Here is a 115,814-nt window from a genome sequence, read left to right on the forward strand (position 1 = left end):
TGTTTGTGTGGGTGCTCTGTAATTGCACGTTGTATGGGTGTAGCAGGTACAGGGTCATTCTTGAATGTATGTCTGTTTGTCTGTGAAGTCTCTATGATTTTAACACGGTTACAACACAGTTTAGCACCTGCGATAATTGTTACATATTATCAGCTGTGCTCATCTTTTTTGAGGGAACATAAAACGTAGTATAATACCAAGATCACAGGACCATTTTGCTTCAAATCACTTCTTCTTTTTCACCATTTATTCATGAAATCTCAGAAAACGAGATTTAATAGAGATGCAGCACCAGAAATGGGTCTTTGTCTCACCCTGTCAACTTTTCCCCCAATATGCACGTGTGCAAATTGTCCAAGATCGGATGTACAAATTTTCTAATCTTCTGTTTTTTCAATCTCCACGTTCATTTCTACACAGACACATGTAGACACACAACTTACTATGTACATGTACATGTAGATTTATACATATGTATTCGGAACAACTGTACATAATCACTGTAAAGTGGAAAAGCTGACATTGCAAGGCAGTCCAATGACGTTAATCTTGGTTTTGAATAGTCATATCCAGACACCAAAAACCAACACAGGAATACAAACATACGCACATCCAAAGCTGTTGAAAGTCTGTGGTCGAAACATCGGTCACCGTCTAGATATTAAGAGATGTCACACCAGTTCATATATTCTGGAAGTGAACGGAGATTAATTTACCAAGTTGGTGAACTTGATATAGAAGATTCCGTGCACCGAGTTTGCAACAAACCGAGAAGTTTGTTATAAAAGTAAACACTCTGCAGTTGGTGCTGCTCCATCATTTTGCACGGAATATGGACATCCTGCCTTAACTACATTTTGGATGGGAATGCTTTCTGTTTTCAAATAGAAGTGCCGGTATTCAGTTAGTGTGTGTTTTGGTTTTCATTTTCTTATGGCTAGGCATACTGTTCTGGGACCATTTTTGCTCACTACTTGTCAATATCAATCTTGTCCAGTTTGTCTTCACGTAACAACTCACAAGGTATAGTGATCTCTCAAAAACACAAAAATCATTTAAAGCCATTGTTACATCACTTGGAAGTATTTCCTTTTGTGTTTTTCATGAATTATCATGGGGTATGCATATTGGGGAGGGAAATGTAAGATATTGTACATTTTGAACACAAAGCTATTATGATATGACATGTACAGAACTTTAATAGTGTCAGTGCACGACATGATGGTAGATTTTGATGATATCCAGAACAATATAACATCTTTTTCCTTCATTAGAAGATCTATTTTAATGCAGAAAGTGTGGACAACTAATCCATTTCGTAGCTCTCTCTAGCCCTATCAGAGTTAACTATAACCTAATGTCCAACTTGTGTGTTAAGCAGTATGACACCACTATTAATTTGCCCGTTTCTGTCTTTGTTTTGATATTTTTCGAGTATGGATCAATGTCATTACCTTTCATGGAGTACCTACTTGTAAGGAACTTACATCATATCGTACAACATGCATTTTGCAATCTTGGGTGTGTTAAAAGGGCAGGCATGTATCACATTTTAAATGTATATGGATCAGTGTGATTGGCTTCTCTTTGTTTTGTTAAATCATTTGCTCTTGTTGGTGTTTTTTGTGTGCGTGTGTGTATTTGTGTGTATGTACTGTGCCAATACGCATCCTCATTGCTGTGCGTATACCGACCTGATTGTTTTTGTCTTCAAGCATGCCATGTCATTGCAGTGCACATCATTTATGTGTATTTGAGCCGCGTCTGTATATAGTTTCTATTCACAGGCTCCCTGTATAATTATGTTACAAGTGTCTTTTTTTTTCAGTGTTAGATGTGTTAGTGTGTGCATGTTTGTGTGTATACCTACATTTGTACTATCAGAGGCTCTCTTTGAAACTGTTTAGGGATGCACAGGGGATGGAGGGGTTGCTAGGGTGAATCGATTCATTACCATTGCAACATTACTAGCTACAACTGTATGTGGTAGAATTAGTGCAAGGATTACCTTTCTCAACCTAGCATTTACTGGTAGGTGCAATTGAAGAGGTTCATGAGAATTCTCCCTAGATTTCTATGATAAGCAAGAAAATGGTCAGGAAATTTGATGAACTTCAGCTGAAAGTAGCTCGTCCAACGAGCCCTCATTAGAGGAGAGTATGTACAAAAGTGGTACTTGTTTGTCCATTGGAGCTGAGTCTTTATTCAAGAGTGAAATGCATTAGTTTGACTACTCGCAAGTAAGAATTTCTATTGCACAACATTGATATTTCTTGGCATTTCAAATGCTTGGGTTCAAAACTCAGAAGCATAAATTTCACATTCATGACTGTCCCTACTATTAAGAGAATAATATGCAGAGAAGGGAAGATGATCAATTGTCTTAGTTTTATCTGTGTAGTTGCTTTACAAGCAGTGGCTTTCCACAATTTGATCTCGATGAGAGACAGAAAAAAAAAACCACTGCTTTTTTGCTTTTTTGTTTTTTATTGAGTGGTCAAAAGTTTGCATCATCTAAGTTTTTGTCATGCCACTTTATGGACGTTTCCACTTCTGGGTAATTTCTCTTGTCATCCTTCTTTAAATGCACAGATGCAGGCTTTAATTGAACATTTTTGTTAAAAACCAAAGATTTATACTTAAAATACATGTATGGAGAGTATACAAACTTGTATCGTACAACATTATCCAGTACAACTGCTTTGATTTGACGGTATGATCAGCAATATTCGTCAGAGTTCGTCGTAAGATATTCTTTCTTATACAGGTAATCATCTTAACATTTTGTCACCCCTTCAGTCTAGCTAGATCGGAACTAGCATGATTGGTGGAACAATGGTTTTTAGTGTCCACGAGATCACAGGCAGCCATCTGTGAATAAGTACTGAATGATGAAAGATGACTTTAGAGGTTGATCATAGGCCTCCAAACTGGACTTAATTTTTGTGTTAAAGACCCAATAGTGTGGAGAGATACGAGGCCCCTTATTGGATCGATCTTCACTCGCTGCCCACAAGGGTGTGTTCGAATGGCACAATTGGCGCCCATCAGCGAATTTGTGCATCAAAGCATACGCCTATCGGTGACAGTCGACTCCTGTCAAGATTCTTTGGTTGTGTTTGTGCATTTTCAATACACAGAGATCAGTCATAGATACATGTATGTACACAATTTGTTCCAGGATTCTTAAATATTCAGTGCACTCCTGTTGTAACGAACACGGTTGTAACAAAATTCCGATACGAGTCCCCAAGGTACCAGATCTTTGATACTGAACTTTGATCAATCTGGAAGTGCAATCGTTTGATTCTCAAATCTATGTACTTCTTGAGTTATCACAACAGCGCTTCTTTGATTTGATCCAAGATTGAGATGGTCCCTTCAGTCTGGGCGTCTCATTTTTTGTTTTCATTGTCTAAATACGATACTCTCATAGTCCATTTCATGTGTTCAGCGTTGGTGCATATTCCTCACCGAGCCAGGTTATGATGAAGATGACGAAAATGATGCTAACTTTTGGTACTTAATGATGGAATATGTCATGCTTGTCTTGTATTGTTCATTTATAAGATCAAGTTGGTTATCCCCCATAGTGCAGAATGTTCACCTCAACTCATATCTGAAACCTTTTTTTTTATTGTACATAATATATCTATATATATGTGGTGTTTCCTTTCTATTGCTCATCCTGAGTTTAAGTTATTGTCTATGTGTTACTTAAATGTTGCCAGAATGTTTCAATGTTGCTTTTTTAGGTACCATGTTTTGTTAGCTGTTGATCACTGTAGTATTCCTTTGGCATTGATTTATTTTATTGTAGGCCCTCACATTAGAAGGTGCGTTTGTATGTTATGTGTTTGAGTGATACTAAGCATTCAGCCAAGATTGGCTTACAAGCACCAGTTATTCATACAGTTTGCAATTCTGACTCCAAAGATTGGCAGGAGATACCAAAAAAAAAAAATCAAACTGAGTGTGTGTCTCAATTGTATCACAAATTCATGTGGAAAAGCTTTAATGTGAGGAGCAACTTCAAATTTCATGCCCTTCGCCCCCCCCCCCCAAAAAAAAAAAAAAAAAAAAATGACAACAAACAACCAAGACCATCTCTGTATCATCATGGCGAGTGCTCAAGCATGATTCTAGCTTCATCATTTGACAGGGTTTTTCTTACACGTGCAAGGAAGTTACCATTGTATCTTGTTTGCTAGAAATGTTTGCATGCTTTGATGTCATGTCAGTTGTGTGCATATCCTGTATACTTATCACAATCCCTTGTATAGTAACAGTGTCAAAGTACATGTATGTCAGTTTTCTGTTGTTTGTTTGTTTTTTGGTGTGTGGGTTTTTTTTTTTTTACAATACTGCTACTCAATGATAAATGCAATGTACTTGTCATTTCATCAGAACCCACGCTACAACAATTTTCATTTGTGATGTCTAGTGTATACCAAGAGAAAAAAAAAATGTGCATACTAGAAGCCCATGAGAGGCAGTATTCAACTTAGCTCTCAGCATTGATTACCTGTTGAGTTAACAAGGCACGTCTGTGTTCGTGCAGGTGCACATGAAAATACATAAAGAGGTCAGCCACGTTTCCCAGTTCAGACTTTAAAGTTAGATACATTATACATGGACCCTTTGTAGATCAGACTACATACACACACACACACACACACATACACACACACACACAAAGAATATATTGTTTAATGTGAAAAGCTTTTGTATCTTTTGAAGACAGTGATGTGTTTGATAATGAGAATGGTCTTAAAGACCAGATAATATTAATTTTGTGAAAAATTCACCCATTTTTTTGTTCTACTTTTTTATGAAAGCCTGTATGATATACAATTTCATACAAGCCTGACACCCGCATGGATGAGATAACTATAAAATGTTATGACCGGATGAAGACTATACGTACCAAAACAGATGGAGCTACCATATGTTGGAATGGTGTATCTATTTAACATTTATGTTAAATTGTGGTGATGAGGTGATGTTCATGTGCAAACGTCATTGGTATACTCATTCCTTTCATTTCATTTTATTTTATTTTTGTCACGGTACTGGGCTCAGCCAATGGCTGTTTTTCATCCCGTTGGTGAATACTACAAATGAAGTACCTCCTTAAAGATCTCATAGGGAACAAAGGCTAGGTTTCGTGATTATATCTAAAATGTGAGGGTTTCCTGACTGAATGCGTTGTCACAGTGAATAGACAACAATGTCCTTAAGTGCGTTGACTATTGTATTGTTGAAGGAGTGTATACAACTGTCCCACACCTGTGTTGCCAGAAACAGAAGCCAGATTCAATTCTAAAGAGATGTCTGTTTAATGTTCCATGTTGTATCTGTGCATCCTCTTCTTGTCTCAACCATTTTTTTCAAGGCTCAAATCTCTTTTGAGGCACAAGCTACATTTCCCAAGGTTTAGTGTGATATTTACAGTGTATTATTCCACTGGCCCTTTAGTAATCTTTTTTTCATTTTAAGTGCATTAAGTATGAAACAAAAATATATATATGTGTATATGGTAGGTTTACTATCAACCTAATATGAATGATTGTATCATAGTATAATAGCTATTTATATAGTCCTTCAGTGCAAATATGATTTGTAGTCATACATGCCCCGCAGTGTTGTCGTTAAGTTTGGTAAACATGACAATTAAAAAGTATCAATGCATATTGAATATAGAAAAACATTTGATGGTTGCCTGCTTTTGCTTTCCTTGTGTCTATTTTTTTTTCATTAAAACAGCCTTCAAAGAGTTAGTAGGTAGGAATATATTAATATAGATATGGTATATATGAATATATATGTGAATATATGAAGGGTTTGTTTGCAAAAACCGATAAGTCCATTTTTGAAGATTTTGAAGTACGATCTCTGTCATAAAGTACAAAATAATACCTTTTAAATGATATATTGGGCACGATATATAAAGGTATGCTTTTGAAGTTATGGTCAAAAGAAGCAAAAATTTTCTTTTTATTCTCTTTATTTTTCTTGACCTTTAATCGCAAATATCTCCATTTGGCAAATATGGACTTATCGGTTTTTGCAAACAAACTCTTCATATATATGTATACATATATATATATATATATATACTGTTTATGTATATATTCATATGTTCTATATGAGTTTATATTCCTCTAGATCACGGCTTTCAGGAACACCAAGTTGCTTGCGTATGGTCCAGTGTCTCCTGACTTGGTGGATACCGGTGCTATACAAGACTTCATCATCATCATTATTTATTATAACCATATATGTTCCTTAGGTGTTGTCCAAAGAAATATGTATTTATATATTTCTTAAATCAAGAGATCAGATGGGTTGACATCATTTTGTAATATCTTGGTGTTGAACCAGTGCATTTCTGTTTCGATATGGAAATCAAAGAAACGGTTGAACAATACCACAATCACATTTGGATGATTGAATTGGTGACAGAATTAGTAATAGAGAAGAAAAAAAAAAAGAGGAGGAGAATTTCTAAACAGTCAAAAACATCTGACCATACAGGGCACGTTGGAGAGGCCGAATGGAACCCCTTGGCAGTACCATTTTGTATCATTCACACTTGTGAAAGATGTGTAGTAAACATGGAGTACATTGCAGTTTTCAACAGTATCATTCCCATTAATATGGGTTTTCCCGGCCAATTTCGTAAATGTGTCATCCATTTTCATTTATGTGCATTCAAATTCGTATGTCTAAAGCTGTGGTCTGACTTTGGCCAAACAATTTCATATTTAAAACTTTCAGATTCGTTTTTAGGCAACCAAATCAATGAACACAGCTCAAAGTCAGATGTAAGCATTCGATTTCGTGTTTAGGCATGAATTTCCAAATTTGTGCGTTCCAAATTAGTGCAATGGGCTGGGGAAACACTTCAAAGCATTTTCAATTTCGGTTTGTTTGGTTGTTTGTTTTTTTTTTCTTCAATCGATTTTCCCAACTGAGCATTCAATTTCGTAATACGCATACGTATAAGCAAGAGTGATTTTGTCCATTAAATCATTGAAATGTAAACTTTTACATTTTATGTATAACTTCTTATCTACACAACTTTCTTTTGTCCAACGTTTTCTGTGAACACCGATATGAATCCTTCTTTACTTCATGATTATCAAATTAGTTGGGTTTTTTTGTGTGATCTTTAATTTACATCTTTAGACCCTATCTTAATAATGGGTTCACTATATTGTGTTAATGATTTTCATCATAATATTTCTGATCTTCATTTTACATAATTATTTTCATCATCATGTGTGATCCACAAAGAGATTCAATTCAAAGTATTGTACAAGTATCGAAGTAACCCACGTTTTAATTGGGCACCTTACAGATTTAATTTGAACGCTTTTACACTGTATTGGGAACTTGTTTGCCTACATACCAATTGACTTATTCGGAATTAACTGGCGACAGGTGGAGATGAAGTTGAATAACCATTGCCGAAAATACATGCGCTTTTAATGAAGTAGAATGCGCAAATGTGAAATCGGCTGCCGTGTTAGTTAATTTGAAAGACGAAAAACGACTTGAATGATATTTGGATGCATAAGCGTAACTGGCGAAAATTAATCTTCTAATTTGAAACTAAATGACAAAACAATGAAATTAGCCCGGAAAACGATACAGTTTTACGCATTTATCTTGCCAATTAGACGGTTAGAAGAATCAGCCTGTTTGCGGCAGACGTAGAATTATATATGTTTTATAACAGTAATAATCACTTGCAGAGGAATTCTATATACCAAAATATAATGTGTCAGAAATAAAAGTATCTGCAATATTGCCATCACCAACGCACTTGGCATGACCCGTTGAACCATAAAGAGTAGTTCTGTGGCTTTATTATGACCTCACAAAGTGCGCAGAATAGTACGTACAACAATACAATCACTGTTGATGTGTATTCAATATGTGAAACGTTTAAGTTAAAAAACAGATAAATCTATTTTCATCGATTTGATATACTTGAAATTCACTCTGCTGAAAAACAAAGAAACTTTTATAATTTTGATATCTTCTACAATCTTTCCTGTTACGCAACGAATGAAATATTATTGAAAGGATTTTATTTTTCTATATTTGATGATGGCCTTCAAAAAATGAAAATGGCGTTTATCTCTTTGAATTCAAACTCAATATATGCAACGAATAACATACTGCTAAAACCTTTTCCGAAACAAACAAACAAACACTGTAAATAAGAACTCCTATTTATTTACGCGAGTTTGTCCTTTTCTACATGGTGGTACTTTCCTCTCTTCGGTTCATTATTCTTCTGAATCACATTGTCAACATGCAAACATCCAGGGTTAATATGCTCCCATCCCGTTTTATCTCCCACAGGTGCCCCGTTCGTACTCGGAAGACCGAGTCCCAATCTATTCTGGTTCTTCCGTTCTTGTTGCAGTAGCGGATTCAGAGGGGGCATACCGGGCGCGCGCCCCCTCTTTATTTGTTGTAAAACAAAAGAAAGAAAAAGGGGAAAAAATGAGATGGAACCCTGAAATAGCACCAAAAATATTGTTTGCGTCCCCCCCCCCCCCTCCTTTACGGAACAATCTCGACTCTCGGAGAAAAAGCCTTTCTTTCTGCAGCCCCATCTCTCTGGAATGCTCTTCCACTGAGGATCCGATCAGCAGAAACCATTGAAACATTTGAAAAGCTTCTGAAGTCATATATTATGTTCGTATCTTGTTTTGGTTGAATATTCATTGAATTGCTCATCGGGTATATATTTCTATCTCTTTCTTCTTCTTCAACCTTCTTAAGTACAGCTATATAATGTATGTTATTTTTTTATGTCCCTCTGCGCCTCAGAATAGGCTACTAGATCGATGGCGCATTACAAATGCTGTACTTATTATTAATACGGAATTCCTGGATCCGCCCCTGTTGTTGAATACGGTGTTTACCACTCCAGTTAATATGGGCAAGAAAACGAGTAAGGGCGGAGTGTGTCTGGATGACTCTGCAGTGAGGTGTATTCAAATTTTGACTCACTACCCGCAACACCGCGTTGGTATTCATGTCAAACATGTGCAATGACTTATCTTCATTGTTTAGTGATTATTAGGAACATAAGACAATGAGAAAAAAATGAGAAATTTGAATTCAATAGTACACCCGTCTACTCAATTAACCTCCTTTTTTATGAGACAAACAGAACGGAACCGAGCAGCAAAATATAGTGCCAGCAAAGGACCGGAAAAACGAAATGGTGGTATCGTGAACCTATGGTGACCTTCTTCTTCTTCTTCTTCTTCTTCTTCTTCTTCTTCTTCTTCTTCTTCTTCTTCTTCTCCTCCTCCTCCCCCTCCTCCTCCTCCTCCTCCTCTTCCTCCTCCTCCTCTTCCTCCCCTTCTCCTCCTTCTTCTTCTTTCTCCTCCTGTTTTTCCTTCTTCTTTGGATCGCTTTTCTCTTTTTCAGTGATTCCATTCAGTTGAACAATGATTCTCAACTTTTGCTCTCACTTTTTTTTCTCTCTCTCTCTCAGTGTTGGTGTGAGCGTTTATTGTGAGCGCGTAAGGTCTGCATGTGCAGTTCTGATGTGTGTGATATGATATAATTTTGTGTACCCGGTAGGCCTATTTTGTTTCATAGTTACCTTAGCTTCTGGGCCAGGGCCACTTACGTAAACAACATTTAAGGGTCTTTCTATCGACGACGTTTATGTCATGTTTGATTTTTCCATTGCAACCATCCCAAAATAGAAAACTGTTAGACTTGGTTGAATCAGTCACAGATTTTTCTTTGTTCTTTTTTTTTTTTTAAACATCGATTCCCTGTTTATACGCTGGTAGTCTGAACAGTGTATAGTAGACCTATGTACATACACTAGTCATACATGTCAATAGATTCTTCAAAGAAAAGAAAAAAAACGCACCCGTGCAACACTTGCACACACACAATGTCATAGTCACACTATCGAGGGTCTGTGACGATTTTTTTTTTGGTAAAATAGGGATCATTATTATCATTATTTAAGATTTATGAAAAGCATGTGATGTGACAATACTTCAGAAAGCACGTACGTCAAGTCTTCTTAAATTCACACACCGAATCGGCGAAGACGTGCGCGCACACACACACACACACACGCAAACATACACAGACACACATTGTTTAAAGTGTATCAGTAGTGGCATTTTTTAAAGAATCTAGTGATGATTACTTACAGTATGTCGCGTAGTTAAGTGAGATCTCACACAAGCATCAAGTGCTAATGGCAAGAACGATATGATTTAAGTCATTTTTAACTGCACACAAGGAGACACGTTGAAATATAGACCGTAACTCATATCAAATAATACGTTAAATCTATTGGCGGTTTCCTATACTATAGTCTTTTTTATTTGTTTGTTTGTTTTTACAATTAAAAAAAAAATGTTTATTGAAGCTGTCGTTTAAAGATTGTAGAGAACATACACCTAATGTTACGATAATCAAACAACACACAAGATGAGTGGAGAAATAAACGCTACCTATGTATATACCGCATTATAGTGATCCGCCTTCTAGGACGATGAATTTTCATCTTTCGATGGTGCTGCGTATTACTATACTGTATGTGCTTAAGCCTAATTATCATCTCGAATGTTTTTAATGTGCAAAACAAACAAACAAACGAACGAACAATTTCTCCTCTTCTGTCTCTTCAAACTGGGGGAAAATGAAATAGGAAGATCGATCGTGCACGGCCATGTCCGGAGAGATATGTTGGGGGGGGGGGGGGGAGGAATAAGATTGAATCTGTGCCTAATCATTCTATTTGTGCGTGTATGTGTGCGCGCGTGTGTGTATGTGTGTTTGAGTTCACCTTGAAAACGTTTAAACAATATCAGAGACTGTCGCCAAAGTTAGCTGAAACAGTATTTCTCTGCCAAACAACATAGAGCGGCTTGCATGGTTCCCAACGTACAGCAAACTCTACTCTTAACTCAACCTGCATGAAAAAAAAAAAAGAACAACCACAGCAACTGACGGGTAAACACTTGGAATGCTTCCCAGTTATTTCGAAAGTTCAGAATACAACGCACACTTAAAGCAGAACCCTCTCTACTTCCATTTGCATACACGCAACAGAAAATAAATACTCACAAACGGCTGCTAAAATATATGTTTAAGTATTATACTTCTCCAATACTAGATATTGCTTCATCGTGGAGTATTCATAAAAATCAATCCCCACTGGAAATTTGCAAGATTTTGAGGAAAATAACGATAACAGAAAAAAAAAAGATAATTATCATATCGAATGCATACAGAAACGATTGATTCTATCGGTATATTTATTATGATTGTTAGTCATAAATTCGCTTCTTGACCGAAGAGTTAGGCCTATTATATCTCCTTCCGTGATCTTACATTCAAAGTGTTGCATATGCATCGACCAACATACATACGGCTTGACACTAATCTTTTTTCTCTGATTGCCCGTTCGGGCCACTAAAATCTTTAAAACTAAAAAAAAAAAAAAGATAGATGGCTCAAAAAGGAAATTTATGATAGTGATAAAATAAATAAAAGGAAACATAAAAGTTCATTTTGTATTTTGAGTGCCCGATCGGGCCACTAAAAGATATAGCCATTTTGGAAATCTGGTGGTCCCGCGGGGCCGCGACATCGATGTTTAGTAGCCCCTGGCCACCGGGCCACCGCTACCAGCATGATATGCATACATACAGAAACACATAGGGCCCACATGCATACATACATACATACACGAATTACATATATACATATACATACATTACGTATTAATAATACATGCATAGGAACATATCAATATACAGCACCTAGCATAGTCATATCGTGCACAATCTTTTGTGCGTTTGTGTGTGTGTGTTTGCAATACTAGTATATTGATATTCTTTTAATAATTCATGAGCCCCTTAAACAGTACACCACACAATGCTCCCGCTTTTTCTTTCTTTCTTTCTTTCTTTTTTCTTTCTTTCGATTTAAGTAGGATTAATGAGAAGTCAACGCAAGTGATAGTGACCTATAGCAACGTGTATCTTGTAGTATGTGGCGAGCAAGTAAAAGTCCCGATAGCGCGCTTAAAGTACTTGTAGTGGTAGCATTGTCTTACTTCTGCATTGGCAGTGTATGCGTATTCATTTCGTTAGGACATTGATAAACGGCGATCCGTTGCCAGCGCACAAAAACGCAAATGCTTTGAGAAGAAAAAAAAAGGTTCGAATGGAAAGTGCGGCGAACATAAACAGAAAGTGGGACAGCAGTTGGAGTTAGATCTCTGTCATGTAAAAACAGCAGATCAGAGGTTTACCAGACGTGCATGCTTCTGGCGTCAGCCAATGGTGTAGGGAAATGTTGTGCATTGCGCAGCTCTGTTAACAACGCCCCGGCACTTTAATGGTGAGGATGCGGTCATTACATGTTCGACATCAAATAACAACATAGTGTTGCGGGTAGTGAGTCAAAATTTGAATACTGTTCATTGCCGAGTCAGCTTCTTTCCCATGTACATGTACTAGCTTGTACCCGCTCCACTTTGAAATTGTCTCGCCCAGACCAGCGCACAAGGTGACGGCTATTACAGGTCATCGACGAGATGTAAAGTTGTCCGGGTACTTTTTTTATTTTTTAATTCCACGTCTTGTTGACATCGGTTATCCTGGCTTCCATCGGGTCTCAACTAGGTGGGATCGTTCTTTATTGGACCTCAAGTATGGTGCTTGCTTGTAAACTTCCAGCTGGAATTACAGGAAGTTTGTACACACATCTTCAAAGTTTCGAACTTACACTGTCAGATAGAGTTGGAATAACGTCACCAGGGAAACCGGAAGATCATCTGCCTTGTACTGTCAGATACAAGGGCACACAGTAGCGACAGTTAACACAACTCGGAAAAGCGCGTTCTGTCAATGTGTGATTAGCTGCTTCCCTGCGCGTTTGATGCTCATGTTTACGTACATAATAATACCGTGTACTTGTACCTATTCATCGTAGCAGACGACAGTCTCAAACAGCTGTGCGTTCCCCGCCCGAAATCTGTACTTCTAGAACCGAGAACCGAATAATTCTATCACCTATCCAATACCGTTAACCAGGAGGTATCATTATAACGTCATATTGGAATACTAGAGTAACCGTTGTTCAGTTTGCCTCGCAGCTGTCCCGACACAAACACGAAAGAAGTGAACCCTACACCTTCTGGCAGATTACACGGGACCAACAGGTGTGCAACCCCCGCGTTGATGCTTCTTGCTGTGGTATTTCGTGTACCAGCGGAAAAGCACACCTCGTTGGTCTGTAAACATGCGGAGATCTTGCCACCATCAAAAGTTCAACGTCAACGATGAGACCTTCTGGTGGAGTATAATGTTGTAGATTTTAACATACAACGATTATAGAGTACTGCACTAGCTTAGACAGAAGTTTACTCTCGAAACGGAACGACCGTCAAAACAGACATCAGTCCTCTCTGAACGGGCAGAATAATCGTTTGTGTCGTCGTATTAAAGAGACGTAAATTCCTGAAACGATGTCGACTAAGGGAGCAACAACGGTACAGTTCTCGACGTTGACGAGCCAGCATGACAGCGACGAGACGAACAATGAGAAGCAGTTTGATGAGGATGGTGAGCTCAATAAGTCGTCTGACCTGACCTTCGATCTCGATAACGATGTCGTCGCGGAAACAAAGACGCAAACAGAGAGTAATAATACGGTACGTACGTATGTCGTTGGTATTACCTATGTGCTTTTCCCTTTCAGCAAGATGTTGGAGAAGTGGGAGAGGACAAATAAATGATAAAGCACGAAACCTTTAATTGTGATCTGTAACAGAGCTTGCTGAGCATGACACGCAAATATTAGTATACTAGAAGTAAAAAAAAACAAAAAACAAATAAGATATCAACAAAACTTTACATCAGCACAAAAGAGGAAGACGAGAAGACAATAGTCGACATGTCGTTCATGTCGATTCGCTGAAGATGACTGCGTGAGTGGTGGTGGTAGTTAGGGGCGTGGGGGGGGGGGGGGGGGGTACTCTGCGTCCCGCTCATATTCCACACCAGCATCTTCTGTATACAGCGACAGGACTGTGTACAGTTAATTCCACACCAAAGCCTCACATAATGATAACTTTGACTCTTGTTACTGAACGTCGTCATACAACTTTCATGTTTATACAGCTTTTGATACACGCGCACGCAGGATTATACATAATTTATCATCATCATCTAACTCTGATGGGATGAATACAAATCTATAAAGTATCTTTATGTATTTTTATGTCATTTGGTACGATATTGCTGGTAGGCCCGATTGTATTGTAATATTCATAGTGGGCGATGGTCCTCTCATTTTGTAGTGTCGTTGTTGTTGTTTGTTTTGTTTTGTTTTGTTTTGTTTTGTTTTGTTTTGTTTTGTTGTTCGCTGGTATTATCACTTTGTTTCGGGATGGAATCGGGGAGAGGAGAAAACAGACGTGAAAGGAAGCTTTTCATTTTATAGTCTCTGCATGCATGTTGACCTTCAGAGAACAGCATCACGTATATACAACACCCTTTGAATTTACAGGCGACAAACAACTACGGAGCTCCAAAGCGTATAAAAAGTACTTATTCAAATTGAACACAGTCATGCTATCTCTGGGTGACTTCGATTTAAAAAAGAAAAAAAAAGAGGGCAGGGGCATACTTAAGTACTTTGGTGAATTTGAATCATACACTGAATCACTTGGACAGGTACTGGTACTGTTGCGCGGGCTTTGTTTTTGTTTTGTTTGTTTGTTTGTTCGGGCTTTTTTTTTGGGGGGGGAAGGGGTTTCAGCTGAGTTGTCAGGTCCCTATATTAGAAAGAGAAGCAGCTCTAAAACTCGGTCTTCAAATAAAACCCACGCTCTATCTATATGTGTTTTCTCGGTATAGATAATGTGAAGTTTTAAGCATCATGAATCAAGTCAATTCATTTCTAATATGAATGATAACTGGAGAAGGATCACTCGTAGGAGAGCAAAGGGACACACTGTCTTATGCAATTAAGTCAGTCAGTCAGTCAGTCAGTCATGAATGATAAACGCAATACTCTTAAATCAAGCAAACATTCTGAACATTTTGACGTGCACTGTGAACTGAATATTCTGCCCTGACGTATCGGCATAATATCATGAACCAATAAATTGGTCGTTGTCGTGAACTTTTAACAAGAGAAAAAGTGATATTCCAAATAATGAATTCCGACATAATATACAACGTTTTCGTTGAATCGCTTCTACCTTCTTTTATGGTTTGCTTAAACAAACGTTGTAAATACCCTTTCGTCTCGTATATTTATATGTTCATATATATTTTTGGTGTACCCGTATTACACATCGTTCTTCCTTTGTGTGATTATCAAAACAAAAAAGTTCGATCTGGCAATAAAGTCTATAGTACCCCTTAGATATATTAATAAATGAGTGTTTTTAACGATGGACAACTTGGACAGAGTCCAAAGCTTATGCACTGTCCGTGCATGAATCGTATTTTAGACCATGTTCGTTATTCCTGAGACAAGTAAATTCATCTTTAGTCCCCTATTATTAGAAACGCATTGACCTTATTTTGAAGAAATTAAATGCCCCATAGAGGCAAATCTGTCCCCCCCCCCCTCATATTCAGTTTAAACATCTGCACAGTATGCAGGTCAATAAAGTAATATCCACTTCTATAGCATTTACTATTGACTTCATCAGTTATGGATACCTGTATACAAAATCTTATCGCATCTTTATTTCCACGTACTATGTCTTAATGTTTGTTTGTCTGCTTGTTCGTTTGTTTAGCGCTTATCGGTATCGTTATTCCCCAACAGCTGCCCAATATCCATGACTATTGACGTGACGTGACATTCCCCTGTGAAGTTTCGTGGGAACAGTGATTTGGGAGCACCGACATTAATGATTACTGTAAAACATGATATATTCGCGGCATGAATTTTTCGCGAATTGGAGCTGACGGCCTTTTTTGCGGCATGAAATTTTCGCGAACTGCCACTGGCATTCAGTGCATATAGTGTGGACAAGAACTTTCGCGTGCATTTTAATTTCGAGATTCTTGGCGCTCGCGAAATTCGCGACATTAAAATGCATGCGAACATTCCTCGTTTTACAGTATTCAGCCCGGATATAGCTTTCTGTTAAAACTCTTCTTGGTTTATTGTGAGGGGATATAATGCGTCAATCACAAAAAGAGAGGAGTATAATATACTGTAGTACATTATATACTGTGTTATACTGTATTATATATATTTGGGGGGGGGGGGTGGGAGAGGGGCATATTGTTGTATCATAGAAACGGATCGAATCAGTTCAATGGCAAACTATTGCAACGACCCGTGCTTTACGAGTCTGAATGAGTAATGTTGTGTGTATCATACCGTCCCGTCTAACAGAGGCAAAACACTCTGTCCCTCGGATAGGACATAAAAACGGAGGTCCCATGTGTGAGAGTTAATACCAGAAAAGATTCCGCTGCATTTATTTATCGCAAAACGCAGGGTGCTCAACCCGGTGAGATGGTCCGACCTCACATCCAACTTGATCCTATGGAGTAAGACCAGCTATTAGTGCAGCTGAATCTGGACTTTCCAGCCATCTTGTCAGATGGAAAATAAAACGAGAACAAACAAGCAAGCAAGCAAACAAACAAACAATCGTTATATTGTCGATGATAAAAACACATGATTCTCATCATTCCTTTAACATACAAAATGATTATACAAACTACATTCAAACTGCCTTAGCGGCAACCTGTCTGTAGCGGCCACCTGCCTTATGCGGCCACTAAAAACGATTCTTCCCGAGAGAAAAGCCACATGCGAGAGACCCTGTCTATAGTGGCCATCCGTCTATAACAAGCACTCATTTCGTCTCCCTTGGGTGGCCGCTATAGACAGTTTTGACTGTACAAGGAGAGCTGTAGGACGATGACATCATTACCTCATCCATATACAGTTAGCATTGGAAATAACGTTCGATACTATACTGTTTCATAAATACAGACCATGTGAGACTAAAAAGTTCTTTGGCCTTTGGTACTGAACGTCCGACGCGAATAAAACTTGTATCTTTCTTTGTGATGTTGCTCTATTCATAAAAGTCGACTTGAACGTATTCATTTCATTTATTTCATTGCCAACAACATTTCCATCAAAAATAACACAACATCAATGCAATGTAGTAACAAAGAAAAATACGTGAAGTTGACAATACTACGCATCACAAAAGCAAAGTTAACAATGAAAATTGAATTGAAACTAAAGTTGCAGGAAATGGAGTTGGACTTTTCACTATGTAGTTGGACTTTTCACTATGTAGACCCCTCGTCCACATTATTATTACCAATTAAATAAATGATTACCACCACTATATTGCTAATGAGTCATCGTAGTTGTGATGGTTATATACCTGCATATAATATTGACGGCCAAATGATTTACGGCAGGAACATTATTTTACCCAAGTCATATTCACTTCAGTATAGTACGTGTCGCATCAACCACCATTATTCACAATAATCCCCTTGCTGGTGTACCTCCCATATCATCATTCGCTTATTCTCACGTTTTCCATCTAACCCTCATCTTACCACGCTGTCCTTATTTTTGTTTATTATCATTAGCATTCTGAGACAGTAGTTGATGAGCCTTGTTATGCCTATAATAGCCTTGCCCGTGTTAAGTATACTGGTAACCCACGGGTACTTACTGCGTAGGCACCATAACACTATGGAGTGATTGACATCCCTTTTTTCCTCTTCCGAATTCAATTCAATTCAATTCAATTCAAATCAATTCAATTCAATTCATTTCATTTCAATTCAATTCAATTCATTTCATTTCATTTCATGTCAATTCAATTCAATTCAATTCAATTCAATTCAATTCAATTTGATTCAATTCATTTTGATGCTTTAGAGGCAACATTCACACTTTGTACTGTGTATTTCTGATTATTCCCATCATTTTGCGTTAAAAGGTGTCCAATCGTTTTGCAGATGTTTTTGGGAACACCAACTGCATTTACCCTTTTGACTAAGCATATATTAAGCTGAAATTGTTACATCGGAATATTTTTGCTTTCCTTTTAAAACGTTTTATAAGAACCATTGACATCTAAGTAGGTGGATTATCCTCGTTATCATTATTTGATGACGTTATAAGTTTAATGTGCCCAAACTATAAGGTTATGATAACCCTGAAGGACATACAAAGTCGTGCTGTATATACTAAGGGAAAATGCAGAAATCAAAAGTAAATCTGATTTCTCCATGCTGAACCGTGAGAAATTGTCATATTTTTCTCTTCGTATAAGAGTATGCTTTTATACAGATTCTTCAGCCAGTGGCCAGGTACTATAAAATGCGCTTCTTGCGGAGGAGCGCTTGAAGAATGAGGTCACTACTTTAGTCTTACTCAACTTATTATCGCATTCATCTTTAAGGGGCTCTAACAAGGAAGCAATCGATTATAAACGGGCAATATCTTGAATTAGTGAAAACTCGGTGGACTTACAGATGCTGACTTAGTGTTTATAATTTGCTTTTGTTTGACGCTCCTCGAGGCGCTCAGTACTGGAAAACTAAGTTTGATCAATTTCCTGTTGTTTGAGTTTCCCCGCATAGTTCGGGGAATCCCCTCTTTTGTGTCAAACCACAAACAGCTGACCACTCGAAAGACCTATTTAACGACACGCAGGATTGGGAATAGATGTTTCTATAGACTTTACTTTCAAAAAGTAAGATGATGTCATAGTGATAATGAAATATAGAATACATTTCAATATCGTTACTGGTCACATGCTGCAGTAATTATGACGACATCATCATGAAGGTATTATAATCCCATGCATGTATAACCAAACTTGAAGAGTATATACAATGAGCTATTAGCGCGAAATGATAAAACAAAATTCTTCGTCTTTTTGATTACACAGATTCTAGAGGTCATTGTTTTGTATCGCTGTATGTACGTGAAATTGAACAAGAGAGGAACGTCGGGATGAGAGCGGTAAATTTAAGTTCAAGTGGAGGTTTTTTAGAACTATGTTCAAATTAATGTATTTCAGGTAAAACTGAAGAACACAATAATGATATCCAAGCAGACTGAACGGAATACGTGCACGTCTGTGTTATAATGTAGATAATGTGTGAAAAACAGTAATAGCATAATTAATTCGTGTTTTCTAGTGAATATAATTAAGATAATGAACTGTGAAGATGATGCAATATATCGCCACAATGTTGCCGACGGGTCTTCCATGTAATCTGTTATTAATATGCCTGAGTAGTAAGCAGAAGTAGTAGTAGTAGTAGTAGTAGTAGTAGTAGTAGTAGTAGTAGTAGTAGTAGTAGTAGTAGTAGTAGTGGCAGTGGTATATAGTAGTTGTACAGCAGCAGCAGCAGTAGCAGTGCTCGTAGTGTATTAAGTATCGTAATATAAGCAGCAGCACAAGACTGGTCATATAGAAGTATACATGTATATGCGTATACAATGATGGTTCGACCGTTGCTTATAGTACAATATTTTACTTCTATTACCAGCCGTACATTAAAGTAATGATCTGGATCTGCCCAACATAAAGTAATAATACGGGTATCGCAGTGTTCTAATATAGCGCTAATATGGCTTCAACATTTAGAGTTAATTATGTAATAAAGTGCTCCTAAATAGGATTTATCTGTTATGGTTTTATATTGTGATGGCTGGCAGTAACAAACCGTCAATATTGATTACTCATCATTTGGGTTTATTTATTTATTTATTTATTCATTCATTTATTTATTCAGTTTTCTTTACCCACGGTAGCCCCATCAGTGGTTTACACACTGTTATCCTAGGGGGCCCTGCAACAGAATGACAAAATATAACAGTTCAACAAACACAAAATAACAAATCAAGGACATTCCTTTTTACATCATAAAATCAACACAATATCAATACTCTATATAAATGAAGAAATGAAAAATTAATCTTTGGCGATAATAATACGCAAACTCACATTATTTGAAAAAAAAAGAATAATACCTTAACATTATAAAGGAATATCAAAAATAACCACATTCTACCCCAAGTGAGATATGTATGCTGTTACGAACGCTTGAAGAGAGTTGAGTTTTTTTTTTAACGGTTTATCATACCAAGCAAATACATGGCCGGCATTCAAAACAATGGTGGAATATGGATAATTTATTTCTAACAAAAGAATTGAATTATTTCGCTGATATTTGGCAAAATATGATTCGAATGTTACGTCGGAGTGTTGTGCATGCGTGTATAATGAGAGGTCGTAATTGATCATTCTTTTCATCTGTGCAAGGCAATTAGCTGGCAGGATTTCGATGGGTTCAATTCTGTCGCGGTATGCCGCACATCTATGCCTGTAATCTCCCTGTCGGGTCGTAGACTCTGTATCGATAGAGGCTCCTAAACTCGAACACGATGACTGTGGATTAGCAGGATTGAGGACTAATCCACGAAAAAGGGTTTTTTTTTATCCCCTACCGACGTCGCGCACCCCTCTTAAAGGCCCTGATCTCGATAGTTCTTATTCATTTATTTATTGATTTATTCATTTATTTATATATCTATATCTATCTATCTATCTATCTATCTATATATATATCTATCTAATTGGTTATTCATTCATTCATTTATTTGTTTGTTTATTCATTATGTGTTCTTTCTACAGGTAGTCTCTTGAACATATTATAAAACTGCTTTACAAGAGAGCCCTGTATATTACACTTAATTTAAAAAAAAAATCAAAATACAGTTTACAATTTGAAACAACTTTTGAACATCGCAATGTTACAATCCAACAATACAATACTAGTACAATACAATACAATATACGATTAGGTTAAAACAGTAATCAAAGTATAGAATTGAATATGATATATAACAATGTAAAATTAGATTACATCTTGCATACAAAATCTACGTTTAGCATAACCAGTAAAATATCATAAGTAGTGATTGAAGGATCAATGATTTGTGATCCATCCATTGCCCCTACTTCTTGACCCTGTTTATAAGAAAGATAATGATTATAACATCAAAATAAGCAATTATGATATAATTAATTATATTCTCTGTATGCACGGCATTGCTTTACAATAGAATAACATAAATTTGCAGCAATTTCACATTCAAATTGTACATGCAAATATGGCATAATACAGTATGGCTATTTTGTACAATTCCAACAATTTTCATGACATGATAATAGTTAATAGCAATAATGATGAAATAATATGTAATAACAATAAGATGAAGTATGATATACTAAATAGTATAGTAATTATGCACACAGCAGGACTCAAGCTTGGGACTAAACGTAAACTAAACTAAGAGTCAATGAAGAACCCATTCCATTTTGATATACCACATCACTGCCCCTATATGTTATATGCAATCAAAATTGATTATTGCTAACCGGGAGAACGTAGACACACACACACGTACACACACACACACACATACACAAACATTCACACACCCACACACACACACAAACACAAGTGCACACACACACACACACACACACACACACACACACACAATTTGTCCACAGAACGCACAGGCAGTGTGGTTCTCATCGATTCCACGTAATTTCTTTATACAAACCAACGAAAATTGCGGGGTTCAGACTGAAGTACAAATGTAATTGCTTTGACTGTTTTCCCTTAAATTGAATAATAATGATGTGAGGCTACTCATGAATGATTATGATTATTGTTTCATTCTATTTGTCCGATATTCTCTCTAATGGTATCCATAGATAGCATATCCCCTTCCCCTTCAACGCCTTCCGTGCGTCCAGCCGCATGATCACACTATAATATAAAGTCCTGAACTGCTATATATCATCAATGAAAATTCCCGTCATAAAAAGAGAATTCCATCAACATGATTTTAACACGAGCAAGTTAGTTGAATGCTCCTGTTGGAAGAAAAGACTCTCTTTAAAGGGAACACAAACCCAAAGAGCAATGTGGATTGAGTAAAAGCAGTAACATTAGTAGAACACATCAGTGAAAGTTTGAGGAAAATCGGACAATTGATGCAAAAGTTATGAATTTTTACAGTTTTGGTGTTGGAACCGCTGGATGAGGAGACTACTAGAGGTTATGACGTATGAGAGGACCACAATATAAAGAAAATATAAAAGGAATTCCACAAAAATTCACTTTTCTAGCAAAATGAAAGAATTCTTGACTAACCGCTTTCAGAAAGCAGGGGGAATAAGTGCTACCCCTAACATATGTCAGTATCAAGCTGACGGAATGTGTAATTTTCATGAAAAATGAATTTTTATTGAATTCCCTTTTTATTTTCTTTATATTGTAGTCCACTCATACGTCATAACCTCTAGTAGTCTCCTCATCCAGCGGTTCCAACACCAAAACTGTAAAAATTCATAACTTTTGCATCAATTGTCCGATTTTTCTCAAACTTTCACTGATGTGTTCTACTAATGTTGCTGCTTTCACTCAATCCACATTGTTCTTGGGGTTTACTTTCCCTTTAAGTTCCACTGAAGATAACGATCCAAGGGTATCTATGGGATGACCTCGAGTAAACAGTGGTTTAAAGGAAACCAAAACCCAAAAAGAAATGTGGTTTGAGTGAAAGCAGCAACATTAGCAGAACATATCAATGAAAGTTTGAGGAAAATTGGACAATCGATGCAAAAATTATGAATATTTAAAGTTTTGGTTTGGAACCGCTGGATGAGGAGACTGAGGAGTCCATGACGTCATGAGTGGGCAACAATATAAAGAAAATATAAAGGGAATTTTACAAAAATTCACTTTTCATGAAAATTACACATTCCATCAACTTGATACTGCATGACATATTATATTAAGGGTATAGTAATCATTCCCCCCTGCTTTCTGAAAGCAGTTAGACGGTGCTCTTTCATTATGCTAGAAAAATGAAAACATGTTGAATTTTGTTTATATTTTCTTTATACTGTAATTGTAGTCCACACATGATGTCATAAGTATAGTCTCCTTGTCCAGCGGTTCCAACACCAAAAGTAAAAAAAAAAAAAAAAATGCATAACTTTTGCAACGCTTGTCCGATTTTCCTCAAACTTTCACTGATGTGTTCTACTATAATTTTGCTGCTTTCACTCAATCCACATTTCTCTTTGGGTATGGGTTTCCTTTAACTGTGACAGAATCCACCCTTCCCCTATTATTCATCATCGATTTAGAAATACAGCAGTGATTTCAATAACATCGGAAGAGAAGTGGGAGTGACGTAATGAATTGCAGCTTTGTCAGTTACATCGATCTGCCGAAATCTTCACAGAACACTGAAGAAAGGCCAAAATATGTTTACATAACATTTACTCTCATCTCCAGCGTGTTTTTTTTTTTTTTGAAATAAGGACCCATACATTTTTCCCCAATCTCTATTTTGTGCCAATTAATTCTTCTATTCATTCTGTCGCCATTAATGATGTCATCACCATCCTGTCCCATTGAACCTTTCCCCCCTCAATTCTGGCATCATTATTGAATTATGATAGTCGAGTGTCGTATTGTGTTGATATCCCGCAAGTCAATTAATTTCAGACCGTGTGCCATGACCGTTTAACTATGATTTTGTTTGTGCCAAAATTCCCATATTATCATCATTGTTTTTGTGCGTGTGCGTGGCCCATAAGTTGGCCAAACCGCAGCTAGCTCGCATGTCGGGGGAGGGGGGGGGGGAATGGTAAGTTCTTCGTGCAACAGGCTGTCGGGAATGCTTAAAGGTGTCATCTCTTTGACAAATCGGCTTTCATTCCCCAAAAAGGGGAAAATCCTCCATAAGGTGATATCATTTAGAGCAAGAGCGTTCTTGTTTGTAAGTTTTTCAGCTTTTTCAGGAGCTGTTGGAGCTACATGCTTGCTGCAAAATATTTTGAAACAGGTCACCATTAGTTTTCATTATAAAAAAATATCGGAAATCAAGCCATCCTTGGCTTTCTAACAAACAGATTTAAACACCATCAATGAAAATCAGGTGATGTTCTTTATACCGAAGATTCGTAAGTCCGAAAATGAAATTTAGGTTTGTTATTCCAAACAAACAAAGTCCGTATCACTATAGGCCTAGGTGTTCGTCAATCCAAAAATTGAATAGGGACATAAGGTTCATTATTCGCATCATATTTTGTGACGTTATTCCGCAGATTCGCAGATCCGTAAGTTCGTTGGTTCGAAAATGATATCAGTGGTTCGTTATTCTGAAGGTTTGTTAATCCCCAAATAAAATAAGTTTTGTTAATCCAAAAATGGAAAATAGATGCACACTTTTTGAACCTTCGGGATCAGGAACCTTCGGAATAAGTAACTCTTTCATTTTCGGACCAACGAACTTGCGGAATATGCATTCAATTATTCTTCACTCAATTCACAGTTGATTGTCGTTGATATCATCTCCTCTGGAAGGAGAATGTTTACTTCATGATTTGTTTTGTTTTCCTCAAGAAATATCTCTGACATTTGCCTTCCTGGAATATGTGATATGTTTGCCGAGATGGACCTTTAAACGGAATACTTACAGTGAGTTTGATGGAAGGGGTTGGGTGGATGGAAGTTGATGAGCGTTTTATTTGTCTCATGAATTTGATTACAACGTTTGCGATGAGTTAAATTCAATGAATGATATTATAGAATCTTTATTTGTGGAAATATCTGTTCCACAAAGTAAGAATATTATAATTGGTATTGTTTACAGACCCCCTAGTTCTAATCCTAATGATTTTTTGAATTGTATTACAAATGTGTTAAAGAGTCCCCTTTTTGTTAATAAAAATGTTTTTGTAATGGGTGATTTTAATATTGATTTGATAAAAAATGATATCATGTCACAAGAGTTTCTTGAAATACTTTTATCAGCCTCATTTTTGCCTTTAATCTCGAAACCCACACGTGTTACAAATCATTCCGCCACCCTCCTTGATAATATTTTTGGTAATTTATTACAATTTTTAGATTCTTCTATAATTTTATCCGATATGACTGATCATTTCCCAGTTATGGCTTGGTTTAATCTTAAGCATGCGGTTAATAAGTTTCATGTTCCTCCAACTAGACGAAGAGCCACATCAGAAAATTTAGCTAGCCTTGGTGCTAGCTTAGAAAGAGTTGATTGGTCTGGTGTTTGTGATAATGATGATGTTAATGTATCATGTGATAATTTTTTAGAGATAATTAATAGAAATTTAGATGAATATATACCTAAAATAAAAGATAAGTTAGTTAATTATAAAACATTCCCTAAGCTTCCATGGATTTCTAAATCCCTTTTGCGTTCTGTGAATAGGAAAAATAGGTTATATTATAAATATAAAATGAAAAAAACTGAAGAGTCGAAAAGGAAATATACATCGTATAAAAATATTTTAACTAAAGTTATACGATTTGAAAAGAGGAAATATTATGCGATTCAGTTAGAAAAATATAAACATGATATGAAGAATACATGGAAGGTATTGAAACAGGCCATGAATGTATCAAAAAAGAAATCAAGTATTACGAAAATTCGATTCGATGATAGAATTTTTGAAGATTCTGGTGATATGGCAAATATTTTTAATTCTTATTTTTCAATGATTGGAGAGAATTTGGCGAAAGAAGTACCACCGTCTAATACACATTTTTCACATTTTTTAGGTGAATCTAATTCTAGTTCTATTTTTTTCGTTCCAACTACGAAACATGAAATAATGGATATTGTTACTGGAATGAATAACAAACGCAGTGCGGGTTATGATGACATAAGTAATTTCATTTTAAAGGGTATTATATCTTCATTTGTGGACCCACTTGTACATATTTTCAATAAATCTATGTTATATGGCGTTTTTCCTGATCAAATGAAAATTGCTAAGGTTGTCCCTTTATTTAAAAAAGGAGATGATCTTGATGTCAGCAATTATAGACCCATTTCTTTACTTTCATCCTTATCTAAAATTTTAGAAAAATTAATATTTAAAAGAACAATTAATTTTCTTAACTCTCATAATGTTTTTGTAAACTCTCAATTTGGGTTTCGTCGGAAACACAGCACTATTCACGCTCTATTGAAGTTTATTGATAATGCCGCGCATACAATAGATAATCATTCACATCTTGTTGGTATCTTCCTGGACTTCTCCAAGGCCTTCGATACAATTAATCATGACATTTTATTTCATAAATTGTCACATTATGGCATAAGGGGGAAGGCCTTGGAGTGGTTCAGGAGTTACCTGCAAAACCGAAAACAATATGTATCTCTGAACGAGAATAACTCAAGTTTCAAATTTATTAAATGTGGCGTCCCTCAGGGTAGTATATTAGGTCCTTTACTTTTTATTGTTTACATCAATGATTTTTGCAGGTCATCTGATACACTCTCATTTATACTTTTTGCTGATGACTCAAATGTTTTCTTTTCCCATCAAGACCTAGTTACTTTAATTGACACCGTCAACTCTGAATTGAAAAAAGTGACTCAATGGATAAGAGCTAATAAATTATCACTTAATCTTCAGAAAACTAAGTATATGCTTTTTAGTAAATCCATAGAAACATTAAGCACAGATCTTATTTTTGATGGTACTCAATTAGAATGTGTATCCCACATAAAATTCCTTGGTATTACAGTGGATGATAAACTTTCGTGGAGGCCTCATATTATCAACATAAGTAAAATAATTTCACGAAATATTGGTATTATCAACAGACTTAAGTTTCACATTCCATCGTCGTCTTTGTTAACGTTGTATTTTTCTTTAATATTACCTTATCTTAATTACGGAATTTTAGCATGGGGTAGCGCCCATCAAACTTTATTAGATAAATTATTATTATTACAAAAGAAAGTACTTCGTATTATTTGTGGGGTTTCGCCACGTTCTCATTCAGATTCATTGTTCATTGAATATAAGATTTTAAAAATTAAAGATTTGTTTCTTTTTCAACTGGGCCAGTTCATGTTCAATTATAACACAAATGCTCTTCCCAATATTTTTAATTCAATGTTTCCACGAAATCAATCTTTTCATGATTATCCTACTAGGAGCTCTAATGAGTTTCACTTACCCCTTTTGAGAACCTTATTAGCTCAGAACACATTTATATACATCGGCCCTAAATTTTGGAATTCATTAGGTCCTGAAATAAAAAAATTCTTCATCGTTATATATTTTTAAGCGTAATTTGAAATCTTTTTTGTTAAATTCTAGCTAAGATATTTATTTTCATTACCTATACAGGTTACAGCAAACATGAGGGTCATCATCGGTTATTTAATTCATTATTACGCAGTGAAAAACGGCATTACTAGGCAACGAAATACGGCATGTTATTTGCATAATTTCTACACAGCTGTGTGCAGTCACCAGCTGTTCGAAGCACCTCATCAATTCTCTCTTCCGTTTCTCTTGTTCAGCGTGTAGGCATTCTCTATCTTTCCTCTCCCTCCCTCTCCCCCCCCCCCCTTCTCTCTCATTTCTCTCTCTCTCTCTCTCTCTCTTTCTTCCTTTCCCTTTCTTCCGCTAATTCTGTTTTTGTCCCATTCCGTTCGATTGTATCTCCTTAGTTTAGTTATGCCATGTTGTTGTGCATATGTGTAATGTATTTGTAATTGTATGTGTATTTTTGGAAGAAATTCTTGAGTGGTCCACAACCTACAAGCACTGCTTTTTAGTGGACCTCTCAGTTCTCTTTTTTTTTTCCTCCTCAAAATATAACTTTGTATTTTCCCATATGTATACATGATTCATCTCTATTAGTTTGTTATATATCGTTAATCCTTCGCACTTCGTACTGTATACATGCTTATGATGGATTTTCTGATTTACCTCGTGTTATGTTTTGTTGGAAAGAAAATGAGAATGAAATAAATGAATTGAATTGAATTGAAGTGCGAGAGGTGCAACACGGTTCATTGTCACATGAATTATCATGGTATAACCAATCAAAAAGACTTAGCACGTAATCACGCTTTTCAGCAAGAGATCATGTAATTTGAAAACACAAAAGTTAAAGGGGAATTTTATAGGCAGCAATGTCGGAAAGACAGAGCTAGGCATTATAGCATAATTGCTGTAACACGGTTGTTCTGTCATGCAGCAACAACAACAACAGCAACAAAAAAGAACAACAACAACAAGCAAACAAACAGACGATTGTGACATTTACCCAGAGATTTTCTCGTCGATTTTGTGATCGGTTGATTTTGAGGACACGTGTCATACATGTGTGTTCTCTCGTATGTCAGCGATGCCATGCAAGATAAACCGACAGGATTCTGCAATTTCTGTGACCTATCCGTTACACTGATTAAGCCGAAAGTTCAGGTATTGTAAGCCATGCCAATTGACACAATATTGCTTTGCGGTTTTCAGAAATTCGTATAGCAAAGTATAACATCGAATATTTGGTTTCACTTTACTTGTTAAGGTATTTATTTCGCTTCCAAGTTTCCACTATCTTATCAATGCACTTTCACTTTGAGTACGATAATGCGACAGAAGGCATAATTCATCTGCAATTAATCACAGCGATGGAACGTAATCATCCTGTATGCTATGTAGCTTCTTGTTGGGATGGCACAAACCTGATTCCATGATGATGATTATGTGGGACTATGTAATGATGCGCACTTCGTTATATGCCTCCAATACTGAAACTTTGACGTGCCGACACCACTTAGTTTACAACGAAAGATATGATTGCAGATGATTATATTATTACAGACGTCCACATAGATATGAGGAATACCTTGAGTTTTCATTTTGCTGCATATTTGGAATGGCTATAGATTGCTACCGAACCGAAATCTAACAGGGCTGACATCGCTACTGTGCATTCCCAATTCAATCAATCAATCATCCATCAATCAATCAATCAATCAATCAATATACAAATGAATGGATCGATAAATAGATAAATACATTCATGAAATAAAAATTAAAAAAAGTACAGTGACAATTTAACTTTTGACACTCCAACAAACCAACGGCGGACCTCGTTCAAATTGGTCGTCATCCAAGTGTCGTTTCCTCTATAGTTTAAACAGCCATCAATCACACAATAATTGTCTGCCAAAATTAAATCTGCTGACAGGACAAACTTTTCGAAATCATCGTAATAGGAAGTTACTCTGGTGAGGCTAATTATTTCTAAAGAAAGAAGCAAAGTCAAATCAACCAGTCAGTGAAGGTTTCGAGAGTACAAACAAACAAACAAACATACAATCGAACGAACGGACCTCTCCGTACCTTAAAGATACATTGCATAGTTTGGCTGCTTCTGTACAACACAATTATAGATGTAGAGGCCTGATTATGCAGAGCTATAATTATGACTTGCACTTGACCTTACTCTCATGTGAACACTACTAGATCAAATGTTAAACGTACTGATTTTGTCGAGTTGGTTTTGTCGTTTCGACAATTGGATAATTTTTCACATCATTTTTACATGTAATTCGACAAAAAATTTCACAAAAATGCATCACTAATACGGTAGATGTTCATCATCGTGGTCGTTGTTGACGGAATAAGATTAATTGGTTGTCACACGAAGCGAGTTAGACACGAAATATGTATCTCTGTTTGTCGAGTTTCAAAATAACTCCAAAGAAATTTTAAGGACACGTGTGTGGGGAAAGGCTTATTGCTTAGATATCGACCAAAAGCAATTTTGTGATATTCTGTGCATCTATTACGATGGGAGAAATGTGAGTTAGACAAAATCATCACCGCAGCAGTACTAGTTTGCATGCGTCGCCGATCAATGAAAACATTTGAACATTTTGATTATAAGTCCCAGTTTTGAATTATTATTCGATTGACATTGCGAAGATCTCGATTGCTTGTATGAAAGGGTGAACCTTGAGAAAAAAAAAAGTTATATCATTTCGCATCTTTCATTTAATATTTGTCCGCATTATCTACCGTACAATATAGATATATGGCAAGTGATAAATAACTTCAGTGAGTAAGTGGAGCGCCGGATTTGGATCTTGCGAGATTTCACAGCAGGTCATGCCATTTTTAACAGTACAGTCACCTGCTGTAACTGCATGCACAGTACCACAATGTATACACGTATGAAGGACCCAGCTGGTTCAAAACTTTGTCAGGAAATTGCAAGGCGACTGCCTACTGGTAAAATGTTCAAAATGCGGCATCGAGGGATACGTGCAATGAGCTTTCATTGGAAAGTACAATTGACCAATATCTAAGTTGACTTTATGCTTTTTGTTTTGTCTTGTTTGTTTTTGTCTTCGTTTTATCATGGAGGGAACAAATTGGACCGAGGGAGGTCAAGAGAGACACGTAAATAAATTATTATCATCATGAGTAGATGATGTCCCGATTTAATGTCCAAATGTAACAGCTTCAACTACTTCCTCCTGAAAGTCATTATTGCCATATAACAGGTCATTTCAACACAGCGCCGATTTGGTCCGGAGGACGACTTTTTTCCCCCTGTTTGATTTCAATGAAAACAGGAGATTTAGCGGAGAGATGTTTATGTTGGCGGGTTGTTTTCAACACATTATTTTCATACTAAACTCACACAATAAGTAAACATAGTGCTAATCAACCAGAGCAAAAAAAAAAAAAAAAAATACACTTGTCATTATATCATTGGTATAACATGACGCACAAACACTCACTCTGGCGCCGAATAAAAACAAACAACAAAAGAAAGTCACAAGTGTGCGATCACCCAGTAAAGAACAGTGAAGAATGATTGAAAGGAAACGAATAGAGAGAAAAGGAGGGGGATAGAATGAATGAAGGGCAAGTCAATTATAATCTCGATATAGGGCGAAACAGGAACAATTCCGAGTCAGGTAAAGAAGTCATGGGGTACATAATTTATTAGTTAATAGCAATCAGATTCATTGAGATTTATACGAAATGATTTAAAACTGGGAGAACCCTTAATATTTATCAAGGGAATTCCATAATCTATTTAGCGCAACTATAGATAAACGTTGATTTAGTGAGGACAGTTCGTTCGAGTATATACAGGGGCAAGTGGTATTCATCAATGCTATTTTGGTTTATCACATCATTAAAGGAACGACCCCCGGGTGTAATAAGCTTTTGTTAATGTCATTACCAACCTATGCGGATATCACGATATCATTCACTTCCAGTCTTGGTTGGATGTTCCGCTCTCCATGTGATCCCGGGGGAACGGGTGCCCATGCCTCACCAGCTTGAAGAACTGTTTGAAGAACAAAAACTGTTCACCTTCCTTTCAGGACAACCTACATTTAACTGTGTTGTGCTGAATGATATGTTCGTGTTATTTTTGTTTCTACATTTTTGATTTTGTTATATTTATGTCATGAAGCACACTGAGCATTTCATCAAAAGAGAAAATGGCGTTTATCTATCTTTAGTCGTTGTATTTATTTTTATTATTATTATTATAATCATTATTGTTGTTGTTGTTATCATCATCCCCATCATCATCATCATAAGCAGTTTTGATCAGAATATCTGAATGACTGGTATCATATCTCCCGTTTGAAATAGCTGCCAAGTATCCGCGAAGGACATTGAGGATAGTGGTTGTTTTCTTTTTCGAATCAGAAATATGATACTGAAGCGAAGGCATTGCATTGGAGCACTGAAGTATTGTTGTTATTATCATTATTCATGATAAGTTTGTGCATCTCATTTTTCTTTTCATCCTATTCAACTTTGCGGCGATGTAATAGCATTATTATTATTATTATTATTATTATTATTATTATTATTATTATTACTATTATTATTATTAGTAGTAGTAGTAGTAGTAGTAGTAGTATTATCATCATCATCATTATCATCATTATTATCATTATTATTATTATTGGGTTTTTGTGAATGATATCCTTTCATGATGATGATGGTGTCATGCTTTATCGTGATACCCAAATCGATATAACGGCAATAACCGACAGGTGTTTGGACGACCCTCAGCCAATATCTTTCTTCACTTTTCTTTGTACAGAACGAGAAACACACTTCAACGTCATCCGTAGGGCTGCAAACAAGTGATACGGACGGACAATGCGTACTGGACGCTCCCTTCGAGATACCGCTCGACACGCCATCGGAGCAGGAGTCGTCACCTCGGAAACCTTCGTCCCCTTTCGATGCAGATCGGAAACATTCGCATGATGGCTGCAACATTAACGACTCTTGTGTCAACAAAAATCATTCCACGTCGTCCGCCGACAGCAATCGGAAGTGTTCGTTCGTCGACAGCAGCGTCGGGTCTGTCACTTGCCGGATCTGCCTGGAGGGCGACGCCATCGGTGACCCCCTCATTAACCCGTGCCTGTGCACCGGCAGTGCGAGTCACGTGCACATTACCTGTCTGAAGAAGTGGCTGATGACGTCGGGAAGTACTGTCTGCGAACTCTGTCTCTACGAGCTCGATGTCGGATGGAAGGCGACGTCGCTGTTGAAGGCGCTAAAGGTATACGAGATTTCGATGATCAAACTGTCAAGTCAAGATCTGAGAGATTCTAGACTTGATCACGTGGTCACCTACTTCTGCAGTTTAAAGAAAAGTGCGGACAAGGTTTCTTTTCTTAGTAATTTTTCAACTTGCGTAGCTAATTTAACTGACAAGGAATCATCCATGCACTTCTCATCATCATCATCATCATCTACGTCTCTGTAACAATTAGTCCCATTCGCTTTTGGGCCCCATTTTAGCACCTCTTGTCGTGCTATAGACTGGCAACTTCTCAAAGCAACAGCCAATCAGGAAGCTGGAGTTGCTCTCATATCAACTTCTTATGAAATGGGGCCCTGATGAAGCACATCTTGGGTATATACTTCATCTTTGGAGTTCTCACTTGATATGGCTGATTTCTAGTCTTCTGTTTGTAACTGTGGCAAGCAGGGCAACCGCAATCCAAGAGAATCCAACTTGACAGAATTCTCTAGTAGTACGAAGTACAGATTAACAACATATTAACTACAGATTGAAAGAAATCGCAGTGCGTCTCATCAAGATCATAGCTTTCGGCTGAAGAGAGAAATGGTGTGATAAAAATTTCTCTTTTTAGAATGAATTGCCTTTGGTAAAAAGCTTAATAAAAAAAAATCAGCCAGAATTTTCAAAGCAGGCTTTCATGTCTGTCCATGCAACTCATAACTGTGTTAACAAAAGACACTGGAATGCACCTCCCTCTCGACTCATCATAACTTGCATGTTTCTGTGATATTAATGTGACTAACAAAAGACATGGCGAGGGAACATGCAAGTTATGCTGAGTCGAGGGGAAGGTGCATTCCAATACCTTTTGTGGAACATTTCAGTACTTTAGCAATGATTGACAGATGAGGTCATCTCAAGAATATTGGTTTGGAAGGATTTTTTGTGGGCGTTCCCGAGTAATCTGAAGAAAAATAGAAGAAAAATCGTTAAAAATATATGGAATATTTCGAGATATTCGTTTCACCGCAAGAGTGATGTTGAGGGTATCGTAAATCAACACAAATCAACACAAATCAACATGCATTTGGATTTCAGGGCCCCTTTAAGCTATCACAAAAAGTACGTTCTACGTGTACTGGCATAATGTGATATCAAGGCTAATAATTATCATTCCGCCTGGTTAGGAGGTATAAGTCAAGTGCACTTTCGTCATTGTAGACTAAAAAATTGAATTTTGTAGACTTCTCTTTTTTACTTTTTTTTTACAGCTTTCCATTGCTGCAACAACACGAACTTTTGAACCCTCCTCATCCAGCGATGACGACACATGAATTTCTTAACCAAAACTTGGGAAAAAATGCGAAACTTTTGAACGGATTGCCCAATTTTCCTCAAACCGAACTAATTCATCTTACTAAAATAATCATTATTTTGTTGGCATTCACCTACTCCATATACTTATATGATAATGTGGGGTAAATTCTCCTTTAATATTTTTTTTCTAACTTTGCCCTTTATTTTCCGTCGTCTCGTAGAACATATCCCGGGCGAGGCTGACGAACAGGAAAATTTGCTGGGCCCTCCTAGTCTCCATCGCAGCCCTCACACTACCTCTCTTCTGCATATGCATCTTCGTTCTAGATGATGAGAACCTGAGACTACAGATGAGCCGCCCGGCGAGTATGGCCCTGTCTTACGGTGAGAATTCAACCATATTATCTTTAAAAAGGGCACTATAACCATCATTATCACTTTCACATTATTTTCGGCTCATAACGAATGGCAGTTACAGTAAAAGTTCCAGTTTGACCTGTCATAATAATGATTTTTGTTTTTCTTTGATGTCTGGTTGGGACCTAATAGGGCTCTGCGAAGGCAGAAATCTTTGAGTATATAGGGAATTATAAGCTAAATAGAAATAAATCGATGAATCAAACAAATAAAGAAATATTTAAAGAAAGAAAGAGAGATATGGATAGGTGAATTAACAAATCAATCAATACATGCATACATTTGTATACATACATACGCATATATCCCATATACATTACAATTTATACATTTCGACAATGCTGATTTGGATATAGTCGCTGACACTTTATTTCGTTCTCTTTCGGTGGCATTTCACAAACAGCGATCACTCAGCAAGTGTGTTTGGCTGTGTGTTGTGCGTGGTTGGCCATGCACCTGCCACTCAGTCATTGCCAGTCGAGTGATCTACTTCCAAATCTTTTAATCAAGCCAGCAAACAATTTTATTTTTCAGTTTGTGTTTATGTCAACTGACCATTTTGGCTCATCAGCCGTAATCATGTCGCGATATAATTTGTTGTTGCAGTTGTTTCTGACGTTGTTTCTGTGGAGAGCCTAATCCAAGTTATATCTGATGTGTGAATGAATGCTTACACGGGTAGCAGTTTACGTAAAAGAGTTTAATAGTGATTTAACGAAGGAGTTGGTGCAATGGTTAATTCGGCCAAGGAATACAATATTTTGCACAAATTAATAAAAGTACGAGGAGATTTTGGACGCAATTATGCAAGCATGGGAAAAAGACATCCACACCTCCCGTTATTGTCGTCTTTTTTATTTATTTTTTTTTTTCTATTCGTGAAATGTCATCATTCTGCGTCTTCGGTCATAAATTTTGTCATGACGTATTTTAGTTTGCCCTTGCTCATCTTCGAACGATGTCGCAGATGACAATTGAAGAGACCTGTAAGTGTGCTGAACATTTCCCAAAAAGTTTTCAATGAGCTTTCGCTCACAATGACGTGACGCACTTTGACTGAAAGGACAGAGTATCATATCGGTTCATTGGATCTAGTACATCACGTCTGACAACAGAAAGTCAGCAGTGGCTTTGGCACGATTAAAGGAAGAGCGAGTTGGTGCCAAGTGTTTATCAATCCTAGCTATCATCCAAACGAGGTTGACTGGTGACCTTATACCTTGAAAACAGGTGTCCTATTTATTTATGTCGTTCTGTCGTTTTTCTCTCATACGCAACCCACAACCTATATGTTCCGACATCCAGCGATACATAAATTATGTTGTTGCTGTTGCTTCTACTACCACTGCTTCTTGAGAAACTGGGGGAAAAACAAGAAGAAATAGATATAGCGCATAGAAATCTATTACTGGTAAACACTTGCTTTTTTTTCAGAGTATACATGTGGTGCGTGTAGCAGGAATTGGAAGTTGGTGACGTGCTTCAAATTCATTACAGACAACTGGACAAATTCTATGACGTCGCGATGTACGAAATATAAGAAAGTCAGTCTTACTTGCCTTGCTCTTACCGAGCTCCCATTATGAAATAAAAATCTAGCTAAGAAACAGACAGTAGTTACATACTGATCATTGGTTACGCATATTGCATAATGACACTATTCGATCATCTCATTTATTTCCATGTCGTCTTTGCCCGTCTTCCGTATAGGAGTGATCCTGATATCGTGCACAGCCTATCTCGCCTTGCTTTTCATGGTCGCCTACCTGACGTGGAAATGGAACTTCTGCCCGAACACGGCCCGCTGCCACTTCCCCACCGAAATCGAAATCCGTGTCGAAAGCCTGGAGGAGCGCATCAAGCGCGGACGAGCCCGACGAGGCGGTTACTATAGGAACGCGACCCCGATTCTGAGCGGGGCGGACGCGGGTGCCGACTACCCCCTTGACACGAGGGTGGCAGATAGGACGACTGAAATGATGGATTCCTATTGGATGACGGGAGGGGCTTATGTCTAATGTGCAGAACACACGTTCAGGGACATCCGTCTTTCTTCCTCCAAGTCTTCCCAGTATCTCTTTCTCATGCCTCAGACTTTGACTTCCTTCCAAAGAGTGCAATAAACATTAGTAATTTTGTCCTTTGTTATCATGCATCTTGGTTCTTAAATGCATAGATTCTCTCCACTCGTAATACCAGTGGCGTTTCTCTACTCCTGCATATCTGTCTATAAAGTGAACGCAAACTTGATAACGGATTTCATTCCCTGGTCATTTGACCAGGGAGATATGCTACCTTCCCGATTCGACAAAATGCGTTCATCATCACTATACCGCTCACCATGATCCATATTGAACTTATTTTGACGTAATTTTGTTCATACTAGTCTATTTATCTATGCTTCTGCTATCTATCCCCTTTGCAACCAGCTCAGAACCATAATATTAGAGTATTGGTCGTTTTATCTCCTCTGTAAAGTTCATAATCATGTACAAAAGCGGGCGAAACATCTTTCAATTCAATTCAATTCAATAGTTTATTTATTTCCATCATCAAAAAGAAAAGAAAAGAAAAGAAAAAGTTGACATAATCCAAAGTGATACAATTTTTTTTTCTTTTCCATCATTGTGATTATTTACTATTTTTGTTGCCATGGCAAAGTGCATTGTTTCTTTTTTACATCATTCGTGTATATTCTTTATATTGTATTTTTAAAAAAATCCTTTATCAGACGAGTGTAAGAGAAATGAAAAAAAAATTGTATCACTTTGGATTATGTCAACTTTTTCTTTTCTTTTCTTTTCTTTTTGATGATGGAAATAAATAAACTATTGAATCTTGTTTTCACTATACGTCAGTGAACCCCCCCCCCCATCTGTAACAAGAGGGTTCACCCACACCCCACTCCACCCCACCCCTACCACTGTTGAACCCCTTCTATCTCTCACACACGCATGCACACACATACATACATACCCCCACACACACATTGCACACACAACTCCCTGATCATGCTATTTAATATCTATCGTGATACAGAATGCTAATCTGAATATTCTCTAAAGGTATATAATATGTTTTTGTCATTATTTTTTGTGTACATCGTTAAAAATCTTACTATTGACTGGGTAGAATGTTGTACTGCTGTCTTTAGCCTTTAATCTGCAATCACCGATGTCGTGTCTGCAGTATCAGATAAAAATTTTATGTGCAATAAAACAATTTCGAATCGTTATTTTGTTGTCATCTCTCATAATCAAAACACAACTTGGGATTTTTATCCAAAAAAATAATGTGCATGCGGAAAGCTTTAGGTAAAGGTAAGAGTAAATGAACACCCATGGTAGATTTTAAGAATTGTATGTCTACTCTTATAGTACTATTATCAAGAAGTGACATTCTAATCAATATGATTAATCAATGGATTCCAATCAGAACACCGACAACATTTTGCACACAACAAAGTGGGCTGCGACATCGGATTGGCACATGCACAGTATATTTATCCTAGTATTGAAGGGAGGGGAACAATTCCCCTGTCTTGTCCGTTTGCAAAGTCATCCTTAGCTGACTGGACCATAGATATGTGTGTGTGTGTGTGTGTGTGTGTGTGTGTGTGTGTGTGTGTGTGAATGTGTGTATGTGTGTCTGTGTGTGTGCGTGTGTCTATGTGTCTGTGTTTGTGTTTGCTGTTGTTGTTGTTTCTGTGTTTAGGTTGACTAATTATCCTTATAATTCTTTTTTTTTGTAGTATAGTCAATTTATCATTTATCTATTTTAATGTGTTATGTTTTATATCATTAATACTTAGCAGTCGAAGTTATGATGTGTTTATTTCAGTTGATATACGAAAATGTTTATATCCGGCTAACAGAATCTGTTTCTTAGTACTTATAGTATGCTCTGATCGTACAGTTATTCAATATGTTTCGAATGTTTTGAAGGCGATACGGTAATGTTCTGTTTTCAAAACATTACATTCTGGGTTTTATTTTATTATTATTATTATTCTCTATGAGCTCTATAGCTGATGGGTGCTGATGATTTCACTCCGATCAAAATGTAAATAAATTGTCGCGATCTACCATAATGACTGGCATTAATAAAAACCGCATTATTGTTGTACACATTATTGTGGTTTAGTGTTTTTTCCTGATGTGAATGAAAGTGAAACCTGTATCATATCATTGTGTGCAAATGTTCTCTTCCTGTGCGTTACAAGTTGTTTTCTTGAGTATGACTGGACGGCAGGACGGAGCATGGAGGAGACAAATTAACCACAGTGAAAGACACAATCCACCGTATGGAGTAAGTTAGAATATTGACATAAAGATTGTAGATATAACAACAGATAGTAGGTAGATAGATAGATAGAGAGAGAGAGAGAGAGAGAGATAGAGAGAGATAGTATAATAGATAGATTAGATAGATAATGCATAAATGGATAGAGAGATAAATAGACAGACAGCGATACGCTATACGTATATTACAGGACATACATACACATACAACATACACACATACACATACACACGTAGATTATACACACACGCATACATACATACATACAGAATACATACATACATACATACATACATACATTGATACATTGGTATATGGAGTGATAGATTTATAGTCAAAGAGATATAGAGAGAATCGGGGAGATGTGTAGGAGTGGAATATATATATATGTTAGCTCATAGTATGGACTGAACGCGAGATGACGCGGTTAACTAAAATAAAATAGAATCTGGTCCAAATGAGTACCGAGATGGAGAGAGAAACACACAGAGACATACAGACAAACACGAAAGCCAGACAGTCAGACACACAAACAAAAATGCGGAGAAAGAAACAGACGGAGTCAAACAAAAAATTGTGTAGGGCCTACACATAGAGAACTGAGGAAAAGATGGTTGGGAGAGAAAAGTCAAGATTGGTGTGACGAGAATAAAAAACATAAATCTTAAAGACGAAGATATTGATAGTATTAATAAACAAGCGAGAACGGATTCCCTTCCTGATGGGCATATAGAATTCAGTATATTTTGCTCTGTTCATGAGTTCGGTATTATCAGTGCAGAGAACTGCACACAAAAAAAGTGAGCTTTGAATAGCAAAAGAAAAAGAAAAGCAAAACAAAACAAAGCAAAACAAATCAAAACAAACAAAAAACACAAAAATAGGTTGTCGAACTTTGAACCGCTCCTTGAAGCGGTTCCATGACATTTGCTCCTGTGACAATAATTGCGTCCATGAACTTTCTGCACGCTAATCCAGTCATAAATTCTACCCACAAACATAACCCTATACCCCTAATCATAATCCTCATTAAATAAGCTAAACCTAAAACCCTCACAACCCTATATAAGCCTAACCCGAAGTCCGTGAAGAAAATAAGACCGGAGCAATGTTGTCGCAGGAGCATAAAAGTCTTGTTTACCTTTGGGAGCAGTGATTTAAAAAATTCAAGATACATGTATCACATTTGATTCATATGTGTAGGTCAGTTGTATCACAAACATCATACCATATACAATTTTCGCAAAGAGATATCACTGTTTTTCTCAATAAACCATAACTGTAGACGGTTAAGTCAGAAAACGTTTTTATTATAACTACAGTTCACATTTGGTATATTTAACAAATTATACTGATTCAAATTTTACATTGGTTGTTTCTATCTCTAACTCACATTTTAGAACTATTTTGTAGCAGAAATGCTGGGTTTTTGTTTCATCTTCAAATGGTAAATTATGCCTATAATGTCGTGTCACCCCTTGAAGCACATTTCTCCCCTTTGAGTATACAGTTCGACCTCGATTATCCGGCCTCCTTTTATCCGGAAATCTCTATTATCCGGACGCGTTCACGCAGTGAAGGACTTTTTTTTTTCATCCCAAAAAAAAAAGTGACTTTCATTGATCTATTTCACTAATTTCATAAGATGTGCATGATAGGTTTCTCAATATCTAATGAGGTAAACCATGTATGATTTCACATAAAGATATACTTTATTTTTGTGAAGAAGGGACTAATTTTGCGCAGGCTAGCATAGATTACACCACTGTTGCGGGGTACGCTACCTGCCTATAGCTGTCAGTGCACTGGGACGGCAGCTATACATTAACATTGTGTCTCCCATATCCGGCCAATTCGCTTATCCGGATGAGCGCCGGTCCCGACATGGCCGGATACTGGAGTAATCGAAGTCGAACTGTAGCATGTTTACAATCTTAACGTAACGTTGATATCGAAACTACTAGGGGGTTCATGTTATTCCACGCTACATGTTTAAAGGGGTAAACGCACCAACCAATGAATTCATACGGCAGCAAGAGTTAGGATGTTTTCGCATGGATAGTATAATGTGATTCGGCGGTGAAACAATACTGCATCTTTCCTTCGCTGTGGACAATAGAACTATAAGGGACATTTCGAGATTTTGTAAGGCGAAGATATTTTTTTTTTCGTTGTATGGAGGATATTTTAGTTATTGAAAATGGCATCTTTTGAATGTAATCTTAAGTAGAGTGTGCCACTGATACTGTACGTCTGTCAAGACTGGAGATATTTCATGAGAAAAAAAGGCAGTGCATGTTTCTTTGTTTGTTTTTTTTTTTCGATTCAGATCAATCTATTTCACTCCTCCTGAGAGCAACAACGAAACCGACAAGGTTGAATGACTCTCAGATTAACACATCAATCATGTTATTACATCATTCATAGTATTACGAAATATGAACAGACGATATAATCACATTGATTCAATTATTATTTCTATTCAGTGTTACAGTATACACAGTACACGTAAGCCGCCAATATAGGCCTACCGCCAGGCGTCTGCGAAAGAAATGACACGCCCTCATCCGTTGTCTTTCTGTAGATAATTTCATGAGGAACCACTTTCTCTTCTAGAATTTCCTCTAGGAGTACATTCTCCTTTAAACACTATTAGCAACTTAACTAAATATCTTGGTCACACTACCCCGTCCTATGTCATCCACTCAACTCCTTGGTCTGATTCAGTACACAATATGACACGCAGAGCTTTGAAGTCTCTGACAGTCATGTCTGAGGACACGGTCGCGACACCGCCCTCTTTGTCGGTACTATAGATTACACTATACGTTCATAAAATGTTGATGTATTGATAGCCACACTTGCTGGAATGGCAATTGTCATGGTAACGACAAGAATCTGGTTTGCTGATTAGCTGTTGCTAATATGGGAAATTGCCATTCCAACAGGTTGCTATCCTATAATGTATTTAATGAAACGGGGACCTGGGTACCATTTCATTAAAACGTTGGTATATGATAGCAACTCAGTTGCTGAAATAGCAATTGTCATGGTAACGACAAGAATCCAGCTTACGGATTAGCTGTTGCTATATGGGAAATTGCCATTCCAGCAAGAATTGCTATCCGAGCATCTTTTATGAAACGGGGCCCTGGTGTCACGCACATGACAGTCTGCGGAAAGTTATATCACTTGCACCCGGCGACTTCCATACTGTCTTTTGAACAAAATAACTTAATATGAAAAAAATAAAAGGAAAGAATAAGATAGAAAAAAGGAGGAAGAAGGAGAAATGAATTAAAGAAAGGCATCTATCGCCTACATGTTATCATTCGACAATTTGTCGAGTATGAAATTGATACCGTACTGTACATATTAGATTCTTAAAGCTCTATAATTATTTTCAGTGACGTAAAGTTATGCTACACGAACGTAACCCCGATTGTTCTTTTTGAGAGAACAAGAAGTGAATTAATGTATAGAGAGACGCACATTGATAACGTTGCGCTGTCTACACAATGCAAAGACAATGTGCAGAGAGTGCAAACTGAATTTCATATTACTATTCCTCGCGCGTGTCTGTCTAAGACGTCAGTAAGGGGTAAGAAGTTTCATACATTCATGACGTTATACTTTGATAAGACGGACCATTATCCAAACAGTGTCATCATTGATGATACCTATGCAGTCTGGGAATGGATTCGCTCAGACAAACCGTTGAGGGCTCAAATCAGAAAACATCGGTGTGCAATATTCCATCCTTACTGCCTATTATGTTGAAGTGGGTGACATTCGTTACTAGTATTCGTTAAGGTTCGTGTATACTCCGAAAACAAAATAAGGTTTGTTATTCCGAAGGGTTCGTTATTCTGAAACACAAAAATTCTCTATACCTAGATTAAATCGTTAATCCGAAAATGAAAAAGGGTTCATTAATATAAATATTACTTAAGCTATTTTTCGAATCCGAATATGAGATGTGGTTCGTTATTCCAAAGGTATGTAATCCGAAATGTTAATCCGAAAGGGTCTTTAATCTGAAAATTAAAAGAAGGTGCGTACACTAATGAACCCTCAGAATTAAGTTCAAGTTCAAGTTCAAATTTATTTTCATATTTCCATTTTCTCAATGATGAGATTACAAAATTATTGACAACAAAACAAGAATACAAAATATATATACAATGATGTCTTTTGATTGTAGAAGAAAAAGAAAAAGAAAATATACTTGACACAAATGTACATGGTCATATCGTGTGAAAATGTCACTAGTAAGTATAAGAAATATGATGGGGCTACATAAAAGCTTTAAAGCTTGTAAAACTGTAGGTTCCCGAGTTCATAGGCATATAATTTTACAATTTAGAGAATTAAGAAACCTTATACCGGTAATTAGATTAACAAACCTTCGGAATAACGAACTGTAATCGTTAAGTTGATTAAATGAGTAAAGTAAAATCAGACCAACAGAATGAGAGAGCTAGGTTTCCTTTAAAACATGTCTAAAACGTTCACAATCCGATGGTTCGATTGCATTTTTGTGTGCGTGCGTGCGAGTATTGTACAGGCTTATTATGTGTGTATAGACATTATAATACACACATAATCATGTTAATATTCATGTGCACGAGAGAGAAAGAGGGAGAGGGAGAGAGATTATAGGGCCGTATCTTCATGTCAGTTTTACTATTCAAATAGTCACAAAAAAACAACAACATTACTGATAGTCTATTCACATTACGTCTGTACACTTTCAATCATATATATTTAAATATATATATATATATATATATATATATATATAATATACACTGCAATAATAGATATTCGTTGGCATATGTTTATGTTGTTTTCCTCCATATTTTCTTTGCACTAAATAATATACACTGCGTTGCAATGTATAAGCCTTCTATACGAGACATTTTGCAATCCTATAGTTGCAAAGATAAAAGCTGTGCTTTATATACTTGCTCAATCATTTTCCACTTATATTCTCTTGATATACTATAATTATGATATATACATGTATTATTATACTATGTATATTAATCATAGATATGTGTGTGTGTGTGTGTGTGTGTGTTCTCCTACAACATTTTCTGTAAATACCTATATTCAAGAAATAGTGACATAAATTATAACATTCAGACCCTGTAATTTTAGGTATGGAAATTAATTCATGCATTGCCTAGTGTCCCATTATTATTTGTCTTCACTCTAGTCTTGATGCAAGGAGTATATTCAGGCCTCCTTATCCCTTCCTTATTGTTTCTCCTGTATCTACCATTGAATTGTACTCTGTTAGTTTTACCAACCCTACGAACAGTATGTTGCGAGAGTGACATTGACCAGTGACAGCAAAGGACAACCACTCTAGAAGATAGTCCATTAGCAGCCCCGAGGGGAGTAGTCAAGACCGCTGGTATTTCACCCCATTTATGATACAAAGTTAAGTTGCTGTTACTACCCTAAGTTAGAGAGGAGCACATTAATGCAGCGGCATCCAGGGATAAGTCTACAATGTGAATAGGTCCAATGCACAGAAGGTCCATTGATGTAGATGAGGTGTTGGTTTTCCTAAACAAATTGGAGTTGTGTGGGGCCTTTGTCTTAACCACATGCTTGTTTGGTTGTTTTTGTTTTTTTTTTTCTGTAAAAGCTCTAGTCTTCACCCTCTCACTACCATGAAACAGTAACCCTATGTTAATTCTAGTGTATTTATAGTCAGTAGTGGAACTAAATGGGGGTAAGCATCAAGTGTGAAAGTAGGAAACTTTGGGAGTGCCTCGCCCAAGCTGGTTTCAGCCATCTTTGGTGAGAGCAAATTGTGACGGCAAAGGGACAAGACATGCCTGTGTTATACTTGAGTTTCATCTAGATACTCAATGTTTCAGTTTGCTTGATTTTGATCAAGATGCCCCTTTCCGGTCTTTCAGAATTCCAACCCATATCTTTTGAGGTCATCACCGTGATACTGTTTGTAGAGACCCCATTCTCGGTTACCAAGGCAACGCTCTCCCCCTGGTGCTGGATGCAAGACAGATATACACACAAGGCTGATGATTTCTCCTAGCCAAATATACCTTCTATAAGCCCCAGCTAGATTAAGTTCATTATATTCTTTGTAGTAATGTCCCTTTGTACTGCTGTTTCTCATGATATTGATTCGAGTCTAAAAAGATTTATTGTGTATGTTGTCTCATTTGTTTGCAACTTGCGTTTGGTTACTATGCAATTCTAATGTATACCAACTCGGATTGTTTTGCTTAATGAGAATATGGAAACTTTGTTTTGAACTCAGTCTCTGACTAATAGACTGATGTAAACAAAGGTTCCATCAAACTTATACCTTTCTGTTTTAGTATTCTTTTTTGTTGTATCATTATAAAATCTCCTGTCTAAACTAAACCCGAACTGGGCCAGGTTTTTTTTTTTTAAAGTAAAACCTGTGACACATATAGCCATCGTTTTCACTTAACTTTAAAAAGAAAGAAAAGAAAAGAACCTATTTACCATTAATTTACATGACGATAACTTCATAACTCCAACCAACATTTTGCCTCAAACCCGTCGCAGCCACTGATCAGAGTGGTCGCAATCCGAAAATGCATTGCGCCATCTATTGTTACAGCTGTGACACGCAATAATGGCCACTCGACAGCTGCAAGGATGATATATATCGGTGCTGAGGAAGTAAAGTGCATTCAATTTTTGTTTCGTTAATTGGGTAAATCTGTTTTGTTCCCCCCCCCCCCCACCCTCTCTTCAAGCGAGCATGCATGCCGTGACATGATGCAGAGCAATTTACTTGTTACTCTATACGGGACTGTATAGGCCTACATTTTTCATTATACTATAAACACAATAAAGTAAATACCTACAATTCGAAATGAAAGGCATAATTTACCATATGCAGATGAAACAAAAACCCAGCATTAGTGCTTTAAAATAGTTCTGAAATGTGAGTTAGGGATAGAAACAACCACTGTAAAAATTTGAGTCCGTATAGTCGATGTTAAGTATTGTTAAATTCACAAAATGTGAACAATAGTTATAATAAGAATGCTTCCAGAATAAACCGTCTACAGTTACGGTTTGTTGAGAAAAATACTGATATCTCCCTATATTTTAGCCGTTATTGCGAAAATGTTATATGGTAGGATGTTTTGTGAAACAACAGACCTACACATATGCATCAAATGTTATATCTTGAACATTTTTAAAATCACTGTTCCCAAAGGTAAACTGGACCTTGAAGGCCTTTGTATCAGTTTTAATGATTCGTGGAGGTCATTTTCGTTGGAACCACAGTCTACACAAAGATTTACTGAACATCAATGCGTCAATATAATCCCATGGTGCCCAAACATGAATGGAACCCGTGTAGACAAGGATCGAAAGGCATACTAGCATGCCACAAGAATAAAACAAACAAACAAACAAAAACCAACAACAAGCAAAAAAACAAAACAATTTAAATGTTCATATCTAAATAATCAACAAACAAGAAAACAAAACCAATACAAAAATAATAATAAAGAAAGCGAAAAGGAAGACAAAAAAGACAGTGAGAGATGAAGGAACCAATAATGATTCATGCGTTTGAATATGATTAGTAAAAAGTGAAATCGTCATCAATCACTTTGTTTGTTTGTTTGTTTTTTTTTTTTTTGTATAGTCGATGTGTTTGGGTCCGAAAGCCATTCACCAGCATCCTCTGATGTTCCTCTAGAGAGGAGGTAGGAAAGCAGAGATGTCTGTTCAAATTAGATATAACAAAAAGACAGGAAAAGAGGGGCAAGGAAAGGGGGAGGGAGAGAGAGGGAGGGTGAGGGAGGGGCTAGCGCTGAAAACATTTCCCCCCCTCCCCTTTCTTTCGAAGCTGTGGTTTGAATGTATAGGCCGGATGCTGTGAGTTTAACCCTGGAAATTTAAAGGGGATGTATTGAGCGTGCGACGATTCAGATTTTAACTGTTAATTAGAAACCACTTATATGAAATATCAAAGAGAAGTTCATTTGATGAAAATCAGCACACGGGTCAGCGGGTGGTTTGTTTTCAAGAAAAAATCAAGGCGTCTGGGAAACAGCCTAATCCACAATATCGGCGAACGAAACGCAAAAAGCTTGCTGTCTGTCGTCTGAATGCTCACGGAGCTCTAGCTCTGTGCATAGGTCATCCTACGTAGTGTGCTGGGAATCTTGCGTAGAGCTAGCTCGCTATACTAGCTGTGTTGTATGCAGGAACCGGATCCGCGAGCATGTTTGAACATGTCCAACCGGTACTGCAGAGAGGCCGAGAAAAGTACCATGTGAGTGAATGAACATCAGAAACAAGTGCATTCATGCCCGCTTCAAATTAGAATGCCGGACTGAAATCAAAAGATAAGGTAAATGGAAGAGTTTAGTCATATTGTTGTCGATCAGTGAGGTGGTAAGGTTACTCGTAAGCTGCTCTCGAGGCGGATTTTCGGGGTCTTTTTTGTTTGGAGCAGATAGCAGCTCGCAGGGGAGACACATTTATTGTATCGGGGAACTTCGGCGAGGGGAGCTGCCGAGGGAGCGCTGTGCCCGTTGTTCTTCGGGCGTGCACTGTAGCAGATGGATAAACCCGTTTCACTTTCAGAATTTTGATGGCGAATGTTGAATACACAATGGGTCAAATGCTGGTGGAACATGTGATGGTAATGTAACCATTTAATTGTTCTAGTAAGGCCTACTTCTATTTTTATTTTTATTTTTTTTTAAAGAACTTGATTAGGGTGTTTAATTCCTCTCCTAATTTAAGGCAAGCCTTGGGCTTTCCGTTCAATTCCAATATTTTCACACTCAATAAATAGAATAAAATATGACTTGGCTGATAAGTGAGATGAAAAGACAAATTCAAAGGCAATGCTAATGACATTAAAACACAAAGATCCATGAATATTGTTTGAAAGTCCAAAAGAAAGTGGAAGTAAATTTTGTGAATGTGAATATTTTACACATTACAGGGAAGTCGACTTGAGTCTTTAGTCCGACACTGCACTGGTAGGCCTACTGTGGTACTACTGGTAGAGACAGGATATGTTAATCTTTTACTAGATAATGTTCCCTTTTTGATTATTACTAGATACTGTATATCTTGCCCTCATTTCGAGTTCTATAATTGTAATTTGCTATGTTTCACCTGGTAGTTCATGTAAAGTAGCCTACCTTACAAAAACAAAAACAACGAAAGAAGTGAAAGTCGACTCATTCTTGTCATTCACTGGAATCGCACTAAGAACTGTGCGACTCCTGTAGCATGTCTCACCAGCGAGGTGGAAGAGAGCCACCTCCCTGGTCTCACTGTGTCCTCCCCTTCCCCTCTTTTATTATTTTCAATTCATCATCCATTGTTTTGTGTCACAGTACTATACTATAGAATCTAAACACTAGCAATACATGTTACACCATCATGGCATTTGCTTCCGACAAGGCTCCACTGTACTGGCCAGCATATGTTATGATCCACAATGATTCAGATTCCAAGGTGCAGTTTGGTACTGTAATCAATGAACCAAATAAATGCCTCCTCTACACCATTTACTCACTGAGCTGCACGGGCTGCAATTGCACGGAGAACGCTCATCTCTATACTTGTAATGGCCTGGGTTTAGACTCTAGACATTGAAGTTCTGTATTTTACCTTGATTAATACCTTAAGGCTGCGATATTGGGCATATTATACAGAACTTATTTGCCCCTCTGCATCCTTGTGAGTCTTGCTGCAAATATCTTTTGCACTAATATTTGCATAAATAGGGCAAGAGCATCATTGATAGGAATTTAGTATCTGGATCATACAATGTAACGGTTGAATTTTTTCCATGCCTTCTCTAAATTTAATTTGAAGGAGTTTATACTGTTGCTATTGGTGGCTTGAAGTGATAGGCTGTTCCAGAGGTTTACAACATGTTGAGAAATTCGTTTGTCGTGTTCCTTCTTTGTTGTCTACAACACCCTAACCTTACCTTGATACAGTGTACCTTGATGCAGTAATCCCTGTTTGCAGCTCTAATGCGAAGCTATACTATACCAATCTGAAAATATTAAAAATCCAATAACAGATGAAATGAGATGACTGCGGAACATTGTCTCTCAAAGAAATTTGTAAAACATCGGTATAAAATTATTTCATTTTTATTTATCTATTTATTTATTTGTGTATGTGTGGGGGGGGGGGGAATTTTATCTCCAAGCATTAATTTATAGCTAGTCATAGATTGACAGCTACAGTGTAGAGATATAGCTGTTTTTTATTTTACATACATGTGGGTGTGTGTGTGTAATTTTTGTTATTAGCACAATGTTGGTTAAGAGGTTAAGAGTTAGAAGAATTTGCTTGAATGATATGTGAGTGGACATTATGTTATCACAAGAAGCAGTTTATTTTTGATTCCCCCTTGTTATGTATTTTTTTTTTTTTCATCGTACAGATGCCAAAGTCCAGAAAGCGCAAAAGGAAACAGTCTTCTAGCAGTACACAGCAACCGAATAGGAGACGACGTCAGTCATCGAGTTCACAAAGCTCGTCTGAACGCCACGGTCTGGGCGTGCATCGGACGGTCATCGCAGTCTCTCACAAGGTCACCCCACAGCTGGGGAGTAGTGCAGAGGAGATGGCGAGTGTGCTCGGAAGCGAGCTGAGACCAGAGCATAAACTGCCCAAGAAAGAGATCTGGGTAAGTTGTGTTCTATGATAGCTAAGCGTTGAAAAAGAAAGTGCTTTCCAAGTAATTAGATAGAATTTATCTTTTTCTTGTAAGTATTTACAGGTCCCAATTATCTTCCATAAATTTTGCAAGTCAACCTCCCATAGAGACTATTTATTCATTTTTTTATTTATTCATTCATTTATTTATTTTAGTGTTTTCTTAAACTGTGGCTCTGAGGATGGCACTCAAGTATCTAAGTTGAGTTAGAATTTTTGTTACTGCAGTTGAGGTTTAGACTATTAACCATCTATTGGAACATCATTTTTTTGTTTTGCTGAATTATCTTGTGTAGCATTTGCATTTGTTCATTGTTAGCAAAAAAAAAAAAAACCCATTAGGCCTACATTTAGCCTGCACATTGAAAAGTTCTGGGCTCATAGCCTTTCATCTTATCACCTGTATGGTAATTTCTAATTGATGCAGATGATAGAGTAATTTCAAAGAGGTCCTCCTCAGGAAAGGTGTTATGAGAAGTTGCAGTTGCACATGTTTGTGTATATGTGTGCCTACATAAATATGCTTGACTGGGACTGTGTAGCTGAATGCCGTCAACAGGCCGCCCATATTCTTGTGCATTCTCAGTTACACAAGAAAATAAGTGGTCATAATTCATCACAAAGAGAATGTGTATGTGTCTGTATGTGTTTGTATGAAGTGATATGAGTGATGCTATGATGACTCTCATATATTTTTTCATGATAACAGGGCAAGTTGACATCAAAAAGAGATTTTTCCTTTCCCCTTATCAGCCTTTTAAGAAGCAGTTTGGATGTTTTAGATGCAATGAAATGTTTGTGCTCATTGAACTTTGCTGTAATACTAATATGGAGAGAGGTGGAGCAGGTGATTTGAATTGCTTTCAACCTACCTTTTTATTTGGGAACAACATTTTATGTTTGTTGTGCGATAGCAAAGTTGTGAAGTCCAGTAAATGTAAGGAGCATATCTCTTTTCAAGTCCAGTCCTTCAAATTCAGAAGAGTGACAAAGGTCCATTTGGTCTCCTGAAGCTGATATATAGTATGGTTGCTTTAGGGGCAGCTTTTATTTTACTGCATTTACAAGTACGTGAGGGACCCTGGTGCGAGTAAACTGCGAATGTACACAGTGGAAAGCTTGGCCAAAAGCCAATCACCCTGCATTGTTAATCATTGGACAAAGTGTTCGTTTTGGCGGGAAAAAGAGCCATTGTGTTTGAACTTGTAAAGAAATGTCAAGCGCGGGAACTGAACGAGATATGACTGTGGGTGCACATGGGGGCAGCTGCTAAGTGCTGTAACTTGAACTCATCAAATGCTTGACGTTGTCAGGTTGTCCAAAAGTCTCCTATCAGCTGTTGTTTGTTTAAATAGGTTTACATAGTGATACCAGTAGAGGTTTTGATACTCTGCTGATGTGAGCAGCGTATCATTCAATATGGCATGAACTTCTGTTTGCCATGTATGGACAATAAATTGATGTCCTACCAATTGGGTCAACATGTATGCTCAAACTGCCCTGGATGGCAATTGTCAGCAGTATTCTTATCCTGACACCGGATGAATGCGTATTATCACTACTGTCACTGTGGTAGATACTAAACCTGCCACTCTGTTCAAATTTGTAATCAACATTTGTCCCTGGGTGCTTTTAGTTCTATTTGATGTTATAACAAACAGGGAACTTTGACATTAGCTGCTAGTTTGAGTTTCATCCCTTTTGCAGGAGTTGGAGTGGACTGGGTCCAAAGGGGGGGGGGGGTGGGAGATGAGGAGGATGGGATAGAATTAATGAATTCCAGTCTCCAATGTTAAGGGGAAAAAATCCCAAAGAAGTAGAATGGTGCCTGCAGCTGGTTGACTGCTCATGCATGCACTCGCTGTGCTATTTCTGCATTCATGAACCAACATGTGCATAGATGAAGCTGGGATTGACAATAATAGGATAATGTAATGGGGCATAGTGTGCTAGACATTGGCAGGGGAAAAAAAAGTCAACTACTGTTTGCTGTCTAGCTGATCAGCATGCTGGCATAATCTTGAGTTACAAGCAAGTTCGTACATGATCGAGCATGTTCCCTTGATTCTCCATGAAAATTTGTGACATTACTGGCATCCTTCCAGCTCTTGTTTACCACATTGTTTGTGGCGGCGCTCAGCTCATTTCAATTAAAGCCACAAATGTGACATTTTGAATTCATATAACTTGTCTTTAGTTTTGAACCTTGCACCGAACTGTGTGACAAGTACAACTGTAGGATAAAATATAAAATATTCTTCATATACTGTATGCTTTTTTATGTTAGTTCCTGAACAACCAGTGTTTGTGGTTCCTGATCTTGGGCAAGATTTGTCCAATTTGCTATTCAGGGAATAATATTCCTGGCATCGCATCGCAATTTGCTATGCATTTTTACACCACTGCTACACAAACTAACTATTATTAACTATTGTGTAGCAGTTTTCTTCCATAGAAGTGTACAGGATACCATTTGAAATGATTGTTCAGCAGCTGAAATTGCTAAATCAAATTTGAGTTGGAATATTATTCCCTGCTATTACATGATATGGCTTCACTATCACTCTCAATAGTTGTATATGCACGAGAGAGCATATTAAAAATTCATGATATCGACTTTCAAACAACACATAATCCTGATGTTGCTGGTGTGTGTAACTCATAACCCTGATTAGAGTCCTCTGGAACATGGCACAACCTTGAGAGGTTGTGCCATGTTCATGCCAGACGATGAGGCTCTAAACGGTCGTGGCATAAAGCATCGAGCATGAGTCTGGAGTGAGTCCGGTGTGAGTCTGGTGTGAATGTCGTGCTCGGCAGGCTAGCATGAGTCTAGTGCAACCTCTGAGAGGTTGTGCCATCTTGACACCAGATGAGGGGACTCTATTAAACGGTCTCAGCGTGAATATGGCATGAACACGGCACACACTTCCGGTGACCTGCACTGTTCATGGCAGAGTGCTATTCATAATGTACGTACCCGGTATGTGCGCACGAGAAACTGCCGCCTCTCTGGAGGAGAGACACCCGCCCACTGGTTTCCATAGAAACATATACCATGCCAACCCGCCAACCTCCATGTTGACTCTACATGGGGGTTTCTCTGACCCCCACTGAGTTTGTGTTTACAAAAAAGAAAATGCTTGTTTTTGTCTGGCATGTCCTCCAGAGGTCCTCCTGATGTCCTCCTAGACAGGGGGACTCAAGCTGGGTATCGGTCACTTCCCTGCAGATAGAGATGATGTGAAGTGAATTTTATACACAGTTCCACAGAGCATTAGAAAAAAAGTATTAGACTGTACCTTAATATATTTAATTAACTTTTGCAATTCATGTAGGAAAGTATGTCCCTCAGATTCCAAATGAATGAAGGGGGTGCACATTTGCAGCAGGGTACCTACAAAGCTGTACAATTTGTGTGTTCACTTGCTCAGGGCAAGCAGAACGATCTCAGTTACCCAGATTTTCTGCCCTATTGATATGTAAAATGCTATGTGAATAGAACTTTTAACTGTACAGTGTACACTGTACTTCTTCTTCTTCTTCTTCTTCTCGCTGGCACAATGTGCCTGGTTGATACTGTTTGCTGACTATTGCTAGTCACCAGGGGCGAACCACGAGGGGTTGACATCATTCGTCCATTTTCTTGTGTGTGTGGGTATAACAGGGGGACCACTTCACTGGGTTGGCACCCTGCTCTTTGCGATGAATGAATGAAGTGGGATCTTTTACGCACGTGAGTCGTGGGTAGCTCACACACGGGACCTCCTTTTAATGTCCTGTTTGAGGGACAGAGTGTTTTGCCTCAATTACTACACGAGACAGTATGACTTTAGAAACACACAACATTGCTCAGTGAGACGCGGAATTAGGTGATCCGAGTATCCTCTCGGATCACCTTCTGTATCTGTACGGATTCTTTCTTTTTTTTCTTTATTTCTCCCCAAAATTTGTGCAGAGGTTAACTCAGAAAGTGCTATGCCTATGAAGTTCAAACTTATACCATGTATGCATCATGTCCCAAAGACGACAAATCTAATGTATCATTGTGATCAGTCGACCGTGACGTCACTATGACGTCATTATATGAAAACACATTTTCATGCATATCTCATTAATGGAATTGTATATTTCAATGAAATTTACGTCACATATATTTCAAGCCAAGCGCATTTTAATCATATCCTCAAAATTTATTTTTATTTCAAAACGCGCGCGTACGCGCGCGTTGAAATATTTGTATGCTCAAATCCAGCTCAAATTTTTTTTGCACACGTTTCAGACCATTTGGAGCATTTTTTGAAAAATTGAAAAAATCGGACGGACGCGTACGCGCGCGCACATATACGCACGCACAGCTAATATGAAATAGAAATTTTCAATTTTTTCACACGGATCGGATGTCCGAAATGTCAAGGAATATTTCTACCAAGTTTCAAGTCGATCCGACTCAATATGACGTCATACGGGCCCGTCAAATTCAAAATTCCGCGCGTGCGTCAATGGGGATACACAGTGCAACTATGCCAAAAAACCGCCAATTTTAAATCGGATTTTACTCGTCAGGATGGACGGTAACCCCCCATTTTCTTTACATATTCTGAAAGGTGATGAGTTGTACATGTCATTTCATGGACTGGCTATGCTGATAAAATGAGTAAAAGATAACAAATTTCTTAATAAAGTAAAAAAAGTAAATTTTCAAAATGACGTCATCAAATTTCAAGTTTACTCGAGCGTATCTCACTAATCCTTTGCCAATTTTCACCCAAATTTCAATATGTTGTAGCTTATTTAATGTTCTTTCATAAATGTATTTAAACAATTTTGATTTGATGACGACATTACCTCGAAAAAATGGATTGAAGGTAACCTTGTCAAATTTGACCAGTTTACGTGTAATCTCTATGGGAGTGCAATTTTTATGGAAATGAAAATTGACATGACTATCTTTATCGAGCACTAGCTCACTTATGCTTCGGTGAATTTCTCTAAGATTTTATCATGGTGTAGCTGAGATGTAGGGCTATCGTAAGTGTGCCCTTTGTTTTTTCATACGTTGTCGGGATCACGTGAAAAAACTTGGTTGAAATTGAAGTTTATCTTCGATGTATTGCAATATTTCTTTCTTTTTGCATTTTTTTTGCAATAACTCAAGAAAAACAGCCCCTATCACCTTCATATTTTGCACATGTTTAGTTCATGTCACGAAAATTATTTCATAAAATTACAACTACTTGATCAGACGCCATCTTGGGTATGTAAATAAGGGTCAAAGGTCATAAATGTTTCATCCTGTATCTTGGTGAATACATGTCCTATCTTTCCCATATTTTGCACACGTAAAGACTATGTTACAGGAATCATTTCATAAAATAACCACTTTTTGCTCAGATGCCATCTTGTCTGTGCAAAGTGGGGTCAAAGGTCATATGTACTTCTTTTTCTATCTTTGCTATGACGTGTTATCTCTATGGGAGCGAATTTTTTAGATGTGAAAATTGACATGACTCTCTTTATCGAGCACTATCTTACTTATGCTTCGGTGAATTTCTCTCAGATTTTAATATGTTGTAGCTGAGACTTTGCAGTCTCAGGACTCGAATCATTGATTAAAAAAAAGATCGGATCACCTTAATTTGTCAGTGATGACAAATTACAATCTCTAGTTGAATCTGGTATCCTTAATTCTGAAGGGAGACGCGCTACTGACTGAGCCATATCACTGCCCCTGCCTCCAAAGTAGCTGGATTCAGGTGCATGCCACAACTCCTGGCCTACACTGTACTTAAGGCTTGGTATTACCATGCCTCATGCATTTACAAAACATACAGTATCATGCCATGGTAAATTGTGACTTTGAATGCCATAAAAGAGCATGTACAAATCTATCAGTTATTCACAGAAACATCCTGCTTAGAAAAGGAATTACATGTATCTATATATTGTTGTATTTCATTGGAAAAGATGATTGAGGCCTTAAGTTTTAGGAATAAGATGAAAGAAGTGATTCTGGCCTCTGAGGCCCATCACAGCCACTGGCAAAGATGTTGTTTGCCAGGTTTCTTATGACAAATGAGTCATATGTAACTTGATATAAGAAAAGTCTGTCTCCTTTTAACATGCCTCCCCCCCCCCTAAAAAAAAAAAAAGAAGGGAGAGAAGAATAAAAAACCAAGAATATGACAGAAAGACCAAAATCCTATTACCTCTAACTGCAGAGATTAGAGAGCTCAAGTTGGAGACTTTTATTAGCTGAGTGGTGATGTAGCCTCGAGGGTTACCAGGAGGAAGGCATCTTGAGTCACCGATAAGAGCTCTAGTATTTCATTATGTGGAGAGGGCGTTAGAGGGCGTCCCAGTTAGCACTCTTTCTAATAGGGATCCCCACTCTGAAAACCCGACTTTAATAATAAAAAGGGAGTTTTTGTTAGAATCACATTAAAAATATGTTATACTGTATATTTGTACCTGTTCTGACCTAGAAATGGTGATGAGTGATCACTGTAGTCAAGAGATAATAAGATTTCATATCTGTTTTAGTTGACATGCAGTGCCTTTAAATTGTACAACATTTATAACCATGTAGTGCTTCTATATTCAGCATGAACGTCACAAGATAATTCACACTGTGTATTGGTGCAGTTACAAAAAAAACAGAAGAAGAAGCTGGCATGCTGCAGTCTTTCACTTTCAACATATCTTGAAACTTTGTCGAAGTGTCAGTAATTACATGTAGAAAAAAGACAGGCTTGTCAGAAATAGGAAGGAAATCAACACTTTTATTTCAAAATAAAAGTATGCAGAACTCTTGAATAGTAATTTCTGAGGCAAGTAAACTTTTGTCTTGCACTATATTCTCCATAAATTCAGTGATCAGATGAAACAAATCGTTTAACGTATAATCATCAATTGACAGTCATTAAAGTTTTGATAGAGAGTATTCAGTGAAAAATTGAACAGCTTGCTTGAAAAAGGCTAATGGGTTGAAAAAACCATCCGTAAACAAGAGATGAAATTGTTAAAATTTTGATTGAAATTAGACAAAATTTGTGACTGACTTGATGCCAGCACATTTGGAAGTGACTTGTTACTGTATTTTCTCTCCCTAAGTTTTGGTTCATTGATAGCACACACACACACACACACACAGATTGACTTCTTGCTCATAATGGGCCTTTAGGGTTACGTTCATAATACAATTTGTACTAGTTGCTTAATGGGCCTTTAGGGTTACGTTCATAATACAATTTGTACTAGTCAGTCCCTTTGCACAGATCAATTTTTGTATAATTTCTCTAGAACAGTGATATCCAAACCAGTCACATTTTTAAATCATTATACTCTTGATATATAGTTTTATGGCTCTGCGTTTTGTCTCATTTCTGTACAGTGTTGCATCACCTCTATCATACACTAGTATTGATGGAGTACAGTAGTATGTCAGGACTCTGTCATGCCAGTGGAGGCCTTTCTTGCAGATGCAATTTAGATACATGGAGTTGAACATGAGGTCATTGATCTCACATGATCTTTCTTCATTGCTATGACCATGCCATCTTGCAAAAGTAGACTATCCTTTTAAATAAAGAAGCACTTACTCGCAGTTGTAATTTGCATATCTATATGAACACACCCATGGCACGAGGCACTGGCAAGTCTGGAGATGCACACACTGAGATTTAAATTATTTATATTTACTTGAAGTAAAAAAAGAAAAGAAAAGAAACAGAAAAAGAGAAGGGAAAATGAGAAGCATGTACAGACTTGTCACTTGAGTGTATGTCCCTGAGTTTGTGGGCAGTCCTGACTCATTATTTAGTCTGTCTGACTGACTAGTCTCAGCTGCAGACTTTGCTTTAGCTTTCTGTGGCTAACCGTGCTGAATCTTTTCAGCAGTTGACAGCTGTTTTCAGGTACATACAGTGTACCATGGGCCTACGAGGTCCCTGAGTGTACTATTGGGAATGTCACATGCTGCACATCAATTTGGTTTGGTTTATTTTGTTTGGAAGCCATGGTGTGCACATACTGTAAACGTAGAAATTTTTGTGTTTTTCACAAGAATCACTTGACCTCAGAACACCATGCATACAATTTTAGTTAAACTGTAGGCTAAATGAGCAGGGGTCGCACTTAACTTTTTTTTTAACTGGCCAGGCGGACTACTTAGAATCAATTTTGATACTGAAGCGATTTTTTGGCTAGCCAGACGGACTAGTAACTTCAGAATTTTATGATTTTTAGCTAGTCCGACGTGATTTTGGGTGGCCAATGGCCAGCGGACCATCGCCAATTTCGAACCCTGATGAGAAATGAAAAGTTTCTCAGATTTACTAAAAACCACAGAAAGGTATTAATGAGCATTTAAAGGTGTCTTGTGTAGCAAAAGGTTGAACCTCTTTGGACTTTCTTAAATTTTATAGTGAGTGGCCAGTATTTTGATTTGTTTCAGGATTCAAGAAGTGTCTTATCTTATGGACCACTCAATTCCAGTGCCTTGCAAATGAGGGGAGTTATGCAATGGACAAGTCCCAGAATAAGAAATGGTAATTTGTCATCTAGGAAATACAGTAATGCCTGAAATGTGTTTTTAATAAGTGATTGCATTTACCTGTAGTTGGTTTGGATGAGGATATCAGACACATTGAAGAACTTTGGTGTAAATCCCAAGTCCATTTTCAAATGATATGATGCTGTGCAGATAATCTATTGTAGCTCATATGAACTGTTGTAAGATTTCACCTTTAGGGATAGGGGTACAATTTGTACATTGTTCAGGAGGCATGTAGGTGCCTGGACCAAATGGGCCAGACGAAGTCTTCTCCCAATTAGCAGTACAACCAGGTCTATACACTTTGATACAGAGTTACAATTGTAAAGAATGTACTGTTCATGACAGTTTCAGTAGTGGCCTGGTAAATGACAGTTTCAGTAGTGGCCTGGTAAACTCCCGAAAGGGGTGGGGCGGGAGTGAGTTAATAATTTGGGATGGGATCAGGGTTCAGGGACAAGGGATACAAAGTTGTTCAAATTGCACAGGGCCAGGGGGCCCCACTAGTAACCCAGGGGCTGGGCTCCAAGGACAGAACCCCAGGAGGCAAATATCTGTGAATTTCAAACCTTTCACACTTTATGAGGCACAATGAAATCTTGATATTTGGAGCATGATTGACATTCCAATATTTTGTCCGTGTGAATGACACTTATGTCATCATTTCCACCAAGATGTATTCTGGTCAGGTTTGGCCTGACTCATCAGTTGGGGATTAGGGGATGCAGAGTTATTCAAGAGGTGCATTTGGTCTCCTATGGGGACCTTCAGGCAGGGCCACATAGGATCCGTTCGGATCCGTTCACTGTCAATATCAGTCATCATCTCTCTGTCTAATAGAACAGGTATCTATCATTAGTGAGTAGACATCTGTGTATCCTTGTAGGTAAAGAATTGTGTGTTAGGCCCTTGAGGATTGCAAATGTTGGGGAATTTTTATACCTTTTTCAAAAATTTGTCTTGTTAGAAACACAAATATAGGCACCTCAAGAATGAAGTTGTAAATTCAGGCAGTGCAATCCAAGCAGGACTGCTGCTTTTGTTAAGTTATCTTGTGTTATTGTTTAGAATGTATATTGATATAATGATCTTCAGAGTGTACTCTTTGTGCAATCTGAAGTCTTTATAGGACCAGAGATCTGTTTTTAACATAGGTAATTTTTGTAATGTATTTGATGTTGATTTTACCCAATTTAAACCCACTTTTAGAGACAGATACCCTGTTTGTACTAAGCAAAACAAGGGTTCTGAAGCCTTCTTGAGCTGCTTTTCAGAAAAGCTCAGTATAAACAGACAGAATTCAGAAAAGGAGATCCAATCTGATATGGTTATGGAACTACCTACAGGGAGTTGTTTCAGAGTCTCCTATAGCAGCCTCAAAGAGCTTGGGCTGCAGTATAAATACTACGGGGATTCGAAGCGGCTTTTTTTGCCGACCCGGATGTCATCGCTGAAGGTCATTGCCAGCAAACGTAAACAAACCAGCCATGGTGACCAACTGCCACTAATAAACTCAGCACAATTTGCATATATACTTTCCTACTCAATCACATGTGTGGTTTAAATATAATTGTAAGAAATTCAAAAGCCCGCACTGTGTATCAGAGAGGAAATCAGTTACCATGGGAATGGGGGCAGTTGGGCCTGCTAGGGCGAAACCAGCCCGAGCACTTTAAACAGACAAGAGACTGGTTTTTTTTTTTTGTGCGGGCTTTTTAACCTCTTCGAAGAGGCTCTGAAACCCGCCCACAGTATAAATGGGGTAGGAGAGCATCAGTGACTCAGGAATTCAATACACACACACAAAAAACAAAAAACAAACAAAAAAACCCAAACCCCCCCCCCAAAAAAAAAAACTTCCATCACCTCAAATCTGTCTGGAAGCACACTCCACATGGATATAATTTAAAGTCTGTAGAAGTTTTTTTAAACCACACTTTTTTTTTTTTTTTTTTTTAATGTTAGCACCCCTGTCCCTTCTCATCAGATGTTACGCTTATTGTTGAGTCAGTATCCATGTGTACCTTTTTGGGATACATGATATACCATTTGCAATGCGTGTACACGTATCTCTGGGTTTTCAGCAGATGTGATGACACTGGAGAGAGTCTGAAAGGGAGAATAGCATATTGTATGTTCTGTTTGAAGGAATACTGACCAAAATCCACAGCAGCCCCATAGATGCTCTTTTTTTTTTTCCAAATCCTGGTTCGCACTCTGATGGCTTCAAAACCAATATCTGTGAAAATAATATATTCTCATCTTTCTGCTTCCAGATGCATACAGTGGAATGTCAAAATATCAGATGCTTTGCAGTAATAAAAAAAAAGCCATCTTGTGAAATATTGAAAAAAATGTGGCTTATGTGTGTGAATAGATTTGACATGAGTCATGTTTGTTATTACATTTGCCCTTTTCTAAATAGTAGAAAGTCAGGTTATCTGAGAACTGCTTGTACACTTGTACACCACCGATAAGAACCCTCTCTTTCTCAATTTGAGAATATACAGTATAAGAGACTTTTCACTGAGAAAAAAAAATATATGGTAATTGTGCAGTTACGATACAAGTAGCAGTTTCACCCTTAAATGTTTCGTAGACACACATGTTGACTCACTGATAAAGTATCTGAGTAGTAAGCAAAAATTAGGTAAGCTTTATCTTCCAGGGAAAGTTTGTTTTGTTTTTTCTTTCGTTTTTATGACAACAAAAGCAATGTCCATATGGACAGTGACTTTTGATGTGACATTCAAAAAAAAAAAAAAATGCAGAGGGATACTATTCCTTCTGATGATTGTTTGTGACATGATCACAATTGAACTGTCATTTGACATTAGAAATATTGCAGCATACTGACTAAGTTTACAGAGTTTATAGCCTGTTAGACAGCCAATAAAGATCACAAGCAAAATGAGTGGTACCTGCACGGCCACATTGAATGCATATATATGTTTTATTGTGTGCTGAGCAGTTGCTGTTTATACAATGAAGAGTTTCTTTTCGATCGATTGTTGGAGTTTCTCCAGTCCTCAGTTCCTCCCCCCTGAATTTTTCTGTACATTTCATAGAGCTTTATTGATTTCATTAGTCAGGGATGATGATGAAATGTGATGCTTCAGTGTCGTACGTCCTGCCTTTATAGAAAATGTGAAAAACACTGAATTGCATGAATGCCACATAAACATCATACAATTGTACATGTATGCCCAGATCTCAGTCCACTGAGGCTGTGTAAACAGCCAGCGGCAGCCAGTTTCCTATAGAATTCCTCAGCATTTTTCCCCATGTTCGAATGAGTCGAAAATCCTCTGGAGGATAATGTGCTATGATTGATGATGCAGTTGCCAAGGCAACCACTGGATCCTGATTTTATTGATCAGTTACAGTTTTACTGTTGCTCTTGATAAATCGGATTTGACTCTGTCCTGGTTCAACCAGCTGTTGTGAAAAGGCATTTATTGGTATGAATCTTTGCCCACTGGCTTATTGTTGCTGGTTCGATTTAAAATTCGACTTCACATTAAAGTGTTTAGACGATGCTTGAATTGGTTAAGAAAATGTAACAAAAGTTTAAAAAAAAAGAATCAACTTGGAGAAGTTCAATGATTTCTCTGTTTGAGATGTGCCTCCATTTTTCAGTAGTAGAGAAACACATCTAACTTGAAACTTTCTGAATGCGAAGCTACTTGAGCCACTTGCTAGTAGTTGTGAATTGTATTTTTAGAAGCCGGATAGAAAAATGACAAGCAGCTTTGAAGAACAAACAAACAAACAAACAAACAACAACAACAAAATGAATAGACTTTGACAAACATTTCAAGATGAAATGACCACCTTGTTTCATATCGTCATATCAGCAACTTCCTTTGGTATCTGTTACAATTTCATTTCAAACATTTATGTACTTTCTTTCTGCATTGTGACCAGTGATTAGCAGCTTTTTGCTCATTTTATCTTTGCTGTTAAATTTGCTTCTTGGATTTTCTTACTTTGGTGAGGTAACTAGACTAGTACTAGTAGGTGGCTCCATGACCACAGTGAGATGGTTGTAATGTGGGCTAATTCTGGCATGGTGAGTGACAGAACTGTCAACTGGGGTCTTTTCTGGAAGTCATGTAAGGACATGTATGAATATTTGTTTACTCTACCGGGTTGTCAACAAAGTAGGCATGATCAGACATCTTTTGACAGAAAAGGGGGAAAAAAGCATACCCCACAAACCTTATCAGCCTTATCTGGCTTCTTGACTGTAGTGGCTACATTGTATGTTCGCATATTGAACATCAAACTAAATCCACATGTAATTTGATATGTTTATAATGTACCAAAATGGGTAATAGAATTTTGATAAGCTATTTACACAGAACAGCAGTACAAACAAACTTCCATATGCAATTCAAGAGTGAAGACCCAGACCTAGTGATCAAATAGCACAAGGAGAGGGATAGAAAAACAAAGCAGACATGCTACTGCAGCAGAGCGGTCTGTCGTGACCTTTCAGATACTTGTAGCTAGGAATTCTTGATCGCCTTTCGGTATCCAACAGGCAAAGTGAAAGTCTCCAAGTTTGAGACTACGCACTATGTGGGGGCGTGGCAAAGTGATATTTGCTTGGTAGCCTCTCTCATCTCAGAACAGGATTAAATGTAATGATGCACTTTAGTGTGCACCAGAAATCCTTGTTGGACTTTTGCCATTCTGTATCTCTGCCATGTCAGAGAATGGACCAGAAACAGATTCACATCTCAGGTGAAATGAAATTGCCTTTGAATCCCGTAATGTCAGTCGAAATATCAAACAACATCCGGCATACTTTATTGTCAATATTGTACTTTTGCATTTTTATCTCTTTTTTTTTTTTCTCTTTGTCACATGCATTTTGAATCGGTCTGTTTTTCCGGATGGAAAAGAGTAGAACGGAAGAATAAGACTCTTTAATATGTGGAAGAGAGCACATGATGGTTGTCATGGTTACAGGCACAGTGATTCAGAACCATTTCATGCATGGCTGTCAGCGTGAAAATGACAAAGTGCCTACAAAGGATTTGTGCTCTTTTAGGTGCAGTTCCAGGGAGATGTGATGCATGTATGTTCATGAGAAGTGGGAATGTGATAACATGACACATCAGAGATGGCTAGATATCCTGTCAGAAAATCCGTAGGAATCCCAACAGGGAAAACCAGTGTATTAATTTTGCTTGTCTAGACATGCACCCGTCGGCCTCCTCATTGCCTCTGAGCAATGATAATGAGCTACATGAAGTTGCTGTTAGTCTACACATGCACAGACAGCCTTTTTTTTTCTCTCTCAATTTGCTGAAGGCACAATGTTCAGGGACCTTGGCCAGTATTTACTGTTAGAATTAAAAGGAAGGTGCAAGGAGAATTTGTATCCCATAATTCATGCTGGATCCCCCCCCCCCCAAGCCAGCATATAGCTTCTTGCAAGTAGCTTACTAAGCCAATGTTTTATGTACTAGTATAGTGTAACAAAGTGTTATTTTTTTTCTACCTCTTCTCTGATCAAACTGTGAAACCAGTTTGAGTTTGACATGCAAGATCTCTGCGACTCGTTAGGCTCTCAGTGAACTCCTGTATCGAGTGTGAATTAAGAGCTGTAGTCATGTGACGTGTCTTCCCATCTGGGTCAGGTGACCTTCCACAGCCAACAAGCACAGACTTGTCACTATCCCTCATCAATTGTGACTGATAATACTGATTGGCAGCGTATGTTTCTCTCACAAGCATCTGTGCATAAAGGGTATCATCATGGATTATCGACTGTATCGGGTTGTGTCTTCTTCCGTCTACCAGAGATCACTTGCGTGACAGTTTTTTTTTTGGCCTTTTTTGTTGTTGATAGGTGTAAGAATTTCATGTAGTTGTAGTGGGTGGAGTAACCCATCTGCAAATCAGCTGATATTCTAAAGATATGACATATTTAAGATACACTAACTCAGAAACATAAATTGTAAAACAGAGATATATGTCCTCTCTTTGACCACTACATTCATATTCAGATTGTTTGCGGTAATATAATGTGCTGATTGAAGGAAGAAAGTTTGAAAACAATCATTGTTGGTAATGTTTGTTTAATATTCAGCTTTATTTTGAGTGGCAATGATCTAAATAGGCATACAATATGTATAATTTGCAATTCAATGTTTTGATACCAATGAAAAAAAAAAGTGTCACTGCATGGTGTGAGGGGGCTGCCACTTACAATGTGTATATTGACCAACAAATTCACTCAAAATTACTTTATCTAATTTCGAACACAAAATAGCCTAGATAACTTTAAAATGCTTGCCAAGTGCAGCATTAACTCAGATGAAAAAGCTGAAAAAGCTGAAAAAGCTGAAAATAGCAAGTACAATATGACCTGATGTTTATAACTGAGAAATACAGCAAAATCTGCACTACGCTTAGCCACGGTCTATTAAACGCAATGTCATCCATACAGATTTGAACTAATGTGTGAAAATCCTTTTGCAGTGTTGACTTTTGTTATCCCAAGCATCTTAGTATTGTTTCCACCCAATAGCCCCATAGGGTGGTTTGTCAACAGGGAGTGTTTCATTGTGCCATTTATTGACAGGCTTTGGACAAGAATGGGCAAGTCTAGAAAATCTTCGAACGACTTCTCCAAGGCCCCAGCCTAGATTATCGTTTGATGTCAGTTGACAAAGGGGTATAAGATAAAGAAGAAAACTACTTATGCTGCACAAAAATCAATTTTCCCCCTTTGAAGCCTTTGTACAAAGCAAACAGTAAATAGCACCATATTTTAAAAAAGCATTAAAACCAATCTTTAGATACTAGTCTCTGTTTCAGACTTTCACACACTCTAAAAACGCAAATGTTGAATCAACATTTATAAGGGCCGAGGAGTGACAGCATTTTTTGAAGTGTTGCATCCAACTTTTAAGATAACATTTTAAATGTTGAATCTAGCAGGAAAACCAACACTTTGAAAATGTTGTCACTCCTCGGCCCTTTTAAATGCTAATTCAACATTTGTGTTTTTAGAGTGCATCTGGATTTTGCTTTTACAACATTAGAAAAGTTGTTTTTTTTCTTTTTCATAGATGTAGATGCAATATAATATTATGATATAAATATGGAGTTTGGGAACATATCTTTATCAAGTATGTTTTCTTCAAACATGACATTTCTGTGACAGAAAGAATGCAGATATTGTAAAATGTTAAGATTATGTTTTTGTTTTCATTCAGTGAAAAGATAAAGTACTTGTATCTATTGTCTGTCTACATATCTGTAATGTATATGAAGACAAAGATAATTGAACTGCTTGCTTAAAATGATAAGAATCTAATTGGCACAGAGTGATCAATTGTAGAACACAGCCAAGGAATTCATACATAACCTACTTTTAGAAACACTGTTTATGATGGTCAGTATAGAAGGTTCATACACAATTGAAAAAAAAAAAGATATGATATTGATAAAGGGCCCAGGCCATTTTATAAAAAACAAATATTCTGTGAAGGTGATGTTTTGGTCTGTTACTTTTTCCCCTAATATTATTTTTATGCCAGGTTATTGCTTTGTAACAAAAAATTATTTGATGCTTAGAAGTTTCTCTCTCTTTGATCTAGAGTACAAAAAAAAAAAATGAAAAGAAAAGGTAGTAAAGATGATTTGTGTGCAGGTCAACAGGGAACTTGTGAGGTGGTTACATTATCATCTTTAGTCTAATTTACATATACAGCTGTATGTATGGTAAATTGTTTTATCCCACTTTCAGGAAAATTTTTGAAAGCTTGAACAATTTATAAGTTTATTACCCCCATCAAGGAGGATATATGTTTTTTTTTTTCAGAATGGGTTTGTTTTGCTTGTCTGTCTGTCTGTTTGCAGATTAACTCAAAAAGTTATGAATATGAATGGATTTGGGATGTCGATGACATTTTTAGGAAAAGTTGATGACAGTAGGAACTGATGATTACATTTTCACAGTGATCTGGATCACCATCTGGATCCAGGGATTTAAAAAAAAATATTTTAGTTTTTTATTTATTTTTTTTTTGAAGGATTCTTTATCGTTGGTAGGGCCCATCATTAATGCTAGTTTTTGCAATCCTCAGATCTGTTGTGTTACCCAGAAAGTACAGTGGAAGCAACCACGACTGGTTGGCAGTGAGGGTACTGTAAAACGAGAAATGTTCGCGTGCATTTTGATTTCGCGAATTTCGCGAGCGCCAAGATTCGCGAAATTAAAATGCATGCGAAATTTCTTATCTACATTATATGCATTGAACACAAGAGGAAATTCGCGAAAATTTCTTGCCGCGAAAAAGGCCGTCGGCTTCAATTCGCGAAAATTTCGTGCTGCGAATATATCATGTTTTACAGTATGTTTGATGGTCAAGGAATCTAATAATGCAGGTGATATGAATGTAGGACCACATAAAATCACAACATGGGTGGAAATGAGCTGCTCAGCAGAGGTCTGTGCTCTTGGAGCACTTTTCTAGTTTTTAATATGTAATTGCAACCAATCTCTTTGTTTAATTTTGTTAAATTTGTTAAAGCCAACTTAAATACAGTACAGAATATCACTTTAGTCTGGTAAGAAATTGGGGTTGTCATACTTTTTTAAAACAAATAGACTTGTTTGGTGGTCATATTTCTGAAACACATTCCTGATATTTAAATCAGTCTCTCCAACTCTTGACTGATATTACAAAAATTCTGCAAACTGCACAACATCTCTGTTATGAACTCCTTGTCAATCAAACACGCAACTCTCTACAAAGCTTTGTAAGAAATATCTGCAATGGAAAGAACTTGTTTATGTGTATGTTCCATGGTGGATGTGATTTACATTTTTTTTTTTACCCATTCATGAATGTTCAAGAGGTCAAACCATTCAGTTAATACACTACCAACCTGCTCCCTCAATTGAAAACTCTGTTTAAAAAACACACAAAAAAAAACCCCTCAGACTATGATTGGCAAACATGATTATGAGAAATATGCATCGGAGGAAGGTTATTCAAATTTTCTTGATAAAATTACTAATGTAGATGCAAATGAATATTAAATATATGAACATATATATATATATATGTATACATAGATTGAGATAGATACAATGTAGATCTGTAATATATAGATAGATGGAGAGAGAGAGAGAGAGAGATGTATAATGTGTGTGTATCTACAAATTAATTATTTGCGAGTATAATAGGATCAATGTTTCTTGGGTGTTACACGTTTATTTCGTAGGTATAAATATATTTTAGGTATAAAGCCAGAGGGTGCCAAAGTCTTAGATATTGCTACTTTTGAGCTATGACTCTTCAAAAATAATTATGGTACAATGACTCCATCATCATACTTCCAGTGCCAGAGGATTTTGTTACCTTTTGAAATTGACTGGGCAAGTCTTGGCAAGTTAGTATAGGTCATGGCATAAATATAAATTATTATGCATGTATTTTGATACATGTATCTAGGTCTTGTTTTTTCTTGTTTTTGCCATGAATCATTATCTATGTGTTGTTAACGTAGTCTTGGTATACAACTACATAATGCAGAAATATATCATAAAGAGATAGATAGATAGAAAGAGAGAGAGATGCACTGTAGTACGTGTTTTAAGATTTGAACGTTTACAATGGCTGTGGGCAATCAAATGTGGCAAGTCCATTTTATATCTTATTCCAACTAACTGTTTGGGAAACAGAATTTTAAGCTTAGGTTTAGGATGAGCTTAACGTTTGGGGTTATGATACAGGAATATTCTGCATTATACATAAAAGATTTTGCGTGCATAATTGTGATACTGATATTACAAAGAGTGATGCATTAATCTTTGGTTATCTGTAATATCTAGACAGCTTTCCAATAGCATTTGTCACTTTTGCCTCAGGAGGGTAAAATGTGTGGGCTCTGTAAAATGACACTCAAAAATAGAAAAGGCTTTCGCTTTGTATATTTTGGTGTGGAGAACTCTTGCCTAGAAACGAGGTTGGCTCTGTATGGATATCAATTTGTTTCCTCTTGGTATGGAGAGCAAAGTTATGCAGGACATGTTACTGCTTGCCTAACGCATGGCTCAATTGTTGTTAGTCTAGCGTGACTGTTTTCACGCTACACAATGGAAAGGCCCCGCCCCCTTTGTGCTTTAATACTCCATGCTTTTCTTCTCTCTGACATTTGGCATGTGTTGTCCTGTACTCTAACTCTTTACCTTTGGCCACAGGTTTGGACCAATCGATAGATGGTGCTTGCGGTCAAAGTACTTTGTCGGTGGCACTCGGGGCCAATTGCAGCACTGAAATTGCAGTCTTGTGCTGTGATAGTGGGGGTCACACATGGTTGCCAAGTCAACCTTTGCTATTTGGACTACATGATGCCTCTGTCTCAGCTACAAATAAAGAATTATGGAATAAAGTTAAAGCCTCTCAATGTTTGAATTAATTTTCAAGAATTTTAATCATTGTCAGTTCATTTTTCCTAAGGTCTTGAGTCAAAGACTAGCTTGTGTTCTATGAAATGAAAGGAGCCAGTCAGCGCTGCATACACTGTGCTGTATGTGCCCTGTGGAAAATTCTGTAAATGAATTAAATCATTAATAGAAGTACAACCTGTATCTTCACATTAAGACAGGGGAGGGGTTCTGTAGCCTTTAAAGCATTGTACTCAAAGAATAAACTGCAAAGCATAGAAGCTTGAGTATATTATATATGTTACATACATTATATTATATGAAAATTGCTCAAGTCAAGAAAAAATTAGCTAACATTAATCTGTCAGTTGACAAATTAATAAACAAAATAAAAGGATTTTTTTTTTTCAATATCAGTATATCATGAGTCAGAAATATTATGATCATTTGACTGTCACTTTGAGTTTCAGTTTTCTTCACATAATAAAGGTAAGTACCGATTAGTCAGGTACCCCTACGGCTACAGTTTGTTATTTTAAAGGCTCATTATTCTGAAGGTTTGTTAATCTGAAAATTAAATAAGGTTTGTTGTTCAGAAGGTTCATTCTGAAGTATGCACGGATGTAACATTTTGGGATCAATGAACCTTATTTCATTTTCGGATAAACAAACCTTCAGAATAATGCAACAAATGTTTGGAGTTACAAACCCCTTTTCATTTTTGGATTAACTAACCTCTAGGTATTGGGAATTTGTGTGTCTTAGAATGACATACTTTTGCAATAGCGAGCATCACCCACGCGCCCTATTAATAGACCAATTCACTAGCGAATTAAAATTGTATGCATGCCATTTGATCAAAGATCAGTTCCAACAACCAGAAAGCTTGCCCGAGGCTTGCCCAAGCTTGCCTTACATATTGATAGCTAGTCTATGCAAACTGGATTCCAAATATATCTCCTCAGAAACACATTAGGGGAATAGCCTGTCACTATGTCCCCGGGAAATGAACATCCATTACATATTTGAATGCTTAAGAATTGTGAAGCTGTCTGTTGGGTAAGATTGGGAAAGACATCTCCCATGAAAGTGATTGAATTTTTTTCACCTAGAGCTGAATAATTAGGTACTCTGGTTAATTGGAAAAGTCAGCTCTCGCTGACCTGCAGTGATATACAGGTAGGAAATTACTGTATATCCAGGCCTTAAGTTGCCCTGTCATTTGAATATAGAGTACCCTTCTTGCAATGCCCATTGAATTTGATTAGCATTTAACCAAAGCATTGCTAACGTCTGTACTTTGAGTTTAATAATATATCTATGTCTGGTAGGAACTTAATTTGCTGACAGCTGGCTTTAGTCTCTGCTTGATCGTGTGAAACCCCACCTGTCAAATGTGTGACATTGAAATATAAGAATTTTAGAATAAGTGTTAATTTGCGCTGTCTATTATTACCATGCAGAACAAGGAGTTATCCTGTCATAATCCAGCAAGTTAATAACTTGAGTTTGCTGTCAGCGTCTGATGTAAAGCTGTTGAGTCGGCGTAGGAGGCATTCATACATGAATTGCATTTTGGGCCTGAAGTTTCCTCCAAGATAGAGAAAAAGTTGGTGCCTTGACAAAAAATCATAAAGGATGGCATTTTTGGCCAAAGCATAACCGCAAGTTCTATGCTTGTGAAATGTAGTGACCTTTTCCAAGTTGGCTTTTGAAAGGTTCCCATAAATTGACATATGATGAGATGTTGGTGTCCATACATTGAACTGGTCAGAATCTTTTTATCTTCTGATTTCAGTCAAATGTCACACCAGTCCCTTCCTTTTATTCTGTGCTTTCAGTCAAAAATTTCTGATAATATTCTTTATTGCCTACTTTTCCTTATAGTCAGTCAGGCTGTGTCGTATAAATTGATGAAAAATCAGAGGCAATAGGCATTGATGTATCATTCTTTATGTGACTTCTCTTTCTCGGCTGTGAGACAAGGTTTTATTGTTTTCATTCTGGCTGTAGGCAAAGTTAACTAATTCACAATGTTTTAATAGAACAGTGCAAAAGTACATTTCCATACGAGTGAAGTTTGATTCCTAATTGGAAAGAGAAATGTCCCTCCTCTTTGAAATGTATCATCATAAATTCTGCCTTTTTATTGTTGCATGTGCTTAAATCTTGATTGTAGCACATGCAGAGGAAGTATCCCTTGGAGATGGCTACATTGTTCAAGAAACCTCCCTCAAAACAAATGGCCAAAGGCCTAAGATGAGTTCTTATCAATGCCATGAATAAGTGTCCCACGCCTGTAAATGACCCGTACCCCGTTGAGGATGGGCTGATTTTGCTATAACATACATTTCCCATGGACACCTGGCCGAGTTTACTCAGGACTAGTCTTAATTGTAATTGATTAAGTATAGTGTAATTAATAGTAAGTGTTCATTTGTTTATCTGTTTGTTATTTATTTATTTACTTATTCATAACATATTCATTCTAAAAATACACTGCAGCATGTGCTGTGGAGAACATTTTGTATTTCATATTTAATCCTGCCATATTGTGTTTGATGAATATTTATTTTCTTCTTGTGTGATCTTTATACATACATGTTTTGACAGTACTAGAGAATGTAGTAAGATTTGAAGACTCTCTACTGGTTTTTTTTTTTTTTTTTTTTTTTTTTTTCCAGAACTCTGCTTTGAAAAAAAAAAAAGAAGTTTGTGGTACATCAGAAGAATCAATGGCAGTTTGAACTGATATCATCTTGATATTTAAATGCATATCTTTATTAATTTGTTTATTAGTTTTGTTATAATCTACATTTTCATTCATTCTCAAAAATTGCATGACTTTGAATGGTTAAGGAATACAGAAGCTAGTTAATTGTGCGTTACTTATACAGTGTACATATGAATGGAATTTCTGCATGAAGCTCATGTGAATAACATAAAATTCATTAATGTGCTTGTACAGAGCATATGTTTCATGTCTAATCCTCTCATTGTGTGTGATAGATATATATTTTTCTTCTTCTGTAATCATACATATACATTGATGGTATCAGACAACCTAGTTTTTAAAGGTTTTAAGACTGCAAGTCTGTCTACTCTTCTTGTTTTGTCTCCAGCAACCTGCTAAGTTTGTGATGCATGTAGGCCCTGCTTCCTCCACACACTTGAAGAGGTCGTAGCTAGGACCCCTTGACCATAGGAAAGGTCCATGTGTAGGAAGGCCTATCATACAGGCTAGCTGTGCTTGTAACGGAGAGGTTACAGTAGGTCTAGCACACCACCATAGCTACAGTAGGAATGGTGAAGGGTGAGGGTCCACACCCCAGTTAAGTCCTTCAACAACAGGCTGTATCCTCGCTCACTCCTCGTCCAGGTATGCCTCCAGCACTGCATGTCCACATTAATTCCTGTACTAACTTCTTAAAGAGCTCCATCTGTGGAACGCCAACAGCAAAAATACTGTATCATGTTGTAGCCACCCACCATTACTTCAGTGCCAGACTCACCGAGACTAAACATTGCTGTCATACAATTTTTGCATACATTACATCTGATATCATTCCACTTCCTCAATATTGCTTGGAGGACAGCGTGTTTAGAATATAGATTGCTGTAATTATGGTACATGTTGTGTGTATTTCTTGGTTTTCAAATAAAACAATATACACAAAAGTTGTCATGTTGCAAGGAGGCACATGAAAAATCATCTAATCACTGTCTTCCTAAAGGCAAAGACGTTGTGCAGTAAAAGTGCAGAAACAAAGCAAAGTCACTTTATTGTAAAAGGGATGAGATAGATATATCATATGCACACATAGAAACATCTGACAGTATGAATAAATCAACAGAGTAGTGACCACCCGATATGACGATCTTTGATCTACATTATAATTTTCCTCAGTTTAAATAGGCTATGATGTCTTTTGTGTACAAATTAGTTTGCTTTGTTCTTGCAGTATGTAATCAATGTCTTTTCCTGAATAGACAATCATCCTTGCTATGCCTTTGCTGAAGATCTCCAGTTATCTTCCCTGGACAAAATAAATCTGGTTTCTTTTTTTTTTTCTTTTTTTGATGTACACTAGTTAAAAAATGATTTTTTTTTTTTTGTGTAGTTGATTAAAAAAGAAAACATAGATAAATCCCAAAAAGAATGCTAGATAAGTTTGCAGGTTTTGAAGTCCCTTCATATAGAAATAGTCTTGGTGAAATGTTGTACCTCATTACTTTCTCTTTGAGATTGACTTTTAATGCTCAATTCATACATTTATAAGTGGTTTGCTGTGTTAGTGTCTGTGGCTATAGTCAAGGCAATTTTCTATTTATAGTAATGCTCCCTTTATAGTAATGCTTCCTTTATATTGCAATTTTCAAACATTGTCAGAGCTGCAGCATGGTCGAAACTAAAGCTGTTTTTCCTACATAATAGTTTAGTCATGTGTCAATATGAACTTAACGTGCCATATTTGGCATGACAATCAACCAATATGGGAAAAAAACTCCCTCTCAACTGACTTGAATACAAACATAGTTGGAGGTCAAGTGTTGATACTACGGATGGAGCTTTCGATACTATTCAACTCCAGCATATCAGATCATAGTTCTTAGATACTTCCATATCAGATCATAGTTCTTAGATACTCCAGTATTATATACTAACATTTGCATGTATCCCATTGTATCATGTATCAGCCAATGTATATGGCCTCAAAGCTAATGACATATTAGTCATAATAAAGGTGAGAACTACAAAAAAAAAAAAAAAAAAGAAACAGCAGAAGTGTCAGGAAAATGAAAAGTCTACCCAATTGTATCAAGTCTGAACAACAACTTTTTAGCTTATGACAAAATTATGACAAATACTGAAATAGTCAGTTATGTTAGTTTTTTTTTTATCATTTTTACTGCAGTTCCTCGGTGGGTAATCTCAATTCCTATTTTTCGTCTCGAGTTACTCATTTTGTGTTAAAGTCTAACCCTAATAGCATGTGCACCATTTTGTACAACTTTCCATTGTTACATCATTAACAATCAGATATTTTTTTTTCTATTCCTGTGCTGCTAATGTCCTGTGAATTAAAGTTTTCACAAAGTCATTATTATCCATGGAATATTTTGTATTTTATTTGGGCATGCACTCTAATGAATTTTACCGATTATCATAGTTTTGCATGATTTGTTTTGTTCTTGTAGTCAATTTTATAGAGCTACCCTGTGCATTCCATCATATGCTTAGACTAAACATCACATGAAAACTGCAAACCTTCCTGTTTGATCAGTGCAGTTCTTAATTTTTATGGCTCTTTTGCTCATCTTCAAGACTATATATCAGTACTTGTAAGAATTATTGTGAAATGAGGTGTCAAAAGTTCATTTCCTGGTAAAGGACACAGAAGAATTAGTTTGAATATATCATATGTGAAATTTTCAGATTGTAAGATATGAGATGATTCCGCACTGTCGTTACTTTGTTTTATTTTTTATTTTTTTAAATTTTTTTTTAGAGAGAAAAAACAAATTTGGTAAGATTAAGTCCTAGAATTACGAGTCTGAATGCATGGTGAGGAGTTAGGGAATCTAAATGAATGTTATATGCATTTTGCATGCAATAATTCAAAGTTCAACTGGCATCGCTGGAGTTACAATACCCTATCCCTGTCTACATAATTGTATTTCATCATTGTAAAATATGGAAGAGGTGATTATCAACGAAGAGAGTGTAGCTAAACAGAACCAGTGAGATACCTGCAAAGTATCAGTGTAATGGATCATGTTTGTCACCTGACAGAACAATAGGTAATATTCAACATTGTACAATAGATTGATGAAGGAACAAATTTCAGTAGTAAGAGCATTGGTCATGGAAGTACTTTTTTAGTTCTTTTTTTTTAAAGCAGAAATATTGAACTTGTAACTTTGTTCATGATTATCATTTGCTTTTGTTTTTATCAATGTGTGTGTGTATTATGTAAAAATTCATTTTAGGATTTCATGCTCTTTTCATGCCAAACAGAGAGAGAAATAAAGGCCAAGTGGAGAATTTTCTATAACTTCTTATACCAACCTGTTAGTGCTCACAAGTCAAACAGGAAATGAAAAGAAGACAACACACTGTGTTGGCATTATATGATATACATATCATTATGATGCGATATTGTATTATGTCGAGCACCAGTCATGCGTATTTCCTGAATATCTCAGAGAAATTTGAAACACTTGATGCTTGCTTGTCGGAAGGACAGTTTATTGTGGTCCTGACTTTAAACGAGTGAAGATAACTAACTTTGTTTGTGTTGTTGTTTACTACATACATGGTATCTTTGAAAGATTAAAGCTCACTCTTTTTTTTCTCTCTCTTTTTTTTTTTACTTTCTTTTTAATAGATCTAGATTCATTGATACTTGAGATTATGATACCAATGCTACAGTGATTTCTCATTCTGTTGAACATACATTCCTGACACCCCCCCCCCAAAAAAAATAATAATAATCTATTTGTGTCTACAGGTATGCATGTAATTATACAAGACTACAGATTGTTACTTCAGAGAGACAAAAGCTCTTTCATTGGTTGGTATTGAGTAATAGAAGTTATCAAAATAAAATAAAATTTGCTAGTTCAGTGCACAACTAGTTACTCATCTTCTTGTATCACCAAAATTTATCATACTCTATACTCTAAACAAATACATGTGGTGACTTAAAAAAAAAAAAAAACACTCAAAACTAATTGAGATGTGTAGGCAAGTCACAATGATTAGAAAATCTTCGTTAAAAGTAAAAAAAAAAAGAAAAAAGAAAATTATTCCAAGTGAACAGTGCTCCACAAGCAGCAGGCAGGTGAAAATCGAGGAGAAATCACACAATAAGACAAGGCTGTTTGAGTGTCAGAATCATCCAATATCTGTCATTTTAATAGGTGGTTAAAACCTGCCCTTCTGATCACTTGTCTTTGTTGACATCTATTTTAGAAGTAGTCTTTATCTGCCCATTACATTTCAAGCAATATCACTTCTTTTTGTATCCACTTTACCGGAAGATGATGGCTTTTCTGTCCGGTGATGTACTATTAAAGCACATTAGCTCTTCAACATCCAATGAGCAGATTTTAGGTAGAAAAGGTCTCTCTTTAGAAATTATCAAGTGGTTGACATTCAAAACCAAAAGGAGAGAGAAGTGAAGTGTAGTTACGACCCAGGTGAGTAACATCACAGTCATATATCTGCCGAGCTTGATTGGTGTATCCAAAGGGCACCATTGTTCATTGACTGGCACCTATTCAGCTAGGTATACTCCTCCCGATACTTTTCCAATTGTGATAAAGTTTTGAAATTGATGTGTTTTCATCATTATTCTCTGCTTTGATTCAAGATGACCTTTCCTTTATGGTGAATTTCTTTGATTCTTCCAAGAAATGTGACTTTTCCTTGAGTTCATTGTCTGATCAGTCAAAGTACCTTGTGTCTGTTGAATTTATTTTTTCATGGTATGTTTATTAAGTCTTTGTATGAATTGTCCATCAATCAATGTTGAAATCAGTGATTATTCTTCTTCCCATAATATATTTCACTCTAGGTACGACCAAAGCCCAAGTTTCTTGACCTACTCCTGTCTGTTGGAGCAAGAGGGAATACCTTTACTGCCAAAGAAGTAAGTAGAAAAGGTGGTAGAGAAGTAATAAACAGTAGTGTTTTCTCCCTCCTGCCTATGAATTAAATAAAAAAGGAATTAGTAAAGGAATTAGAGACATTAATGCCTTTTTCCTTCTTCCTGTTGTGAAATGTGGACAATTTTTTTTTTTTTTCAGATTGATCCTTTCTGAAGTCTTTTACCTTGGTCTGCTGATTTTTGTCTATATCTCTAAGGCATATTTCTAAGACTGCATCAATCCGTCAATCCACTCTTGCTCTGTTTCCATGGTGACAATTGCAGTGGCCTGGGTAAGTTTATTGCTCATGCTCATACACGCCAGACATGAAAAGATGAAACGCACAATGCCAGTGTATCCCCCCCCCCTTTTTAGCGTACAGCGCACAAAAATCTCTACTTGGAATTCTGGGTAGTGGTAGGTGTACAATAGAAACCGGAGAAAGATACCTGAAAATTGCTTCCATTTAGACTTCAAAAGCATTTGTCACCATGCTCTCTGCTTGCATACAGCAAAGAGTTACTAATATTTATGAATATATAGCTTCAGCACTCGAGCCAGGAATTGGCCATGAAAGGGATTGACAACTACTGATAGATAAACTTGATGGTATATTGCCCTCAGATGTACTCTGCAGGGTATTCATCTATCCATTGGTGGCTGGCCTTTCCCATAATCTATCTCTCTCCTACAAAGCAATCTATTCTTCCTCCTGGCACTTTATTTCTTCTCCTTCCTACTTCATATGCTGCCCAATATCACAGTGTGCTTTTCTCCTAGGTATCTCACATTTACCTTCTGTAAATTGCCTAATGCTTTTGTCATACCACCTCTCCCCCCCCCCCCCATTCCACTGACATCATTTTATAAAAACCACACTATACCGCCCTCCTGTATTTTTAACTCTCGTCGTTTCACTCTCAAAGAAACACAAATGCATGTTATGGAAATTTATGCATGCATGTTGTCATTTCCCCGCAGTGTGTCTCATCCCGTCTGCAACATCCCATTTGTCATTTAACGGTTGTGTCATCTATCTTGCCTTCATGTACACACCCCTGTACCCCACCCCAATCTAGCCCATCCCCCCCCCCTCCAAACAGCCATGATGTTTCCTGTTCTTTTGTCATCCTTGGCCCACCTCTTATGTCCTCAGATTGTGATGCTGATAGTGTCATCTAGTTGTGCGGTATCAATCTTACTGGGCTCACTCCTTCTTTGCCTTTTCCACTCCATTCAGTGCTCTCTAGTTGCCCTCCCTCCTCCTCCTCCTCCAGTCCCTGTCGACACCTGCGCACAAGTACCTCCCTTCCAAGTACCTCCCTCCCCCCTCCCCAGCATCGTCTCTTTGTCTTCCTGTATCAACCTCCAGGCGACATGCCAAAGTATGAGCATATTTACTTCCAGCCATGTCCCTCTTTTATGTCTCTCACTTCCCGTTTAATAAGTCATCTTGGCATTGCCCATGTTTTACCCCCCATCCTTCCGCAACCAGACGCCCCCCTCCTCCCTTACACACACTGCCCCAGCTCCTTTGTCCGAGTGTTCTCTCTCTTCCTTTGTTTCTCCCTCTAAGCCTGTCTCCCTGTCTCCCTCTCTCTCTCTCTCCCTTTTGCAATCAAGGCAAATTAGTCAGTGTGATGGAGTTTCCATTGTTGAGATTCCAGGTAAGATGATGATTCAGGATTCTCAACCAGGATATGGAGACCAGGATGCATTTTTTTTTTTCTCCCAGGCACGCGCTGCACGGAGCATGTTTTGTTTTGACTGACAAGATGGGGAGTACTACTCCTCATCCTGGAGTTTGCCCGACGCAGACGTGCAGTTGTTACCATCTCGTCGCTTTCTGCGAAAGATTCTCGAATTAGAAATGAGACAGAATGCAAAGTCATAAATCAGAGAAGAAAACTCGGATAAGATTACCTGGTGACATTGATAGTGATAACAACCCCACCCCCCCAAAAAAAAAAAAAAAATTAACAGTATCTATGTTTACAAATTCCTTCCATTTGTGATAGAAGTAGTTTGTAAGATGTTCTATTCAACAGATTTAAAGAAATAGTTGTTATAGAGTGAAAGCAAAGGAACAGAAACTAATTATAGCCCAGTTAAAACACAAGAAACTTAGACAAATTTTGGCACAATGACAACAGGATTGTCACTAAGCCAATTAGCACAAGAGTCCCATGGGCATTTCAAATTGGTTCTAATGACCTCACTCTCTATCAAGTCTCATTGTTTATATATAATGTCACCAGTATCTCATTTCTCAGGAGATCCTTTTTTCTCTCTCTCTCTCTCTTTCTCTCTGTTACCCCTGGTGAGATATGTGGAGGGCATATTTTCTTGCGTATTTTCCAAGACCAGTGAGTCAGTGGGTGACCTGAACTTTCCTGCTTTCTCACAGATTTTCATAAACAGTCTCTTACAGTTACATTGCTCTCATTCAAAGCAATCTTGTCTTTGCGATAAAGTGTAGTAATGTTGTATACCTTGATGAATAAAGATTTAAATGAAGACACAGAAATGACAAGGATATGGAGGAGGAATATACAATTGCAGATGTAGTATGAAAATAGAACTTCGTATTGTTGCATCATCTTCATTCTTTGACTTTTGACGAGTATATGTTTGAAGTTCCTATCTCTTTCTCCTTCTTGGCTGTTGCATGAAAACATTAGGTCCTGTCATATCTTATCAAGTACATCAGTTCCCGACAGCTTTATGACCCCCTGGACCCCAAGAAGGTGTTTTGCAAGTCAGACCCCCTTGGTGATGTCTTCAATGTCCCCTACTTCACCATCAAGGATGCCAAGTGAGTGCTTGGAATAGCCGCCAATTGCAGTTCTGATATCCAGGTTTAACCACCACCCCCCAAAAAAAACAACAACAACACACGAACAAACAAACAAACAAATAAAACAAGCAAGCAAGCAAGCAAGCAAGCAGGCAAATAAACAAACAAATAGCGACACACACATAAAGGAGACAAAATAAACAAACCTCAAACCAACAACAAGAGAAAAGAAATCAAAGCCACACAAATATTTCATAAAAGTGGCATGGTTTCTGTTTCTCTGGCATTGACAACACATCCAAGATAACCGCCTCTGCCAAGTTTAGCTTTACCGTGTTTTGGTTTGATTTGTTTACTTACCAATTTATCTTTTGTAATCTTGTAGCTGATGCATTTTGAAAATGAGTCTAGGGTGAACGGCTGTGGGCTCATTGGGGTTATGGATGCGTATTAAACATATATTCCGGTAATTTCATATTTTCAAACTTTGTAGAAGTCGTTCTTTGGACCGTATTTCTGACCGGATGGGTCAGATGCAACTTGTACAGACTAAACCTTGTGTTGTGTGTGATTGCAAAGGTTCAGTTAAAATTTGATGGCTTGCATCCAAAACAGAGTCGCTATCAAGTGCTGGCTGACTTTAAAGGTGGTGGCACACGTTTGCAAAACATCGCGAGCAGTCTCGAAAAGAAGTGAGCGTTATGTTGTTTCAGATAACTGCTCAAGTGATGGACACGATCACAACAATCACTTCATTGTCACAAGAGGACGTTTTTCGACAGAATGCAGCAGGCCTATTCATTGCGTGGCAAAATGGGAAATGTGTCAAGCATGTAAGACGGAAGGAAAATCGAAAATGTCGCAAGAGATTATCTCATTGGTATATTGAGTGCAGGTGAGGTCAAGCTGAAAATTGACACCTGACATGCTGACAGTATCAGATCCCATCTTGTGATGAAATGAGGCGGTTATTGGTGTGGGAGGGCAGGTGAGAGGTGTCCGCAGCACTGCACCTTTGAGACAGGCTGGTGATGACCTCTTTCTGGCACCGAACATGAAGCGTGGGGTTAGCAAATATAGAAATGGTCCGAGACGCATTGGCTATTGGCAAGGAAACCAACAATATTTTGGGAAAGTTTGTGCAATCGAGAGCTGTAGCCAGGTGTCGAGTTTTGCTTACTTTGGAACGTGGGCAGGGCAGTGACTATCACTGGCCACTCACATTTCGCTGCAGTAGACTCGAAGAGCTGTCTCCACAAAAATTTTGCTCGCCAATTAAAGTCCCATAGAAAATGGAAAGGATGTGTGATCATTAATTTCTTGTCCTTTTTTGTATTTATGAGGGGGTGGGATGGAAATGTGACCTTTGAATCCCAGAAAGAGCAAAACAACAACAACAAAACCAAACAGCAAAGTTTCAAGACCAAAATACATTTGTTTACCATGAGCACTGACACTGTTTTTCACAGTGTGCTCTTACAAGAATTTGGTTTTGATTTCATTTGTAAACAGAGATGTGCTTAAAAAAAAAGGGCTTGTGGATGATTGATCTTCATGCAATTTTTAGAAGGGCTGTATTTGTGTTGTTATTTTTAGGTTTCAGTGTTATCAGTGCAGCATAGTATTTGTTTTCTCACATGGGCAAATCACATTTTATGGTGTTTGGGTGATACTCTGCTCAAATTAAAACAAACACTATTCAATCAATGTATCAAAAACCTGCATTGCAGTGCTGCTTGATGAACCTTGCTTGTGACATCATCATTTGTGAAAGGGGAAGTATAACAATGTGAATATGTTGGGCAGCCTCTGTCCGCAAATGCTCTCGGTTGCAAAAAAAAAAGAAGAAGAAGAAGAAGAAGAAAGCATCTGAATTGGGAAAGATTATTAAAGTGAAAGTATATTACTAGAGGACTTATCCTATGCTTGTTATTTGAGTGGTATTGGGCTACATGTATCGTACTTCCACAATTTTTATGCGAAAGACTAATTGTCTGCAAATTGTATAACTTCTATGTTTTATGCTTAAGGTCCTCACCAAAACATGACACTCCACACAGCAGACGAATACATCTCATCTTATTAGTCAGTTTTGTCTATTCATTGTTTGTTACCAATGATAAACGACGACTGATAAACTGAAATGTCTCATTTATCCCCACATTGTTTCTTTGTTGTGCTCCTGTGCCTCCGTTGACAGGCGGCTATTGTTCGAAAACATGACGGTGCTGCACAAACCACCTGAGGTGGCCAGCATGCAGCGAAGCCACACCCTGCCCGAGCCCATCAAGGACTGCTACATCACCTTTCGCAACAACAGGGAGGCAAGCCAACCACCAACTATGTCGTATTTTAGATTTCATCATCCGTAAATCACTTCCTCTTGACTGTTAAAAAGAAATGGAGAGAGGAGGAGAGCTAGTAAACAGTGGGATAGACTATTTCTTTCTAATATCATTTTCATTTTATTCAAAATAGAAACATGCTTATGATTAGATGACTACACTGGAAGATTTGTTGACATTTCATACATGTGAGCTTTTGATGACCAAGTATATGAACCCCACTCCCCCCCCCCCCCCAAAAAAAAAAAAACAAAAAAAAAAAAAAACAACAACAACAGCAACAAAAAACAAGCAAACATAATGAAAAGTCTACCTTATTGTTTTCTGTGGTGTAGACAAAGGAGTTACTTAAAAACAGAAGATGAGTGGTTTTGAGTTGCATTGCTACCTGCAATAGATATATTTTTGCTGTAAGGCAGTATGAATTTATCAGAAATAAAAGTGATGCTAATTTCAGACACATTATCTTTGCTGCAGTGCTCATCATTTCATGATGATGATGTAATTGTTGTTAGCAATAAAGTTTCTTTGCTTGCACGTGGCAAAAGTGTGTATGTGTGTGTGTGTGTGTTTTAACCATGATTGAATTATGTTTTCCTGTTGTTTTCTTGTGTCCCATGTAGCACACACAGGAATGTGCCCCGCCCACCTCATTCTCCCTGTCCCAGCCCTACATCCTCCCACCACCCAGAAACACCGGCTGCCTCACCGCCTCCGTCAACGTCACGGGCTCCCTCCTCAGTGGCAAGGTTCTCATGTCGACGGGCGCGGACGAGCCAGACTGTGTGAGCAAGTCGGCTGCAGACTTCAAGCCGGTTGGAATCACGTTGGATACGTTAGTGGAGACTAGGGAAGGTATGGATCTAGTCTTTGTTGGGTTGGCTTGTTCATTTGCTTATAAATCCTTTTGTTTATGTACCCACAAACATACAACTCACTTGAAAAGTTTAAAGGTTTGAACATTGATTTCATCTGTCTTTACACATTAGTCTTTAGATACCTTATTGATAATTCTTTATCTTTTATGGGATCAAGAACATAAGAAGCACACTCATTGAGGTTATGTACAAGACAAGTCCAACATTTTTGTTTTTGGTCAATTTTGTTTTTCTATGCGCGTTCCATTGATTGCAAATCTCATCTCTGAATATGGTGACGAATAACTCACAGGACCTACACCATTGTAAATAATCGTCTCTCTCTCTCTCATTGCGAGTGTGTTTCACTACTCTGATGCCGGCCAAGGTCTAAATCAGCAAAGTGCGTTCCTTTGCATCAATAAAAAGAGCGAAACTGCCACTGAACATGCCTGCCATAAAATGGTGCCATAAAGATGGGGGGGGGGGTGGGAAGCTGTGAAACTGTCACATTCACAAACGTTTCTGCAGAGAATCTGCAGTGAAAGCAAAACATACATAGTTTCACAGATATCAAATATGGAGTAATGGCTGAAGGCTGGATAGATATGCTTGACTGTGACACAACATTGTTACAGCTTGTGCAGAGCTGCAAACTCTCCATAATTCCACAGGAGACTCTGTGAAAACTTATTTCTTCATGTCCTGACAAAAGAATGCTGTAAAACCAGAAACCTTCACAGCGTGAAATATTTGTGAATTGGAGCCTATGGCCTTTGGCACATTGCCGACCATGAACAAATTATGATTTTACTAAATGTACAGGGATGTTTCAACACATAATGCTGGGCGACAAAAAACACATATACAAACTGAATGCACATCACTAGACACGCTAGCACAGCAGTGGTACAAATGTACAAGTCATCTATACTTATGCGGTGTACAACATTGTTGTAGCATTCATTGCAATGTGGAGACAAAAACTTCTGCATGCATTTACTTTTATGAATCTTGGCTCCTTGTGAAATTAGCTGAAAGTGTCATGCACATGAAAATTTCTTGTTTACAATACCCCCTCCCCACCCTGTTTAATATTTTTGCATATTGCATATTGAGATGCATGTAATGCAAAAGTATCTCCCCCATTGCTCTTTGGATCTCCCTTATTTTTGAATAGTAAATGTTTCAAGCCTTGATAAGCACTAGGTACTGCAGCAACAACAGTGTACTTCCACTTGCTGCCAGAGTTGAGGCGAAGCTACAGTTTCTGTCAAAGCAAGCAATAGTGCTGAGGTACCACAATCCATCCCGAATAAACCAATGTTCATGTAAGAGTATGATCCAATTACAGTGCATAACATATAAGTATATATTTATAATTTCTTATATAGTGGATATCTAGTCACGAACTACTCAGAGCGCTTGCTGCTCTCTCCAGCGTAATATTAAAGAAAATATAGAAAATAGATAAAGTACAAAAATAAAACAATACATTACAGAGCAATGCACTACAATACAATATAATACATAATTAATAACTAAGAAGAAAAGAAGAAACAATATTATTAAAAAAAAACCTGATTACATGATTGAGCAAAAAGATATGCCTTATCATGTCCTTGAAAAGTAGGCTGTGATTTTTGCGAACATAATAAGCTATAGAAAAGCATTCCTGATATCTAGGGGTAAATTGTTTTAATAATGATTCAGAACACACAGAGACATGTGACTCTGTACGTAGGCCTCATGAATCATTTTGTTGGCTGCAATTTCTTTTTAATGACCAGAACAATGTAAACACCATTAATCTCAAATAATTGAGATTGATTGGATGGGAAGAGAAAAAAAAAGGACTTTCACCAGCACAATATTTGGAACACACATGAGTTTGGTCTGCATTCACAGCAGTGTGATGATCTACGTGTGTAAATGGCACAATGACTTTCAAGATTGTTTGACCAGGGCAAGGTTGAATAGACTTGCAGTACCAAAAACAAGTGATATTCGCACTAGTAACGTTGTATCCAAGTATTACACATTGGATTGGCTAGCGCTGCTGTGACATCTCCAGAGAAGAAATTTCTTCGTTGCTGTTTTGGCGATGTGATACTGTAGGGTTGTGCAAGCCCACATTGGCACCAGATCTGTGTAACTGTACTCGAGTTGATAAGAGGAAATCTGGCCCAGAAGTTTTGTGATGAAATTTGCTACGGATCAGTGACAAGTGTGGACTTGCTTCTTTGTTAGTCTGTGAACTTCATGTAGTAGAAATGCTATTGTGAGATAACTCCCTGGCTTTTAAACCATTAAGGAAGAATTACTTAATTTTTGTGGTTTTGTTTATGGTTTGGTTTGAAGAGAAGAGTGTGAATTACTCCTTCATTTGCAATCTTGTTTGGAACTGACACTCCGTGACATCAAAACGTAGTCATTACAACTCGAGGGAGTCCTTATGGTGACAAGATTTCATCAAAGTCAACTTGATATGCCAAAACAGTGATTGAAGTTGCTCATCAGTGATTCATGTTGAAAAAGAGTGTGAAACCACATCACAACTTTGTGAATCCGTAGGAGGTGTGGATGAAGCAGACGCCGGCATCTCGGTGACTCCGCCCGCATCCAGGCCGTGCTCGGAGGACAACGCCCCCCAGCTTGGGTCCCTGTCGGAGAGCAACCAGAGCACCGCCCTCGTGGGCAGCGCCGGGCGAGTGCGGAGGAGGAAGAAATACCCCAAGCGGAGGCTGAACAACAGGCTCAATGGTGAGTTAACCTCTTGGGCTTGTCATACAAACATTGAAAGTACGGACAGTGGAGAAATGCAGTGCCGTACATACAGGTTTGTTTATGACAACCGTAGATCATTCACATAGTATATTCTGAAATGAGTTTTTTTTTTTTTTTTGGGGGGGGAGGGGTTGGGAGGTGGGGTCATGTTTCATGGGTAGTGTGTGCCTTGCTGATATTTCAACTACTCCCTAAATGTAAAGAACAAAGACAACTGATCTCTTCTTCAGACTTATGTCAGGATTCAAGAAAATTTGTGACCATAAATGCAGTACTTGTAACTTTGACTGATTGCAAATGTCTGGATGAAAGGGGCCCTATATAAAGAAACAGAGGAGATTTTACAAGGCTGCTGTTGAAATAGAACTGAATCCGGGTCTAGCAAGTTGAAAGGCAGGCAACCAACAAAGATTACATTGTGTGGTGCTGTAGGAAATTTAGTGTAGATTGATCTTCAGATGAGCAGAATTTTGTGAGGGCAACAAAACATCTCTCAAAAATGTCAAATGTGTAGGAGAGCAAAAAATAAAAAATATATAAACAAAAACACCAAACCATTGCATCCAAAGCCTGTCCTTTGACATGCACTGGTGGCTTCATTCACTTCATGGTTGATTCATGGCCCCTGCATGCCGCATTATTCTGAGACCACAGAACATGAGCCCTTTTGGAAAAGATTCTGTGTCAAAGCCATATAAATTTTCATAAAAATGTTTATGCGAGAAATGCAGTTCAGTGAAAGTTGTACAGAAAATTGCAAGCTTTGCTGTGATGTGACTTTTAGGATAAAACTGTGACTAGTTTTCTCACAAATGGTCAGTCTTCAAGACAAAGCCCACAAGCAGGCTGCAAAATATATTCTTGGTTATGATTTTGCATACTTTCTTACATTGGCCTGGGAGGCATGACTTTTTGAAGACACAATTTCTATAGAAAATCTTAATTTACCTGAAAAATCCTCATGAACCCCGCTTTTTAGTCACCACGCACTGCGTGTGAGGAGTGGAATCGTGCATGATGCTTTCATTGTACTTTGGCTGTGGTGAATTATTGATCAGTATGTGCGTGATGGTGCATTTGAGCAAAATAGCGAAGTTGGCAAGCCATCAACTGAGTTGATGGCATGCAAAGATGGCACACAAAAGAGTTTAAGCTCTCATCTATGTATGAACATTTTGGATATGTCCTAGAGGACTGATGTCATTTCAGCTTTAAAAGACAGACACTCAAAAAGAAAAGATATAACACCTGTCATTATTTTGCAATGTGCAGTCATTTTGTAAGATTTTATGAACATATAGACATTGAACTGTGCAGGAGACAGTGGGAAGATGCCTGTAGTAATTGCAGAATTTAAAGAAATACAGCTATGCATGTAAGGCGATTTATATGCTGAAGTGCATAAAGCATGAATATAATCCACGTCTATGTCAGAATTTTAGAGGATGTGTGATTACAGGATAACCAATAAGAGTTGTATATTGCAGTCACTCCTGGGAGGCTAAAATTATTTGCTATATTACAGAAATCAGTATAAAAGACATTCTTATTATAACAGAAGGTGTAGAACTCCCCCCCCCAAAAAAAAAAAAAAAAAAAAAAAAAAATAAATAAATAAAAAAAAAAAATCAGCTACACAAACAAGGACTTTTACAGCCAGAAAAACAACAACAACCACCATAGGAAACATCAATATGTTTATTATGTACATCAGTGTTCGTTTGTAAGATGTTATAGATGTACCCTCATATAAGAGTAGCTTGTAATGCTCATGAGGGAACAGACACATAAGGGGATGGATATGCATGCACACAGTTTAGCATCACATTTCTACTTTCTTTTCCTGCTTCCTTTGCATCCAATATGTTTGTTTTTGTTTTATTTTCTTTCTTTTTTGTGGGGGGAGGAGCAGGGGTGTCTGTGAATATTTTCCCCCGTGGTTATAGTGACATCATTTGGGTTAAGTGCGCACCCAGAGGGTCGATCTTGAGATGGCGGAATGTAATGTGATGTAGGCAGGATGAAGACATTCAATCTGGGGATGTAGAAGTGCCAGAAACGGGCTTCTGTAGTCATTATGGAATGTGTTGGTCATATCAAGTATTGGTGTCCGACTATCCCACATAGTGCCTTTTGCTAAATCCTACATGAGGAAAAAGGCACATGAATCACACTTAGTTCACTTAAAGTGAGAATTCATGCCATATCCGATTAGGAAATAATGGAGTGCATAGGTGAGTACAAGTACTGTTGTATGTCTGCCTGCAATACTGTGAAAATTGAAATTTTCGCACATTTTGCGCAACCAGAAACTAGCACGAAAATAAAAGCACTCGAATATTTTTGCTTGCCATGTGTTCCAGTAGTTGAAGTCTTGATTCCGTGGAATTAAAACGTGTACGTGAAACTCATCTCAGCCGGCCGAGCGTGAAAAATTAGTCGCGTGAAAATATCCACTTTTACAGTAGCATGAAATTGATGGGTTTGTGTATGCATGTCTTTTCTGTATGGTTCATGTTTTTAAGCCAACAAAAAAGCAAAACAAACAAACAAAACAAAAACAAAACAAAAAGAGAAAAAAATTATTTGTAGCTTCAGGAGACCAGAAAATGTTGTTGTTGTCCCTCTGGAAGGTAGGTATCTCTGAAATGTGTATATTCAACATTGGTGACAAATGGTGTACACTGCTTCATAACTTGGTAGCATAAAGAGATTGTGTATTGTGGAGGTTGGCCTGACTTAGACATATGGGGAATCCCCGTAACAAATTGTTCACAGCTTTATACATAGCCTACACTCAACCAAAGAATCTTGACTGTTGCCGACTAGCGAATATTTTGATGCAGGGATTTGCTGCTAACGGGTAATTTTGTTCCTCTGCAGGCCTGCGCAAATTGTGGTGTGCAAATGTACGGCGGTGGCCAGCAAATGGATATCAACTCAATCAGGCCAACCTTTCTATTGCACAATCTCTCAACACTGCCAGGTCTCTAAAACAGTGTCATTACTGTACTCAGCACGTTTTGTTTGTATTTTCTATCATTTTCCGCCATGACTTTCTGTTCTCAAACTCTCAGATTCATTACAACTGACGATGAACACACAAGGGTTTTTTTTTTTTTTTCTTTTTTTGTTCAAAAAGCAAACAGGATTTCATGCAGCCATGTTTGTCATCTAAAATTACAACATCATAAGTGTTTTGTTTTTCACAGAGTGATCTGAACATATATCATAAAGGCTGACTATTCAGAACCGTATGTTGAACTTCAGTGTAATATCGTATCTACAGGGATACATATTAATCACTCAGCATCTCCTGAACCAATGTGTACTGTGCAAACATCCTGAAGTATTTGAAGTAAGTGATAAGGGGATGATAGTTTATCAGACAATATTAAGCCAGCTACAGATAAACAACCTCAGGTGTAAACCTGAAATACATAGGTGTGTAAGCAAGACCTGTGCAGTTGCAAATTGGGGAGAACACATTGCAGAGAAATGGTGGAGACTGAATACAAAAGCATGTCATTCACAAATTATTGGCTGTGTCTTACAATACGTCAATTTACGGTTCTTGCGTTGCACGGCATGATGGGACGGAATTCGAGTACGCTAGCCCAGCGACAATAGGAATGCAGTGTAAACTCTCATCCATTTCACACTCAAGCTCAGCAAAGTATACTCGTACAAAGTGCATCAATATCAAATCACTTTCTTACCTTCCAAATACAATAAAATTGTCTGAAAATGAGTTTGCAAATACTAAATAAATCTCCACCGAAAATATTAGTTGAATGCGTGGTTTACATGTACGTCCCACAACCGATTGCCCTCCGTGGCCATATGGCCGTGCAAGCACGAGCTACCCCAAGCACAGCTATACGAAGGGCAATGCAATCGGTCGTGCAACATACATGTAAACCACGCATGCAACTAATATTTTCGGTGGAGATTTATTTAGTATTTGCAACTCATTTTCAGACAATTTTATTGTATTTGGAAGGTAAGAAAATGATTTGATATTGATGCAGTTTGTACGAGTATACTTCGCTGAGCTTGAGTTTGAGATTGATGAGAGTTTACACTGCATTCCGATTGGCCCTGTGCCAGCGTACTAGAATTCCATCCCATCATGCCTTGCGACACAAGAACCGTAAATGCACGTATTGCATTTTTTGTGTGTTTTTTCTTCATCTTCAGAAGAAGCAAAAATAAAATAAATAAAACAAAATCAAGCAACCAAACTTCACTCCAAACTACAAGGGGAGAAAGTTTGTATCATTAACAATATCGTTCTTATTGTTGTTGATAGATACATCTCAGACTTAACAAACCAAAGCATTTTAATGCAAAAAAAAGAAGAAAAAAGGATAACACTAGATGCCTTCATTGTGATGGCTTGTGAAAAAGGTCAGCCAGCATACATGTAGCTGCAAATAAAGGACTTTTTTTTTTCAATTTATGATTTTATTGATTCAGTTACCAAGATTTTCTTTTGAATGAAAGGCAAGTGGAAGATGTCTACAGCATTCAGAGGATTTATGATAGGAAATTGAAGGAATTCACCTTTTCTCTCTTTTAACTGACTGCCAAACCTGTAAAAGTTTGTGTTCCTTTATTTTTTCTTCTTCTTTTTTTTTTTAAAGCGTGTACAAATAAGTAGGGGCACAATGCATCATTTCCTATAATATGGGTTTTCCCTTTTCAAAAGAGACCTTTGCCCTGTCCACGTGAGCTGCAAAGTTGCAAATGTGAAATAACTCCCCCCCCCCCCCCCCACTTCACCTTCATGGCTCATTTGATGTACACGTCTGATAAGAAGGCAGATTATCCACAGTGGCTGAAGGCAGCTGCTTTTCTTCCCCTGTACCTAAGCATTTTGAGAGGAATGGAAAAGATGTTGCAAGTGTCCATCCATTGTCAGGCGTGGACAGACTTGATACTGCCTAGTTTGAAGCTTTTGTAGGATTTGTGAGAAGTTCATTATTGCTCTGAACACGTAAAAGATTTATAACTTGAATGATAAAATGAAAACCTCAAATTAGTTGAAATTCTCTGTTGCACCACCCCACCCTCCACCTCCGGTGTTATTATGGTAAGCCATTAGAGGAAATGTATTGCATGTGAGGTATTAGCTGTTCCAGAGACACCTTGGTATTCCCAGGTACCTATGGCCTTCGAAAATTTCCTCATGTGAGTAAAGAAAGGTTTCTTTAAAAAGAAAAGAAAAAAAAAAAGAAGAAGTCATCTGTGATCAGACTGCAGTCTACAAAGTGCATGAACAGAAGTACGATTTGTTCACAATGGGCAAAAGCTTTGGCATTGTTTGCACAACTGTTGCCTTCAAGAAACATACCTGTCACGACGATGTTGAATTGACCCATTTTTATGAGGGGTGTAGTATATAATGAACCGTGCCCCATGGTCTGGTCTGCACCTTCCAAAAAAGAAACACAACCAAGAAGATGTGTTCAATTTCAGGCACTGTATCAACATGTTACAATCTAGGTTATATCTCAACTGTTAATTAGCATTATGCAGTAAGACTCGCTAGGAGCAACACAGACCTTCTGGAGTCTTTCTCAACTGTTTTTGCATTCAGTATCAAACTGTCATGAAGCATCAAACTCGGAAGAAAACTTGTTTTGAATAGAGGCGATGATGTATTGATCACCAGGCCAGTTGAAATAGTTGGCTGGCATGTCGCATTCAGTATCAAACTGTCATGAAGCATCAAACTCGGAAGAAAACTTGTTTTGAATAGAGGCGATGATGTATTGATCACCAGGCCAGTTGAAATAGTTGGCTGGCATGTCGCATTCAGTATCAAACTGTCATGAAGCATCAAACTCGAAGAAAACTTGTTTTGAACAGAGGCGATGATGTATTGATCACCAGGCCAGTTGAAATAGTTGGCTGGCATTGTCGCATAACTGCTCTTTCCGTAGCACTGATTTTCTTTTTAATCTTTTCACTTTAATTGATTGTTGACTTTGAAGAAATTGATTGCTCCAGCCTTCCTTCATGTCTTGTAAAGCGTATTTGTATAGTGTTAGAGGAGTTAATGTGTGTATGATTAAGTGAAAGGGAAACTCTACTTACCTGTTCAAATTTGATTGAAGATTATACGTAAGAATTGACAACTCTTCCGATTAGAAATGGAAATCTACAAAATAAACCAGACAGATTCAAAGTCATTAAAAATTAGTTGTTCTGACAATTGTAGTTTCTAAATATCTGTGAAAATGCCGCCATGAAAAATATCATGTTTGGTTATAAAAGAAAAGCAGGTGAATATGTTTGTAGACCTATCTTTATGTTGAAAGCAGCATTGATCTTAGAGGTACAAGGAAGCAGTTTTTTTTTTTTTTTCTATGAAAGGTTAAAGGTCTGCTACAATTTTAACCTCTGCTGTAAATAAACCCTGGAAAATCTCTCTCTTTTTTTTTTAATCAATCTCAAACTTTGACCCTTTGAAGTTGGTTCATTTAACCTCAGATAGATTCTCTATAAGCTTGTCTCATCTCAGCCAGGTACCATGGTATGTAGGATGATTAAATGTTAAGTTGTGGCCTGCTGCATGTAGTGTCAATGACAAGACAATGACAACAAATATGTGCAGACTCATCCGGCAAGAGTCGTATATGATCGTCAATGTGACATGTTGGCATGACGAAGCTACGTGACAAAGCTTGGGGGGGGGGGGGGGGGAGGAGCAGGAGGGAGGAAAGTGTTATGAAATTAAAGCTTGCAAAATGTAGACAGAAATGGCCCCTTTTTCATATACAATGTACTTTAAGCTGGCAGGTATTTCAGGTACTATGACAACAGCTGTGCAACAATCAATCAGCAGTGAATAATTGAGTTGTCGCTGTGGTAACTGAAACTGTCAGTGATTGTTGTTACCATGGTAACTGCAGCTGTTGCAACTGTTGCAGCCATCAATGATTTTTGTTGCCATCGTAAGCGCAATTCCCGCACCTTACCATAAAAAGTGTTGCTGTGCTATAATCCCGGCAGTAGACTTTGCTGGAGTCGTTGACATGGTATCTACATATAGTGCAACTTCCAGCAATTGTTGTTGCATAACTTGTTGCAATTACTGCAGTAAGCAGAGATTGCTTTAATGCAATGGTGAATGGGAGTTATTGTGACTTGTCATTTTCACAGATCTCTGCAGAAGAGTGCCCAGGGCAGTTGTTTTTGAAGTTGATGGAATTATTATTTCAAACAGGAGGTGAACATCATCGAGTCTTTGTCACTCTCCTGCTATCTCAAATTCATTATCACCGGAAATAATCACTATAAAGTTGGGCAATATTCCTGTTTGTTTTTCACATCTACACTCCACACATATACAATTACTCTGTTTGCCACCATTACATGTGTACCGGTACTGTAATGAGCCGAGGATACGTTGTTAAATATTTGCACACGCAGTATCTCTCATACCCTGTTTATGAGATTAAAGGTACAAACTCGATTCACTTTACAGCACAAATATTGCCAAGATGAATTTGACTTAGTCAAACATGTCAGTACGTGCCCTTTTGTTTCCTATCAGTGGAGGAAGGAAGAAAAACATCCTAAATCGGTTCGGAGTATGCTTGACCTGGGAGACTTTGCCTCCGCCGCACTTCCGATTACCTCGTATATTTGTCAAATGTGACCCATGGTGTGAAGAAACTCACGTGAACATGAGCAGCAATGTGGCGGGAAAATGATCTGCAGCGCTGTATTGATCAATAGCGTGCTGCTAGCCTCATCTCCAGAGCATTACAAGTGAAATAAAATGTACTTTAGATGGTGTATAATTTGTCTGTAGTTGGCTACTTTGCCTCATTACAGACCCGTACGGCTGATTTAGATATTCTAAAGATAGTGGATGATTTGCCTGATTTTGTTAGATTCTGTCGATGTTTGAAATAGTAGTGACCCTTCTTATATCCTTTGCTGAAGAAAATATCCTTATGCTGAATTTAGCATAGATTACTCTTGGTGTCATGAAGAATTGTGTGGAAAATTTAATCATTGTCTCTGGAATCTAGTGACAGCACCTTAATTTGGGTTCCTCTTTGTCATTACCTGAAAGGGATAGATACTAATGTATTGGTATTTATTTATTTTATTATTATTATTATTATTATTATTATTATTATTATTCATTTTTATTTATTTATTTATTATTTTTTTGCATGAAACTTTTGATACTGTATACTGTGGGATCCTGACGTACCATGGTAGAAAAATACCATAAATTCATTTCCGACAGGTCTTTTTGTGTCCAGCACAAGGATTTATACCAGCTGTGTGTGTTCATTGGTCATCAGTCACCAATCTATTTCTGGGTATACATGGACGCCATGTATACCCAGAAATGGTAGTGACCCAGAAGAAGTAGTGACCTTTGGAATGTGTGTGTGTTTGTACATGCTAGTGTTGTGTGTAAGAATGTGTGTGTGTGTGTGGGTGGCAGGACATTTGCTACTGCAGCAATCACTTTGGTCTTATTTTCTCTAAGGACTTAGGATTAGGGTTAGGGTGTGTGATAGGATTTTAGGTTTAGTTTGATGTGAGGATTAGGGTTAGGGTTAGGATTTTGTATGGGGTAGAGTTTATGTTTGGCTTTAATAGTGTGCAGACATTTCATGAGAGCAATTGTGGCAGGAGCAAATGTCATGCAACCATGTGTGTGTTCATGTTTGTGTCTATGACATTTTATACATCTTTGCCAACATTCTACTTCTACTTTTAACCTGTCTTGAAATACCTACTATGATTATTGCATATATCATTTGGGTGTATTCTCTTCTAAAGCAAGCTAGCTTTATGTTCACTTTGCTCCTAGCCAGAACACTCCCTCCTCTGGTCTAGCTCTACTGCAAATGGCGCTCCTGTGCCTAAAAGAGGCTATTACCACTTGCACATATTGCGGTTGCGTCGGGGCCAATAAACTTCTTTTTTGAGTCACCGATTTGATCAGATATAACCTGTTCATATCAAACAAAGGTTATCCTGGGCAACCTTTAAGCCTTGTGTGAAGTTTGCTGAGTCTTGTCCAACCTAGTGACAGCTTTTGTTTTTAAAACACTATCCAGCTTAAAGTACAAGTGAAAGAAGTAGACTGAATATTAATAGGTGTTTGCCAAGTATATTAAGATTGCACACAATCATCTGTAATACTGTCTTCAGTGATTCATTGAAAATGCAGACTGCACTACTTCTGTCTGTATCTTCCTTATGTGTGTCCTCTTTATAGCAAGGTTATCATTGTCCAACATCCTGGTGATTAAGATTACATACATAGTAAAATGCATGAATTCATGAAAGAGAAGTTCACAGAAATAGATGGTGCTCAGATAGCCGTTGGCATGATTTCCAGAATCTGGCAAATCTTTATTGGCAGCTTTAGCTCTGTATCTGAGGAGAGGATCTCAATGTGACAACATTTCACAAGACTTTGCTGTTTATCCTCCGAGATGATTGGAAGCATCATTGGATCATGGGGAAGTTTACAGTTGATCTTGCCGTACTGTAGCTGCATTAAAATCCTACCCACGCCATGTCTCTTACGTTTTATAATCTGCTGACCTCCAAAGTATGGTCGATGCCGAGTGAGAATACTATAAAACATGATATATTCGCGGGATGAATTTTTCGCGAATTGGAGCGGACGGCCTTTTCTGCGGCATGAAATTTTTGCGAACTGCCACTGGCATTCAATGCATAATGTGTAGAAATGAACTTTCGCATGCATTTTAATTTCACGAATCTCCGCGCTCGCGAAATTGGCAAAATCAAAATGCACGCGAACATTCCTCGTTTTACAGTATGCTCTTGTGCTAGGCTTTGAAGGAAACGATGTTTTGATGGTTTTATGTTGTTTGTATCATAAAGAGACTTGAAATCAAAACATAGTGAATTGAGGGAATGCAGCAAAAAACAATTTTAGTGAAACACATCAGAGGAGTTTGAGAAAAACTGGACATTCTGTTCAAAAGCTATGAATTTTTACAGTTTTGGTGGGCGATCACAGGACGATGAGACTCCAACACATTGCAACATCACATATGGACAATGATATAGAGAAAATATAAAGAAAATTCAACATATCTCCACTTATCTCCCATTATGAAAGAGCACTTGACTTACCTTTCTTAAGAAAGCGGGGGGGGGGGGGGGGAGGGGGGATAATAATGCCCTTAACATACATCTATGTCAGAAACAGGTCAAAGGAATGTCTACTTTTCATAAGAAAATTGAATTTTGTGGAACTCTCTTTTCATTCTTTTTATCATTTTCAATATGTGCTGTCACAAACTTAAAAAAAAAGAAAACTGAGAAAAATGCTATTCATAACGTAGATAGCAAAGGGCATCTAATGGGAAGTCCAGGTGCCTTTTAAATGACGCTAGGCAGCTGTCTGGACTTGTCTCCGAGGGAAGTCTTGACGCCTACGCGTAGGAAGTGCACACTTGTCGTACAGTTATGATAGATGTATGTATGGATCAAGAGACTTGGAGTGAGAGTGCTCTGCCCCAATGCTCTGGGAATCAGAATATGTTTCAAAGTCTGAGGAGAAGAAACCTGTTTGTTTCAGAATGACGAAATCTCCCCTTTGTATTGTGTGACATTGTGGTGATAGTTGGGATCATGGAACTACACATGTATATATATGCTCCTTAGAAAACAGAAATGCCGTATTCATGATATTATTTTCTTTACTGGCATTGACAAGAGATCATTGTATGTATGTGTGTGTGTTTTTTTGTGTGTTTGTATGTTTGTGTGTTAATGTGTCTGGAATATGTACACTGTATGACACATTCAAGGGAAATTACAACAAAATAGCAGGAACTTGCACACTTCCTTTTTTCCACGCTATGAGGAGGTGTTCTTGTCTGAAATGTTTACAGTCGGTATTTTGATACTGCAATTGACACACATGATTGTGTGGGAATGAAAATGGCAAGGCCACTATATCGAGTTTAGGGAAAATACCAGTTGTGTCATGAAGGCTATGTAGTTCATTGCTATGTACATAATGAGGATTATTGTTAGTTTTAGACGTTTAGCCATCCAGCCATTACAAAGTAAAGTAGAGGGTATATATTGGGAAATATGTTTAAGTACAGTCTATATGAGCAGTTAGTCAGTTCATGAACACACATTCAACTTGTAAGCAATTCATAGACGACAAGATAATTATGATTCTAATATTCTCTCATTTGAGAATTTGACTTTCTTTCTTTTACAGAGACAGTGTGGATTCAAATATTTCATGAACCCTGTACTCTGATCTTCACAGGTGTAAAATTCCATTTCCATTTGCCAAGGCAAAGTGGTAACATCTTTACTCCCCCTAACCCCCCCCCCCCCCCCCCCCCCACTTGCAGTTGGGTTGACATTACATTTTGAGAGGTTTTTATGTTGATTTCTTTTCTGGTGGAAGTCACCATTTTTTTTTTTTTATATAATCATCTGTTTCTGTTCAATTTTTTTCATTGTTTTCTTTTTTTTAGCAATTAAAAGGCAGAAAAGTCACTTCACTTTTCATGTTCAGTTTTGAATTGGGATACTGTGGACATGCCTCCACCAAGTCCATGCATTTATCGCACAAAAGTGATGCAAAGTACTGATTACATCCTTTGGAGATATGTATTGTCATGCAACTATCCCTGACCAGTTTCAAGTGAAAGATCTACATGAGATGGTGATGGGAATACAAACTTCCATGTTCTCCATTGTACTCTTTTAACGCTGCAGGAAGGAAGTCCAGATCGAGGTCGGAATCATCCAGCCTGACCCTGACCTCGCACGTGAGCCGCAGGTCATCCCAGCGATCCTCGAAAAGGTCGTCCAGGTCGGCGCAGAGGTCCAGCAAGTCCAGGGGCAGTTACCACGGCGATGCGGATGGTGGGCGGAGTCAGAAGGATCGCCCCTGGTACTGCATACTGTACAAGGCAGAAGAGGAAATCAAATCCCAGAGCAGCGACGTATGGAGTGTTCAGGTAAGCCCTTTTTGCCCCTTTCCCCTTTTGTCTCTTGCATGATTCTGTGAATCCATTGAAGATTATGCAAGACTGTATCATATGATTTATTGCCGCTAAACATAGATAAAGTTTCAAATCTCAAAGCCGAGAAAATCACAAAATATTAATTTTGCTGAGTGTATGAAATTATGTATTTGTTTAAAAAAATCAAAGTTTTAACATCATCTGTCTTCTGTCATATATTAAAAGTCTCAGATTGTACAGTAAGTTTTGAATGCTTCAGTTTATTTGAAGCATGTGGCTATGACATTTGGAATTGACCTTTTGTACTGGAATGCACAATATCCTGCATGATTTGACAGTATCCTGACTTCATAGCCGATTTCCTCCTGATGTTTTCTGATGGCTGGCTTTCTTATAATTTTTTTAAGGTTTTGGAAATAAAATGGGGCAAAATATGTGTATGGATAGCTTTGACTTTGATTCTAGAAAATTGAATAACACCTTGTTCATAAAATCAATGATCAGAGATTTTATCAGGTTTTTTGCAGTGACATGAATAAACTCACACACATTCACACACACACACATACACACACGCACACACACACAATCCCGACACTGAATGAGAGTGAAACAATTTACTTTGTGGACTTAACTTTATACAAAATTGTCAAAATAAAAATAATGGTTTTGCATCCAGACCTATTCTATATTGCTTTTTTTATTATTCTATGTTGTTATTTCAGGATCTTGTGGCTGTAGACCCATCTCATATTGCATATCAATACCATAGGACGAATGACTCTTGGCCTTCTAATATGCCATGTGATTTGTATTACAATGTATGAAAAATCTAATAAAGCAGAATATCTTAGTCATGATGCGTACATATTGATGAATTCATATGACAATTTAGTATCATGAAGCAGAAATTTGTTGCAAAATTTTCAATGGAATACTTTTCCCAGTGTGCGTCACAAGATGCTTCCTGTAAAAATGTTCCAGTTCCGCATTACTCAACAACTCATTAAGAATAACACACTTGTAATAGGGACTTACCACAGACGTAAGTTATTACATGCACTAAGTGTGAAACAATTGGCAGTGTTAAACTGTAATGCATTTAGCATGGTAGAAGACTGATAGGTAAATGAAACTACAAAAATATGTATATTTTTAAATGTTCTGTGCATGAAAATAAAACATCTGCATGTGCTTACTGCACTCTTCAATCTACAAACGGTGAACAAGACAATTGTAGATGCATGTTGCCCTTTTTGGCCACACTGCAACAGCTGGTCCAGACAATAGCGTCTGATTGTTTCATTTTTTTTTTTGAATGCCTTGTTTTTACCAAGATTTTGGGGTTAATTGATAACATTACCATGACATGAGTATCAGTGCATTTCATAAAGTACATGTAGACTCTGAATTCACCTTGCACAGCCGATTGTGAAAAGCTGAAATTTGAAGACCTTTTTTGCCATCCGATAAGCAGTCTTAAGAGGTTGGAGAGCAAAAAAAAAAAGAAAAAAAAAGAAGAAGAGACAAATGGAAACTAGATTTGAGACATTTTTTAGCAGAGGGCGGCAGGATGGCTGAACTGCTTTCCCCATTTCAGTCTCTGTAAGAATCTCTCTTCAGGTCTCCCCCCCCTTTATTTATTTGTTTATTTATTTATGTATTTTTGCCACAGGAAAGAGAGACTGCTGTGGTGACGGATACGTCTGATGACCTCTGGTTCATGGAGGACGACAGGTTCTCGATTGAGTACGAAGTCGCGTCCGATTCCAGCGAGTCCCTGAGTTCTGGTTCCGACTCCTCTGTCACGGATGCCGAGGTGATCTTCATTTCCCCCTTTTGTCTCCCAACCAACGATGTCTCCCAATGAACGAGTATAGGTTTCCTTGTGGCCTGACAAAGTCTGAATGTTCCTGGAATTCGGTGTTGCTGACATGGCTTGCCGAATGTATGAGCAAATCGTGTAAAGGTTAAACAAGTGGATGTACAATGCAGATGGTATGGTATTTACATTTAAGTGACAAAGACAGGATAAGGCTGTGTCTCGGGTATCATTCCGGCCAAAAAACAGCAATATTAAAACAGAACTGAGCGTTCTCACTTGGGTATTCTTGGAAGGGGATTTCCTCCTATGTCACACGCAGAGTGGTTTGCCATTGGTAGCTGAGTTATTGCGTGAAGACTTTTAGCAGTGGGAACTTATCCAAACTGTGAGACCTGACACCCCTCACGGAGTGGGTGGGTCTATTATTAACCGCTGTCAGAAAAAAAAAGAAAACAGCCAAAAGACAAAACAAACCAAACCAAAGCAAACCTGACAGTTAATTTCTAAATTAAGGCCTCGGCTATCGTGTGTCTTTTAGGCCAAACCAATCAAAGATGTGACAAGAATTATGAAAACAGTACACGATTGCACCATCTCCCATCTCATTTTTTTTTTTTTTTTTTTTTGACAGTCTGTGTTTGTGGTCAGTCATGGATGGTTCTCAACCGGCTAATTTCCTGCAAAATAAAATTACCTTACTCGACGTCGCCCATATTTGGGTTCCCATCATCCCGTGACTTGCATTTGATTCATGAGTCACTGGCAGAAATCTTGCAATGTTTGACGGCGGGTATTGCAGGGTCACACTACACTAGCATTCATCCTTGTGGCGCAGAGGTGAATGGAAAGACCTCCATCAAGTGCCTTGTCATTCATTCCAAGTATCGGCCATTGTGAGATCCAGTCCAATAGATTTCACTTGCTGAATTTGTCGCATGAGGTGTGGAGGGGAATGCAAGGAGAACTGTATGCCTGCATTTGTTGGATAAGCATTCGTTCACTGTAACAGAGTCAATTGTGTCCTTGCAGATATTCGTCGAGGTTGGCAGCTCTAGCGATTCCAGATTTGCTGATGAAGACACGACAGATTCGGAAATTCCAGAAGAGGTAGGCAAAGGAGTGTTACGTCGTCATTCAAATTTCTCTTTCTGTGATTTCAGTCAAAGTCAAAGTCATTTAATACAGCTTTTATGATTTACGGCGCTTCGCCACACTAACCCATCCTAGTTTTAACATTGATTTTCGTTACCGTAAAACGAGGAATGTTTGCGTGCATTTTAATTTCGCAAATTTCGCGAGAGCCAAGAGTCGCGAAATTAAAATGCGCGTAAAAGTTCTTGTCTACACGATACACATTGAATGTTAGACGCGACTCGTGAAAATTTCATGCCGCGAAAAAGTTTATCGGCTCCAATTCGCGAAAATTTCATGCCGCAAAAACATCATGTTTTACACTACCCTATAGCAATGTTAAATCTAGGATGGGTAAGAATGGCGAAGTGCCGTAAATAGGTTACCTGTACTCACTACCTGAGTATTATAATCTTTGTGTGTGTGTTTTTCTGTTTGTTTGTTTGTTTTTTGTTTTTTTTGGGGGGGGGGAGGTGGAGGAGATGGAAGGAAGACAGTGAGCAGAGCTGTACATCAAAAAGTTTTATGATATCTGGAAGACTCATGATTCAAAAAGTCAGCAACAGTTTCAAGATTAGAGGACAAATGAAGAGTTCATATCGTCGCTGGGGTGACAAGACCTTGTATCTCAAATTTTGGTGAAAATGACTTTTTTGCATTAGTGGTCAAATAATCGGTTAAGTGATATCCTGTCCAAATCCCAGCTGTCTTACCCCAAAAATGAAGCCACCACGGCATGTCAAAGGAACGGCTATCCCATTCAGTATAGTGCTTTGGTCGCCATGTTTTTTGGCTCTCCTGAACATTTGACATTTTTGAGATACGCGGTCTTGTCGCCCCAGCGACGATATTGTTGTACGAATGCCTGTTGGTTATCCATAGTGATATCTAAAATTGAAGAGAACTGCACAGCATCTAGCACCCTGATATAGTATCATCTCATCAGATTTACTATCTTTATATTCTAAGTCCTGTTACTCCCTTGAGAACTAGTTCAGATAATAAGTTCTGCCTTATTGTTGCCTGGATTCGTTAATAATCTGAGATGATGGTGTTGCAAGATGTACAGGTTCAACATTGTTGGCTATATTCTAGCATATGCACACATACACACTTACAAATTTAGTACATGTGTGTGTATGCATACATACAATACATAATATGTATATTGACATACTTACACACACATACAATTAAAACATACAAATACACAACTACCCACACACGCACACACACAAAATACTCACACAAAGCTGTTGTTTGTTGTAGATCGTTTCGTCGAGTACCGCTAGCAATTACTATTACTGAAACTCCAGGTGGTTGTTGGTTCAAGTTGCAGAATGTCTGCTCAAGTGAACACAACGGCATATTAATTTGATTGGATGGAAGGTATTGCCAGTGAGAGGCGTAGAAAAGAACAAAGCCTGACAAGAGTCATGTGACTTGCTACCTCCCCCACAGAGATTAAATCTATTGTTAGGCAGGAGTTCCTTTTTTTTTTTTCTCTCTCTCTCTCTCTCTCTCCTTGTGTTTATGTTTGTGTGTGTGTCTTTAAGTTTGAACACAGTGTAACTGAGAACATTAGTATTGGATATGTGTAAATCAATAGTGAATATTATGAAGAAAGATAGGGGCATACAAATATAGTTTGCGCTTGATTTATCACAATTAGTGTCAGTTAGGAAATCCATTGTTATTTCTTCCTGTGTGATACGTGATGCCTTTGTGTGTGTGTGTTTTCTCGCTGTCTGATGTAGGACAAGTGGCGCTGCTCCGAGTGCGATCAAATCAACAACCCGGTCCACGGCTACTGCTCCCACTGCTGGGCCCGGAGAACGGGATGGCTCGCTGACGAGGACCGCAAGAACCCCTCGGAGCGACTCGGCGACAAGCACACCCTCCGCAGAGCTCTGTCCGCCCCTGGTGAGTGGACTGTTGTTTTAAAACCAAACAAAGAAAGTTAGAAAGAAGTTGTGCCTTTTACCTTTCTTCCAAATAATGTGATTTATCCCTTTGTCAACAGTAGCCACTTAGGAATAGTTCCTGTTATCAGCGTTCATTTGTTTATTGAACGATCTGCACGCTTGTCACTCTCGTAAATTTTGATGGGTTAAATATGATCCCGCTTCATTGTTGTCAAGTAAGAGTCATAGGTCATGCTGATTTGTAAGCAAAACCCAGTCAGAAACACTTTCCAACTTTGTCAAAAGATGAGATTTCAGTTTGTGTTCAGTTATTTTTGTGAGAATTTCATCACGTTCTTTCTCATCAGTCTATTGTGATATAGAGCAGTGTCATTTCTGATGCTGTGGTTAATGTAATTCAATTTTAGGTAGCCAACTGCATGGGTGTGCCACAAACACTGTGCTATCTTTATGTGCAGACATTATTGTACTTTTACTGATAGTACCGACTTCTACAAGTTATTGGGTTTTCAAGCGTGATCTCCATTGGTCATATTTTGGTCTTCTTAAAAGCAGTGTAGTAGTGATTTTAGAATGATATTTGCATTACAGCCAAAACAATGGCACAAGCTGGAAAGTCCCTTTTCAGAGATAGTCCTCACCCCCCCCCCCACCCCGGTGCTGTAGTTCATGGGATATTGTTTGCTTTGATGTTGCAGCCGGCTGCCACCAGAACAGCCTTGTTCAGGCCTCCAGTATCACAAGAGTTGTGACACCAACGGGACTCTACCCCGTGACCACTGACGAGGCTGGAACAAGCCACATGTCCACCCGGCAACGCAATGTCCGTGCGTATGGCCAGCTGCCGTACTTGCCACCGGCAGGGAGCGGTGGCCAGGACTTTGCCGACGGTAAGAGCCGTGCCAGCGAGGATGACCGATGTGAAACCATTCCAGGAAGCAGCAAACATGTCTTGGGTCAGACCACCATGTCCTCCCCTACTCCCATCAGGACCTTGCAGGGGATCCGCTGCGAGGGAGCTAGGCTCTCTGCTGTCGCCGAATCCACAGAGGATGTTGCTCCTGGAGATTCGGAGAAGGCCGGAGTTGACGAGTGTGGACTCCTCGTAAGGAGTAGTGCCGGGAGCGGGAGTGAAGACTTTGGAGTTGGTAGCGATGGATGCCAGCCAGTAGCGGGTGCGGCTGACACGGTCTCTCGCCACTCGACTGATAGCATCAGTGTGGAGGAAGGTTTTGAATCGGCAGGAAGCCTCGGTAGGAAGCGGAAAGCGCTCTCGGTCAGTCGCGAGGATTCTGGTGTCTGCATGAAGCGGCACATGTCAGGGCGTTCTGAGGGCGAAGAGGCCCCTCGCTCATCAAATGACGCAGGGCTATGGTGCTCCAGTGAGATCAGCCCGTCACCTGTCATTGATGCCAGTTCCAGTGAGGCTCTTCTTGTGGGACCCGTTTCCACATCAAGTCCTGTTCCTCTGAGAATGGGTCAGCTAAGAAAAACGGACCCTCCTCAATTATTCCCCCATCAAGTGGGAATCACGCCGCCGCAGAGTCTCAAAGAGGACACCATGAAAAATGTTGTGGGTGTTGGTCATGTTGGATCGAGCCCATCCGATACAAGGTACCTCACTGGTAGTCCACACCGTGAGGAGCAGCGAGAGAGGAGTGTAGTTGGTCAACTTCATCCCGTCAGTCATCCGAGCAGTCCAGTGGGCAAGCAAGAACCCCTGCACAAACCCTTAAGTGGAGGGAGCCATCCAGAGCACAGCCATCAGCCCACCAATGCTCCGATGATGCCAGCGAGTGAAGGCCCCACCCAAATGCACGAACAGCTGTGTCGCTTCTGCCTCGTGCGCCCCAAGACGGCCAGTATCATCCATGGCCGCACCGGACACCAGGTCTGCTGCTACAAGTGCGCCAAGAAGCTGCGCAAGCATGGGAAGCCGTGTCCAGTCTGTCGACGCCCCATCCAGCACATCATCAAGAACTTCTTCGCCTGATCTTGTGATGGTAATTTCAGCATCGTTGAATTTGTTCCAGAGCAGTAAATTAACAAGTTACGTTCTCGCAATTAACCCATCGGAGGTGGTTCGATAGTGTTAAGACACATACTTTCCACAAATCCCCAGCATGCTCTTGTCTTGTATCAATATAAGTTACCCCGCTGAAAACCATGCTATGCTTGTGTAAAGCCAACTTGTTATGGGGCTTAGTCATCTTTGAGTTACAAATGTCTTATTTATAAAACAGAGCTAATGACCTAATTTAATGATAGTATTGATTGCAATGAATGCTGTATTTGTATTGTCCTTGTGGTTTTCCTCTGTAATAGGATTTCAAGGCCTTGGGCTTTATGCTTTGTAAGTCTTCAAGTTCACAAAATGGCATATTTGTTTATACATAATTGATTAGTCAGGGGTTTGATCCCTTCAATTCACATTAATAAAAAAAAAAAAAGATACCATGAAAAAGGTCATGACATTATCTATAGACTGATTGGGATACTTTCTAGTTTCAGCCTTCAAGATTTTTTTTTCTCTCAAAATTTTGTCATATGAAAGTAAGTTCTATTTTATGAAAAGAGGCAAAGTCAGGCTCGCAGTCATTCATCTTGCAGGAGAAGATTGATGTTGATGTTTTTTTAAAGGGGATGTTTCAGTGAGCTAATTTGATTGTTTGTAGTTGTTTCTTTTTCCTTTTTTTTTTCTTCTTCTAATGATTTGTCTTGTTGTGAGGCCTGTGTCATGCAGGGCAAATTAGGGCGAGTGCCTTGTAGGGCAATTTGGTGATAACACTTTCTTCCCCCTGAAGTGGGAGGATATGCAGTAGTATATAACCAAAGATATGTTTTTAGATCTATGGTTGATTAAAAAAAAAAATCAAAAACAACTTACAGACAAAAAAAATGAAGAAATAACGAATGTGTAGATACAAGAGAGTTATGAAATAGAATATTTAAAGTATATATTTAGACCAGTGAATTGTAAAGAAATTGAGTTCTTGCCATATTTTGTGAGTGATATCACTAATATTGTAATATGTACAGTACATGCTCTTTATCATGAGATGTGGTATGCAGTGCAGAGTAGATGAGGTGTAATGAAGGAGGTATGCCTCAAATAGACAACAGCTGGTCAATTTTGAGTCCATTGTTAGAAAGAAATGCCCAAGAGTTTGTCTGGGTCAACAGTATCCTGTACAATTATTTCAAGAGTGATAAAGGCAGTTTTCACATCAAATACAAAAAAGAAAAAAAAAAGAATAGTAATGGGTGATAAATCATAGTGAGCAAAAAGATTTTGATTTCTGTGAAGATTCTACTTGGGAATATATGAAAAATGGGGTGGGGTTGCTAATACTAGGTTAATTGTTCTGCAGAGATAAGCAGAGATAGGGTGTCATCGTAATCTAATATGGTGTTAGCGCCGAATGCTAAAACTTCAAATCGAATTCATTCACATTCTTGTGCCAAAACCTTTGACTTCATATCATCCACCTTTTCCAAAGCATGTCAGGCAGTTAGAAGCAGTCACCCTGTCATTTGCTGGGTATTATATTTTCTTCTGCTTCCATGTTCACCGTGGCTCTTAGATCCATGTCATATGATCTGTGAACAGAGAGAGAGAGAGAAAAAAAAAACCATTTCACGGTCCATACTTCTTGGACGCTTACCCTGTATTAAAACACACAGACTGCGCAGGCCATTCCTGCTCTGGTTCATAATCAGGTGATCATATCATCACTTCAGAACCAGAATAGCATGAACTTGATATGAACTTAGGAGACTTTGTACAGTGTTGGTGCCCTGTAGCTCTCAATCAGCAATACATATTTAGAGACGGGATTCCACTGATAAAAACTGTATCATATCTTTGCGTACAATAAACTGACAAGAACGGCACTGGTGCTTTGGTGGAGATGGGACCAAACTTTGCACAAAAAGACACAAAACAGTTCATATGTAAGATTATCAACAGAGAAGTATATTGTGTCAGATGTGGGGTTTTTTGTGTGTCATACATCTCGTCGATGTTTTGTTACCCAGCCGTTTAATGCACATCCTAGTCAATCATAAACAGACATGTATTCTTTAATCAATCGGCATGTAAAAAAAATATCAATATATATAGAGAGGTCAGTGGCAACTCAGTGAGCACAGCTGAATGTCCATGTCCTGAGATATATCACGAGAAATTGTTTTCAAAGGATCTCCTTCAGTTATGAAGATAAATCTGCATTGTCTTGATATTTGTTTATTCAAAAGTTAAATGTCAAACCTGATTATGTGTGTCTGAGTGGTATTATGAGATTTTTCTTTTTTCTTCTCTTTTTTTTTTAGCAAGATTGAGAATTGAATTATTTAACTTTTGTGGTTCACATGTGTGTGTTACCATGGGTTTCTTTAACCAAACATTTATTTACAGATGATAAGTGTGTGGCTGTGTATTTTTTGTGTATCTGTGTGGTGTTCTATTTCGTCACATGTTCCCTGAATTATATTTAACAGTGTGTGAGTTTTTAATGCACAATACAGTAGAATAGTCAATTATTGTTGAGTTTTGATATTCACATACAGGTAAATGTATCCAGTTTTCAAGCCCAAAATTGAGCTAATTTATTTCAATGATAAGTTGGATTTGCTGTCAAAATTTCATTTAAACCCATTAGAATTGTACTCTTTGCAGAGTGTGAACAATTTAATCAAAATTGAATTTTAGTAAGATGTGGGATGAGTTTGTTCCAACATATTCATCTGAGCTTTCAGACTTGTTTGAGATTACAGTATTGATGTAGTCTCTGATAATAGTATGTTTTTAAAACTCTTTCTTGTCTGTTAGATCTGATGCTATGAAAAGATATACTTCATTCAGTTCCCTATAATCTAAGCTTGGTTTATATTCATCAGTATAATTTATAATGATTATTGAAGTAATATCAAGGTTAGAAACAGGCCTTAATCCTGATTTTAAGTTGAAGACAAGAAAGAAAAAGATATAGTATGTGATCTCTTGTGCATTGTGTGTGTAAGATGTCATGAAATATGAATTTTTGTTAAATTATTATACTGTGAATGATGCCAAGAGGTAGGGGTTATGGTGTGTGAGCTGTATTTCCTTACAACGATACGTGTCGTACAGTTTGACATCACTCTGTTCCAATCAAGATTTTGATGTACTGTACATGTGTGTTGGCTAGTATTTTGAACAGATTTCAGTTGTTGTGTTCATATCGAGTCACATCGTAGAAGATATGTGGTGAGGTGACATTGTGCAAGATAATGTAGGCGAGAGTGCAGTATAAATTGCAATGTTACTGACTTTGCTGGCTTTCCAGTTTTTAACTGACAGAGAGATATGCTTCTAGCTGGGTTCAAATGTGGGAAATTATTTCCTCACAGCAGGGTGTTGAATAGATAGCAAGTGGTTATTTTGTAAATGGAGGTGTTGGTAGTGTGTACATTTGATGGATCCGTGATAGCTGAAGTATCTGTGATTCGAACTGTAGACTGCATGACAGTGATTGAGTGGTTGTGTTTTGTGGTAGGGTACTGATGTGCTAAGACTTGCGTCGTATAGCATACACGTGATTAGAGAGGCGAGGAGAATCGCTTTAAAAAAATTAAACATTAAAAAAAAAGAGACAAAAAGAAAGGATGGAAACATGAATGTGTAAAATGTGTTCACCAGGGTTCCCACATATTTCTGTGTGTATTTTACTTTGCCTGTATAGCTCTGGAGATGTATTACCATCATTGTCAAATTGATTTTGCTGCCTTTTGTGTAATATTTTGAAAATACATATAATCTAATTATAAAATTTAATCTTAAAGAGATCTATCTATCATCATAAAATGCATTTCTTACAATTTTTTATTTCACAGTCATGCCTAGTAGCATGTTCTTGATCATACTGACCAACATGTACTAACCTTACCATAGAAAATGATATCAAAGGGAATAATATAGAGAATAATACATTTTGTGCTCTTTTGTGCAAATTTTCAGGACTCTGATCTTAAATGATGCCGTGAACATGGCAGTCGTGGAAAAAATATCATTAAGTCTTGGAACAGACGTTGCATTCCATTTCTGATCTCAATAATACAGTTGCGCCTTTTGTAGCTTTGTAGAAACAAGAAAAAAAAAACAACAACAAAAGAAGCATTGTAGTACAATTGCAACTGACATATGTTAACACCAAGTTATGTTCAAAAGATGTGCATATAATTATTTGCATTTTTCAGTGACAAAACTTCATTTATTACAAGTGACGGGACGCTAACACTTCAAAAGCATGAGATTTGAAAGTTGCAGATGACAGTAAACCTGCCAAGTGGGTGAAGCTTTTTTCTTTCGTCTTTTTTTTTTTTTTTTTTTTTTTTTTACCAAAAAGTCTTCTTCAAGGGACATGGTTGTATATCCAGTATGCTGAATATGTGATATATTGTGTAATCGCTTTAAAATTATGGACACATGTTCAGTTGTCATGAAAATTCTATCAAACTTGCATAACAAGGGTCTGAAAAGTATCTGTCTTCAGTATATTCATGCAATTATCATTTCTCTTCTCTTTTTTTTTTTTTTTTTCATTTTGTCCTGAATTTTGCACTTCTGGTATTATGAAAATTATGTTTGTGTATATAGATGAAAAAACAGAAAGTCAATACTGTTTAAAAAAAAAAGAAGTATAGCATAGGATGTACACTCCACATTCTGCCAGGAAGCAAAAGCAGCATGTACCATATTTTTCACATTCATGGACAGAAAGTGCCATCCTTATTGTCATTGAAATTCTTCAACAAACCATTGTGGACAATACCTAAAGGATACTCTAGGGGGCAATGCATATTCTGGCTAAAGTACAGAAACATACAGAGAAGATCCAGCTTCCAATCTGGAATATTGATATCCTCAGTACATACAATGTGTTTGAGATTTCTTTTAACAACTGGTATACTAATTCTGTTGGAACCAATTTTGATAGCTTGAACTTATTGTAATCCTTTCAGTATATTTGTGATGACTGTTTTTACGTGTGAGCTAATGTGTATTAAGATAGCTTGCCATTGCATGAAACATTGTACAGGGAGATCAATATATTATATAACTTCACAAAAGAGAGACAAAGTAATATATTCACTATATACCTTCTTGATTCATATGTCCTGTTTTAAAGATTTTTTTTTTCTCTTTTTAAGGAGTAGTTTTCAAACTTTAACTTGTCTTTGATGCACTCTTACTTTGAATATATGCATATATTCTTTGGCATTCTCAATTAGCTTCATGCTCCTAATGATATTAAAAACATTAGTTACCATGAGAAGAAAGTTGTTCAGGAAACACTGGCCACATAGCCCTTTTGCTTTGGATACTCAAATTGACAAATTTATTTCTCGTGAACCATTTATTAACGTTTTAGTGATATTAATGACACAGACAATAGTGAGTGATATTGTTATTATATATTGGTTTACAGGGGAATGAGTCCAGATTATTCCGATAAACCTTCCTCTGATAGTCTTTGCAGTGATATGTGCACAACATGTTTGTGAAATTACCTGTTTGTATTATTTTCCATAAAGCTATACAATTGTACATCAAAACAACTCGATGAATGGGGTACAATATATACAATGTATGTATAGAGTGAATTTATATCATGTCATCCTGAAAGTTTGTTAAATTCCACAACAATGAATATTATACTCTCTCTCTTTTTTTTTTCCCCAAGTCATCATATTTCTGATTTTCAAGACCTTGGGGGAAAAAGCTGGTGTGGGTCCGTACCCAATGTTGTCAGTAACTTATATGATAGACCAGTTGATGCTAAAGGAGCTCAATAGTCAAAATTCACATGAATACATTTTACTGCTGCTGCATGTACTTGGTTATTTCAGCCTCAGATGAAATTTGTGTCTAATGCTCTCTCCTCTCACACACAATATCATTATGTTTCATGTCACATTAAAAAGATAAATCTTCCACACCAACAGTTGATATTTTGCCCCATCATAAACTCTGAAATGACTCTATGAGGTAAAAACAAAGGGGGTTGATGGTATTGTGTTGTAAATTCCATTTTTGCTTATGGCTGTCCTATGTCTTTTACAAATGCAATTCTAAACAGTTCAAAAACATGTATAACTGGGTAGCAGAAAGTGCTACATAATGTCGACATAAAGTCCTGGATATTAAGGAATGATAGTCAAATGTGAAGACACTACATTTTGTTTAAATATTTTAGGGTTTTTTTGTGTGTATCATGGTTAAATTTGTAGCACAGCTGATTATTTCTGTATGACCCCTCACTGTGTGCAGATGATTTTTCTTCAAAAATTAATGTTGGGAGCACATTTTCCATGAACTGTATTAAGTACGACTGTAAAGTGGTAGTCGTTGTTTGCAGTCTGCATTTAGTGTTTTTCAAAGTGTGATGTGGCTGTCAGTGTGTTCAGTAGATTTGCAGACTGCAGCAGTCTCTCTGTCACAAAAGTTTTGTTGTAGCCACAAGCAGCTGTTTTGTAAACACACACACATACACACACACACACACACACACACAATTGCCTTAAAGAAGCACTCTGCAAGAAGTGTGTGTAAGTTGTGAAAAGCAGTGAAATTTAGGAAGGCTTGTTCATCAGTCAGATCAACGTACGTAATGAACATGGAAAGGTAGACTGTGATCAGTTACTGCATCAAGGGGACAGTGTAAGAAATGCATTAGCATGAAAATCTGCCAATGTATTGAATGATATACACGAAATGTGATTAGAGTTACATATTAGTGCTCATGTCAGCTTAGATTTCTTACCACGAATTCTTAAGATGGCATTTTTTTCGGTAAGTAAACAAATTATTCCTGGGGGCAAATTTTTCAGCGTCCAGATGTATGTCCAATCTTGTGCATCACATCCCAAATTCAGATGCAGATTTTGATGACTCTCATTGGCAGAAACACTTGGTAAAGAGGACTATGTCAGTGAAATATGTTTTTTTTTTTATTTTGCACAATCCAAGGAGCGCATGTTCTTCCACTTTCCCCTCGGCACATAGAAATCAAAGCTACACATCCGAGTGTGAGCAAACCGTGAATTGAAAAATCCGAGAAACAGGTGAAACAGTCGATTGTGTAGTTCATACTGTTGTCCTTTTATGGGTAGATTATGCATTGTGGGTTATGTATTCAGTGGCTGGTTCAGCTTCACAGATTGCTGCAACCTGTACTTGTCAATGTAATGCCACTTTGTGTATATTGACAGAGTACTTGTATTTCATGCTAATGTGTCGGGATTGTGGTGATATAGTGAGATCACAGGAGACCCTCTTATAACAGGGACCTAAACATAAAGAAGAACATGAAGATACTTTGTTATATCAGGTTTGTCACTATTAGGGTGCAACAACAAAGACCTGCAAAATCATCTTGTATTTAAGAGGGTTGTCATATCCAACCTCTTTATAATGAGGTTCTACTGTGAATGTGTAAAAGTACTGGGCAATACTGATGGAAAAAAATAGTATCTTTGAACGGATCTGACCTGTCACTTACGTCTTAGATGACCGACTGAATGAGTATGATAATTTTCTCCTTATGAATCAGATGTTCCTCAGAAACAAACAGACAAAAAAATGCTGAATTGTTCTTACTGCAAGCTGCAAACAATCATCAAGACCCACTCTCTATGTGCACACACACATACACACACACACACGCTTGAGAGTTAATAGTGGAGTGATGCAGTCTCCCCAGAGGGGTGGGCATTATTTGTTTTATGAATTCACGGCATTTCAAGTCACGGCAACTCTTTTGAGTGAATGCTTACCAATTCACACTTCCAGTGAAGAAGGATTCAGCCATGCTTTGCCAGCTTGAATTGGTCACATTTATCCATGTGCAGATGTATTTCAGACAAATTTCTCTCTAGTTTTATTCATAGAAAATTTAACCTTCTGAAGCCATTTAAAAGGCAGAAAGAAAATGCGCTTGCAGCTCTTTTTGACTTTGTACAGCCATTCACGCTTGGCTTTAAAAGCGCATGTTATGATGCAATGTGCCTGTTGTTTTCCAATTGCATTGCATATTCGACTGCTGTGTTTTGAAGAGATTCATTTCGATTCGTGAAGGGTTTAATTCATGAACCATTTTTTTTTTTCCTTGCATTGTCTTTCTGTGCTTTTGGAAGGTTGGAGCATGTCAATTTCATGTTTGCATGTGTCAGATCAGAAAACATCAAGAGCATGGGGTGAATAAAGATGGATATATCTATTTATTTGACAAAAAAAAAGGGTTTACCTGGAGTATGCAGATTTCTTCCTCTGTCCAAATAAAGTGTGAAAGGTGAATGCATAAGAGTACAGTAACAAGTATATCATGTGAATAGCTGTTAGTGTGATCTAGCTGAATGTGTGTGTGTGCTTGTTCTCTAGACTTTTATCAAAGTAATGTTTTTATTTATAGAAAGTGTGAAGTAAAGGCTATCCTTGCAAGAAAAGCTTTATTTGATGTGGTTTCAGTGAGTTCTGTTACAGTATTTGAACAAAGAGGTGAAGACTAACACCATATTGACCACACTACATGGCAAATTATATTATTACAATCTGGAGATCAGTCACGCAGTAATTTCACACAAGAGGATTTGCTTACAAAGATTATATTGTTTACTAGTATCACATACATATTGTACGTGCAGTCTTTGATATTACAGATTTCATAATATACATATTACACTAGTTTTTCGCTTCTCAAACGTTACTGACATCTTGCCATTTCTAATGGTCTACTCCAAGTTAACAGTCTCGACTGCATTCCTCGGTATGTCTTAACTTGACCTGGATTTCAGAGGTTTTAAGAAGCAGAGGTTTTAGGCTTAGGATTTGGTGGAAAAGTTTTGGGTGTGGGTAATTTACATGCCAGATATAGTAAAAATTGATATGCAACTGGGATACACACCAAATCACCATTCCAACGACACATGTATATGTGATGCATCTTCACAAAAGCCATATGATGTTGGGAAAATGATTTTTGGTTTTTGACAGATATAAATTTGCCAGATGTCCAGGTTTGAATTGACATATAATTTGTCCCACTTCATTATAGGGAAAATATCTAAAAAAGAATTAAAAACTAGAAAACTGTTACTATAGGTTGTAATGCCAAAGTAGGCTTTACAGGCATTTTTCTTCTGTCCTGATCTCTGATTTTAAACAGGTACATTACAACGCATCACACATGCACATGTGACCCTAGGGGGAGAAGTACTTGAACTTGAAAGCAAAAGGGCAACCATATAGCAAATTGCATTGCAAATTACACTAGCTGACAAATGGCTACACATGTACGATAACCTGATTTTTGACGACTCCCACCTCATGGATCTCTTAACACAATGATAATCTCTTAACATAATGATAAATATACCATCTCTGCACACCAGTTTGTCTTTTTTATTCTTAAATCCGAATCACAGAGCTCGGGTTGCATAACTTTCCACGGCACTGGGCTAAGATTTACAACAGCAGCCACCAGAATTAAGAGAAAAGACATGCAGACCGAGGTGTGGTCGAAGAAGCACTGGTCTCAAACTTTGGAGACCCAACCCTGGAAGCTGCTTGCAAGACTTGCAGTAGCGGCAATTGATTAAGAGTGGAGTAACTAAACCAATTATACAACCTTGTACTCGAATGTTGGTAAGTGTGAGAAGTTCAGTCTACTCTTGAGAGTACTTGATATAATATGAACCTAAATCAATGTACACTCTGTTGCACCTTATATCTGAGTAAATGATTAAGCTTTCACTTTGCATTATTGACACTGTATCTGGCTGATATGAAAACAAGCAAAATAAGGTCTGGTGTGCCCGATGTTTTGCTCCTCTCATGAAGAGATTCTTGTGCAGCTCAAAATGAGTACTGTAAAAGTGGATATTTTCCCGCGAGTAATTTTTTGCGCTTGGCCCGATAAGATGAATTTCACATGTCTTTAATTCTGTGGAATTACATGTAGGATACGAGTTGCTACTGCACATATGGCATACAAAAATATTTGCGTGCTTTTATTTTTGCACTAGTTTCGCACGAAATGCATGAAAATTTCCACTTTTACAATATCTGTCTATTTCATCATTAAAGGTGTCCTTTCTCCATTTAAATCAATCACCGTGATACACCTGTTTTCGCAATTTATGAGTTTCATTCCTATAACGCTCAGTGATGAATATGAAACTAATGCAAAAGTGGGCAACATACGTATATACATACATAAAGGGACTAGTGTATACATGGTATATTTTGCAGTGTTTTCATTTTCAGAGTATATTTTGTGAGGTTTTTATTTCCACCACTTTCAGGAGTGGACTGATATTCTCAAAAATTAACGACTCGCAAAAGATATTGCCTCCCGTAACACAAATGCGCTGTACATTGTTATCCTGAGAAGAGATCAGACTTATTTCTCATTCCGTCACACTGTGGTGCTCAAATGTTAATTCGGTCAGACGCAAAACTGTCTTCAAGTCCCACTTGCAAAATATTATACTCTCAAAGTATATGACATATCAAATACAATACGTGCTACATACAAATTCATGTCATGCTGGCATGCATACACACAGCCCTAACACAGCCTTACTACCCATTAACCCGTTGAGGATGAGTCCCGAGCATGCTCAGGCAGGTGTCTATGGGAAATGCATGTTGTAGCAAAATCAAACCGTCCTCAACGGGTTGAACACAAATCATCCTGTACACTGGGTTGCTACCTAGAACAGACTCGGTGCAGAAAAGTCACTTGGAGGCAATAAGCTCAGAAAGCATTAGCTGCACTAGTTGCCAGTGAATGACATCACTGCATTGCCCATTTCATACCAACGTTCATCATGATCACTATTGACAGTTGTAACGAAGAATATTGTAGATTGCCCACACACGGTCTGCAGGACAACACTGCCGTAGACTGGCACAGTTTAATCTGCCAGTAAAACCCGTCTTGTGCATTTCTATGAACACCCCATCTTATAACCAATATTATGCACTTACAATAACAAAGGATGTCCTCCACACTTGATGACCGGTACTGCATTTCAGCATGCAAGTTCATTACCTCGATGAGCAGTTTTCACTAGTGATGAAAATACTTACCTATTTAACATGCAGAAGTAATGCTTCAAGCTGAAATTTCAGACATATCTTCCAGAAATCACATTCATATACAGGGAAACCCTAATGTAACCAGGTCATCAGAATATTACCATGTTAACCTTGTAATCATTACCTCATTCTAACATACTACAAATGAGATCACGTTATAACGAACATGGTTATAACGAAATTTCGGCTACAACAAAATAAAAATTCAGGCAGCAACATTATCGGCTCTATGTATTTTTATTGTTTATTTGTTGGCTTATTATGAAATTTCGATATAACGAAAGAAAACTGCCGGTCCTGATGACTTCATTATAACTGGAGTCCACTGTACAGTAATGGAAAATTTAGACTGCCGAATTCACATTGTTAAAATAAATGCGATCCCCCATTGTAAGTAAGCTCATTAAACATTGTTCCCCTGTAGTATTAATGGTGCATAAGACAGAAAGTCCTGAACAGCTAAGACTTTCGAAGTTACAGACAGCACTCAACTGGCAAAGAAATCTGTACTCACGATTATACCGGAAAGGTCATCATAGAGACATATACAAAGCAAGCTTATATCAGAAGTCATGTGAGAGCTTTAAGTCGTGCAAAACAAAGTTCATATCTCCTTGTATGTATTGCTAAACATGAAGCTACTGAGAGTTTCATAAGAGTATGCAAAATGCATGAAGAGCGAAATTTGTACTGATTTCTACAGACAGTGAGTCATCAGCATAGTCCTAAATCTTTTGAAAGGTTACCTTCATAGCAGAAAAAGAAAAATTTTCAAGTCAGAACATGATTGAAGTAAATACAGGTGCAGGTTTCTTGAAGTACTTTTTCTCGCCCAATTTCCATAATCTCTAGAATGTAGTTCAGTGGACGAATTAAAAACAACTACGAGTGATCTACTTTCATGTACATGAAGCTTTTCTCAGACAGTAGCCCTCTTTCATATGTTTCAAATGTCATTCTCCATTCGCTGACTTCTTTTATTCATTTGCTTTGATTTATTTCAGGATGGCGCTCATCAAAACATAATGTGTCAAAGTTTAGTTCAAATATTAACACATTACACATTGAGTTACCAAAACATCTTTTAGATTGTCTCGTCA

The 115,814-nt window shown here is 37.7% G+C and overlaps 2 protein-coding genes across 2 annotated transcripts; both read left to right on the plus strand.

Annotated features, from left to right (window-relative positions):
• Positions 1 to 13,540: 13,540 nt before the first annotated feature.
• Positions 13,541 to 36,372, plus strand: LOC140228488 (uncharacterized). Its single transcript, XM_072308704.1, has 4 exons — positions 13,541 to 13,726; positions 32,058 to 32,528; positions 34,034 to 34,196; positions 35,940 to 36,372. Exons 1-4 carry the CDS (start codon positions 13,541 to 13,543, stop codon positions 36,245 to 36,247), a joined length of 1,128 nt encoding a protein of 375 aa, XP_072164805.1. The 3' UTR covers positions 36,248 to 36,372.
• Positions 36,373 to 46,974: 10,602 nt separating this feature from the next.
• On the plus strand, positions 46,975 to 103,938 carry LOC140229070 (uncharacterized). The gene is made up of 14 exons (XM_072309330.1): positions 46,975 to 47,214; positions 48,991 to 49,236; positions 75,817 to 75,891; positions 78,571 to 78,704; positions 80,887 to 81,010; positions 81,655 to 81,886; positions 84,463 to 84,651; positions 96,442 to 96,686; positions 98,368 to 98,511; positions 99,547 to 99,624; positions 101,406 to 101,571; positions 102,272 to 102,994; positions 103,216 to 103,233; positions 103,277 to 103,938. The coding sequence occupies exons 1-14, from the start codon at positions 47,164 to 47,166 to the stop codon at positions 103,564 to 103,566; spliced, it is 2,715 nt and encodes a 904-aa protein (XP_072165431.1). The 5' UTR covers positions 46,975 to 47,163; the 3' UTR covers positions 103,567 to 103,938.
• Positions 103,939 to 115,814: the final 11,876 nt, after the last annotated feature.

The sequence above is a fragment of the Diadema setosum genome, chromosome 5 (assembly GCF_964275005.1).
Source record: "Diadema setosum chromosome 5, eeDiaSeto1, whole genome shotgun sequence".
Lineage (NCBI taxonomy): Eukaryota > Metazoa > Echinodermata > Echinoidea > Diadematoida > Diadematidae > Diadema > Diadema setosum.

What these genes read in the sequence shown, in the direction of transcription:
- LOC140229070 (XM_072309330.1), top strand. Translation starts at nt 47,164, where the DNA reads ATGGCGAATGTTGAATACACAATGGGTCAAATGCTGGTGGAACATGTG. An exon ending in TGCCCAAGAAAGAGATCTGG is followed by an intron (nt 49,237 to 75,816) that starts GTAAGTTGTGTT and finishes ATTTCACTCTAG; the next exon opens with GTACGACCAAAGCCCAAGTT. An exon ending in GCTGAACAACAGGCTCAATG is followed by an intron (nt 84,652 to 96,441) that starts GTGAGTTAACCT and finishes TTAACGCTGCAG; the next exon opens with GAAGGAAGTCCAGATCGAGG.
- LOC140228488 (XM_072308704.1), top strand. Translation starts at nt 13,541, where the DNA reads ATGTCGACTAAGGGAGCAACAACGGTACAGTTCTCGACGTTGACGAGC. An exon ending in AAACAGAGAGTAATAATACG is followed by an intron (nt 13,727 to 32,057) that starts GTACGTACGTAT and finishes TTCTTTGTACAG; the next exon opens with AACGAGAAACACACTTCAAC. An exon ending in CGCTGTTGAAGGCGCTAAAG is followed by an intron (nt 32,529 to 34,033) that starts GTATACGAGATT and finishes GTCGTCTCGTAG; the next exon opens with AACATATCCCGGGCGAGGCT.